The 105,703-nt window shown below is 33.6% G+C and overlaps 13 protein-coding genes and 1 pseudogene across 36 annotated transcripts; 6 read left to right on the plus strand and 8 right to left on the minus strand.

The window, feature by feature from the left end:
• Positions 1-4,935: 4,935 nt before the first annotated feature.
• Positions 4,936-6,332, minus strand: LOC111286516 (transcription factor MYB114-like). The gene is made up of 3 exons (XM_022876524.2): positions 5,970-6,332; positions 5,746-5,875; positions 4,936-5,669 (listed from the first exon to the last, which is right to left on the minus strand). Exons 1-3 carry the CDS (start codon positions 6,109-6,111, stop codon positions 5,342-5,344), a joined length of 600 nt encoding a protein of 199 aa, XP_022732259.1. The 5' UTR covers positions 6,112-6,332; the 3' UTR covers positions 4,936-5,341.
• A 12,274-nt stretch (positions 6,333-18,606) lies between these two features.
• On the plus strand, positions 18,607-22,767 carry CKX7 (cytokinin oxidase 7). 2 transcript variants are annotated; one of them, XM_022875268.2, is made up of 4 exons: positions 18,607-19,417; positions 19,585-19,860; positions 20,678-20,940; positions 22,283-22,767. In XM_022875268.2, the coding sequence occupies exons 1-4, from the start codon at positions 18,722-18,724 to the stop codon at positions 22,587-22,589; spliced, it is 1,542 nt and encodes a 513-aa protein (XP_022731003.2). In that variant the 5' UTR covers positions 18,607-18,721; the 3' UTR covers positions 22,590-22,767. The 2 variants fall into 2 exon arrangements, with proteins under 2 accessions (XP_022731003.2, XP_022731004.2); XM_022875269.2 differs by lacking the exon at positions 19,585-19,860.
• A 9,777-nt stretch (positions 22,768-32,544) lies between these two features.
• Positions 32,545-39,171, plus strand: LOC111286693 (F-box/LRR-repeat protein 15-like). 3 transcript variants are annotated; one of them, XM_022876817.2, is made up of 18 exons: positions 32,545-32,678; positions 33,016-33,476; positions 33,560-33,782; positions 33,876-34,008; positions 34,283-34,382; positions 34,472-34,669; positions 34,754-35,024; positions 35,113-35,211; positions 35,314-35,402; positions 35,551-35,650; positions 35,745-35,915; positions 36,233-36,385; positions 36,505-36,665; positions 36,748-36,946; positions 37,304-37,767; positions 37,858-37,921; positions 38,536-38,622; positions 38,854-39,171. In XM_022876817.2, exons 2-18 carry the CDS (start codon positions 33,040-33,042, stop codon positions 38,932-38,934), a joined length of 3,030 nt encoding a protein of 1,009 aa, XP_022732552.2. In that variant the 5' UTR covers positions 32,545-32,678; positions 33,016-33,039; the 3' UTR covers positions 38,935-39,171. The 3 variants fall into 3 exon arrangements, with proteins under 3 accessions (XP_022732552.2, XP_089619171.1, XP_089619172.1); XM_089763045.1 differs by lacking the exon at positions 35,113-35,211; XM_089763046.1 differs by lacking the exon at positions 35,113-35,211 and having other exon boundaries at positions 34,754-34,883.
• Positions 39,172-40,040: 869 nt separating this feature from the next.
• LOC111286694 (uncharacterized) lies at positions 40,041-42,883 on the plus strand. Its single transcript, XM_022876820.2, has 2 exons — positions 40,041-40,276; positions 42,056-42,883. The coding sequence occupies exons 1-2, from the start codon at positions 40,204-40,206 to the stop codon at positions 42,655-42,657; spliced, it is 675 nt and encodes a 224-aa protein (XP_022732555.2). The 5' UTR covers positions 40,041-40,203; the 3' UTR covers positions 42,658-42,883.
• Positions 42,884-44,234: 1,351 nt separating this feature from the next.
• LOC111286396 (uncharacterized) lies at positions 44,235-48,187 on the plus strand. Of its 2 annotated transcripts, none has more exons than XM_022876329.2 (6): positions 44,235-45,595; positions 46,035-46,468; positions 46,592-46,753; positions 46,920-46,995; positions 47,274-47,429; positions 47,720-48,187. In XM_022876329.2, exons 1-6 carry the CDS (start codon positions 44,477-44,479, stop codon positions 47,861-47,863), a joined length of 2,091 nt encoding a protein of 696 aa, XP_022732064.2. In that variant the 5' UTR covers positions 44,235-44,476; the 3' UTR covers positions 47,864-48,187. The 2 variants fall into 2 exon arrangements, with proteins under 2 accessions (XP_022732064.2, XP_022732063.2); XM_022876328.2 differs by having other exon boundaries at positions 44,307-45,595; positions 46,032-46,468.
• Positions 48,188-48,687: 500 nt separating this feature from the next.
• LOC111286399 (uncharacterized) lies at positions 48,688-49,908 on the minus strand. The gene has a single exon (XM_022876331.2). It carries the CDS (start codon positions 49,507-49,509, stop codon positions 48,937-48,939), a length of 573 nt encoding a protein of 190 aa, XP_022732066.2. The 5' UTR covers positions 49,510-49,908; the 3' UTR covers positions 48,688-48,936.
• On the minus strand, positions 49,885-50,453 carry LOC111286400 (uncharacterized; annotated as a pseudogene).
• A 622-nt stretch (positions 50,454-51,075) lies between these two features.
• Positions 51,076-58,058, plus strand: LOC111286395 (copper-transporting ATPase PAA2, chloroplastic-like). Its single transcript, XM_089763051.1, is given in 18 exon segments — positions 51,076-51,846; positions 51,933-52,010; positions 52,216-52,313; positions 52,426-52,479; positions 52,691-52,777; positions 52,962-53,126; positions 53,325-53,435; positions 53,733-53,801; positions 53,984-54,093; positions 54,666-54,771; positions 55,263-55,329; positions 55,833-55,912; positions 56,001-56,446; positions 56,749-56,923; positions 57,247-57,378; positions 57,565-57,713; positions 57,811-57,898; positions 57,900-58,058. Coding segments are annotated over 18 exon segments (2,736 nt in total). The 5' UTR covers positions 51,076-51,167; the 3' UTR covers positions 57,942-58,058.
• Positions 58,059-58,825: 767 nt separating this feature from the next.
• LOC111286394 (myosin-15-like) lies at positions 58,826-79,569 on the plus strand. Of its 8 annotated transcripts, none has more exons than XM_089763049.1 (39): positions 58,826-59,086; positions 59,277-59,405; positions 59,513-59,662; positions 60,678-60,823; positions 60,915-61,071; positions 61,479-61,537; positions 62,156-62,312; positions 62,878-63,027; positions 63,106-63,242; positions 68,089-68,235; positions 68,345-68,446; positions 68,553-68,610; positions 68,717-68,818; positions 69,516-69,553; positions 69,649-69,775; positions 69,861-70,034; positions 70,611-70,742; positions 71,461-71,570; positions 71,958-72,018; positions 72,149-72,326; positions 73,066-73,271; positions 73,551-73,670; positions 74,216-74,314; positions 74,639-74,860; positions 75,065-75,204; positions 75,472-75,583; positions 75,781-75,831; positions 75,978-76,067; positions 76,228-76,398; positions 76,582-76,734; positions 77,063-77,239; positions 77,637-77,771; positions 78,022-78,092; positions 78,172-78,271; positions 78,348-78,404; positions 78,492-78,548; positions 78,637-78,717; positions 78,798-78,880; positions 79,065-79,569. In XM_089763049.1, the coding sequence occupies exons 2-39, from the start codon at positions 59,286-59,288 to the stop codon at positions 79,186-79,188; spliced, it is 4,554 nt and encodes a 1,517-aa protein (XP_089619175.1). In that variant the 5' UTR covers positions 58,826-59,086; positions 59,277-59,285; the 3' UTR covers positions 79,189-79,569. The 8 variants fall into 8 exon arrangements, 7 of the variants coding, with proteins under 7 accessions (XP_089619175.1, XP_089619176.1, XP_022732055.1 ...); XM_089763050.1 differs by having other exon boundaries at positions 58,828-58,996; XR_016343189.1 differs by having other exon boundaries at positions 59,066-59,102; positions 78,355-78,404.
• Positions 79,570-79,813: 244 nt separating this feature from the next.
• LOC111286397 (uncharacterized) lies at positions 79,814-81,388 on the minus strand. The gene is made up of 2 exons (XM_022876330.2): positions 80,726-81,388; positions 79,814-80,495 (listed from the first exon to the last, which is right to left on the minus strand). Exons 1-2 carry the CDS (start codon positions 81,010-81,012, stop codon positions 80,015-80,017), a joined length of 768 nt encoding a protein of 255 aa, XP_022732065.2. The 5' UTR covers positions 81,013-81,388; the 3' UTR covers positions 79,814-80,014.
• Positions 81,389-84,052: 2,664 nt separating this feature from the next.
• LOC111286386 (endoglucanase 16-like) lies at positions 84,053-87,156 on the minus strand. The gene is made up of 8 exons (XM_022876308.2): positions 86,794-87,156; positions 86,459-86,671; positions 86,168-86,368; positions 85,928-86,005; positions 85,241-85,390; positions 85,024-85,132; positions 84,764-84,927; positions 84,053-84,612 (listed from the first exon to the last, which is right to left on the minus strand). Exons 1-8 carry the CDS (start codon positions 87,022-87,024, stop codon positions 84,283-84,285), a joined length of 1,476 nt encoding a protein of 491 aa, XP_022732043.1. The 5' UTR covers positions 87,025-87,156; the 3' UTR covers positions 84,053-84,282.
• Positions 87,157-88,258: 1,102 nt separating this feature from the next.
• LOC111285480 (fatty-acid-binding protein 2) lies at positions 88,259-92,447 on the minus strand. Of its 4 annotated transcripts, none has more exons than XM_022874960.2 (11): positions 92,310-92,447; positions 91,246-91,869; positions 90,917-91,139; positions 90,416-90,491; positions 89,797-89,899; positions 89,497-89,565; positions 89,328-89,364; positions 89,143-89,217; positions 89,007-89,058; positions 88,732-88,776; positions 88,259-88,611 (listed from the first exon to the last, which is right to left on the minus strand). In XM_022874960.2, exons 2-11 carry the CDS (start codon positions 91,767-91,769, stop codon positions 88,514-88,516), a joined length of 1,302 nt encoding a protein of 433 aa, XP_022730695.2. In that variant the 5' UTR covers positions 91,770-91,869; positions 92,310-92,447; the 3' UTR covers positions 88,259-88,513. The 4 variants fall into 4 exon arrangements, with proteins under 4 accessions (XP_022730695.2, XP_022730694.2, XP_089619178.1 ...); XM_022874959.2 differs by having other exon boundaries at positions 88,382-88,611; positions 88,732-88,796; XM_089763052.1 differs by having other exon boundaries at positions 88,382-88,611; positions 88,732-88,859.
• Positions 92,448-94,147: 1,700 nt separating this feature from the next.
• LOC111284819 (guanine nucleotide-binding protein alpha-2 subunit) lies at positions 94,148-99,660 on the minus strand. Of its 8 annotated transcripts, none has more exons than XM_022873794.2 (15): positions 99,036-99,388; positions 98,754-98,804; positions 98,021-98,086; positions 97,829-97,901; positions 97,159-97,196; positions 96,973-97,062; positions 96,736-96,813; positions 96,468-96,575; positions 96,171-96,272; positions 95,809-95,864; positions 95,366-95,500; positions 95,140-95,233; positions 94,977-95,036; positions 94,815-94,894; positions 94,148-94,738 (listed from the first exon to the last, which is right to left on the minus strand). In XM_022873794.2, exons 3-15 carry the CDS (start codon positions 98,081-98,083, stop codon positions 94,561-94,563), a joined length of 1,155 nt encoding a protein of 384 aa, XP_022729529.2. In that variant the 5' UTR covers positions 98,084-98,086; positions 98,754-98,804; positions 99,036-99,388; the 3' UTR covers positions 94,148-94,560. The 8 variants fall into 8 exon arrangements, with proteins under 8 accessions (XP_022729529.2, XP_022729527.2, XP_089619183.1 ...); XM_022873792.2 differs by having other exon boundaries at positions 98,021-98,157; XM_089763057.1 differs by having other exon boundaries at positions 98,021-98,211; positions 99,036-99,175.
• Positions 99,661-100,620: 960 nt separating this feature from the next.
• On the minus strand, positions 100,621-103,557 carry LOC111285461 (uncharacterized). 3 transcript variants are annotated; one of them, XR_016343190.1, is made up of 6 exons: positions 102,775-103,557; positions 101,773-101,871; positions 101,383-101,450; positions 101,157-101,260; positions 100,945-101,012; positions 100,621-100,717 (listed from the first exon to the last, which is right to left on the minus strand). XR_016343190.1 is itself a non-coding variant. In XM_089763058.1 (5 exons), the coding sequence occupies exons 1-5, from the start codon at positions 103,405-103,407 to the stop codon at positions 100,999-101,001; spliced, it is 918 nt and encodes a 305-aa protein (XP_089619184.1). In that variant the 5' UTR covers positions 103,408-103,557; the 3' UTR covers positions 100,941-100,998. The 3 variants fall into 3 exon arrangements, 2 of the variants coding, with proteins under 2 accessions (XP_089619184.1, XP_022730671.2); XM_089763058.1 differs by lacking the exon at positions 100,621-100,717 and having other exon boundaries at positions 100,941-101,012; XM_022874936.2 differs by lacking the exon at positions 100,621-100,717 and having other exon boundaries at positions 100,941-101,260.
• Between the last annotated feature and the right edge of the window lie 2,146 nt (positions 103,558-105,703).

Raw genomic sequence — 105,703 nt, forward strand, 5'->3', positions numbered from 1 at the left:
AATTTAAAATTTAATTTTAAAAATAAATTAAATTTAAAAAAGTGAATCAAATCCAAGTCCATCAAATACAAGTTAAACTATCATCCTTACTTACACCGTCATTCTCTCTCTCAACTTGCCAATTCCCAAACCTCCTTCGTTTGCCAAAGATATATGATATGAAGCTTATATATGAAGCTTTTTCCTTCAAGGGGACAAACAATTTCATATTCTTAAATTAATCGCTACAACAGATTGTGATAGAGCCATGCAAGCATCCTCAATTTCTCATGTCGGTGGGATTTGGGAATCCTATATATATGATTGATTTTGTTAGATGCATGTTAAGGTTTTGCTTGTCTTCTAGTATGGAGGATAGGGCTAACGGTAGACATTTTAGGATAAATCTTACAATTGAGTGATTATTGGACGCAATCACTGGATTAAGAAAGTTAAAGAGCAATCCATTGAAGAACAATCCAAGTGCATGCATGCGTTGGCTTACTTGTAATTGGAAAACATGAGATAGCATGAGATTCAAGAATAAGTTGGATCTAATGACATAATTTGTTGAAAAGACTGCCAAGAATTTTGGTGTAGAAAATTCTTTTAATTTATTCATACATTTGTTCCCTTGGATTCTTTGGTTTTTTCATGTAAGAATTGGTGGAGCCATTTTAGATTATTCACTTTTGATGTACAAATGAAATTGTTTGATGAAATGTTTACATTTATAAGTAATATACCAAAAAAAAACATAACAAATTTGTCAAAAATGAGTATATAAGTGTTTTTTTTTTTTTTTCTTGTCAAAAGTGAATCTAATAATTGTTTCTTTCTTCCAATTCCTGCTGGGTTCGTCTGCTTAAACCCATGAGTGCCCCCAATGGCCCAAACTCTATAACAAGGGGTAAAAAGTGAAAATCCTAGTCGACCCAAAAAACGATTGCACCATCTCCCTTTTTTCATACCTGTTTTTTTCATCCCTGATTGCCATTATTCTTTGTTGTTGTTGTTATCTAAGTTCAGATATAGGCTCCTTTACCTTTTTCTTAACATAAGGTAGCTACAGTTCAGATTCACTGCAATAACTTTGTTTTGTTTTGGATACTTTTTAGATTCTCAAAGCATTATCTTTCCAGAATGAGAACTTTAAAAGTTTGAAGGGGACTGATGACTGTGGTGAGGGCCATCTGCTTGTGTGGGTGCAATGCTAGCACTAGGCAATTTTGCTTACTTTCCTGTTTTGTTTTTCCAATTCCTTCTCAAAAAAAAAAAAAAAAAAAGGAGTCAACATAATTCACTTTTAAATGCAATTAAGACAGATGGGGACAAAACCCCCGTTGGTCTGCCTTAATCCACAAGTACATAAAAACACTTAGGATCTGTTCATGGGTGGACTGCATTTGGGAGTTTAGAATAAAACAGTTTCCACTTGAGCTTTGGATATTATTGGATGTCATATTCAAAAAGGGCAGACACTAGCCTTATGAATTCCTTAAATTTTGAGAGTTCAGATCACTTACTTTGAGTTTTAATTGATTCAAGCTATAGGGTAGAAAAAATGGGAAAATGCCTTGGGGAAGTACTTAGGCGGCAAGGAGTCAAAGGCACTTTGCATAATTACATGAAGAAGATGGTGAAGTTTTCCTAGGAAGCCTGGTCCAAAGTCCAAACCCATGGCTTTGATGATCCAGATTGTGCCACGTCTAGCACCATTCATTTATCAAATGGTGCAAAACTATGGTTATAAAGCATTCTGCATGAACTTTGCATTTTGTTTTTGAAGATTTGGGTCGAGATTAGAATAAATTTAGAGATTAAACTAAAATCAAATGTTTGTCACAGATTTTTCAATATAGTTTGGTTCTTGTAAATGGTACAGGTGATAATTGGCAGTGTTGATGTTATTGTCATTTTGTTCTTATCTGTTTTATAACCCCATGACATTTGGTTTCTGTAATGTTGAACACATACCTGATTTATTGAAAAATGTATGATTAATTGTTATAATTAAATGAAAGTGACATTTTTTATGTGAAGTAATTATTTCAAGCTATTCTTTCTCAGGACTTAAAACAGGAAAAATCTGTCTGAGTTGGTTGAAAACAAGACCAAGACTAATAGAACAGACCCTGAGCTGATGAAAATGATATCAACGGATAAGAAGAATGGTCATCTGTAAAGCCACATGTGGAAAAACCTCTGGTGGATCCTCTACAGCTGGGAGTCTCAACCTTGGAAGGAGAGAAATGGGCCATTTGCAGAAGGCTGGTAACACCAGCTTTTCATCTTCAGAAGTTAAAGGTACTTCTGCTGTTGCACATGCACCAGATCTTCAACTCTACATCAGATAGATGATTTTCTTACAACCTTCATTCATATACTGACAGTATCAAACTTAATGGACAACACCATTCTACATAATTTTCTTTCTTGTCAAATAATTTCTTTTGGTATTTGAGATTATAAGAAATTAAACTCTGATAGCTGAAATTAGGAATCTAATCTAACACTCTAGTGGTCTTTCTTGTCAAATAATAAGATAATTACTTTACCCTGTTTGCTAACCACACTTCCTACTTGGATGCTCAATGGCTATGGAAAACATTAATTCTTTTAATGGCTTTATGTGTTGTTTCCAATTACCCCTCTAGTCCTCTCTTCCTCCAAAGTCCAAACTCAAACAGTGCCAATCTGTTTTTTCAGTAAATAATGGAATCATACAAATCTAATTTCATCACACATGACAGAAAGAACTATATATAACCAAGCCCATCTAACAGAACTATGGAAATACATGTAGTAATGAATCGTTGCTGGTAAAAAGGGAAATGATACCGACATTTGCAATAAATTGTTGTAACTTGGTTGATAGATGGACAAAGTTGGTGAGTCCAAAAGGATCTTGTGTATTGCTCAAACGGCTTTTAGAGTCAGCTATGAAGTAGAAAAGAATATACTTGAACTTCAGAAAGAGGAAGCCTGTTTTAGTGCTTGAAGCTTTTCTTATTCCATCAACATTCCTGGATTTAAGTTCAATTCCTCTGTTTTCCCTGGCATGTTGTTTAGTGCATTTGATTAGAATCAATCTTACAGTTACCAATCCATGTATATATGCCCAAATAGAGACTAATGACTTAAAAGGATTCATATATTCATATATCCACTGTTATTGATTAAATTTGTGCTCCTGAATTTGCTAAAATTCTAAATCTGTTTGGGTCCTATATCAAGAAAGAACAAAAAGAGGTGGTATAGACCATCAGGACCAAAAGAACATTATGGAATATGATCCATAAGAAAGAGAAAGGCATACAAAATGGAGAACTTCTTAACAATGATTTACTAGGATTACTATTGCAGTGCTAAGAAAAATCTGGCTATGTGACCACTTAAGATGTCAAAGAGGAATGCAAATTGTTCTGCTTTGCAGGACAGGATACCACAGCCAACTTGCACGCATGGGCATTGACCATCTTATCCGTGCATCCAAATTGGAAAGAAAAGGCAAGAGGAGCAGATACTGCGAAGTCTGTGGAAAGAGAATTCCCAGCATTGAAAACATAAACCACCTTAATATTGTAAGCATTGGCAAAAAGATAGGTTTCTAAGTTATAATTCTGCAATACATAATTATGAGTTATGACCAAACATTTCGCTCAAAAAACTTAGCCTAAGTTGCAGGTTTTGGCTCGCCTTCTTACACTCATGCTCCTTGTACTGTCATCACTCATCATTCTTCAGTCTCAACATCGTGCTCCCATTATTTTGCACCAGGGACGGATCTACATAGGAGCCAGTTGGGGCAGCTGCACAAGTTCCTAAATTTCTTATAGGATTATTGTTAAGAAAATATCAAACGTTTTGGAAATTCAAAGCTTTGACCCCACTGAAATTGAACATTAACATTATAGTGTTAAGCCATTTTATTATAATATATATTAAGTTTGTAAAAAGGGGTAAATTACTTTTAGAGTTCATGTAAATAACATATAAAATGTGAATTAATAAAAATAAAAAATTATTTTTAACTAACATAGATTCATGCAGTCCTCAATCTTCATTCTTGTATAAAAGAAAAGAGGCATTTCTTATTCTCCAAATTATAATAAATAAGAAATTAAATATGTTAGTTTATTAAAAGTAAATGATAAAATTAGACGTGTTAGTTTCAAAAAATAAAACTAGACATGTTGGCCCGGTCTGTGATCACACCAAAGCTAAATTCCTTCTATTCTATGGCAAGGAAATGTTTATTATATATAAATATGTCTATATATATATACATATATATGTATATAGTTTAATAAGTATGAAATAGGTATTATATATACATATATATAGTTTAGTAAGTATATTTTGAGGGTATGAAATATGCTTGGTCAACGTTGCAACTTGCAACTCCTGGCAAAGGGAGAGTGTTTACTCGAGTAATTTAGTAAGAGCGAGCATAGTTTTCTGTATCATAAACACACAAGTTTCTGAAACATTGAACATTTTGTTGAGATACTTTGTCTTTAATGCATATAAAAAGAATGGGTTTTTTGTCACTTTCTGTTCACACTTTGGGTTAACCCGTGACCGAGCCCTTTAGATAGTCATTCAACAGCAAAGAAAGGACAGCAGAATCTGAAATTTCATTACTAGCGTCTTGTGAATTGTTTCTATCAATTAACTTATCCTTGTAGTTTAGTTTTTGGTCTATTTTGGATCGTAGTGGCTACAATCCATGGACTTGTGGCGCCATTCTATACCTTGAGAGCATGTAGATGGCATACTAGGGCCAAAGGCAGAAGGAAAAAGATGGCAAAAGTGTTGCAATTATCATTTCTAATGGAGTAATCAAAGTGCCTATAATGATCTCGAATAATTATTAAATTCATTTTAGGGTGAGCCCCCACTCAGTCTTATTCCTTTTCTCCTTAATTTATGTCTGAAATAATAGAACACAACTTACACTTTTCCAACTTTAATGATCACTGTTTGATCTATACAACGCCTTTTAATGGCAGACTCTCACTTCTAGACAGTTCCAAGGTCGAAGTCTGCCATGAACAAGACTTTGACAGTTTTCTTTCTCACTTGGAATTTGGAAATACGTATTTAAGTATTTATCTTTTGGTTGTTGGGAGTAGCTACCCTTGGAATAGAACAATCTGAATTATACTAATTGAATAAGGAAGAAAAGAAGGAAAGATCATGACATTCCCACTTGTTAATCCAAGGAAAAACCTTAGTCAGCATTAGGACAGAGAACGAAAACTGGAGGATTTTCCTTGGATTACCAAAGGCTCTTTGGGTAAAGCAGCTGAAGAACATAACTACAACCAACTTGATGGAGAAAGACAAAATTTAGATATCACACAAAGTTAAACCAGCTCTCATCCATTTCAAAAAATTGACTCATCCACTCCAAGTTAAGAGGCTCCTGGTTATAAAAGTCAAAAAAGGTATCACCATTGACGCAAGATGTGAAGTCATCATCTCTCTTGGAAAAACCTTCTTCACTCCCCGTCGGTGCAGAGTCCATCTGGTTTACCTTAGAATTTTCAAGCACCGATTCTTGCAATCTTGAACTTCTGTTTTGCTTCTCATTTTGCTTTATTTTCTTGCTCAAATGAGAATTCCAATAGTTCTTGATTTCATTATCAGTTCGACCTGGTAGTCTTCCAGCAATCAAAGACCACCTATATGGCAATTAATGTGATTCAGTCATTGATCAATTTTGTTCCACAAGTAACCAGACAAGTATGACCAACTTACCTGTTTCCAAGCAGTTTATGAAGCCTTAGTATCAAGTCCTCTTCTTGGTCTGATATGTTGCCTCTCTTTATATTGGGCCTAAGATAATTCATCCATCTCAATCTGCAACTCTTTCCACATCTGTTCAGACCTGAAACAAAATGGAAACCATAAATCCATTTTAAGATAAAAGATCGTTTGATATGTGGCTGTAATAATGAGGTGAACATATATTCTCGGTGAACCTGCTTTTTCTGCAACTGATTTCCATCTCTTTGGACCATGAATTTCAATTACTTGAGCAAGCTTTTGGTCTTCTTCAGCTGTCCAAGCTCCTCTATTGGCTTCTTTCCTGGTGCATTTTGTGCTTATGGGAGCCCTTGGCATCTTGTTTCACTTCCTATGTTTGCAAGCAAATCTGAATTCTATGGGCCAAATCAACACCACTAATTACCAGAGAAATAGAAAGAAAGGGGTGCTAGGGAGTTGCAAGGATAAGTTGGCAACAGATATTTATGGTTCAGAAGGTGCTATATTGTATGAGCTCTAGCTACCTTTCCTAGGAAAGAATATGAACCCCAACTAACCATTTATAAATATGAGCTAGGATTTGGATCCTGAAAGTTTTACAAAGGTATCTGGCTGATGATTTTTAAATAAAGATAATCTATGATATTTGATGTTCATGCACAAGATTAGTACTGCTCATATCCAATGGCTGTTATTCTCTAATCAAATAAAATACCGTATTTTAATTTATACAATATTATGCTACTAAACAAGAAATAAACAGAAACTGCCACAAGAAATTCTTTTTGCATGTTATGTTTCATAATTTTAGTAGAGAACTGGAATTTGAGATATGATGGGAACATAGAATAAGCAGATTGAGGACAACAAGAGAGTCAAATTAGAGATCAAAGCAACAGTCAAAACCATAATTATCTTACATGGCCTCTCTGTCATGGAGAGAATATTAAAGTACATTCAAAAAAGTGAGAAAACATAAATAATTGTGGTGATTGGCCTATAAAATTCTTCTTCATCCTGACAGGGAAATATTGCATGATGCCTTTGCTCTTATAAGCACGTGATCCCTTTTCATCTGTGTCCAAAATTCTGTTTCTCCTCATTATGCTATTTTATTCTGTGCTCTCGTCTAGAGAACATATCTTTGCTTTCAACAGGCCAGGATACACAGCCGACCCCCCTGGCCCTTCTACTTTTGGCTTGGCAGAATATTACAGGAACCCCCACTTAAAACCTGCCAGGACTATAACCTTTAGGCCTTGATCTGGTCCCATTTTCAGAATCCTGAGGATGGTGCTCAATTCCAAATCGAAATGGAATTTAAGAAATATGGACATGCATTAATTGCAGTATAAATTTTCCTGTTCAGTTTCCCAAGATTTATTGAATTTTTGTCATATTTAGTCTACTGGACAGTGTCCCTCGATATTTATTCAGTTCTACGAATTAAAGCATGGTATATACTGATAGAAGAGAGAGTACGAAAAGATTTAGATTGGGTTAATCCCTAAAAAAAGTTAGGTTAGGTGGGGAATTAAACTGGGCAGTAATCTTAAGAGATAAATATAAATATACTGGTTTTAGCAGTTTAATTCAGGAATCGCATCTTAGTGGATGCATATGTCTTGGAAGAGTCTGGCCTGTATCAAAACAGGGTATGCACATACAAAGCTAACAAGGACAATATATTGGACAAAAGCCAGTAAAACCCACTAGCCACGAAGCTAACAAGGCCAATACATAGGACAAACGCACTAGCTAGCCTAAACATATTCAAATCGAGCATTCAACTATATATCAATCCATCTCAGAGGTAAAAATCTGCTGCTAACCCTATACACAGATCAACCATCCCATGAGGAGATGAACCAACTATTAACCCAATCCCCAACTTGAGATCATTTTTCATTCATTTTTTAGCTTTGCACTACAAAAATAAATAAAAATCTGGCTCTTTCGTAAGTAATCAGTTCACTGTGCGTCTTTACCCTGGAATTAATGACTAAATTTGACTCCTAAATTGTCTCGGCTTTTCTTAATAAAAGTATTATTGCTGCCATATTCAACAGTTCAATGTCTAACAGAGAACGGGTTGTTCTTCCTCTTCCATAAACAATCAACCAACAGAGTTTCCATTAGATGAAAAGGTTATGTAGTAAGCTTTTCATATGCCCAATTTTTTTCTTGAACACATTGAATTTATAACTCGTTTAATCTTTTGCTTAATTAGTTGAACACTTTGAATTTAATCTTTTGCTGCTGATCACCATGTGAGGCAATGATAGTAATTAACATTTCTATGATCATTTGAAGTCGTGTACTTTTAATTATTAGAATATAATATGTAACTTTTAATTTGAAAATTAAAAAAAAAAAAAGAAAAAAGCAAAGAGATGAATCTCCCACATCCATGCCATCATTACTTGGTATGTAATGAATGGGGTTCATGCGATTAATAAATTAGTCAATAATTAGGGTAACAGCCGGCTTCTTCCCAAAAAAAATGTGGGTTTAGTTAGATTCATCATGAAAACTATCTAACTTGTAGTTTGGGAACTAATTCTTAATCATTTGTAGAATACTGGATCCTATAAATTACACCCAGTTTTATTCAGCATAATAGTTTAAAGAAGCTTTTCTACTTAAGGCAATTATGCCAACTTGGGTTGCTAAATTCTGTTAACTAGCTAGGCAGACATGTGGGATATCTAACTCCATTATAACCAAAACCACCATTCAAAGACAAAGATCTAATCGATAATCACTACATCCTTTTTTATGTAAGCTTCAAAATCAGGGTTTAAGTTTGTTTGTTTGTTTGGTAGAACTTCCCTATGAAACAAAAATAAAGTACTACTAATTACAACACTATTCTTTCTGAATGTGTTAGGTTCATGAAAAATCCGTCTGTTCTTCGAAAATTGCAACCATATATATTCAAATTTCAACCCCAAAAATTAGTACTCTTCATAACAAGGAAACAACCTCCAAAATCACCCATCACCTCACACTTTGTCTTTGATGAAACAAACAATATTTTCTCTTCCCAATTTTAATTTTCTTGCTTTTTGTCCTTAATTCATCGATACTCATATAATATGTATGTGTTTCGCTGGGTATTAGGAGAAAGAATAGGCCAAAAATTCTCCTCCAAGTTGATGCTATCAATGCCAAAATCTACCTTGCAAAGGCATATCTTTTTTTGTCATTTATGAATTCTTAGCAATAGGCCGTTCAGGTATGTTCTCGAGAAGGGAATTCGTAACCTAACCCCATTCGTTTCACGTCGCTGTCCACTGACGCTGGATATTCTTTTGCATAGCTGAAGAGAGAAGCAGATACAATTCACAAAATTGAGTGGAAATGTCGTCATTTACCACCTGTCTTACCCTGAAGTTTTAATCACACCCAAGAAATAAATAAATAAAAACACAGCTGACTAGTCGAATTCTATGCACCAAACTGGAAAAGAATATAGTACCAGTGCATTTTTGCTGCTTTCAATGTCTTTAAGGAGCAAGAAAATCTATTTTGTTGATAAAAATTTCCATCATGAGCAAATATATTTTGGTTGACGAATATTTAGAATTAACAACAAATTGCCAGATAGATCATGGATTTAATTCTAATGATGGTGGGTTGTTACTTGCTAGAGATATGAGATTCATATTCACTGATGTTGGATTGTTGGGTTACCAACTTTAATTTTATACCTTGGGATAGGGAATTTGTATTGTTACAACAATAAGCTTTAAAACCAGATTTCTATGTACAAATTTTTCATCTAAACAACAGAAGAAATGGAGCGAAGAATGATGCTAAATTCAGTCGCTTCGTAAAATATTCAATGCTGTCAGATTCTCTCCCACTACTCACTCTGCTTTAAAATATTCAATGCTGTCAGATTGACAACTCTAAGACACAAAAATTCACCGGACAAAGTATTGATTTTATTTTTCACAGATAAATTCACCAGACAGAGCCAGCTCAATCTCAAAACTACAGCAAATGCCCTTTGAAAATTCATGCTTATCAAATTCAAGAATTATCATTGAACAGGACAAAAAAGCATACAAGTTGAAGGTTATACTATATACTAAAATCAGAGATCAGACGGTTAGGATTCATGGAAAACTTGAGTTTGACTATACGTTTAAGATCTCATTGGTGGAAATGCTTGAAATTTTGCAGGTTCAACATGTTGGCAATGTTGGAGATTACTCTTCTATGACTTGATAGCAAGGAGAAGATGATGGGTTGTATCAAATCAAAAAAGTCATTCCATTTCTGGGAATATGCTTTTTTCATGAAGTGCAGCGAATAAAGCAGGCCATAAACTGAAGATGAGCCATCATAGCTATTGTTCCAAAGACTGAATAATGCTAGTGGAAAGTTCAAATTATAAATCATTGTGATGAAATACTGTTTTGATTGGCCATATATGTCAATGGGACCTAGGCGAGATAGTGGAATTTTCTTCCTTTTTTTTTTTGAAAAAAATTATGTACAAGGCATAGGACAAAATCTTACGTATTTCCAGACTTAAATCAAAGATTACCCATTTGAACAATGCTAGCAAAATTGCACAACTGTTGCTCAGCCATCTCAAATGAAGAATTTCAATTCATAATGATATGTGGAGTTGGACTGCTCTATTTGAGACTAATTTTAAAGGGAAACAACACTTTAAGATACTGTCATCAAAAGGTAAATTTGTTGTATTAGTATAACAATTAGCATTAAAGTTTTTAATAACTGCTATCTTTAGCATATGGAACCTGATTAGATGGGTTGCTGTTATCGAAGCATGTTCTTTTTTCTGTTGATTGTTCAATGCCAATCCATTTAAGAAGGATCTACTTTTTCTCCTATGTTTTGAATTCTAAGGAAATGGAATAGAATGTTTGCTTAAAGATGAACCAGATCGAAAATAAAGTGAAGTTGATAATCAAAATATTTATTTCTTGTCTAGATAAAATTGAATTCATTCTCAGCAATTCATCAAATATGGGGAATATTTTGTCAGAATAATCTGCCTAACAGACAACTCTAAAACATAAACTTGGATATAAGCTGAATATTGACCAAAAAAGAAGAGAATCAAATTTCTATTATGTGGCATAGATTTCAACCTATCCTACATTGTCTAGTTCCTCCAAGACAACAGCATCAAGGTTTCTGCAATCTTATTTGTTATTTGCAATATTAAGTTTCTGGTGATTGGCAAATAGAATTTCAGGTAAGATATATTACTTCCATTCAAACAATGCAGGCAATATGGAATCAAATAAAGTGTTGTTGTGACACTATTGGAAGACAGAATCACATCAGATAGACCCTCATCTTATCAGTTTGAATCATATCATCATAACAATGAAATCAACTTGAAGGAAAAGGCAAATCTGCTACTCTTTAGTCTGGAATCCATGCAATCAGGGAAGAATACATCCCAATTAATAGCTCAAACACATGTGAAATCAATTGTGCATAGACCTAATTAAGTAAACATGGAAAATAATGACGTTGCATACTGTTTGATAATTGGATTCTACTCCATCCAGTCAATGCAGGCATCATAAAAGCAAAAGTCCATCACTGTTCTTCAGCATTATCTGAAGGCAAAAGCATAATCTACAACACAATGAAGCTCAATTTGTAATTCTTTATGGACACTTGTTGAGAGGAAGCGTTTGCCCTTGCGTCTTGGTTATGACTGACTCTGCAGCGAAGGCCTATGGTGATGTGTGTACTTCACTTGACTAACAAGAAATCATGGGGCAAAGAGATGCAATCAGTAATAATGAAACTGGCCTATGCCAAATTGTCAATGTTCATATTTTGGGACATTAGTTAGGTTTTTGATCAACCACCAAGATAACGTATTGTAAGTTGCAACTAAGTTAGATTTTCAAATAAAAGTCTAAACCACACCAATGACTTGAGGCAATCAGACATGAAGCTATCAGATTTGGTTTCCAATAAAAATCACAAAGTCTTATAGCAGTACCCCAATTTCAATATTACAAATTTCATGGTTATTGAGCACTCGCTACAGCAAGGATGCACATTCTTTCCAAGCAACCTTTTGTTTCGGTCAAAACCGGCATGAATTTTGGAATGAAATTCCAAGGTTCAATTAACATCCATGGAAAACAAATCTGCATAAATGACTCAAGATCATTAAGCCTTACCTACTATACATGATGCAGAAGAATTTGAAATTATTAAACAGTAGCTTATCTTAGCATCAAATCATGTCAAGACAGGATTGTTAAATCTCCCCTGTTTACTTTTATTTTTTTTCCTTCTCAGCAGTTGCCTTTGAACGCTTGCTAAAGCTGATAGGCTTATAAGATCTAACCCATAATTGTTGGATATTTGATAATAGATATAGGGATAATACAAGTGAAATTGGTTTTTCCAACCCCAAGTAGTTAGCAAAAGATATCTTGTTTATGTTATTACAAGAAAACACTTTTGTTCAGGAAAGCAAATTGTGTCTTTGCCTTGCCGACTTTTTTCTGTTTGTTCTCATCAAGAAAAAAGAAAAACAAAACTGATGTCATGACAAGATTCTGAGCTCCAATATTCAACTGAAAGATTCGTTGCGGCTATTCAACCTTAACTATGATGTCGATTATCTAACTTCGAAAAGATGATGATATCTTAACAAACAACCCTACAAGATTGATATCCCACGAAATCTATCAGCAAATATGCTCAAAAATCAACAGATTTAAAATTATTTAGGCGTGTCGACCCAACTCCAATTTGCATCACACAATCATAAACTTATTTGAGAATTGAGATAGTAATACTTGAGTTCCTCTCTCTTCTTTTAGATGACCATGAAATCATCTCGTTTTCAAACTGATTCATGTGGCCTAATCTTTGAATCAGAATATCAGATTACGCACGTTAGAATATCTTTGAAAGTTGAAACAAATGAATGTTCCAAAAACATGTACCTAAATAATCTAAAATAACCTTTTTTTTTTTTTTTTCAATTCTAATTAATTATAATAAGATGCCGAATGCCTTCAACAAAATCATACGGGACTAATAGAACTTGAGTACGCCTTTTCTTCTGGGATAAGTATAAAATCATCTCGTTTTCGGATCGATTTGCATGGCATCATGCTTAATCTTCCATTGCATCAGGATATCAGATTACACACGAGAGAAGATCTTCAAAACTAATTACAACAAAAATCAACAACCAATTTTGTCAATGCTTAATGAAGTAATAACTATGTTCATTGAACAACAATTACATATGTATATAGTAGGCTACGTTCAGACCCTCAAATCCAAAATTGATTTGACCAATATTTCGATTAAATTAAGTGCAGAAGGATAGAACAAAATCCCCATTAACCCAATTGTTATTAAAAAAAAAAAAAACATAGTTTCTTGTAATAATCTGATGATATGAACAGGCAAGTTGCAGATAAGTCAGGCACTTAATGTAATTTATTACCCTTGTTTGAGCAAGTCCACATCAAAATAAAGGAATTTTGGTCCTACACAAAGCATGATAACAAGCAAATAAAAAAGTGCCGCCCTTGAACAAGTCTCAATCAGTAGACGTAGTTAATAATATATATGTGGAAGATAGGGCAAGGCAAGGCAAAATAGGCTGTTGGAATGCAAGTGACACTGTCAAATTGAAATCATACAAAATCCATTGCAAAGATTAACCCAAGAAAAATCAATCAGGCAAAGGGAGTTGGTGGGCTCCGAAAGCAAATCAAGAGTTAACATTACCTTTGAATTTAATAATTGGTTTGTTCTGTGACTGTTTCCTGTTTCGGATGTAGATGGTCACTACTCACATTGAATGAAAAGTTGTGAAAGTGTAAAGCTAGCAAGTTTGCTTTTCCCAAATATAAAACGCAAAGAGAGTTTCAAAAGGTAAGTATTGTTGTAGTAAATGGCTACCATTGAGAGTGACTTAAATTGTTATTTACACAAGTAACTGAGTTGGTGTTTATGTTGGATTTAGGGTTTACAAAAGCATCATTAATGACGACAATCACTCAATACAACTTTGAGAACAACTAAATGCCTTTGGATTATTAATCAAAATATATGTACCACTCCATTAAATAGGGTGATAATTACTAGATTTAATATTTATTTTATTTTATTTAAACAATCTATTTTCCAAAAATAAAAAAGAAAGAAAGAAATAGTTTTGGGCCTAAATTAACCTTTAGGAATTTTCTTTTAAATTTGCGAAATGATAAATTATTTATAAATTTGAGTAAAAGCCTTCTTATTTTCTCACGCCAAATATAGTTTGGTAATAAAAAAATTGGCATACGAAAATTAACTATCTTAGATTTTGTGACTTAAACCTATATTTATAAAATAATATAACAATCGTAGAATCTATTGATAAAGTCTTAAACTTTTCATTTTAATAATCAAATTGAATTTCAAATAATTCCAAATATCAAAATATAAATAATGTAATTATAAGTGTTTTACTGAATTAATTAAGATATATAAATTTAATTTATGTATTACCAAAAAAAAAAATAAAAAGATTGAATTTATATAGCACAATGGTAATACTTGTTAACATATATATCCAAAAGAACAATGGAACAAAGGGGACCTTAACAAGCCTAATTTTCCTGTATAGTCAGTATGACAAAATGAATAATTTAACCTTTGGTATACTACTTAAGAAATATTTTTTGAGAGATGAGAAATTAATGCAAAGAAAAAGATCTTTTATACTTTATAACATTAGACCAAAGATTTTTTATGTACAAAACTTGATATCAAACTTATACATTAAACTCTTAACTCTAATGATAATCAACCAAATCTTAATAATTTCATAAATATATATATAGTACATTAGAAACTAATTGACATATGAAAGTAAATTATAGACATCTTAAAATTTGTAACCTCGACAAAGAGGACATTACGTGTATATTACAATGAAGACCAAAAAAAGGAAAAACAAATTGTGTGATTGATACGCAAAATTAAATGTATTTAAATTGTGTGGAAAGTAAGTTAGGACAACATGTAGGAAAGAAGAAAATTACGTATGTTGCACATTTTTAATGTTGTGAGATTGAAAAGTATAGTACAACATACTCTAGATATATAAAGTAGAGATAGGTTAGTTAAATTAATGTGAACCAACCAAATTAAAGAACCAAACTTAATAATTTTGGTCTAAAAAACAAAGGGTATTTCCCATTTTGTGCAATGGTCCCAATCACCACCACCCAAAAAAAAAAAAAAAAATGAACTGAATTATTATAGGCATGCCAAAATGACAGCATAGACTTTTTTGTACGGACCATTATGCCCCCCTTTCTTTATAAGGGAAAAATTAGTATAAGCCATTAAAGACAAAGCAAACAAGTAATGGAGGCAAAATTTGTCATCCTTCTCCCTAGTTGCCAAATACTTGATTACAAAATTATGCCATCTGAAATGACAAAGCAATGACTAAATCTTATTTGGGACTAAAATGCCTTTTATCTTCAACCTAAAGGAAATATAAATATAACTAGCTAGTATAGGAAAAACAACTTTATATCGAATTTAAAGTTTAATTTAATTAATTTATATAATTATTTTTAAAAGATAATATTAAATAAATTTAAAATTTAAATCTCAACATTTATAATTTGTTCATTTATATTTGATTAAGATCTTTTTTAAAAGAAAAAGAAAATCTAATACCAAAAGAACTCTTAAATTAAAAGAAAAGGAAAGCTTTAACTCTTCCCACCAATTAAGTTAATTAAATTAACATGTAAGGAAAAGATAATGGTTTAAGCTTTAAGCAAAAATTAAATTTCAATTAATTAGGGTTTTGGATTGTAGTTGGAAAAAGCTATCCAAATCTTGGAATTTTGGGATATTTGTTTTGTGCTTTTAAGGAGTGATGGCATGCCTCGGATTCTCATATCTCTCTGCCTTTTTACTTATCTTACAAAATAGTAGCATCCATACAAATATTACAAGTTGATGAAACTTGGTTGTTTCCATCATCATTAAAGAGAGAAACACTACGTGCGTGGTGAATGCTGTGCCTTGGGCTGTTTGGATTCTAAGATTTTGCCTACTCCCCATCCGTAGGAATATCTTCAATTGAGAGAGAACTAGCTAGTTAGCTAGAAAAATGAAATCCATGCTTGAATTGTCTAACGCCAAAATATTTATTATTAATAAGTTTGATTATAATAGATTATTAAATTTTAATTATTAATAATTATAATTAAAAATTCAATATTTGACAATCGAACTTATAGATCATACAACTTTGATACGGACATATATAAATACATATAAAAATTAGTTAATTTATTATAAAAATATTTTTATCTAATAAAAATAATATAGTAATTAGTAGTTACAATTTTTTTTTACAATACTTAACATTATCTTTATTAATTAGCATATAATAAAAAATATATATAATATGGCATAGCCAAGGAACTCTTCCGTTATGCTTACCGGTCACTTTTTAATATTGTAGTATAATTTAAGAACTAAGGTTGATATTTGTAGCCGGCTTAAAATAAAAAATTCAGGAGATAGATTTTGAAGCCGGCTTTCAATTAAAAATAAAGAAAAATATTTTGCAGGGCCATAATAAATTCATTTGACTACAACTCTCTACCACGCCACCCTACCCTTTATAAAAATAATAAAAATTGATTAACTAAGTTTTCCTAGTAACTGATCATCCATCAATTTTGAGAAAAGTTAATTTCCAAACTAAAGAGTGCTTCACGAGCCAACTCCCTAAACAAGGGCGTTGAATTTGCCAATTATTAAAAAAATTATTTGACTAAACTAAATCTAATCTAAAGTTCTTCAATGAGTTTCATATTTTTGATATTTTCACTTCAATGTTCAATCAACAATTTTTTTTATGAAAAATATCATAATTTAATAATTAAAAAAAGGAATGTACTTTTTTTTACAAAAAAAAATTATAATTTAAGCATAAAAATATAGAGATATTAAATTTTAAATTATAAATTTGTTAAATATTAAATTTTAAAAAATAATTATACGAATCAATTAAATTAAATTTTGATTCATAAAATATACTTGACACTCATTTTAATTAAATCATTTTTTAATTTTAATTTTTGTGGTTGTCAGAATTAAAAGTGTAAATGATACATTAGTACTCGCAAACTATTTGGTTTCGATTCGAATAAAACTTAAATTCGGTTCGATTATTATCTAGTCGAGCTCGAACTCGAGTAGCTCGACTCATCGATCGAGTCGAGTTCGAGTATTCTTATATTCAGCTCGAATAGTTCGCGAGTCTAATCGAGCTTTTATATTTAATTTTTTTTTATTATTTTAATTAATAAAATATCTCGAACTCGAGCACAAATAATCGAATTCTCATCGAGTATAAGAATCGAATTTATTTTTACATATTTTTAAATTTAATTGAGTGAGTTTGAGTAGTTCGAATTCGATCATGAATCAAGCTCGAGTTAAGAAAATAAAATTCGATCGAGTTCAAACCAAATATTAAGCCATGAATAAGAAATTAAACTCAAACTCCTTATTATATCAATTCCACTCGATTAGATTATACCCTTAATCACAACTATATAAAATTCATTGACTATTAACGCTGACAGATGCTTCTGTTGACTTATTAAATCTTCAACCATAAATTAATAAAAATATATACTAATTATTTCTCAAGCATAAAAATAAATAATATATAAATTATTTTGTCCAGGTGAAATGTGTGAGATCATTTTTTAATAAAAATGAATATTTAGTATGCTTCAAAAGCCTCCGCCATCTAACAGATAATTATTTTGTGCGTCAATTTTGCTACTGCATTAATCGATTAATAGGTTGACTTCCTCTCTCTGCAAAATTTATTAATTATTAATTAATTTGTAGCATTATTCTTGCATTTAAAGAATTTATGTCACACTTTAATTTTTATATCTCAAAAGCGTGAATCTGTAAGCAACACTTAGATTAAGTAACCAAGAGGATCGATGATGACTACTTTTATGGCATTTTTTTTTATATTTGAAGTTATAATTTTGATTATTAAAATTCAATGTCGTAACATTGTTATTAATTAAGATAGCTTTAAATTTTGTTTCGTGGAAGAATGAAAAAGAATGAAAATTGAAAATTCATTAATTTAATAATTAAATTTTATATATTTTTTTTTATTTTGAAACTTAATCATTTGATTAACAAATGTTTCATTTTTACCATTTTTCATAATTTCTAACGAGCGGTAATTGGCTTATATAGAGATAATGCCTTAATCTATTGTTGGGAAATATCACTATCTTTTTATTAAGATTTCTTTTAAAACAATTATGAAAAGTTTTCTTTTAAAGCAATCAATATGTAGTTAATTTGAAGAATATATTTAGAATAAATAAATTTAAAATATGTACTTAGAATCAATTATTTTTAAAAAAATTTGAATCAATTGTAATAAACTATAATCTCTAATATTTTTCTCATTAATATTTTACATTTAACATAAAAAAAACAGTAAAATTTAGGCCAAAATTACAATTAAAAAATATTAAAAGGAATGAAACAAGCAAAGGCAAATTAAACTTGTTTCCAAAATCCAAACTTTTTTTCAGTATTAGTATTTATTTTTTTCCATTAAGTTAAAGGAAAGTGGCAGACAGAGTATGCCAATAGCGATCACAACGTCAACCAAGGCATTGAAACTTTTGCTGACATCACCGTTTTTTTATTCCTATATTAGTTAAATTAAATTAAAAAAAAAAAATTTGGTTCAAAAACCATACCAATTTCAGCAGTATTTAAAGCCCTTCCCTACCCATAACCTCCAAACACAGCTTAGATATATAGTTCTCTGAATCAACAAAAACTACCCTTTTATTTTTTCTCTTTTGTATTTTGCATACAAAAACAGAGAAGGCGAATTTCCCATTAGCAAACAAAGATGATAGCTTGTTTGGGACGAATCGTACACGACAACGACGCCGAGTCGAAACTCGACGACGATGTTTCCAGTATATCTAAATCTCTTGACCTCCAAGGCAGCATCGAAAGCGGTTGTGTTACGGGCTTGGCTAGTAAAGATTTCGGTGGTCTTTATTCGGTTAAGCCCTTGGCTTTAATAAAACCGTCTGGAGCCGAGGATATAGCTCGTGTCGTTAAGGCCGCGTCGAGGACTTCACATCTGACGGTTGCGGCGAGGGGTAACGGCCACTCGATCAACGGTCAGGCGATGGCCGGTGGAGGGCTAGTGATAGACATGCGTTCCACGGAGGAAAACCATTTCAAATTCTTCAAAATTAATGGCTCTCCTTATATCGATGTCTCCGGTGGGGCATTATGGGAAGACGTCTTGACACGGTGCGTTTCGCTGTTCGGTTTGGCTCCTCGGTCGTGGACCGATTACTTGAGCTTAACGGTGGGTGGGACTTTATCTAACGCTGGCGTTAGTGGACAGACCTTCCGTCATGGTCCCCAAACGTCGAACGTGACCGAATTGGATGTTGTAACTGGAAAAGGAGAAATAACGGTTTGCTCCGAAAGCCGAAACTCTGAACTCTTTTTTGGAGTTCTCGGTGGGCTTGGTCAGTTCGGTATTATTACCCGAGCAAGGATTAAGCTACAGCCAGCTCCGGACATGGTTGGTATTATTTTTACTGTTTTTATTTTTTAACAAAAGAAATTATTTTTCGTTGTTCATATTCAAAATTTTAACATTTTTAAGCGCATGAGTGACACGTTTACATTACGTAATTTCTGTTGTTTTAAGTTGGTTGTGTGTGGTTTTTTTTTTATTTCTGTGATTAGGTAAGATGGATAAGGGTAGTGTATTCTGAGTTCGAGGAATTCACTCGGGATGCTGAGTTTCTGGTTACTCAGAAAGAAAGTGAGTCGTTTGATTACGTAGAAGGGTTCGTCTTCTCCAACAGTGATGACCCGATTAATGGCTGGCCATCTGTGCCATTGGACCCAGACCATGAGTTCAACCCGGCTCACATCCCTCAAACTGCCGGCTCCGTCCTGTACTGCCTCGAACTGGCTTTCCATTACCGCAACAGTGACTATCCTTCAACAGTAGATACGGTAACTTTTTTAAAAAAATTTTGGCTTAATAATCTCCTGCATCATGTATTAAAATTAAAAAAAAAAAGAACCATGATTGGTGACCGTCGATGAATGATTGAAAAAGAAGTTGGAGTCTCTCGCCGGAATTGGAAACTGTGGGACATATATTTTGTGTTATACACTGATGAGTGAGTTTTGAACTAGGTTGTGCTAGGTGGGTCCCTTATAAAGCTGTTGACCACGAACAAAAAAAATATGGGGTCGTATCATCAACCATATCCCCGCCGGATAGAAAAAAAAGTCAAAGAAAAATCAGAGCTGCTTACACGTGTACAACCCTCTGCGGCGGAGGACCGGCTGATTCTCGACCTGCATCATAACAACAGGAACCATTAGGGAATTTTTGTTATAAAAATAATGTTTGAAATATTTATTTAATATTATATAATTTTGATTGTTGAAACCGACCATACGGTATAATGTATCTTCCATTGGATTTTCTGCCAAAAAAAAGTTGTTGAGATGCCCATCCTATTGGGGCTTAATTACGAGAATGGGACTCGGCTGTTCCTTCTCTCGTGTTTTCCTGGTTCGGTCACTTTCGTGAAATCAGGGATATGTCAAGGTTAAAATAGTAACGTTGCAGCAGTAGATGTCGTCGCTCACTGATCATTGAGATTGTGTCTGACGTTTTGGTCCCCCATGTTCCATATTTGGCCAAAAACTCCGTCACCTTCCGGAATCTGCTATTCACGAATGGCATTTTTATCTTTGCACGAATGAAATTACCTGATTGCCCTTTACCCCTCTTTATTTGACTCGATTCCCTGTGCAGACCGTAAGCAGACTTCTTAGACGGCTAGCATTCGTGGGCCGGGTAAAATTCCAGGCGGACGTCAGCTACGTGGAGTTCCTATTGCGTGTGAAGCGAGCGGAGGAACAAGCGAAAGCCAATTGCATTTGGGACAGCCCTCACCCTTGGCTGAACCTCTTCGTGTCCAAATCAGATATCGTTGATTTTGATCGGACGGTGTTTAAAAGAATGGTGAAAAATGGAGTCGGTGGGCCCATGCTGATCTACCCTCTTCTGCGAAGCAAGTGAGTATTTCCCCCATATTTATTTTCTGTACCCCTATTTTATATGTCAAACTGCATGTCTGTCACGTGTGAGATGACGAGGTTTTCACCATGAGCTTAGCATCACGACACGTGTGGAATGGGTCCAAGTGGAATGGGTCCAAGGGACCCACTTCCAATTTTCTTGTCATCAACCCTTCAAACCTCAATCGCCCGGCCTTTTCACTCTGTTTTGCTGACTCTTTCACTAAAACAAATTAAATCGGGTGGTTAAGATTTTTATTTTTATTTTCTGAAGGAGGATCAAATAATTTCTATTATATTTACCAAAGAGTCAACCACATGGGACCCACACAAGATTAAATGGCCCAGAACATCAATCACCAACCAATCCAAGGTCCCTTGTCTCTTATATATAAACCATAACGGCTGTAGTACCTTCTTACTCTGAGCTCAACCGTAATTGATCATTATCCGTACTGGAGGATATGCGCTACAGTTTACGTCATGTTGGGTGTTTGTTGCAGCGGAGGTATGTTTACGTGTAAGCAAACGTTTAAAAAAGAATAAAAGTACTTTGTGGGACAAAGATGCGGGGTGGGCTCCACCCCTTATAAAAAATTTTACTGTCAATAATTGGGGTATTTTGGTCATTAAACTTTTCTCTTTTAATCGAAAATGAGATTTCCAAGTGAGGTAACTTTCCAGGGTCAGTCTTTTCCATTTGGGAAACGACAAACAAGTTTATTCGCCAACCACGCTATTATGACGCCATAATTTGTTCGGGTTCCAGCAACGATTTTTTCTCTTTGACGGAATTACCCCTGCGGTGGGCTTCTCATTGGTCCATACCTTTTTTTCAGAATTACCAGTAGTATTTACTTTCATGCCAGTCAAAAAGACAGAGGTGTTCCCATCAGTTTGCGGCGTAAATTTCAGCCAAGCAACCAAATATGTTCTGCCGCTTCAAAGTTGCCCAGGAAAGGGAAATAATTCTACAAATGATACAAAGGAAAACTGGGATTCTTTTGACCCAACTTCCTCAATTATGCATTAGGATAAGATTGCGACTTATGACATGCATTCTTATCTTTGTTTTTCTGAGGTATAAATATATATAGGGAGTTTTTCAGCTCAAACTTACATTTCAAACTAGGCATGCGAAGCACGCCCTTTTTAGTTGATGTGATAACTTTTGGATATGAATTTGTTTTCTTCTATAGAATAATGAATAGAAAGAGCAGATAGAGAATCATTTATTGGTTCTGCTTTCATATTTTCCAGATAAAATGGATAGGTATATTAATGTTTATGTATTTGTTCTTCTAATATATGTATGGTCGCTTTCAAATGTGTTTTTCAGATGGGATAATCGAACGTCCGTGGCGCTACCGGAAGGGGAAATCTTCTACATCGTGGCGTTGCTCCGGTTCGTTCCCAAGGGCCCATCGGTTGAAAAATTGGTTGCACAAAACCATGAGATTGTTAATTGGTGCATCAAAGAGGGTTTGGATTTCAAGCTCTATCTCCCTCACTACCAGTCAAAAGAGGATTGGAAAAGACATTTTGGGAATCAATGGACTAGATTTGTGGAGAGGAAGGCCTGTTTTGATCCTATGGCCATCCTTGCACCTGGACAAAAAATTTTTAAAAGGACCCATCAATCATAATTAGTTGGCAATTGTAATTTTAATTTGTTAATTTCCCTTATCCAAATTTATCATCTTTAATGTTTCCCCATTAATTGGTGGGTCAGGTCCATTTTGCAATTGTTTCACAATCAATGTTGGATTATCAGTGTACAGGAAATAATTCTTGATCAAATAACTTGAACCTTTTTATTTTTATTTTTTTCTCCTTCCTTATTACTAATCTTCAAAACAAGAAAAGCCAACAAAAAAAGACTTGGAACATTTCAACTGGCATATGATTTGACTAACAAGCTCCTACGATTAAAAAGCAAAGCCTTTATTACTGTAGAAACTAAGCTGTCATTTGCTTCTAGACTCTATTTTGGTTCATGTCTCTGTCGTGCCAATAAGCCACTCAATATGGACCGTTCAATTCTTGTCATTTCTGGGATAATATTCTCAAGTGGGTTTGATGTTTCAGTGGGAGATAATTTGACTTCATCTTGCAAAAAAAAAAATGGTCAAATCGTTTTCAAAAACATTAGGAGATTTAAAGTATAAAACTCAAAAAGGTGTGTAACCTATGAGGATTAGGCTCGGAATTAGTTAGGTATCAGATTATCTTTTCACACAAAAGATCAAAACTCTCTCCAATATTTAGTGGCTTTTTCCCATTTATTTTCCTTAACCATTAGGTTTTCCTTCCTGTTTAAACTCGGGGATCGTTTGAATTGTTCGTCCAAATCAAATCTACTTGGTTTCTTTCTCCTTTTTTTCACCTTCTTTTCATTTCCTTTCGTTCCTTTTCACATTTTCCCCTTATCAAAAGCAGAGAAAAGTTAAAATTGGAAGGGGTCCCAGCGCAGCTTTAGAGTTCAATTATAAGATCATGATTTCTTGTAAGATGTACCAACCAATGACTGGAGGTTTCCTCGTTTAATCCCATGCAGAGCATCCTATACGTTCTTTGGGAATCGTGTCATGCACGGACGTATTATAACACTCTCCCTCCTTTTGGATTACAAATACTGTTAAAGAAATGCAGATTTTAACCCTGTTTTTGCATGCATGTTTAAAGCTCTAATTGACGAATAAAGCTACTACTTCTCTATTAACAATTCAGTTCAAAGGTGATAAAAGTTCTAGTAATACCAATCTTTTTCCTATTAACATTAATATTAAAAAATTAAGCTATAAATCCGGGTTTTAATCGAATTAATTCATATAATTATCTTAATTAAATAATGATATCAACATGATTGGAATTTAAAACTTAACATATTTTTTTTATTTTCAAAGGTAAAAAAAAAAAAAAAAACTTAAAAGATTAATTTAGCCCAGTTAAATTACCTAGTTACAATTATTTTTAATGCAATGAAAGATGTTAGTTAGACTCTTTGGATGGGGGACATTGCGGTGGGAGGTGAACTGAACCCATATATCCACATAAAGGGTAAATGCGCCACTGACCTAACATTTTAGGTCGTTCCCCACAACGCAAGGCAACCGAAAAGATTAAAGGGTTGACAAACTTGATTGACGGCGAGAAATTAGAAGCAAGCAAATTAAATATCCAGCTTGAAATGGTTAATGAAAGAGAAGAAAATATCGACAAGCAGGTACAATTTCTACATATGCTATCTTTGACTTCAGGAAATCAAGGAAGATTACATAAGTACTTGTAGAAAAACTAATCTTGATTTTGGAAAACAAAAATATTCGAAAACATGACATGCATTGTGTCTTGTCAAAATAGTTTTCGAGATGATGTTTTCGAATATATAGCATCAATATACGGGACACGTGCATGGGATGCTTCATAGCATGTAAATTGTTTGCTTTATGAAAAGAATAATATCCCCCACAATAGATTTCCCTCGAAAAGAAAAGATATGTATTTATAATATACTAAGAAAAAAAATAAAAATGCACTGATAGCTTGAAAGAAAGAGTCCACTTTGCATGCATTCGAGATTAAGTTTTTATGCAAAAGTTCATCTGGAGTATTCCTCTTGGATTGATGTTTCAATAAAAATTTTTGTCTTTCTTTGTCATAATTTGAATCTAAAGCCAAAAGGAACGGATAATCGACTTTATTTCAATACTAATCTTTTAATTAACAAATTATTATTGTTGGAAAATCCAAGACAAACCAAAGTTGGAGCCTTTCTGCATAACTACAAAAGGTGTTTTCATAGTTAGTAAACTTTACAGTTGTAGCCATGATTCTTTTTTAATGTCTAATTATGTAGTCATCCAAGTAATTTCTTACAAAAACGTGATGATGATAAAGTCTTTGAGCATGGTCCACTTGGTCCACTTCCTCTGTTTCTCCTATAGTTCTCTACAACTGTCTTGAGCAAGGACCATGCCAAAATAAATTTTGACAAAAAAAAAAAGGTGGTAAGAGAAAGTTATCAATGTCGTCGACCTTGGTGTGGCCAAGAAGACGGCAGGAATAAGGCGATCCAGCTTAGAGAAAGCTACCCATTATTCATATTAATAGGCTAGTTATTCGAAACAGGAAGGTGAAAGGAGCTGATTGTCGTACTAACTTATCCTTGATTTCATAGGAAAGATTGAATTGTGGAATCCCACTAGATAAAAAGACAAATCTCTCTGATTTTGTTGATAATAATAATTGAGAGAGTGACATAGTAAATTTTTTTTTCTTTTATAGTTTTGGCCAAGTGAAATGTCTTTTGAAATGTATTAAACTACTGTTCTTAATTTGTCTATTGAAGCCCCAAAACACAGTTTAAGGAAATGTCTAAACTGTTTAATTTTGTAGGTTTCAATTTGTACAAAACTTGCTATCATTTGAAAACATGCGATGGCTTCGAGATAAGGACAGTGTATATTTCATAATCCTAAGAGGATTTTCACTTGCATCAACAAGAAATGTTAAAATAAATGTTAAAATATTTAGAAAATGTAAAAACCCAAGATTACAAAAGCATGAACAGTAAAACAAATGAAATGATATCCAATTGATAATTAAGTCACTTAAGTCAGATGGGGACTGACGATGGCTGAATCCCATTGGATTGAACAAGAATTTGCAACTTTTGCATATATATGCTGGCAACAGTGAAATGCTAAAATTTTCTTGTAGGTGATCTCATGAATTTTACTCAAAATTTATAATTCTAGGTATTCAAAGTTTATTTTGATTATGTGATTAACTAGCTAATTAATTATATGTTAACAAAGGGTAAGTTTTGTCTCGTTGTGGGACGTACGATAAAGTTATATATGGGTAAAATTTCATTCGGAAACATCCTATCCCCTTGCATGATCAGAAAGAAGTAAAGGATACAAGTCAGTTGGAGGTTTCCAAAATTAATCTATAAAATATTAGTAGTAGATATTAATAAAGTATTTTAATGAAGACTTAAAATGGCATTCCATCTATCAATCATGATCCATGAGTAGCTGATGTCTTCATCCCTTTGATCTAATGCTTAAAGAGCACTCGAGAGGACATTGACGTTTTGATATCGATCCCTCTTTTCTTATGGGCTATGTCCATCCTGGGTAAATAAAATTAACGAGTAGCTGATTTCTATATCCAAAAACAAAACAAGCTTTTTGAGTTTAGATTATTATATGAGAAGAGCTGAGGACATTTAGAGGCCTGACCTCCAGCAACCGGCTGCATATGGGTTAAGCCCAATTATGCCCACATATAAGGGCTATGGGGTTCTTGAAGAAAGTGAAAATGGATTGGCAAATTCAGTCCAAAGCCCGGTAGAATTGCTTCTTCCTCCTACTATGTGTCGGCTATTCAAATTCTAAACTTCCTATAAATATTAATGAGTGCTGTTCATTATAATTAAGGTCAGGCCCATGTTATATCTGCTTAAAATCTCAGGTCCATCATCAACATCAGACATTTATTAAATTCACCCACCTCCTTCCTTTAAGGAATATGAGTTGGGAAACAAAATATCCTGAGCCATGATGTCAATTATGCAAATTTTGACTAGAGAATTTTTTTTTTCTTTGCCAAAAAATTTGAGAGACAAATTTTTTAATGTGTTTTTTCCTAGACAGAAAGAAACCTGAGAATGTGACATATATAAAATATGAAAAATATTCTTGCATATTATATTCCATAAGACTATTCAAAGTACTTCAATACATTACTTATAAATTTATAAAAACATTTATGTATTTCATGAATTTAAAGAGTTCAAATTGAAATAAAGCTACAAAAGTGAAAAAAAAATTATATATCTATATGGAAATACAAAGGCATAAATAGACCAAAAAAAAAGTAAATAAATAGAAAAAGGGTTGAATTAGTCCACTGAATCAAATAACTTGGTAGGATACTTGGTCTAATGTGTATTTTTGACATATTTGGAATGGGAGATAGGAAGTGGTCGGCCACTTAGGAAGACCAAGGATCAAACACTGTCACGGATTTGATAAACCGCCCGGATCTTTTCCATATCTTTTTTTGACCGTTGATTGGGATTATCGGGACCCACATGTTTCCGCATCAGGAGGCCAGCAAAATTCAATTGTTTCCTAATCGCCATATTTAATAATCATGATTAATTATCAAAGTTGTTTTAACACGCTTAATTAGAAACATTTAAAACTGTAAAAAAAAAAAAGAAAAAGAAAAAGAAAAAAGGTGCTGTAATTCTTTTTATAGTACTTTTTATACCATAAATAAAGAATGCCAAAGTTGGCGTGGGAACAAAGTTTACTAAACAATAAGTAAGAAAAGTTTAATGATTTAAAGCAATGGTTAAATAGCATATTTAGCTTTTTGATCACCTAAAATTTTGTTTATAAGGTTTTGGATATATATTTTTTTTACAACGGACGTTGCAGTAAAGATAACGATTGTAATTGAATTTTAAATATATTAAATATTATTTTTTAAAAATAATTATATGAATTAATTAAGTATATAATTAAATTTGATTAAAAATATAGATAAGATAAAATTAATGAAATAAAATATAATTAATATTATTTTTTAAAATATTTACAAAAATTAGGTCTAAGAAAAATTTAGAGACACCTTTATCATATTATATTCAAAAATTAAAAAAAAAAAAATTCTTTATCCTGCACCAGGCGAATTCAATAATATTTTTGTCCTTAAAATTGTTTGCAGAATGACTTAAATATAAACAAAATCCGAAGGCATAGATCGTATTGTAAAAAACTAAAAAATATATATAAATCATTTTTTTAAGCCAAGTGTTTCCAAAATGGCCAACGTAATTTTGAAACTATGATCTTTGTGAGCTGGCTAAAGTGAGCTAAAGTGATGAGACGGGCTTTGGGGAGTACTAAGATTCTTTTGTACTCGTGCCGAGCGTGGGGCTCTGATGTTATGTCTTCTGTTTATTTCAAAATTTTTTGAGGGAACGAATGCCATGTATTGCGAGTCTTATAATAAGTAAGTAGGTTTTCTTAAGCTTGTGTTATTCAAATTTCTTTAATTTTTAATTTATATTATTTGGTTTGATTTTTTTTTTCAATATCTTTACAAAAATTTTGTATTGAAAGATCGCTTATTTTTTATTAAATTTATAAATTTTATGACTATATATTATACACACTGGTTATGTAGTGAAACAGTAAAAAAAATAAATGAACACAAAAAAGTAAAAAATGAGTTACATTATAAAATAAATGAAAATATAGTTTATTAATAGTTATATGTGAAAAAAATTTTATAATTTTATTTTAATTAAATTTTCAATTGAGTTTGTGTTATTATCAAGTGACACTAAACTCATCAAGAGTTTTATTATTAGTATAGATGTCAAAGTAATTATTATATACCAAACACATATTTACATGATTCCATATCTCATACACGCATACGTTCATACACATTTTTCATTAGCTTGGATCTACGTTTTTTTTTTTTTTTTAAATAGTATATGAAAAATATATTCTATAGTTTTAATAATAATAAAATCTCTTAGCTTTAAAAAAAATATATTTTTATAAAAATACCGAATAGAAGGTTATAAACTTATTGAAATTATATTTTAAAAATAATTATATGAATCAATTTAATTATATTAGAGACTCGTCTTTTTTTTATCAATAGTAAAAAAATGAAATATAATTTAAATTTCATTTCGCTACTAGTAATTATTAAAAAAAAAGTAATTGGAATCATAAATTATTATTAAAGACCATACTTTATGAAATCATAATCCTTTCAAATTTATTATAAACACATAAAATTGTCTAACACAAGCATAATAATTTAGTTCGTTATCAGCAAAAAATAAAACATAAACATTTCAATTATGTATATATACATTTGCGTTGATACATGAACTAAATCCTCCAAAAACATTCTTAAGCTTAATTATGCTATTCTTCCACTGTGTCTAATTGACCAATATACAGGATTAGAAAGGAGGATCATTCACCAACTCTAATTTTATAATTTTCAACAAATAAAAAAGTTAACATAAAAATATGTCGACTTTTAATTATTACTAATTTTATATAAATAAATTTATTAAATATCAATAATAACGTAATTTATTGATAAAATACTATAGTTTAAAATTTTTGTTGAATTTAGGTGGACTGCTCATGTGGTAAGGGTCAAAATAAAAAATATATATATTTTTTATTAATTTAAAACTAAAAAAGTTACAGATTTGTTAACTTTCAATCAGCTACTTGCCTCTAGCATAGGTCAGTTGAGTGGTCCCAGATTCTAGGACCACTATTGGAGAAAACTTGCAAGCGGATGACTGATGGAATGCACTTGACTAATCCAGGTTCGTCCGATTATCACAATCCAATCTTGAAACGTTGGGAATTTGCCACGTGTACGATTGAAATCTTTAACTTTTCAACAAGTTTACATTTACTCTGCTACAAAAATGACCAGAGCATCGCTTGTACGGAAGGTACAATAATGCTACTGTAATACACAATGGTGTAAATCGTGTCAGTGAATGGCGCACTCTACCGTGCAATAAATGCGTGAACTGTTCACCGTGTAGGGCAAAAAAAATTTTTTTCCAGCGAAGGGCCAAAAAGTTAAGTTACGATAATAATTAAAAAAAATAAAAACTGAAGTTTATTTCAGTTCTTTGGTACATTTCCTTAAAAAAATGATATTTAATTAATTTGATATTTTAAAATTTAAAATTTTTTATTTTAAAATTAAAATATTAAAAAAATCAATAGAGTAAACAACTTTTACTGTCTCTAAATTTTGAAATAAATATATTTTTTTGGTCTATAAATTTTATAAAGCAATATATTAACCCTATATTTTAATGATAGTAATGAAATAATTTTTCTATCAATTAGTTTGTTAAATGAGCATTATAAAAAAATTACAAAATAGGATAATGGCTTAATGATATTATAAGATTAAGGTTGGAAATAAAATAATGATTATGAAAAAAATTAAAATTGATAAAATTTATTTTTTAGGAACATTAATTTTTTGTTTCTTTATTGTTATTTTTGGAATTTTAATTTTTAAATCAATTAATATTTTTTATTTTTTCAATAAAAATTTTGTTAAGTTACAATTAAATTTACTTATAAATTGAGTTGTCAATCAGATTTACAAATAAGACTCAATTTAAATTAAATTTTATACATGATTTTTAAAGTTTATACTTAACTCAATCAAATTATTATTTTATTAATAAAATTTTTATATTTAGTTTTCATTTTAAAATATATTTAAAAATATAAAAATATTTTTAATATTTTAATTTTAATAATAAAATGAGTTTATTCATATTTATAATCGATGGATCTTAATTGAGATTTTAAAGATATGTTTTGTGTATATTACATAAGATGATGGATATGATAGTATGATAATTATTTTATATTATATTTAGTTTGTATTTAATTAAAATGGATATAATTATAAGAAGAACTATCATTCACTTGGGATAAGATAATTCAATCATCTCAAAATGAAAAAAATTATTTTTAATTCATAATATTAAATTTATATGTTCTATTATACATTTAAAATTTTATCAATAATTTAAATTGTATAAAATTAAAAAAATGATAATTTTTACTAATAAATAAATTATCCTATCTTAATCATTGCACATATCAAATATAAAATATAAATAAAGTGGTTTTATTTAATCTAATTTTATTAACAATATCATATTATCTTATTCTATCATAATGTTGTATATCAAATATGACCTGAAAATATTATCTAAATTTGATTCAGTTTATGAAAGTCCTTAGTTGTATTTCAATAATTAAAATTATAATTTTCTATTAATAAGTGATTGTGTGAAATTTATAATATTTTATTGAAATTTTTATACTAATATTTTATAATTAAAAAGCTTGACTTTGGAAGAAATATTATAAAATAAAGGACAAGTATACTATGATATGTATAATTGAATGTTTTAACCAACCAACAAATAAATTTGAAAATAAATGGGTAATTTTTATTTACAGGATATAGTTTTTTTTTTTATCTTAAAACCGAATCCAAAAAATATTTAATAATAAAATTAAAAATAAAAGGTTTTTATTTTTATATAATTATCAAAATTATCAGTATTTTCTTCTAGTAAATTTTTATTATAACTGTAACATGTAAAAAAGTTGTATCCTTATATATTTTTTTGCAAATTTTATTTAAAATTGTTTAATGATTGCATTAACGGTTTTTTAATGAAATAACTATTTTATTATTATTATTAAAATATAAGGATTAATATGTTATTTTTTAAAATTTAAAAATCAAAATGATATTCATTTCAAAATTTAAAGACCATGAAAATAATTTACTTCATTTAATATAATATTAAAATTTTGATCTCACTAATTAAAATTTAAAATATAAAAATAAAGATTTTACTAAAGATTGCTTTTAAGAATTAAAGTTAATTACATTAATAATGTATTATATTAAATACAATAATTGGTAATTACTTCAATAAATTTTAATAATATTAAAATAATAATTTACTTAATACAATAACATTAAAAAGTGTACAAAGTGTTCATCAACAAAATTCAAAAAAATAATAATAACAATAAAAAGGAAACAAGATATTTTTAAAATTTGAAAAATAAAATGAAATATACATATATTTTTGCAAGTGATGAGGATTGAGGACGATGCTTAAACATAAAACGACACCACATTAGGGCATTAGATATGAGTAAGTCACATTTAAAGTCCCGCATTGATATTTGGGCAAGAACAAAGTAGGTTTGCTATTCCTAGTTCGTAGATTTGAAAGTTCGGAAGTCAAACAGCAATAATCTCTGTCTATTGGTTATTTATCGATCCAAATAGTAAGAAATTCAATTTATTTTAAGTAATATATTGATTTCAAATTTTATAAATAAAAAAAATAAATTTGAGTGAATTTATTTTTTTATAAGATTTAATATTATTTGATTTCACATTAATCAAAATTTAAAATAATTATCAAATATTAAAAGATCTCAAATAAAAATTATTTTTGCCTACTTTTATTTTTTTATGTATTTTTAAAATTATTATTTATGATCAAATTTAAGTTTAATTTAATAAAATATCCTAAAATTTTTAAAAAATAATATTATTAATTATCTCATTTATTTATTATCTGAAAAATTAAAATCTTCATTTATCATATATTTCAGTAAAATCTTCATTGATGAATGGTTTCATTAAATTTTGTAATTGGAATATGGATAGAACACAAATCAATACCAATAATACTAATACCAAGCAAAAATTGAACCCAAAAGTCGTTTTGCACGTGTGATTTCACATTTCAAATCCACCCATAACTTCAGAAAAAGTGATTTCTAGTCAATGCCCCACTCTTCACAAAAAACACGAGTTTAGTTTTTTTTTTGGGTCAATAATATTATTTACCATAAATCAATGAAACGGTGTCGTACCATCTCTCGTAACGGCAAGGCAACCCGAAAATTTTCCCTTTCGTTTCGTTTTTTGTATAATAAGACCAGAAAAGAGGGGAAAAAAATTGAAGAGAAAGAAAAGGAAAAGTAAAGAAAAAAATTTTCCCATAAAAGCACGAATTCTCGGATTATTTCACCCATTAGCATTAACGCCGGTCTCTTTTTTTCAAGCTTCCTAGAAAAAAAAAAGAAAAGAAAAGAGTAAGTATCCTTAACAACTATCAGCTCTTGAGATCCGATCAGATCCGGTCTTGTCTCTCCTTCTCTCTCTCTCTCTCTCTCTCTCTCTCTGTGTGTGTAAAATTTACAGTTTTTCTCTATTTGTTTGTGTTTTTGTATGTATCGATCGATTCTTCTCTGAAATTTAAAAAATATTTAAGTTTCAAAATCGAATTTTCTTTTCTTGAAAAAATTATAGGGTTCCCGAAAGGCCGGAGCTTTTTTGTTCTTCTTCATTAAATTTAGGGTTTTTTCGTTTTTTGGTAAATGGAATGTGCTGGATCGTGAGCTAGGGTTTTCTTTTTTGTTTTTTGGGTAGGGGTGGGGTTTTTGACCCGGGTGCATGAGGATTTGGTGCTGCCTGTGCTTTATCGACGACGAAGAAGACGATAATCAACGGGAAGGAACCATGAAGGAAGTTTTTTTGGCAAATGTCGACGACTTTGAGGGAAATATTGTAAATGACGACGACGATGATCATGAGGAAGAAGAAGAAGAAGAAGCCCCCACAACTGTCACTGTCGCCCCAGCTCGATTTTCCTCAACTCTAGCCAGAACCCTAAACAGTCAAAGGCCAGGAGATCAGACGCTGCTGTTGTTTGAAGAAATGGTCACCGCCATGAGAGGCGGTGGGAATTGGGATGATGCTATGTGGCACCCTTCGATGGGCTGCTCACGTCCTTCCGAGGGTGAGACTAGCGCCTCCGCCTCAACTGCTGTTCAAGATTGTGACCACCACGATTGGCACCATAAGCGGGCCAAAGTCTACTCCGGTTTTCGGTGAGTCAACTGGACAACTATAAACAAATTTAATCAAGAAATTTAACTTTTCTCATACTTATTCTGGAAAATTTTCACTGCAGTGAGGGCACGTCTTGCTCCTTTTCAGGGAGAGATTTTAATATTAACCAAGGATCATCAAATTCATCTAATAATGGGGTATTTTATCACAATTTCATGTTGAATAATGGGAGTGACGGACGTCCTTTTGACGGTAATGGTGGGAAAGATGATGAAGATGAGGCTGGTTTGAGAGCTGAAGATTTTGAAGTTCGAATGGATCTGACCGATGACTTATTGCATATGGTATGTAGTTTGAACTATTACGCTTTTATTTTAGTATATATAATTTTGTATATTGTTCCATTTTATTGAACCTTTTGTTTTTCCTATTTTCAGGTGTTCTCTTTCTTGGACCATGGTAATCTTTGTCATGCTGCTATGGTTTGTAGGCAGTGGCGAGCAGCTAGTGCTCATGAGGATTTTTGGAGGTGTCTGAATTTTGAAAACCGGAATGTATCTCTTGAACAATGTAAGTCTTATATTTGCATTATATCTTTGCTTAGTTCTTCATTTGGTTTAAACTGTGTGAGTGTGCAATTATATATAAGTTGTCCTTTGATCTTTTATGTATTGAGAACTGCTATGTTTGGTGCTGGCTCCTATGCAAGAGACTATTTATGTCATATGCTACAGATCATCATAAATACGTCATTTTCAATTGATTTGTTTGTTCATTATATTATTTTGTGAGACAAATGAAATTGGATTTCAAACTGCTATAAGATTGCATTTTGATTTTGCAGTTGAGGACATGTGTCAACGATATCCAAATGCCACTGAAGTGAATCTCAGTGGCACTCCTAATATCCACCTGCTCGTTATGAAAGCTGTCTCTTCATTACGGTAATATTTTGTCATCATATTTTATGTTCTTCTAATCAAATGAATTTATTGTGCCTGCTGTTAATTCATATGAATTTTCTGATTGGTAGAAATCTTGAGGCTTTAACATTGGGAAAGGGTCAACTAGGGGATGCTTTTTTCCATGCATTGGCAGAGTGTAGTATGTTAAGGAGTTTGGATGTCAATGATGCTATCCTTGGCAATGCTGTTCAAGAGATATCTATTAACCATGATCGATTGTGTGATCTGAAAGTAACAAAATGCCGTGTGATGCGTATATCAATCAGGTGAAACAAAAGCTTGATTTGAATGTTAACTATACGTTGACGTCAATCTGGTCATTCTTTATGCTGAAGTCTGATCTTTTGCAGGTGCCCACAACTAAAAAGTTTGTCTTTGAAACGTAGTAATATGGCACAGGCGGCTCTTAATTGCCCTGTTTTACACCTGCTTGACATTAGTGCATGCCACAAACTTACAGATGCAGCAATTCGTTCGGCAGTAACTTCTTGCCCCCAATTAGAGTCTTTGGACATGTCAAATTGTTCTTGTGTTAGTGATGAAACATTGCGTGAAATAGCTCTCACTTGTGCCAGTCTCCATGTTCTAAATTCTTCATATTGTCCTAACATATCACTTGAGGTCAGTTCATGCAAATTGTAAATTTAGTTCTAAAAAGTGCTGCTTTTTGGGGTAAGGTGTAATTTGATGCCTTTGCTTTTCTATGAAGTCTGTAAGGCTGCCAATGTTAACGGTTCTTAAGCTTGATAACTGTGAGGGCATCACCTCGGCCTCAATGGCTGCAATATCTCACAGTTCTTTGTTGGAGGTTTGAATCTTTTTTCTCGTATATATTGTTGTTACCTGGATGTCATTGCGGTCTCTATTAAAAACTTCTAGCTGCCCATTCTGATTCTGTTATCTATTGCAGGAGTTGGAGCTTGATAGTTGCCACATGTTAACATCGGTGTCATTGGATCTTCCTCATTTGCAGAAAATTCGACTGGTTCATTGTCGAAAGTATACTGTTATTCCATTTCATTCCCCTTCCCTTTTTTTGCCTAACCCAAAAAGATTGCCTCATTGTTTTTCAATTGGATTTTCACATTTCTTTTTCACGCCTCTCATCTTTTTTTATCTATAATAATCTATAATTTTTTCCATGCAGATTTGCTGACCTGAATGTACAATGTTTCAAGCTATCATCTATAACGGTGTCCAATTGTGCTGCTCTCCATCGCATTAACATCAGTTCAAATTCACTTCAAGTATTTTTTTTGATGCTCTATTTGGTTGCTGTTGTTACTATATTGGTTGTTAATAAGAGTTTGAATTCATAGTGTTTATTTCATGAAAATGCAGAAATTAGTGTTGCAGAAGCAGGAAAATTTGACAACATTGGCACTGCAATGTCAATGTTTGCAAGAAGTAGACCTTACAGATTGTGCATCTTTGACAAACTCTATTTGCACTGTCTTTAGCGATGGTGGTGGTTGCCCTATGCTAAAATCATTGGTTCTGGATAACTGCGAGGTTTGTGAATATGTTGTGTGTGTATTGAACCATTTCTCACTTATCATGTATGTGTATGGATAAAGTCCTTTCTAGGGGGCATTCAAAGATTGGGTGATAAAATAGGCATAAGATGATAGAGATGTATAATATTAGCTTCATCGCAGCTCTTTGGTCACTTCAATTGGCACCATAGACTTGTCTGTCTGATTACTGGTCTGCATCTATTATTACTTACCAATACTCTTTGATTGTTTTTGGTACTATTAAATAAATATAGCTCCTCAGTTCCTGCATTGCTGTGCTTTCTGACAATTTATTGTTTTTATTTTGACCAGAGCTTGACAGCAGTGCAGTTCTCCAGTACATCTTTAGTCAGTCTTTCTCTGGTTGGTTGTCGTGCTATTACTACTCTAGATCTTGCATGTCCTTGTCTTGAGAAAATTTGCTTAGATGGTTGTGATCATCTGGAAAGAGCGTCATTTTATCCTGTAAGTTTAGAGTCAAGACTTCTCTGAGATTAATTTGCTTTTATATTATTGACTAATTGATGCATGCAATTTCTTGCTCTTATAAAAATGTAAGACCTGAAGAATTTTCCTCCTTTTAGGCTGCTCTTCGGTCGCTTAATCTTGGAATATGCCCCAAATTGAACACACTCAGAATTGATGCTCCATATATGGTGTCACTTGAGTTGAAAGGATGTGGTGTCTTATCTGAAGCATCCATAAATTGTCCACTATTGATGTCTCTGGATGCTTCCTTCTGCTGGTTTGTTGCAATTGCTCTACCTTCTTTTTATGATACTTTACTCTGGCCTATGGCTGACGCTTTTATTCAATTTTATGTGCAGCCAACTTAAGGATGATTGCTTATCTGCTACCACTGCTTCCTGCTCGCTGATCGTGTCATTAATATTGATGTCATGCCCATCTATTGGTTCTGATGGTCTTTACTCTTTGCGCTGGCTTCCGAATTTAACAACACTCGATTTGTCATATACCTTTTTGACAAATTTGCAGCCAGTTTTTATGTCTTGTTTGCAGCTGAAGGTAACTTTGAAATCCTTGATAAATAAGCATGATTAGCCATACGTGGCATATTGGTGTTATTTCATGTTCAGTTGATTCTACTACATGTACTTGATGAATGCATAATGTTGCATTTGTTTTTACTCTTAATGATTCATTATTTTGATATAAAATGCTAATGCCATTTTAGCCCCTTGTGTGGAGAATTTTCTCTCATAACATCCATTGTGTTGCTTCTTCTTATATCATTAAAGCAAGTTTAAGAAAATTTCACATTCTGGTAAATTGTCTGGTTTAAGCTTTCAGTGTTTCCAATACTGCATGTTTTCATTATTTCCTGCAATGTTCTTTTGCTCAATTTTCCTTTGCTTCTTTTAGGTGCTAAAATTACAAGCATGCAAATATCTGGCTGACTCATCATTGGAGCCTCTTTACAAGGAAGGTGCTTTACGAGAACTCAGGGATTTGGACTTGTCATATGGTACCCTGTGCCAATCTGGCATAGAGGAGCTTCTTGCATATTGCACGCATCTTACCCATTTGAGCTTGAATGGATGTATAAATATGCATGACCTGAATTGGGGTGCTAATGGTGGTCAATTTGAGTCGCTTAGTGTGCATAATGATTCTAGCATGTTTTGTTTTGAGAACATCAATGAGCCAGTTGAGCAAGCGAATCGTTTACTGCAGAACCTCAACTGCGTAGGTTGTCCAAGTATTAGGAAAGTGCTCATCCCTCCAGCAGCAAGATGTTTCCATTTGTCATCCCTAAATCTTTCTTTGTCAGCCAATTTAAAGGAAGTTGATCTTGCTTGTTTCAACTTGTCCTTTCTTAATCTAAGGTATGGATAAAGTCCTTTTTATGGTTATGGTTTTTTTTTTTTTTTTCATCTATTACCTTCTAAATTTTTCTGCCTATATCTTATATTCAGCAATTGTTGCTCTTTAGAAGTTTTGAAGCTTGGGTGTCCTAAACTGACTAGTCTCTTTCTTCAGGTATGGTTATGGTTTCTTTTTTGTTTTATCAGTTGCTCCTTGGAAGTTTTGAAGTTTGGCTGTCCTAGATGTTTAATTTTTAGGTCCTTTTTTTGTACCTGTGTTCTGGTGCCTTTCTAGTGGGAGTGTATTCTTGAATATGCTTGGTTTTTACTACCTAGGCTTTTGTGACTGATTTTTTTGTTAAAAGGCTGACATGCATAGGTAGTTCCATTGATATATGTAGTGGGTCGTGAAGAAGTTATATTCTGTGTATTTTGGTATGTGTTCTAGGAAGCAGCTAATGAGTCGTAAAAGGTCTTTCATTCTCTGAGGTTTGATAGTAGTTAAAGATAGGTTCTATACTGACTTATCTTTGCAAACATTGTGTGTGTTACCTGATGTAGTAAACCTACCTTTCTTACTTTGATGTAAAAGTTATCTTTAGGGTTTTGGCCTTCTGGTCTCAAATCGTCTTTCAATTTCCTGTTTCCTTCATGCAAAGTCATTTTGATAATTTTGCTACACAAACATATACGTAGTGTGTCTCAATCCGATCCTTATGGTTAGTGTATGGCTGTGAGATTCTGACTTGATGCTGTTTTCTTTTTTCTTTTGCCTATTGGTCTTGTAAGTCTTGCAACATTATGGAAGAAGCAGTTGAAACCGCTATATCACAATGTAGCATGCTGGAGACTTTGGATGTCCGCTTTTGTCCGAAGGTGAGAGCATTATTTTGTTTTGCCTCCTTTTTTGCTGCCATTTATTTGCTCTACTTGTTAAGTGCTTAGCTTATATTGTGTTACAATAATAGGTTGAAGTTTCCTTCTTTGCAATTTCATATAATGTTTAAATTTTGTTCAATGACCCTTCTGCTTGAATCTTCTATATTTTTCTGGAGAAAGAGAAAAACTAATCCAGTTCAAAAATGTTTATTATCCGGTGGCTGATAGATTTGCTCAATAAGCATGGGGAGGTTACGTGCAGTTTGTCCAAGTTTGAAGCGTATTTTTAGTAGCTTGTCACCTGCATGATTGTGAATGTGATGGAAGAATTTGATTTCCCTTTGGAAGTGGATGTCAGTTCAAATTATTGGCAGCAACAACAGCTTGGTATTTTGTGATGATCTGCTCTCTTTGTATGTAAAATGGTCATCGTCGCCTCCTGTTTGTTTTGGATATATGAATATATGAATATATATAGGTACTTGATCTATCTGGTCCTTGTGTAACGGCGTAATAAATTACTATCAATGTTTTTTATATTCACTATATTGGTTGTTCTATCATATTTTTGCAGACAGACGGAATTACAACGGGGACGATGCCCCGGGGGGGGGGGGGGGTGCTTCCCCTGTTGAAACCCTATAATCAGATTCTGGTAGTAGCATTCTGTAGCAAGTTCTAAGAAAATTTTTTTAAACTTATGGTCCCAAAGAAATTCAATTATCATCTCATATTAAAACTGTTGCCTGGGACCTTTGAATCTTATACGGCGCACCTTGTCACCCTCGAGAATCACTTGGGTTTAGCAGTGAAGTTGGAAAGGAGAGGGTAGGCGCTAATTGTGGCCATTTTCTGCACGTAGGCAGATTTGTTCGGATTGAAACTGGAAGTCTTATCATCCTTCAGTTTGTCTCTATTATTGTTAGAAAATCACAAATTTAACCTTGCAATTTTATTATAAAAACAAATTGGTCGCCACATCATTTTAAACCTTTGTTTAATTGGTTTACGTCTTCTTATTAATGTTTTAAAATATTAAGATAGTAATTAGGCTTAAACGTGTTTTGGGGTCTACAATAATAAAATAATTTAGGAACCAAAATAATTGGCTTTAAAACATTGCTTTCCTCACATGCATTTGTCTTCTAGATTTAATAGCTATGATTTTTCTTATTTTAAGTAAAATAATAATATTTTTAAATGCTAATATTGATAAACTACTTGACAATGATAGGCTTTTATATATGAGCTTTTAGTTAAATGGGACCTTATATTGCATTGGGTAGGGGGAAAAAAAGAGAGAATTCTTGTAACAATTTTTTATCAAGAAAAAAAAATCGTATTTTGTATTTCTTTGGTTGCCCAATAGATTCGGGTTGGACATTAGAAATGGGATGGTGGTGTGTCGGCAAATAAAAGACCAACAGAGTAGCCCATTGAGTTGTTAAGCAACCGATCGGAAGTGGACATTTTACTGACTATTCCCTCTGTTTCATCTTTTCTCTTCCACCTCTCTTTCTTCCTTATGTCTTGAGTTACTCTTCACGGCAACAGAAAAAAAAAAAAAAAAAAAAAACAATGGCAATTGCAATGGCTTTATGGCTTCTTTTCTCTCCTTTTCTTTTCCTCTCTGTTTCTGCCGATACTCAAAGTAAGTCTCCCTCCCTTTTCCTTTCTCTTATCCAGCTTTAGCTATTGTTCCAAAAAGGAAAAAAAAATGAAGAGTTTTTTTGAAACTTATTTTGCATGGTGAAATGAAATGACTTTGTGCAATGTATATGTGTTTTTTTTTTTTTTTGTTTGGAATTGAGAATTTGGTTCTAGAAAGTGATTGATCTGCTTCATAACTATAAAAGTATGTCTTTGTCTATTTTTATTTTTGGGTTTCTTTCACATTTTCCAAATGCAGCTGTTATTTGTAAGTTGGCAGGCTACAGTATTGATCTGAATCTCAGGCACTGCAGTTCTAAACTTTTATGATTGCCCATTTTGATTTGACTTAGTTTTTGTTTAAAGCAGTTGGTTTTTCTTGAGTTTTCTTTTTTTGCTGGATCTCCTGTTTAATGCTGTGTCTTCTGTTGGTCGACTTATTTGCTATTGTTTCTGGTTTTAGTCCTTCATATAGTTGGTTGACTTCTTAAGGACTGTGGCGGCTAGAAAGTGATCCTAAGCTTGTAGGTATTTTGTGCAAGGAGAGTGAATGTGATATATACAAGAATTATCTACATTCAATAATTATCCTAAGTATTACTAATGTATATTATTTAGAAAGTTGAGATGTGTTGCTGTTATCTGATATGGAAGCTTGAGATTGAATTGGAGTTGATCCATCCGATAAGTGTTTTAAGTCCAAAGGCTTCTTATATTTTGTGAATTCTATTGTTTCACATCAGCGAGATGCTGGTTGTTATGAGCATATGTTTGTGTTTAAGGAGTCTGATGTAGAATTGTCAACTGGATGATTAAATTTTCGAATACTATTCCACATAGGATTTGGCATCTGTGAACATCTAAATCTGAATTTATAGTAATAAAGAACTCGTCATATTGATTTCATTTGACAATACAAAGTTCTAGCCATGATATAAACCCGGATGTAAATCTTTGATCATGAGATGCGTCAGGCTTATGTATGATAAGGAATAAACATCTCTTGTAGAAGAGAGAAGAGTAAATTGCCCAAGTGAGCACAATAGGTGCTGAAACTAAGCAATGCACCAAGAATAGAAAAGCTATGTAGTTTCCAATCTTTCTCCCCTATCAACATCTATGAGGCATGATAAAACGTCTTCAACTTTACAGTGTCAATGTGAAGTTAAACATCCTGAGGACCTTCATATTACATTTGATCCCTCCCTTCAGAATACGCTAAAAGAGGGCATAACTTTAGACCTAATTGTATTTGCTATTCTGGTTACATGTCTCTGGTCACCATCATAATGCCAAATTTTAGCTGAACAAACCACCGAGGAGTATAAACTTTAAGACATCCTCAGTATAAAATCCAACGAGTACCACATCCTTTTAGTATCAATTTTTCCTTGCATCAACCCATGAAGAATAGAACTTTTTTTTTTTTTAATTTTGTAGGTTATTTGGTATTGGTTCCTTCATGCTGGTATTACTCACTTCATGTAATAGGATTTCTTTTTTGCTTCAAGAACTTGCATCTGTCACTTTTATTGTCATTTTTTTACTTACGGAACAAAAACTGATTATTGTCAGTAACCATATATCCATGGTGTATAAACCAAGTATACAAAATGGATTATTTAAAAGAATGTAGGCATGCATTTCTTCAATCTGTTAAAGTGCTCTAGTATGGTCTCCTTTTAATATTCAAATTTTTGTGTCTGTTTTTATGCTTTAAGTTTATGATCTGATTGTATCATTATTCTTGAGCCCTAACAATTGAACTGTTCAATTGTAGCCAAAGTAACTGATAACCCTGCTGATGAGTTGGTGGCTGTGCTTAATGCCAATAGGACAGCGCACAAGTCATCATCTCTCACTGACAACCCAGGCCTGGCCTGCATTGCTTTGCAATATATAAAAGCATACCAAGGTGATTGTAATGCTGTAGGAGGGCCTGATGCCAAGAAGCCTACTGATTCTGAATTTGCTGAAACTTTTGCTCCCAATTGTGGTGTTGATGCCTCAACCCTCTCTCCAATCACTGGCCGTTTACTTGGATGCCAATCCAAATATGTTGAGCCTCCTGAAGCATTCTCAATGTTGATGAAAAACGAGAAGAGTTTGGAAATTCTTTACAATAAGAACCACACTGAAGTTGGGGCTGCTGTGACTGGCACAGATGGCGGGGCTCCCTATTTCTGGTGTGTGCTGTTCAGCAGTGGTAAGCAAAACAGTAGCTTTGTTCTACAAGGAGGTGTGGCTAAAATTACAAGACCTGGATGCTTTAGTGGTGCCAATGATGAATGCAGCGGTGCTGATGATTCACCTCAACCTGGTCATATGTGGCTTTACGCTGTTACAGCTTTCAGTGCTGCGGCATATGCCTTCGGGTTATGATCATAGTATCTGAACCGATTTCCACCTGATTGCTCATTCTGAGGCCTGTTTCAGTCCATTGTCTTAAATAGCTCGGCCTCTCTAGTGTTTTTTGGTTTTATCATAATTTTATTGATTAGCTTTTTCATATTGAGCGCATCCACACGTTCCACCATTGATTTCCCCAGTTTCATGTGTAAAATTTCAAATTGATTGAACCAACTTGGAATGACAATTATCTTTTTCACTTGGAATGGTGTATATTGTTTATCATGACTTGAAAAGATGTGAAAGGGGCTTTTCAGCAGCTAAATTTCCTTTTCATCACTCCCCTACCGATGATTTCTTTGGATTGATATACTTTTAATATCTGCCGTTTAATCCTATGATAACTCTAAGGCTCAAACAGGATTTTGTTAGATCTTACAAGTTACATTTCTATTTCAATTAAATCAATCTGAAAACTTCAATGAGCGATTGTCTCTTTCTTATCCTTTTTGGATCTTCAATCCTAATCTAGATGCAGGATCAACACATCAAATGGCAAATAATACTGTTTCCAATGATTGTGTAATTTATTCAGCATCCACTTGAAAAAAAAAAAATATATATATATATATATATTTAATTAACTCTGAAACTAGAAAGGACAAAACATGTCCAGTTCTGTTTTAGTGGTCATTCCTTCTCAAATTAAAAAGTCAACATATCCACGGCTCTTCTTTTTAATATGAAAAAAAAAAAAAGTATTTTGTTAACTGATTAGGTTCGTTTTAATTGACAAAGAGGTTTTAAGTATTGTCTATGAGTATTTATTAGTGTCATTTTGAATACATGATCTGTAATCATTTGTTTTAAATTATCAAATACAATATATCTTATTTTGATATAAAAGATTAAACATTTTATTTACTTTGACTTAAAAAAAAAAAAAACATTGTAAGAATAACATGTTTATTTTTTTTTTTTGAAGAGAATACCCTTAATTAAAAATTTTCAAAATAATAATTAAAGAATTTATATTTAAAATTCAAACCTCAAAATCTATAATATTTTTAAAATTTCAAATTGTAATTTTTTTTTATAAAATGTTTGATTAATCTTTACATTTCTCTAATTTCATGTAGTAATAAAGATAAAGAAACAAATGCATGGAAATTGAGAGAGCTTTGATTTATATATAATAATTGGGTTGGTGAAACCAAAAAGTCTAGTTTTACATTTGGCTTTTAATGAGTACCCCCCAAGTGCCATGTGACTCATAAAGTTATAATGCCTATCTTAAACCTACTAGACAAAGGGCAAAGGCAATTCTTTTTCAACATTTTATCTTTATTATTTTCCCTTTAATTTTAATATTTGTTGGGGCCATTTCCCATCCATCATCTTCTCAATCTCATTTCCATATAAACTTCGTCTCACCTTCCCTCAACTTTCCCCATCAAATATGTGAAATTGAATTGCAGCATTTAACTTTTCGCAAAATTTGACTGATATCAAACCTACGACCAATCTCCACCGTCCGATCAAAAATCAAATTCCTTGGCATCCATCAGAAACCCCCAACAAAACAGCTTTTTGTCTCAATTATTATTATTATTATTATTGTAATATAATAGTAGTAGTAATTAATAGTGTCTTAAGAACAAACTTAAAATACCTCTGGCTTCGTGTCTAAGGTTTCTTGCAGAGATTAAAGCACGAAACCCCAAAATTTCAGTTAAAATTTTCGCGGGCGCTATATAAGGCGCTTGGTTTTTGATACTGGGTTTCTTCTTCTTTTGCTTTTTTTTACATTTTTTTTTAATATTGAATATCGAAGAAGAAGGAGAAACCAGGGATGGATGATGTATGGGTTTTCGAGAAATTTGATTCTCGGGAAAATGAAGGGATTTTGGGAGGAAGTGAAGAAAACAACAAGGAAAAAAGCGAAGGAGAAACTGCCGGTTTTAATAGGCAGCAGCCAACATTCAATTACGATCTTAATCTGCAGCCAGAGGAAGTTGATTTTGGATTTCCCGAGAAACAAACAGAGAGTGTTGTTCTTGGTGTTGATTCGAAGAGAATGGAAAGATACCCAGATGTTGAAATCGTTGGTTCTTCAAGTAAAAAGAGGAGATTTTCTGTTGAAGAAAAAGGAAAAGCAAAATTAGATGGGTTTGACGATCAAGAAGAAAAACTGAATCTTGATCTTAAGTTGAGAATGATGCCGACGGAGATAGATAGCTGGTTTTCAATTTTGGATCCACAAGTTGAAGCAGAGAAGCAAAATTATGCTGAAATTGAATTTTTGGGAAGTGCTAATACTGTTAATCCTATTATTGATCGTGTTGTAGAGGAGGTTAGTTATAAAGGGTATGATGAAATGGATGATTTTTATGTCTCAAGAAAAAGGGAAGAATCAAGAAGGCACCATGAGATTGCTAGAAAATTTGCTCAAAGGCTTGCACATGAAGTTGATTCTGAAGGGGACCTTTTCAAATCTTCTACTAAGACAGACAAGGATGGAGCTTTGAAGAATGTTGTTGTTGATGAGGAGGATAAAGCAGATGACTTACAAAGTCCTTTTGGTATGGCAACGGAGATGATCAAAACCCGAAATTCGAGTGCAACTGACAGAAAGAAGTACTCTAGTGATGGATTGAGATCAGAGTTCAAATGGGTACCTAAGAATAATAAAGTATCCTCTTTTATGGCTCTTGAGGTTCCGTCGTTGCTGGACCTTAGCTTCCGTACTCTTGCAAAGAATGCCGAGGCAATGGTATCACTCCAGCATGTTCCTGATATGCTAAGGCATAAGCTTAGCCAGTTGGTGTGTGATTATAGGAAAATGGATGCTCATTTTTTGGAACTTCTTGCTAGCGGATCACCAACAGAGATACGAGTGAATGACTGTTCACGAGTAACTGAAGACGAATTCACCGAGATATTTGGCTGTTGTGATACTAAGAACTTGATTGTAAGTGACGTTTCACACATTTTGTTCTATGTCCCTTTTGAATTGGCAAATTTTTCCCTTTCTCTTCATGTCTGCAATGCAACATTAGCATATCATCAATTGACTTGAGGGATTATTTGGTTTTAGCTGTGAAGTTTGTTATTGACTTTGTTGTCATGCCTGTAGCTGTAAGTCGTATAAGTGGAGAGCTATTTTTCTTCCGAAAATTTTGCCTTGGTTGTAATTTGTGAAAGGTTTAAAATAACGGGGAAACAATTGTAATCGAAAGAGTACAACTTCGTTTTTGTTTTGGCATTCACCATATAGATCTAAGAAACAAACTAGGACATTTTAGAGTAATTCCAAACTGAGTTTTTTGCACATGTTTATTGGTATATGCTTGTTTAGACTTGGTACCTGGCTATCAGTCATTTATGATGTTTTTGATTTCTGGAAGCAGGTGCTGCAGCTTGACTTGTGCGGGTCATGCATGCCTGATTATGTGTTAGAAGACACCTTAGCTCGTTCAACAAAAAGCCTTCCCGCTTTAGTTACCTTGTCTCTAAATGGTGCATATCGTTTGTCTGACAAAGGTCTAAATGCACTTGCAATGTCTGCATCCGCTCTGCAATCAATAAATCTGAGCCAGTGCTCCCTTCTCACATCTGCTGGCATCAACAATCTAGCTAGCTGTTTTGAATCCACCTTAAGAGAGCTTTATTTAGATGAATGTCACAATATAGAAGCCATGGTTGTATTGCCTACACTGAAGAAGCTTAAATGTCTGGAAGTGCTGTCATTGGCTGGAATTCAGACTGTTTGTGATGATTTTGTCATTGGAATGGTTGAAGCATGTGGAAAAAATATGAAAGAACTTGTTTTCGCTAATTGTGTGTGAGTTCTCTGAGATCATTCTAATTATTTTAAAAGTCACACGGGAACTCTAACACTTTTTTTATATATATGTTTCTATAATCTAGGATCAGTTTTTGTAACAATGGTGTTTTTGAGATGCAGGGAATTGACTGATATATCTCTCAAATTTGTGGGGAAAAATTGTTCCAGATTATGCTCCCTTGACCTTTCTTACTTGCGTAACTTGACAGATTTATCAATGAAATATCTTGCCAATGGCTGTCCATCAATTAACAGGCTTAAACTGTGCCGCAATGGTTTCAGGTTTCCTTCTATTGCTATATCTACTGTTCATTTCGTAGCCTCTGTAGCTAATGATATATTCATTATGATACTGTGTTTTATTTAGTTTTCACATGTTTAGTTATTCTGTACTTGTCAATTATACAGTACCTGTGATTGACACGACTTATTTCTATTTGTATGACAGTGATGAAGCTATTGCAGCTTTCTTGGAAGCCTCTGGAAGTTCTCTAACTGAACTTTCCCTGAATAACATTGTTTCGGTGAGAAATCAAAGTTATCAACATACCTTTCTTCATCGATCATTTGGCTTTTTTTTTTTTTTTACCTGCATCAAAGATAACTATTATGTGGCAATGATTGTTGAATTTATATTTCCGAAATCTGCTGTCTGGCTCACTTTGTTTTGCTTGATGCCATATGCTTTCATTCCGTCAAATTGATGTTGCCTGTGTTGGACCCCTTCAGCTTCTCACATTCCATATGTGCAAGTATGTGGTACTTGGTAAACTAACTCACGGCATTGAACAACTTGTAACAGGTTGGGTTGAACACTGCATTATCACTTGCCAAATGTTCAAGAAAATTGTTGAGTTTGGACCTATCATGGTGCCGCAGTTTAACAGATGAGGCACTAGGGCTGATTGTTGATAGTTGCTTGTCACTGAGGCTGTTAAAACTCTTTGGATGTACACAGGTACACTTCCCAAGCTCTCTCTCTGTCTCTACAAAAACCATCCTTTCGCCGCAGTATTGCTGTTTCAGATAATGATTTATACGAAACCCATAAAGTTGTCCCTGTCACTTTATGCATATGCAATTTCAGAATAGAATGCTTATTTATTCTCATGTTGCACTGACCTAAAAACAAAGAGTAAACGCAAATCTGAATAGATGGAAATGTATCTTATAGTTTGATGCCAGATGTTTGCATTTCTGCAGTTCAAAATGTGTTTCTGATCAGGGACTTTTTTGTGTTTCATGCAGATTACAGATGTGTTTCTAAACGGGCACTCAAACACCCAGGTGCAGATCATTGGACTGAAAATGACAACAATATCAAAACATCTCAATGTGCTTGAACCCCAAGAAGCTCCATTGCGCTATTCTTTTGTCAATAGTTTATGCTGATTAGTGCACACTTGAATAACAAGGTTAATCAGTTTGCCAGGCTCATCTTCATTCATTTGACTTATATAACAGCAACACTCACAACTAAAAGTATCATCTTTTCCTTGTCCATTCAAAGCCTTCAGTTTTGGAAACATACCTATGAAATAATTACCAGACACCAGAGCAAACTAATCTCTTTAGAGATATACCTCACTCTTTTTTGGTGTCCTAGCACATCCACAATCATCCAAAACCTGTATATGGTCGATGGAATATTTTGGATAGTTTTTATGATCAAATTAAAGAAATAGAATTCTTCTCCATTATTGAGAGTATTTTCAGTTGATTGTCTATGCTTGTCTTCTATTTTCATCTTCATCAGATCAGAGTTGAATTTGTTATCTCATATGATTGAGGTTTGAAAATTCTTTATATTCACAATTTTAGGGTGAGATGATAGGCCTATTTGCTCCATGAAATTATCTATGGTCTGCATCTTACACATATGTGACTGACTAGGTGACATTGTTGAACAACATTCACACCTTGAGACTAGATTGTGGTAAGTGGCAGGTGTACTTTTCCAATTTAGAAAAGAAATATGCCTAAACAATTCAGTTGAAATTGAATGTTGAGTTTTCTACTGTGGTATTACAGAATTGAAAATGGACCAACCATACATTCTTAGTTTGCAAAAGGCTTATTGTATCGATTCAGCGCGGCATAATTATGGTTTCTGCCAATTTTTTCATGTGGTCATGCAAACATTCAATATAATCAACTATAGAGCTCTTGTCTTTGTGGTGCAATGCTCTGTTTTTCTCTTAACAAACCCAATAAGAAGAGTTTAAATCTAACAAGGATTATGGCAATCGTACAGAACAGGAAAAACACCAGTTTAACAGTTAACTGTATATTCTTGCTTTTTACAAGGACATAGTGTGAAATCTGAAACTAGGAAACGGAGGATCTTCATCTCGAGGACGTCCATTGCTTGTGTTCTTTAACAAAGACAGAAACATAAGTTTCATTGCTTGTGTTCTTTAATAAAGCACTTTCTGTTGGTAGAAGTTCAACTTCAACCAAGCTTCTCAGCTCAGTCCAGAAGCCTTACACTTCAAAACAAATGCCAGAACCAGAAGAATCAGTAAGATTCCTGCAGAAGAACCACCAACTCTATGAATCCAGTTAGGATCAAATCTAGTAAAGCTTTTGTCACAATAAAGCGACAAAGCAATGGCCAAGATTAATATCAATAGCAGTAGAGGCAACCAAGAAGCAAAGTTGATGGGCTGCTCATCAGGTTCTAGCTCACTCACCGTTCCCCTGTTGATATAAAGAGGTGAAAGAACACCTAAGACGATCAAGCCTATTGCCACCAGTCTCTCATAAGAAGAAGACCTGCTTGGCCTAATCCAATGACGATCAAACCTCGTATAGCTTTGGTTCAAGTACAGTGAGAAAGCAAAAGCCAAGATCAGTAGCACAAGCAGCAGACGCAACCATGAAGTCAAGTCCATGGGTTGCTCTTCAAGCTCTGGTTCAATAACCGGCTTCTGGTTGACATAAAGAGGTGAAACCACGGCTAGAATGGTCAAGACAATCGCCACCCATTTCTCAAATGAAGAAGACCTGCTTGACCTGGATGTAGCTATGGACTCCATTCATAAAAACAAATTTCAGAAGGAACAACCCTTTTTCTTATTGAGCATTTGTCACTTCATCTTATCTCCTATTTGCATTTGTTTTCACAAGATGTGAACTGTCCCTCTGGATCACCCATTTGGAATATAGTTTCGGGTCAAGAAACATTCCAATCCAACGGCTAAGGAACAGGGTTGAAGTAAAGAGCAATCTCTTTAAACCCATATCCCTTGGGAATCCTTCCAGAAGTTCTAAAGATACATGAAAATTTGGCCATAGGCAGCTATATTAAATTGTTTGGAATCAGATTCTAGGAGCAGAGTTCCTCTTTTATCACATTTGATTCCAGTTATTCCTAAAGTTGATTAAACAATACAAATAGATGCCATTTGAGATGAACCATAAATAGATAGCAAACAGTGAAAACTTTTGCTAGAGATCTCAAATTTCAATTATCCCTAAAAAACAAGTATTTTATCAGTTCAATTGGATACTTTCGTAGCAAAAGAATTTCCAGTGATCAAAGTAAAGAGTAAAAAGGTTAAAAGAACCTCCATTTAACTCTTGGAGTTATTCAAGCTCTTGGACCGGTTGCCATTGAGTCGTCTCACCCACTTTTGCTGCGATGAGGTTAAAGCGGTGAACAAAGAAGGAGATGAAGCTCTTCTCGGAGGTTGTCCAGAAACCGGAAGCTCCGCCGGAAGTGCGGCGGTGGTGCTAATTGGAAGTACCTGAAGGGACTAACAATGGCTGGAGGAGAGTTAGGGAACCAAGTCAAAACCAGCCTTATAACCAACAACGTGTTGTAAATGTTTAAGAAATTTAGGATTCCATTGGCAACAACGATCCCTGCCACTGAATCACTAGGTAAAACCGCCGCAAAATTGTGATTTAACAGCGGAGAACAATTGTTAACCTTCGTGTAGTTGTTTCTGCGAGTAATTACCTGTGATAAAAATCGGAATTAGTCACAAAAAACTTCGAATGGGAGTGAAATCAATGAGGATAATAATAGTAAAATCAGTTATGTCATTGCATAAGCTTTGGAATTCAGAGGATAAGGAGAGGATATTTATGAAAACTGGATTTTGTTTAAGGAAATTCAATAAATTATCGGCGGTTAAAACGATTGAATCGTGAAGGTCACGGATTAGATTTTGAGGAACAACAGGAACGAGATTGGGCTTTGACGACCTAAAAAATGTGCCAATCGCGTTTGAATAAATGTTGAAGATAGTGATAAAGATTTGGCAACTGAATTTAGGCATTTAGGTTTCCGGCTCTCTTTGTCAGGCTCGGTAAAGGCTTTTTTTGTAAAGCTTCGCTGAAAAAAGGATGAAGAGAGTATTTTTCCGGTCAGGATTTTAAAAGAGAGATTTTTATTTCTTCCACGTGGCACGATATTATTTGCTCCTTCCATGTGGTTCTTTCGCTTGGACTTAAACGCAGCGTTTTAGAATTACAAGTAAATTGAAGATTTATGTTGGATCCGGACTTGCAAGACTGGCGCTCATGCCGGTTTTGAGTTTGACCGGAAAGGTCGGTGAAGTTAATTTAATAATAGCTACTGCGGATATAGCGTAACCTTACGTGGCGAAGGATGATTGGATAATGCTTTAAATATTCATCTACCTCCTCTACATTCATTAACGATCATCGTCTTAAAATCTCTTAGCAAATGTTTTGTTCGTCTTTTCCTTGCTTTTGTGAAAATACAATGGCAATGGCGGCGGATCTGTTAAGATTCTCTCTGTCGACTCAGCCAAAGCTCTCTTTCAGTAATGGCGCGAAACTTAAAGTTGACCGATTTAACTTGCTCCAACGACGCTGTCGTGGTGGTTTCTATCACCGGCCTTGGTCAACTCCTGGTTTCGTCTTATTCAATTCGCTGGAAACCAGATCACAGTCGCAAGAGTCGTCTCTCCAACCGCCGAAACAGAAGCCTAAAGACTCGTCGGTTCTCCTCGATGTTAGTGGGATGATGTGCGGCGGATGCGTATCCCGAGTCAAATCAGTTATCTCCGCCGACGAGCGAGTCGAGTCAGTCGTGGTCAACTTATTGACTGAAACAGCGGCGATCAAGTTGAAGCCAGAGGTAATGGAGAGCGATACCATGGAGAGTGTTACGGAGAGTATAGCTCAGCGAGTGAGCGAGTGTGGATTCATGGCGAAGAGGAGGGTGTCGGGGCTTGGAATCAGGGAGAACGTGAGGAAATGGAAGGAAATGTTGAAGAAGAAAGATGAATTGATGGTGAAGAGTAGGAATCGAGTGGCTTTTGCTTGGACTTTGGTGGCGCTTTGTTGTGGGGCTCATGCTTCACATATTTTGCACTCGCTAGGGATTCATATCGGCCACGGTAATTTACTTCAATTAAAGATAGTTTCTTTTTTAAATTAAAAAACTGTGATAATGACTCTTTTGATTTAATAATGTTTGACGTAGGATCATTTTTGGAGGTCCTACATAATTCTTATGTTAAAGGTGGATTGGCTTTAGCGGCTTTATTGGGGCCTGGAAGAGGTTTGTTGTTTTTCTCTCCTTATTTGCACATATATTAACTTTCGGGAGGTATTCGAGAAATTTCTTTGCATTAAAGACAATAATTTCAAATATATTCAAGGAAGATAATCGTTGGCAGTTGCTAGCAGAACTCTTTTTAAAGTGTCTTAATACTGTAGTGATTTAAGGTTGACTTCAGTCAAAGTGCTTAACAAATGTTTTACAGACTTGCTACTTGATGGATTAATGGCATTCAGGAAAGGATCACCCAATATGAATTCTCTTGTGGGATTTGGATCAATTGCAGCATTTATCATTAGTGCAGTGAGATTTTTCTTTCTTGTAGTTTGAAAGCTGAGATTCACTTTTCTTAATTAGAATCATGGAATCAATTAGCTAATTTCTATTGTTTCTTAAATTTGCATTTTTCTTGTAGGTCTCACTTCTTAACCCTGGCCTTGAATGGGATGCTTCATTCTTTGATGAACCGGTGATTTGCCTTACTTTTACTCCCTTTCAATATTTATTTTGCATATCATGGTTGTACTATAGCTGCCAAATGCATCATGATAAGATCCCCTTTGTAAGATCTACCAATTCGCTATTTTTATTTATGCTGAAGCAACATAGACAGAAGTCTGATAATCTTGGTTTGGTTGATAACAGGTTCTCATTAAGCACTCTTGTTTTTTAGTATGCAGGTCATGCTTCTTGGTTTTGTGTTCCTAGGACGTTCTCTAGAAGAAAAGGCGAGGATTAGAGCATCTAGCGACATGAGTGAACTTTTTGTAAGTCTTACACTTGATGCATCTGGTGCTATAACACTTGTTTTCATGTTTGATGGCCAATGACTCCTGGTTTATGTGCTTTATGGATTCTTACTGAGATTATACTTGCACAACTTGTATTCACCCTTAATTTTTAAACTTCTTGCCATTTGTTTGATTTCACATGTGAGTTCATTATTTGCAGTCATTGATATCTACTCAGTCAAGACTTGTGATTACTTCATCAGGCAGTGATTCCTCTGCTGATTCTGCACTTTGCTCTGATGGTGTTTGCATTGAGGTCCCATCAGATGATATTCGAGTTGGAGACTTGGTGTTAGTTTTGCCTGGAGAAACTATTCCTGTAGATGTAAGTCATAAATATGTTTTAAAATCTGGATTCAGTGCATCATGCTTTGATTTATAAGACAACCCCCATGTCTTTTCTTATGAAGCCAACGACATCTTGCTAATGATATGAAACTAAGATGAACCTTTTATAATGACTGTATGAGTAAATTTACCACATGCAAATGGACTTCTGCTGAAATTAAATTTCCCTACAGAGGGGAAAGTTCTTGCAGGAAGAAGTGTGGTTGATGAATCCATGCTGACCGGAGAATCACTTCCTGTATTCAAGGAAAAAGGTCTTATGGTCTCTTCTGGAACAATAAATTGGGTAAGATTTAGAGGAATACAATATTGAAATGCTGACTTATGCAAATGGCTTTTGCTTTAGGGGTGGCAAATGGTTGACCATTGCTTATTTCAGAGATATAGGTATAACCTTTTAAATTAAAATGCGCATTAGCTGGACTGTTTGGAATAATAAGACCTGAGTGAGGAGTGCTAGACAAAGATTGAAAGTTGGGATTGCATTTGGCTTCATTCTAAACTATTGTTTTTGAGAATTTTACATTAAACCCACTTACACATGCATTCATCTTTTATATTTATGGATGTTGTTCTATTTCAGGATGGTCCTTTAAGGATTGAAGCAACTTCCACAGGTTCCGACTCAACTATTTCTAAGATTGTACGCATGGTTAGTGCCCTAGTGAGTCTTTTTTATTGTATTAATCAAACAGTCATGTTCTTACTTCTGATGCTTGTTACGAGTCACTATGTATGCTGCACATGGTATAATTGTCCCATTTTTATCAACTTACTAATAATAACAAACCATTACTTCCTTTTAGCCTGAGTAAGACGTGCAACATTTTTCAGGTTGAAGATGCTCAAGGACAAGAAGCACCTGTACAAAGGCTTGCAGATGCTATAGCTGGGCCATTTGTTTACAGCATAATGACTCTGTCAGCAGCAACCTTTGCTTTTTGGTATGGGGTTTGTTTCTTTAGATGTGTAAACTTTGGATAGGGTGATGAAAATTGAGATGCTTTAAATAGATTAAAAAACAGGATACTAATTTATTTATTTAAGATATGCATGCAACTCATAGATGCTTTCACAAAACTGAAGTGGGTAATTGTTGTTCAGTTTGCAAAGTTCAAATGGTTGAAATGTTATGTATGAGGAAATTATGACAACTTTAGCTGCACTTTATTTCTAGTTGTTCTCCCCCCATCATTTCCCCCAAGATCCCAACATAGTTCCTACTTTTTTATGTGCTTGTGACGACTGGGCCATTAATTTGAGTAAAGGCTTAACAATGTTTTTTTTTTTCCCCTGAACTTTCTTCCATTCTAGAAATATAATCCCTGCATTTGCTTTATGCATTTCTTAATGTCCCTTTCTCCTTGCTAGTGTTTAACTCAAACCAAACCATGGTGGTCCTTGTGGACTTTTGTTTTAGTTGCTTATAGATATGCTATTAACTTTCCCCTACTATACTGTTGATTCTGTTCTAGCTTAATTCTTGCTTCTTTCTTCTTGTTTCTTTTATATCCAGGTATTATGCCGGGTCAAACATATTTCCAGATGTTTTGCTCAATGGAATTGCTGGCCCTGATGGAGATCCTTTGCTTTTGAGTTTGAAACTTGCTGTGGATGTCTTAGTGAGTAATCTTATGTTTACCTTTGTTTCTTCACCAGCTTATTGCCTAAGTAGTAATTGCCGTTGTTTTCTTTTTTATCCATTTGGTTGCCTAGAAAGTTATCCATAAGAGTAATCTCAAAATGGTAAAATAAACTTTTTATCTTCTTCAAAGGAAGGAAACAAGTTAAAAAGTTTCTCCATTCTGCCTTTTCCTTTAAAAAGTTGCAAATCACACTTGTGGGAGATTTTCTTGTAAAAATGGTGGCAGCCAAAATGCAGAAAAGATCCAATATAATTGAATATTCAAATAAAAAAACAAAAACAAAAATTTTACTAGAATTTTTAGTTATGTTTTAGTTGACCGGGTAACTTGCAGATGAATGCTTATAGATGTCTTAATTTTCTTAGAGAATTGTCACTTAAAGTGATGTATTTTACTTGCATTTTCTCTAAGTAATCAAGAAAAAAAAATTGCACTATTAGTTTGTAATACTAGTTTTCTTTTTCCAGGTAGTTTCCTGTCCATGTGCACTGGGTCTTGCCACACCAACAGCTATCCTTGTTGGCACCTCTCTTGGTAATTATCTAGCATGTCAATAAATCTTGATTTCAATGCATTTTCTGTTTAGTACTGATTTAGTGAATGTTTAAAATACTTATATTCACCAGTTAGTATGGGCAATCAGAAAAATTCATATGTTAATTCACCTTAAACATAGGTGAATATATGGAGAGCTATTGTCCACCTTAACTAACTATAGGTAAGTAAATATATGGAGAGCTTGGGTTGGCTTATACTTTAATAATACATTGAGGACATAGGAATTCAAGTTCAACTATGATTTCAGAAATGCTCAAATCTACTCTTCTGGAAATATTCTTTATTTCAGAACATTTGCCCATTAAATCATTGACACCACGGTGATGTTGTTCACTGGTTTGAGGTGTATGCATGTTAGATACTTTTGAATTTAAAGATAGGATGCTGGACATTTAACTTTATTACTGATTCTTTATGTTTTCGAAATAACAATTAACTTTCTGTTGTACAAATATATTTGCTACAATGAAAATCTTCAGGTGCAAGACAAGGACTGCTTATAAGAGGAGGGGATGTTCTGGAACGGTTGGCCAGTGTAGACCATGTGGCTTTTGACAAAGTACTTCTACACAAAAATATATGCTCTCTCTACTCTCTCTGTTCCTTTAGAATTTCACTCTAACCTTACCCTCTTTTCCATTTTGCAGACAGGGACTCTCACTGAAGGAAAACCCACAGTCTACTCTGTGGCTTCTTTTGCTTATGATGAATCAGAAATTCTCCAAATTGCTGCAGCAGTGGAGAGAACAGCGACACACCCAATTGCTAAGGCTATTGTAAAGAAGGCAGAATCATTGAATTTGGCATTCCTAGAAACAAGAGGCCAACTAGTTGAACCAGGTTTTGGAACCTTAGCTGAAGTAAATGGACGTTTGGTTGCTGTTGGTAGTTTAGAATGGGTTAATGAACGTTTCCAGATGAAAGCAAGCCCATCTGATTTAATGAATTTAGAACATGCCATGATGCGTCAGTTTGCATCAGCATCAAACCATTCAAAAACCGCTGTCTATGTTGGACATGAAGGAGAAGGCATTATTGGTGCCATAGGAATAACTGACGGTTTGCGCCATGATGCTGAATCCACTGTGAGCAGGTAATATTTTAATATTTCGTTGTCATGTTGAAGAGTTCTGTTCATTGCCTGGTTTGTCATGCATACTAGGCATAAGTCTTAATTAGTAGCCAATTCCCAACTGATTGTTCTCCATCCATGATTGGAACCTGAAGCTGTAGTCTTTATATGTTTCCAACTAGAATAGCCACTTAAAACTTTCATTTTCTTCCCCAATTATTCTATAAAGAATGTGCTGAAAATGCATAAAAATGTTTCACGAGCGATTCTTACTTTCTGACTTTATGTCATTTGTGGTTGTTTTGTTGCCTTGTTTATATAAGGCTTCAGCAGAAGGGTATCAAAACAGTCCTTATTTCAGGAGACAGGGAAGAGGCAGTTGCAACTATTGCAAAGACAGTTGGAATAGAAGGTGAATTTGTTAATGCATCCTTGACTCCTCAACAAAAATCAAGGGTTATATCTACTCTTCAGACTGCAGGACATCGCATTGCAATGGTAACTATCTCTCCCAGAACAAGCAGTCCTCTAGAATTTAGATTGAGTAATAATATAAAGTATACTTTAATCTCACTGGGTTCTTCGGTCAATAATTGGACTTCTTCATATTTTAGTAAAAGGAGGCAGCGTTGCCTGCTCCATTGACTTAGATGAAGAAGTGCAGAGATTTGCACCAAATTCCTGTGGATTCACCTGAATTAACCATATCGGTTTTTTTTTTTCTCTAATGAGTAGTGTTCAGACAATCAGACTGATAAGTGAGCTCAGGGGATTAGAAAATATATTCAGCTAATATGTTTACTTTTTTCCTCTCTCAAAAGGTAGGGGATGGCATTAACGATGCACCATCTTTGGCCCTTGCTGACGTTGGGATTGCTCTACAGACTGAAGCACAAGAAACTGCAGCCTCTGATGCAGCATCTATTATACTTCTCGGAAACAAACTCTCCCAAGTATGCACTTGTTTGATATATTAATTCTAGTGTTCATGCAACATGTTACATGAACTTGTTGATACTCTTAAACTTTTTAGCTAGTCAATTTTGCTTTTGTAAGACATGTTTATAAAATGTTATGTTTTGTCCACTCCAAAGAACCCAGTAAGATTCTTTCATCGTAACTGAAGACTCCCCTGGCAGGTAGTAGATGCTGTGGATCTTGCACAGGAAACAATGGCAAAAGTGTATCAAAATTTATCATGGGCAGTAGCATATAATGTTGTTGCCATCCCAATCGCTGCCGGTGTTTTACTTCCTCAATTCGATTTTGCTATGACACCTTCACTTTCTGTTAAGTAAAATGGAAAAGAGAAGTAACACTTAGAGGTTTTATATGGTGTCCCCACAATATATTCTCATCTAACCTTTCTGGGTATTGGTTCTGATAGGTGGGTTAATGGCCTTGAGCTCAATATTTGTTGTAACCAATTCCTTACTTTTGCGGCTGCATGGGTCTAACAAGAGCAGGAAGACTTGCTATTGCGAAAATTTCACAAATGCGTGCTGGTTCAAGTTAAATAACCAAAGCCATGAAGCTTGAAAGGTTATTACTAGCAAAGACAACTACTGATGTAACCACTGATATATATTTTTTTAAATATATATTTCTTCGGTGAAGGAATCATTACTCAAAATCATTCTCATCCTTTTTCAATGTAAAATCTATGGCTTTTATTTTTATCCAATTATCGAAGGCTAGAAGTGGCCGGACTTGATTATTACATTGCAACCATAAAAAATGTGTTACTAAATTTTATCAGAAGAAAATGAATTTTAGAGGACACAAACTAAAATAACGGCACTATAACCGAGTTTCCATGCAGCTGGTGAATGGCTGGAAGTAGGTGGGGGCAAACTTCAAAATTGATAAAAACAAAAATTGCTGCATCTAAGGCCAAAGTCCCACCGCCAAAAACCAGTAGATTCTTCTTGTCATGGACCAATCGACCAATTCGTTTTCACTAAATTCACCAAACCACCTGCCCTTTGCTTCATTAATTAATAAATTAATACTTAAAAATTAATTTATATAAAATATTTTCACTTTTAAATAAAAAATTAACAATGATTTACCGGAAGATGGATAATAAAGATTTACTATTAATATTAGATTTTGAAATTTGAATTTTGGAATCAAGAAAATAAATGCCTTCAATGTAAAGTTTTCTGCCCAATTTTCTTTTTATTACCAAATTCCTTTTGATAAATGCATCTTCTGTCACTTAAAAAAATAGAAAAGAAAAAAAAAAGAGAATTAGAAAAGAAGCGTTGAAAAAGGAAAGTACTCCTCAACTCTTTGATTTAGTATTTAAAAAAATATAAAATTTGATTTTGAATCAAAATCATTCGATTATGTGGTTTATGCCCATCTTATATATATAAAAAAAAGTGATAACAGTCCATGATTTTCGAAGTTTAAAAATTTTCGATTTTCCCAGCAACCAAACAGCAGGTCATCAAATCAAGCAAACTGTCCCGCTCCGGCGGTAACAATTTCTATAAAATTTTTATATTCCATAATGGAATATACAAGCAAAGCAAAGGCGCTGTAGAGAATGACGTGTCGAATACGGTATATTAAAAAAAAAGAAAAAGAAAATACCATTCAATATTGTTTAGAGTCTACACCAGAAGTTAGAGCGGGAAGCCAAAAAAATTCACAGCTAATACACCTGCCCGTATTCTCTCTGTCTCTGTCCGTTTAGGGTTTCTTTGAAATTTCCGAAATCACACTCGTCGCACTCACACTTCACTCTACCGTAACTAACAAACAAACACAAATAAATTCTCTAGGGTTTCCTTTTAATTTTCTTTTTAATTTTTCGTTTTCTTGAATTCTCATATTTTCTCAGGAACCAAACATGAATTTGCGCAAGGGCGCTAAGGTGTGGGTTGAGGACAAGAACTTGGCCTGGGTTGCTGCTGAAATCACTAATTTTAAAGGCAAACAAGTCCAAGTCCAAACTGCCTCTGGTAAAACGGTATAAGTTTCATTCATATCCGCTTATTTTTCATTTATTTTTTTAGTATTTTGGACAATATTTGTTTGTTTACTTTTTGAATTTTTTGTTTAATTTTCGTTGTTCAGGTGTTGGCATTGCCAGAGAAATTGTTTCCTAGAGACGCGGATGAAGAGGAAGAACATGGAGGAGTTGATGATATGACGAAGTTGACTTATTTGAATGAGCCTGGTGTGCTTTATAATCTTGAGAGGAGATATGCTTTGAATGATATTTATGTAAGTTTAATTCCGTCAAGTGATGTTTAAAATTTTGCTTAAATGTGGAGTTAATTTTTTTTTAGCGCTTATTTTGTTTGTAGATGTTCAAATTGGTAATGATTAGGACTTATTCTCAATATGTTAAATTTGTTAGTTAAATTTAGTATGTGGAACTCGTGCTGACGTCTGAATTGCCACATTGAACATGTTTACTTTGGGTAGGTTTTGGTGAAATTATGGTGTTGGAGATCAACTATGCAGCCTGTGTTCCACTTTTAGTTAAAAATATGTTTTCTATAAATGCTTGAATTTTGGTTCCTTGTGCTAGGGTACGGAAAAACTAAGTATCCCCTCGCATTAATAAAGAAACCGTTGAGATTCTTCAAAGGCATGCAACAATTCTTTCCTTTCCGTTTATTTGTTAATTATGGCTATGATGATGTGAACTGTGGTAAATGAGATTGACTTTCTAGTAGTTACCATACCAAATTTAGATTTTTGCTTTCCTCTTATGACTACCTGTTATAATTTAGATGGTATTAACTGAATAACAACACCTTTGGCCATTTCTTTACTGAGTAGAATTTTTCCATTTTTTTTAATTACTTAAGGTTTCTTTCACCTTATGTTGTTTCAATCAGTGCACCATATGAATAAGTTAATGTGGGTTTTTTAATAGTTATCTAGGCATGGTTTTTTTTTCTTCTTGAAAGTGCTTTATTCATTTGATAAGACATAGTTGACTAAATTTGTATCCTTTGAATTTGATTATCTAGTTACATTTTGATTTTATTAGCAGCTGAGCTTTGTTTTTTTTTCCCTGTTTAATGTTGTTATTAATGATCTTTAGCTAATTGAGGCTAACATATTTTAGTTTAAAAAGGCATTTTTGATTCTTATTGGTTATGGATGTGTTCGCGCATGCACCTCTGTAATATTTGTATAATGGTTTTTCTGATTTTCTTGGTATCCTTAGTTGGTACTTTTTCAGTTTTCAAAACCAAGACTTTTCAATGTTGTTTCACTTTTATAGACATATACGGGAGGCATTTTGATAGCAGTTAATCCTTTCACAAAGCTTCCTCATCTTTACAATGTGCATATGATGGAGCAGTACAAGGGAGCTCCATTTGGTGAGCTAAGCCCCCATGTTTTTGCTGTGGCTGATGTATCCTATAGGTATGTCATCTTGGCCCTGATGCTTGATCCATAATGCTACTGATGGCATGATTTAATTGGTATCAATTGAATCCCTTGTTTTATAACCTAGAGCAATGATGAATGAGGGTCGAAGCCAGTCTATACTAGTTAGTGGAGAAAGTGGTGCTGGAAAAACTGAGACAACAAAACTAATTATGCAATATCTTACTTTTGTTGGAGGACATGCAGCTGGTGATGACAGAAGTGTTGAGCAGCAAGTTCTTGAAGTAAGATTGCATGAATTGATTTACTTTATTATTACTTAAACTGTTACATTTATAAACTTTTTTTTTTGTTTCTTTATTATTAAGTTTTTGTTATTACTTGTAAATATGGTCCGTCTGTTTTTTTTTTCTTTTTTGGGGGGTGGGTGAGTGGGTGGACTGTTGTGTCTGGTAGCCCACTGTCTTATGTTTGGCAATTACTAGCAGTTTTTGGTCGAGGTTGATGCAGATTACTTAGAATGGATCAAACTTTTATTTTGCTTATTTTGTAGTTTTATTGAAGCTTAATAAAGGATCCTATGAACTCATGATGGGGTTTAGCCTAGTTCATGTTTTCTTACATACTCTTGAAATGTGCTTCCTTTATTTTCTACCAACTTGCTCTTGATTTCACTTTCTTCGTGATTCAGTCAAATCCACTCTTGGAGGCTTTTGGAAATGCAAGGACTGTTAGAAATGACAATTCAAGGTGAGTTTTAGAACACTTTTCACAAAATACATGTGGCTAGTGTATATAACTGCTTGTGGAGTTTATAATAAACTCCATCAGCGGTGTGTTGGATTATAGTTCATTTCAAATAGGTGTAATTGTTACGAAGTTCAAAGGATTTAGCTTCCATTAAATTGTTGCTGATATAATCCTGGTAATCCATGTTGTTACCCTAGTCTTTGATTCAGCCTTTGATCCTACTGTCCTTATCCGGTCATTCTTCATGAGTATGATTTTTTAGAGTAACCCATACTGTTCATTCAATTTGTGGTGTGGTCTCAGATCATATGTTCTGGATCATGATTATAACTGTGATTGTGCAAGATAGATGAAACCAAGTGGTTTGTTTGTTGTGTGTATCAATATATTATAACCTGTATACTTTTGAATGTATGCCAGATGGGGGAATATAAGATTTCTTTATTTGAATTATGTCAAATAAAACAATAACAATGCAACTCAATATGTTAAGCTTGTGCTATTTCCATATTACATGACAGTTTGCTGTTGTATGCTGATAAGATGGAAGTGAGAGAGGATATAATTTATTTATCTTCTACTTCTCTTGTTTAATCCTTTATGCTTTGTTTGTGGCAGTCGTTTTGGCAAGTTTGTTGAGATCCAGTTTGATGCAAATGGTAGAATATCTGGTGCTGCAATTAGAACTTACCTTCTTGAACGGTCCCGTGTTGTTCAGATAACAGATCCTGAGAGGAATTATCACTGCTTCTATCAGTTGTGTGCATCTGGGAAAGTAATCTTTCTCCTTATCTCTTTCTTTGGCTATACATGTCTCTTTTTCTCTTTCTTTCTCTTCATTCTCTAGTTCAATGTGTGTATGCATGTGTACTATTTGTGTACATACTGTGTATATGCTTGTGAATATTTTGTTTAATGTTGTAGAGAGCTGCACCTTCAATTCATTTGAATATTATGTTTAATGCTGTATGGAGCTGTGCATTCTAATGTTACTAATAATAGGAATTTCTTTTGCTTTTATCAGTTGTGCGCATCTGGGAAAATAATCTGTCTCTTTTTCTTACCTTTTTGTTTGACTGTACCTCTCATCTTTTTTTCTCACCCTTCATGTTGGTGAATATGTCCTTCAGATGTGCGTTTTTGCTTTATATATGCCTATAAGAAAACTGTTTAGTGGTGTGATATCTGTTTGTAGTACTGTTACTTTTAAATATGGTTTTGGGCGAGCTGCATTGCATTATTAGAAGGCTGTTTCATACATGTTGGGGTATAAAATGAAGTCGTAGATAATTTAATCCCTTAACTGGGATATTTTCATCCCTATCTCTTTGTTTGTTCAGGATGCAGAAAAGTACAAATTAGGTCATCCAAGCCACTGTCACTACTTAAATCAAAGCAAGACTTATGAACTTGAAGGAGTGAGCAGTGCAGAGGAATATATGAAGACAAGAAGGGCTATGGATATTGTTGGTATTAATCACGAGGATCAGGTTTGAGAATATTACAAATAAGTTTTACCTTTAATTTATTTTTTCCTGGATTAACTTATGCTTATCATTCATTATCAGGAAGCTATATTTCGCACCTTGGCTGCTATTTTGCATTTGGGAAACATTGAATTTTCTCCTGGAAGAGAGCATGATTCTTCAGTTATTAAAGATCAGAAATCTACCTTTCATATGCAGATGGCTGCTGATCTTTTTAGGTGGGTGACCCTAGAAGATAGCTTTCATTCTTGTCTTGTTTTAGTCGTATATTCTTGAATAAAGTATCAATTATAGAACTTTCCTTTTTATTTTTACTTAAGGTATGGAAACAGTAATATGAGTAACTTAATAATTAACAGTTGTAGAAGTTTTAAAAGTTTCCAATAGCATGATATATTTTGATAAAAGCAAGTGATTCCAATCAATTGATGAGCCTGTCAGGATCCTTGGATTATTAGATAGATATCTTTCATAATTTAAAGGCAAAATTACATTATGGAACTTGAGGTTTGGATTGGGAATCACATTGTTTACTTGGCAATCAGTACTTTATGTCGATATGTTCTATGACTAATGTGCTATTTGATAAATCATTGATAATTATCCTTTTGAGTTATGTTACTTAACAGGAGGCCACTTAATAAAATATTTTCAATGAAGAAATGTTAAATTGTATATAATTAAAATCTATGCAATATTTAATTTTCAGTAGTATACCAAACGGTTTACATAGTGTAATTAGTTAAAATTTCAGTAATAAAGTTTCTACTTTCATCACCTAATATTTTTAGAACGGAGGTTTTTAGTTTATTAAATTGCACCTGACTTGCACTTTTGTAATGAAATAATAAAGTGCTGGCTAATCCAAGCCAGGCACTTGTTGATTTATTCAATTTCCATTGTTCAATTTGTATATTTTTGTTCTTGTGGAAACTGAATGTATAGTGAAAAACTGCTTATTTTTAATTATACAAGAATCTTAGGTTTATATACAACTAACTAGGGGTTAAACTAGGAAACTAAATCTTCCTTAATTCTAGGGATACAAATACTTAATTCTAGAGATACAAATATAAACATACAGATTACAAGATTACAACCAGCTGTAAATAAGTGTTTTCCCACACTCCCCCTCAAGCTCGTGAATAGGTGTTTTCCATTCCCAGCTTGGAAATAATTTCTTGAAATGTTGCATTGCTGTGACCTTTAGTCAACACATCTGCAAGTTGACCCTTGGTTGATACATAAGGTGTACAAATCAACCCACTGTCTAGTTTTTCCTTTATGAAATGCCGGTCTACTTCAATGTGTTTTGTTCTGTCATGTTGCACAAGATTGTGTGCAATGCTTATTGCAGACTTGTTATCACAGTAGAGTCTCATTGGTCCATCCTACTTGATCTTCAAGTCTTCTAGGATAATCTTTAACCATAGTAGTTCACAAATTCCTTGAGCCATTGCTTTGAACTCTGTTTCAGCACTTGATCTTGCCACCACATTCTGTTTTTTACTCCTCTAAGTCACAAGATTACTTCCTAAGAAAGTGCAGTAGCCTGAGGTGGATCTTCTATTAGTTACTGAACCTGCATAATCAGCATCTGTATATGCTTCTAGAACTAACCCCGAATTTCTTTTGAATAAGATACCTCTCCCAGGATTGGCCTTCAAATAGTGCAATATACGGTAGACAGCCTGTAGGTGCACTTCTTTAGGACTATGCATAAATTGACTTACCACACTCACAGCATATGCTATATCAGGTCTAGTATGTGAGAGATAAATGAGTCTTCCAACTAATCTTTGGTACATCTCTCTATTTATAGCAGCATCTTCATTAGCTTCTCCAATTTTATGATTAGGATCTATAGGGATATTTGCAGGTTTACATGCAAGCTTTCCAGTTTCCTTCAGAAGATCCATCACATATTTCTGTTGTGAGATAAAAATACCATGCCACGAGTGAGCTACTTCAATTCCTAGGAAGTACTTCAATCTCCCTAGCTCTTTTATCTCAAATTCTCTAGCCAAACACTGTTTTAGAGATTCTCTCTTTTTCATCATCTCCAGTTACAATTATATCATCAACATACACTAATAGAATTGTGACTCTCCCTGAATCAGAGTGCTTGATAAACAATGTGTGATCTTCTTGACTCTGTTTATATCCCATTGCTAACATCACTTTGGCAAATCTCCCAAACCAAGCGCTGGGAGACTGTTTAAGGCCATATAAAACTTTTTTCAGCCTGCATACTTTGTTTGCTTCTAAATGATCTCCAAATCCCGGTGGAACCTTCATATATATTTCTTTTTCCAAATCACCATGTAGAAAAGCATTCTTTACATCAAATTGTTGAAGCTACCAATTGTAATTTGCAGCCAATGATAACAAAATCCTACCTGTATTCATCTTGGCAACTGGAGCAAAGGTTTCCTGATAATCCACTCCATAGGTTTGAGTGTAGCCCTTAGCGACTAACCTGGCTTTATACCTTTCAACAGTACCATCTGCCTTGTATTTTACAGTGAAAACCCATTTACATCCCACTAGATTTTTTCCTTTAGGCAACTCTACCAGTTCCCATGTCTGATTTTTCTCTAAGGCCTCCATTTCTATTTTCATGGCTTGCCTCCATTTCTCACTGGATAATGCCTCGGATAATGTAGTTGGAACAGAAATAGTGTTTAGGCTCACAAGAAAATTTTTGTGGGATGGTGAGAATTTTTCAAATGACACAAAATTAGATATTGGGTATAGTGGATGCTTGGTACATTCTCTGGTTCCTTTCCTAATGGCAATAGGCAAGTCATAATCACTAGTTATAGTTTTAGGAGATTCATGCTCATTTTGAGAAACAGAGTCAAAAACTGTAGTTACCTCATTTCCAGAGTTAGGATCAGGTTCTTGGACTGGCATTGGTTCAGGATCTGGAACTTTCCTTCTTGAGTACAACTGTAATTCCTTCATAGAATCAAGAACAATATTATCCTTTGTCACATCTTCCGTATTTGGAATGGGTTCAGACTCAAATTCAATGTTTGACTTGGGTTCAGCAGAAACAGGTTTCGACTCAGAAGAATTAATGGGTGTAAATGTTGAAGAAAGGGGGCAAATCAAGCAAAAAGAAGGCTTTATCCTTATCTTCCATGAATGAAGTCTTCCCGTGAAGATAAGGTTGAGTAAAAAATGGTTTATTTTCTTCAAAAGTGACATCTGTAGACACATAATTTTTTGGTAAGAGGATGATAGCACTTATATGCTTTTTGAGTTGAAGAATACCCCACAAAAATGCACTTAATCGCTCTTGGATCCAACTTTCCTCTGTTATGACTGTGAACATGAACAAATGATGTACAACCAAATATCCTAGGTGTGAGATTGTTTGTGGTCTTCAGGTTGGGATAAAATTGTGAGAGTAGTTCCATAGGAGTTTTAAATCCCAAAACTCTTGAAAGTAACCTATTTATAATGTGTGTGGCAGTGAGAACAGCTTCCTCCCAATAAGATTTAGGTACATTTGCTTGAAAAAGAAAGGCTCAGGTTGTGGCTAGTAAATGACTGTTTTTCCTCTCTGCCACTCTATTTTGCTGTGGAGTATTAACACAAGATGACTCATAGATAATCCCCTTTTTTTGGAAATAGGTGGATAGACTTTGGTTGAAATAGTCTCTTGCATTATCAGACCTAAATCTCTTGATTCTCACTCCAAATTGATTTTGGATCATGTTTTGGAAGCTTAAAAACACACTATTCACATCTGATTTGGATTTAAGTAAAAAAACCCAAGAGACCCTAGTACAATCATCTATGAATGAAACAAACCATCTCGCACTAGAAATATTAGGAATTGTAGAGGGACCCCAAATGTCACTATGAATCAAGTAAAAGGGAGTAGAACTTTTTTTGTTACTGATTGAAAAAGACACATCTATGTTTTGCAAATTCGCAAATATCACAATGAAAATCTTCAACATTTAATCCTTTAAACAAAGAAGGAAACATGTTTCTCAAGGTTCCAAAAGAAGGATGTCCAAGACGAAAATGATAAAGCCAGATTTTGTCTCTATTGAAAGATTTTTCAGAAAGAAATGACAAAGGTAAACTATTTTTGATACTACTTGTGTTATTTGATGTCTCAAGATAGTATAGTCCATCTTTCTCCTTAGCAAGTCCAATCATCTTCCCCGAACTCTGGTCCTGAAATTCACAATAAGAAGGATAAAAAGTTACTTTGCAATTCATATCTCTGGTAAGTTTTTGTATAGATATCAAATTAATAGACAATCCAGGAACATGAAGAACATTTTTTAGAACAAACGAGGGATTAACTTGAACATCTCCTAATCTTGCCACTGTGGTAAGTGAACTATTAGCAACAACAATTTTCTTATTACTAGGACACAGGCTATATGTACTAAACTTTTGTGAGGAATGTGTCATGTGGTCTGTGGCTCCTGAGTTAATGACCCAAGAACTCGTAATAGGCTTAGCCAAGACATTTAATCCAAGAGAACCGGAAGCTTTACCTGAACTAGAAACTTTACCTAAAGAACATACCATAGTAGGCTTTTCAAGGATTTTCAATAAGTTTCTTAGCTTTTCAATCTCTTCCCTGTTGAACTCTCCTTGTTTCTGAGACATCTGTAGTACTACAGTGATTTTCCCAGTTAACATTTCCTCAAATTGGGTGGTAGTGATATCTTTGTTTGAAAGGGTTTGGCAATTAAGGCCTAAACAAGATTCGGCAATGAAGGCCTAAAAAAGTCAGCAATGAAGGCTGAAAATTTTGCTTCCCAAGAAGAACCTAAAGCTCTGATACCATGTGGAAACTGAATGTATATTGAAAAACTGTTTATTTTTAATTATACAAGAATCTTAGGTTTATATACAACTAACTAGGGGTTAAACTAGGAAACTAAATCTTCCTTAATTCTAGGGATACAAATACTTAATTCTAGAGATACAAATATAAACATACAGATTACAAGATTACAACCAGCTGTAAATAAGTGTTTTCCCATAGTTCTCTTGATAGGTTATGTTGCAAAATTGCTTATTTAACAGGTGTGATGTGGACCTCTTGTTGGCAACATTGTCTACTCGTACCATTCAAACCCGTGAAGGAAGTATTGTTAAAGCTCTAGATTGTAATGCTGCTGTGGCTAGTCGAGATGCATTGGCAAAGACAGTTTATGCTCGGTTGTTTGATTGGTATGCTTACGTTAATGCATGTTTGTAGGTGCTTCTTTAAACCTGTGCACATATTTTGTATGATAATCAAATTTTTTTCTGTACTGAATTTTTCTTATTATTTTTTAAGGCTTGTTGATAAGATTAATATGTCTGTGGGGCAAGATCTGAATTCCCATATACAAATTGGAGTTTTGGACATCTATGGATTTGAATGCTTTAAGCATAATAGGTAAAATTCAACTCTAGGCTCTACAGTTCATTACATTTGTCAATAATTACATTGAGCTGTCTCTATGTTTCTTTTCTTTGATTGATTGTCATTTTCTGTGCCACAGTTTTGAGCAATTTTGCATTAATTTTGCAAATGAAAAGCTTCAGCAGCATTTCAATGAGGTTAGGAATCAATCTTCGATGCAGTAAAGTCTACATTTATTCCGATTATGCTATGCTGTCCAGTTTACTCTGGTTTTTCACATATTCTTTTCTTCATTTGTTTCAGCATGTATTCAAGATGGAGCAGGATGAATATAGGAGAGAAGAAATTAATTGGAGCTACATTGAATTTATTGACAACCAAGATGTTTTGGATTTGATTGAGAAGGTTTTATGCTTGGTCTTCAAAAAAAATATGTACCTTGTTTAATTTCTTATTTGTTATTTCTGTTGGCGATAGAGGTTTACTTTAACTACTTTTAACCATCCTAAATTTTTCTAATTTAAGAATATGATCATGGTAGCCAATTAATATGGGATCTAAGCTCTGTGCTTTCCTTTAGTTTAAACATCGTCATATACATAAAATGTGCAATCATGCATGCTAGAGACTGCAAGTGCATGAGAAAAGTCTTATCTAATATTCTGCCATTTCATCATGGCTTATTTGGAATACCTTGGAATATCCCCTAATAGAGTTGGATGACTTAGAGTTTTGTGTCATTTATCAGTTGGATGACTTGGACTTTTGTGTCATTTGTCGGTGCTGTTATTATATGTAGCATTTCTTTTAGGGGTAAGGATAATCTAACTTACATGATGCGGACATGAATTTTGCATCTTTATGATATTTAGTGATTACCGATTAGCAATGTGCATATAGGTGCTTTTTTTTTGTTTTTAATTTTTATTTATCACAGGGTAAATTTTTGTTTGTGCAAATATGTAACACCAATTTTTACATTTTTTTAATATTTATAATTTGACTTCTTTCCCCTTTTTTTTTTTCTTTCTTTCTTTCCATTTAAATATTCTTCTAGATTTTGTTTCCATTATACCTTATACTATTGTACTTGCATTTGCAGAAACCTATTGGGATAATTTCTCTCTTGGATGAAGCTTGGTACAATTTGAGTCTTTCATTATAAATTGGTGCGTGTGCTCTTCACGATTGAATTTGTGCTGTTAATCCTTATCTTGATTTTCTTATTTGTACAGCATGTTCCCGAAATCAACACATGAAACATTTGCAACCAAATTGTTTCAGAATTTCCGGGGTCACCCAAGGTTGGAAAAGGCTAAATTTTCAGAAACAGATTTTACTGTTTCACATTATGCTGGCAAGGCATGTAGTAGAACACTCTTAGAAATTATAATTATGTTCTGATCTCGCAGATATTGTGATGATGTACTTCTTCCTTTCTCTTTAGGTTACTTATCAAACAGATTCCTTTTTAGACAAAAATCGGGATTATGTTGTGGTAGAACATTGCAATCTCTTGGCTTCTTCTAAATGCCCATTTGTAGTGGGTCTTTTCCCTTCACCTCCAGAGGAATCTTCAAGATCATCATATAAATTCTCTTCTGTTGCCACAAGATTTAAGGTATGGAACTCTTTTTGAGTTTTTGATGGCTTTCCAAAGGAGTTAGAATCTAGAGATGTTTTCACTAGTCATAGCATATGAGGATATTTGGATATTTTTATTAATTCTTGTTGACATTCACATGCTTGTCACTCCAGAAGTTAACTAAGAGTCCAAGCTATGGTTCAAAAACTGTTAAAAATTTTTTAGTTCTTCAGACATTTGTTTTAGGGAGCTCTTGTGAAGGTTCAGGCATGCATAAATGCATTAATGTCATTGATGATATTTATGAAGGCAATAAACTTATGAGTGGAGCTTTTGGTTACTTGCGTTCTATCTTTTCTTTTTTGTGGTGCCAATTTTTTTTTTCTTTTTTGGATCTTATTTTTAGGTAGTATGGATTTGAAGGTTTCTGATGCTTTATTTTCCTTATTAATGTTGTTTGTCAAATGACTTGATTACTAAAGGATTTCCCTGTTAACTTGCTTATTTATTTGTGGTTTACCATGAGGTCTTTCTGTTTATTTTAAGCACATCAGACATAGTGTCTATAATTCTCAAAAGCCAGTGCTGTTAATTTTTTCACTTTCTTTATAGCAACAACTTCAAGCGCTCATGGAAACCCTCAACGCAACAGAGCCTCATTATATACGCTGTGTGAAGCCAAACTTACTGAACCGACCTCACAAATTTGAGAACCTTAGTATCCTTCATCAACTACGCTGTGGGGTAAGTAGTCTCTTTTTATCTATGCTTCCTTTGTTGAATTCTAGTGCTAGCAATCTAAATGGAAATGTCACTCTAAACCTTTGTGCGCTTGATGCTGATTAGTTTTATGTTGAAGCATTTAACCTTGGTCTTCCATTCTTATATAATTGTCTGCTCTTCAAGCTATTTGACTGCAAAATTTATTTTTACATGGAAAACAAATCCATGTATTATGGCTCCATTTCATTCCGGGAGTAATTTTATTTCTGGCCGAATTATGAGTCTGCATTAATTTCTACGTGACAATGAGATCTAATTTTCTAGAATGTTGAGGAAAAAGTCCAAGTTGCAGATTTTTTCTTTGATAAATGACAGAAAAATATTTTAAAAGCTTATCTTTTACATTTTCAATCAAACTTGAAATTGTCTCTTTCAGATAAAGTAATAGAATAGATGAATCTATTTCATGAAATTTCTGATAACATTAATAAGGCTAAATACTCTGGCCAAAAAAATAAGGCTAAATACTTAGGGTACTACTCTATTGAAGGAAGAGGTCCCTGGCTCAAGTGATGCACATGATTGTTCATGATTGGTTTTGCATTTCTTATTTCAACATGACTGCCTATGCATTTTTTTTTCTCTGTGGTACATGCATACCCTTCCATTCCAGGTCTTGGTTGTTGCTAAATACTATAGACTTGATTTGATAGAGAGAATTTTATTATATTTGGAACAGGGTGTTCTGGAGGCTGTTCGAATAAGTTTAGCTGGCTATCCAACACGACGGACTTATTCAGAATTTGTGGATCGCTTTGGCTTGTTAGCTCCAGAATTTGTGGATACAAGGTTGTAAATGCTTTCAAGCACATCAGCATAATCATGCAGATCATCATATGCACATGTAGAACTACATATTGTCTTCTTATGAATTTTCTTGTTAGGATGATTAAAATATTTTTGTTATTTCTCCATATTCCACGTAGTAATCCTTGTTGTTTCTATTAAAATCTCTGTGCAGTACCTTGTGCATCTAATTTTCTAAGGAATTTACTTACAATATATTATTCTTTGTTTGTGAATGGTAAAAGGCATCCTTGCTTCTCTGTGGTTGTGTTTTTCCAGAATTTTTTTTTTTTTTTTGAAGAAAGTCCATTTATTTACCACTTTGCTGTTCTGAGACTTTTTTTTTTTTTTTTTCTGTTTATTGTTTAACTTGTAAAGTTATGTTCGCAGTTATGATGAAAAGCAATTGACAGAGGAAATTCTGCGAAAGTTAAACCTTGAAAATTTTCAGGTATGCATGATTAACATTGTATAAGTAAATTGTTTCTAATTTTCCTTTACTGCTGTTTGCATTTCTTTTACATTTTTATCTTTAAACTGCCTAATATTTCTATTTCTCCGTTTTCAAATATTTTGTGCAGTTGGGTAAGAGAAAAGTTTTTCTTAGGGCTGGTCAGATTGGTGTTTTAGATTCACGACGGGCTGAGGTTTTGGATACTGCTGCGAAGTGTGTTCAGCGCCGTTTCCGGACGTTTATTGCACACAGGAATTTTATCTCAGTCAGGGTTGCTGCAATTGCACTGCAAGCATATTGCAGAGGTTCTCTCTATGTCTGGGCACCTACTTTTCTTACCTAAAATAATATGATGTTCACTTATTTGTTTCACTTCTTGTAATATTCTTTTCCTATAATGTTTTTCTCTATGTATTCTTCAAAGCATTAAGCAAATAATTGGAAGTTTAACACCATAAATTTTCTCTATCGATTGGTTTAGGCCATAAAAGCTTAATGGTGGATTCAGATGTAGAATTGTATATGGAATTCTCAGATGTTAGGGCTTGCAATCTTGAAAGTGATATGAGATGTCTATCACATTTTCTCGCTTGAGATTATGTTCTGCTATAATTTTCATTTTCACACAAATTAATTCCTGATGTAGGATACCAGGGTAGATAGAATATGAATTGAGAAGCAAGAAAAGAGGAAATAGAGAATATAAGGGAAATAGAGGAATAAGATATTCAAGTCTTCAACATACTAATTTTGATGCTCAAAATAAAGTATTTATAGTGACAATTCATAAAACCCTAGTTCTAGTAAATGGAAATTCCAAATATAACCCTCATTAAGCTAAATAAAACCAAGTAGCATAACTAGCCCTACCAAAACTAAAAAATACATAATCTTAAATCAAATTTAAAATTACAGAATACTTAACATGATCTAGTCACTTCCTACAACAAAATGTCATTGGTTCATTAACCATCCATTACACAGGATCAGCTGTCTCAGACATTTACTCTTTGCTTTTGTACTAAGTGATCATGATATCTGCAGGATGCCTTTCTCGAAAGAAGTTTGCTGCAAGGAGAGAGGCAGCAGCTGCTGTTTGTTTACAGAAGTATGTCCGCAGGTGGCAGTTGAGGTGTGCTTATCTGAAACTAATTTCAGCAGCTGTTGTTATACAGTCCAACATCCGTGGCTTTTCAATTCGTCAAAAGTTTTTGCATGGAAAGAAGCATAGAGCTGCTACTGTAATCCAGGTGAGCATAAGTTGATCGTATTCATATATGAATTTCTGTGCTTAGGCGGTTTTCAGTTTGTATGTGAACTCATCAAGGTTTTATGAAGTTGCACGCTGGGCATGTCTAAGAAACAATAAGTAGTGTGTTTCCCCTCTCCTTAAAAATTCATAATGTGCTTATTATTCAGTTGCTTATTTTGAAGTTGTTTTGACCTTTATTGCTTGTCTTTGAGTTGTGGGAAATCCTCTGCAGGGTGCAATTTGACCTGTAACGTCTTCTGTTTCTTGTATTGAGCAGGCTCGTTGGAGATTGTGCAGATTCCGCTCTGCTTTCCGTCATCATAAAAAATCTATCATAGCAATACAATGTCATTGGAGGCAAAAACTTGCAAAAAGAGAGCTGCGGAGGCTTAAACAAGTATGTGGAAGTTCTTTCTCGTGATTCCTTTCACTGTAAACTTCTTGAATGTGTTTTGTGCAATCTACTGAATGCAAACCCTTAAAGGACCGTGAAAAAGTATTTGAAGAGAAGAGAATTCTTGTTGTTTGATGAAAATTGTGATTTGAATACCATAAAACTGGATAGATATTTTAGTCTCATTAAATGTAAAGTCCTATGTGTTTAATTAGTAAGTTAAATGGTTAGGCAAAAATCTTTATATGTGAGTTATAAATTAGTTTAGGAAAGTCCTATATTTTCCAGGTGTATTAAATGTTTCATATACATATAGATATTACTCATGTATGGATTTAAAGAATTGTAGAAAAACAATCAGTAATGATTTCTAGTTTCTTGTGTTTGACTTGAAAAGTGAATATTCATTTAAGGATCTGACTCGTCTATACAAGGAGGTGGAATCTTCCTACTCTATGCTGTATTCATTACAATCCCATTTGGTCAGACTTTCCACACATTAAGAAGTTTCTTGCAACGAGTCACTGATTTTGCATGTACTTTTGCAGGAGGCTAATGAAGCAGGTGCCTTACGGTTAGCTAAGAACAAGCTTGAGAAGCAGTTAGAAGATCTCACATGGCGGCTTCATCTAGAAAGAAGAATGCGGGTATCATTTATGTTTTTAAAATTTTTGTTTTAGAAAAGTTATGTAGTTGTATAAATTTGGAAAGTTTGTGCTGTACTTTGCTCTTTTCTCTGTGGTTATATAGTTGGCTAATGCCAATTAAATACTTTCTATAAAAGCTGAATCACTTCATTGCCAGCTGAAAGTCAAGCTTTATTGTGTATAAATACGGCAAGCTAAGTGTATAATTTATGCTATAATATATCTGACTTTTAGATTGTTTTCTAGTGCCTCCATTCTTTTCTTTCTTTAATAAAAGTAATCCATTCTGTGTTCCCTTTTTTGTGGTGGCAATCTGGGCTGCAGGTTTCCACTGAAGATGCCAAGTCAGTTGAAATTTCCAAACTTCAGAAAGCATTGGAGTCTTTGAATCTTGAGTTAGATGCAAGTAAACTGGCAACAATTAGTGAGTGCAACAAGAACGCAGTGCTGCAAAATCAATTGGAATTATCAATAAAAGAGAAATCTGCTTTGGAAAAGGAATTTACTGTGATGGCTGAAATGAGAAAGGAAAATGCTTTACTGAAGGTTTGTGTTTTTGCGTTGATTAACAATGTTTTTATGATTAGTCATAAGACAACTATTTAGTTTCCAGTTTGGAACTTTGTTGTTTCCTTTGTTCTGATTTGACTTTTTCCATATAAATTGAATTTAGGATATACTTTTGTCCTCTGATATTTGTCAACTGCTTTATTATTAGTGAGTTTTCTTTCACTTCCATTTACTATACAGAGTTCTTTGGATACCTTGGAAAAGAAGAACTCTTCCCTGGAGCTTGAGCTCAAGAAGGCTCTAAAAGATGCCAATGATACCAATGAAAAGTTGCGGGAATTAGAACAAAAGAATTCTGAGCTCCAGAATAACATGCTAAGGTATTTTTCACACTTGAAACTATTATGTTACATTTATACTTAAATACATGCATGCATATTCTATGCTTGCTTGATTACTGCTTGTTTTACTTATTTGTACCTTCTGGTAATATTGGATTTTTGTTCTGCTATAATTTAGTTTCCAGTTGACTGCTTCTTAAATTGATATATTTTATTTTCTTGCGATCTGAATTGAATATTTAATTTGGTTTGCATATTGTGTTAGTTTTTCTTCCTGATTCACTTTCTTTGTTGGTTTTTAATAAGTCTGGAGGGGAAGCTCTCACATCTAGAAGATGAAAATCATGTTCTACGACAAAAAGCATTGACCCAATCCCCAAAAAGCAACCGTGCTAACTTTTTAAAGTCATTTTCAGATGTAAGTGCATGAGTGTTTTTTCCCCTTTGATAGCATATCTTTGCTTCAGTTGTAATTTTTGTACATCTTGGATAACGCTGTCGTCTGACACGCATTATTTTTTTCACTTTCTAAAAAAAATTTACTGTTTTAAATTTGCATTTCTTTGGACTTACTGAGAGTGGTTTCTGTAAATTATTGTTTTCTTAATGAACCAGAAATATGGTGGTACACTTAATCTCCATCCAACTGACCGGAAGCAAGTATATGTAAGATGTGATGTCACTAGTTTCTCTCTCTTCCTCCTACTTCTGCCCCCCCTTTTTCTCATTTCTCCATGTAAAAGATATTGCTGCTAATTTTAGCTTCACTGTTACCAAATTTTAAGCTTTTGCAATCACATTCTTTTCTGCAGGAATCTCCCACACCTTCAAAACTTATTGTACCTTTCTCACATGGCATGTCAGAATCACGACGGCCAAAACTAACAGCTGAGAGACAGCAGGTTTCTTGTTTATAGTTATTAAGCTTTTTGTTTTGATCTTCAGCGAGATCTTTTAGTAGATAGCAAGCATCATTTTGAACTAGATAAACAGTTACTAAATTGATAGTGACTTCAATATTTGCATTTGCATTACTTAAAATATAAGAACCTTTGTCCACAGGAAAATTATGAATTCCTTTCAAGATGTATCAAAGAAAATTTGGGGTTTCACAATGGTAAACCTCTTGCTTCTTGTATCATATACAAATGTCTTCATCATTGGCATTCCTTTGAGTCTGAGCGGACAGCTATCTTTGACTACATAATAGAAGGAATCAATGATGTTCTAAAGGTACTTGTAGTCATATTCACAAACTTTCTTGAAATTGAAAGGCCATTATTTGTTATAGATACTGATAATAAAATTGAGTAATATTTCGTTCCTTTTCTCATTACAATCCCGTAATATTTTTTAGTAACTTTTTACCCTTTTGTGATTGTTTTCCTTATTTCAGTCTTTTACATTTTTTTGCAGGTTGGGAATGAAAATGTTACTTTACCTTATTGGCTGTCCAACACCTCAGCACTTTTGTGTCTGCTGCAGAAAAATTTACGATCAAATGGCTTTTTGTCTGCTACCACTCAACGATCTGGAGGAAATACTGGTTTACCTGGAAGAGTTGCGTATGTGAGTTCCATTGCATTATTTGGAAAATTAGACTTTTTTGGGTTGTAATTTTGTTATATTTAGTGCATAGTTCATATCTCCATTTCTTTAAAATTTTAATGCAATTCAAGCTAAAAATATTTCTTGAAAATTTTGTTTATTATGACTGGCTAGTTGTCACCTTTATCTCTAATGGTGAATAAAGCTGGCCTTCTCTTGATGTACTTATTCTAATAATACTCATAATTGCTGCATGGAGGCCAGTGGTCATGTTTCATTATTTTCAATTTTATTACTTCATTGACCAATTTTGTCTAAAGTAGCTGATTTTTGTTTATTATGCCTCCAGGGTCTAAAATCCCCTTTCAAATACCTCGGGTTTGAGGATGGTATGTCACATATAGACGCAAGATATCCAGCAATATTATTCAAACAACAATTGACAGCCTGCGTTGAGAAGATTTTTGGCTTGATTCGCGACAATATTAAGAAAGAATTATCTCCGCTTTTAGGATTGTGCATTCAGGTGTGTATTGAATGATAGATCTTATTCAGATTTGGAAGCTAAAGCCAATAGTGAAATTCATGAAGTACCAGGCCCCAAGATCAGTTTTGATTATCATTTAGCTGTGTTTATGTTATGTCTGAAACATTTTTTTTTTTGTTACGCAATTCAAATCCTAAGCTCTTCAGGATTAAGGTATTTGACACTGTAAAAAGCCACTCAAGTGGAAAAGCATTCATTGTCAGATTATGGTTTGATCATGTGGTTTTTCATATTTGTTATGTATATGCTGTCCTTTTATTTATTTATTTTCTTAAGTAAGGTGTATTTGTTCAGTTTCTTTAGAGAGAGCATCAGACTTTTAGTTGCTTGGAAACTTAAAATTCTAATTGGTGGTTATTGTTTGTTGATTTTGAAGGTGCCAAAAAATGCACGAGTTCTTGCTGGAAAATCAAGATCTCCTGGAGGGCTCCCCCAACAGTCACCTAGTAGTCAATGGGATAGCATCATCAAATTCTTGGATTCCCTTATGAATAGTTTGCGTGAAAATCATGTAGGTGTAATAGTTTGAAGCAAGTTTCCCTTCTAGAAACAATACTAGTTTGTTCAATCGATCGTTAAACCTTAAATTGTTAAGGTCAGCAAATGTGTGCAGCACTTGGTGGGAAAATTAAATTAATATCTCTTATCAGCTAATTAAAAAAAGGGTATATCTTATGAAATTATGTAGAGCAGTTATGATTAAAACTATACCGGCTTTTGTTTCTTTAATTACTTTCTCTGACCAATTCCTATGCACGTAGGTACCATCTTTCTTCATTCGTAAGCTGATCACTCAGGTTTTCTCCTTCATCAATATGTCCCTTTTCAACAGGTATGCGCACATAGTATTAGAAATTATCTTAGTGTCAATGGTTTGAATGATCAGTTTATTAAGCTGAAATTTTCTCCAGTCTTTTACTTCGACGAGAATGTTGCTCATTTTCAAATGGGGAATATGTTAAATCTGGTCTAGCAGAACTAGAGAAATGGATAGTCAATGCAAAGGAGGAGGTAAATAACTTTCTTCAGCAAGTTATTGTACTCATTGAATGCAATAGTGTTTAGTCTGAAATATTGGAAGATGTAGTTTGCAGGAACCTCTTGGCATGAGCTAAATTATATTAGACAAGCTGTTGGTTTTCTGGTATGTGCCCCAGCTTCTACATTTTTTGGCCAGTTAAGCTATAAAACTATCATGGCTGTTACACTTTTTCATTCTACATTTTTTTAGGTAATACATCAGAAGAGGAAAAAGTCTCTAGATGAGATCAGTCATGATTTGTGTCCAGTAAGCTAATGTTTATTTGAATCTCTTATCTCGCTTCACCCTTTTTGGAGGTTAATCATGGTTTCCTTGTATCATGGAACTTGCGCAGGCGCTGACTGTTAGGCAAATCTATCGAATAAGTACCATGTACTGGGATGACAAATATGGCACTCAGAGTGTGTCAAATGAGGCAAGTAACTGACTCTAAGTGCCCGTGGAAAATTTGTGTACAATAATGCCGCTTGGGTTTCTGACATTATCTGTCAGCAGGTTGTTGCTGAAATGAGGGAGATGTTGAACAAGGACAACCAGTATCTCGCCTCGAACTCATTCTTGCTGGATGATGATCTGAGGTAATGTGCGTTCCGTCAAATTTGTGTACAATCGAACTTACCAGAGTAAAGATGTGAGCTTGTCTTTTGAAAGTGTTTCTTTTCCCTGCTAAAATCCTTGGTGGTGTTATACGTGGATCCATGTTTTTTCGTGTGTATATCACTTTGATTTGTTATTGAATTTAAATAATTTTCTAAATTGCAGCATTCCATTCTCAACTGAAGATATAGATATCGCAATACCAGCAGTAGATCCTTCCGACGTTCAACTCCCTGCATTCTTATCGGAATACTCATGTGCACAGTTTCTAAGCCAGGATCAGAAGTAAGTATACCGTATGATTTGAAGGCTGCTATTAGTATAGCTCGTGGGAAGGTTAATGCATATGGTTTAAGGTGGTGTCCGAGTACTTTATAATGACACAAGTTCGTTGGTGCTCAAAGATACGATTTGAGCAGCAAAGATTCTACTTGTGAAATTCAGTCTATCAACTGCTCTCATGGTGGCTTCCACATTGGGTAGTCGTAGGACTACGTAGCCCTACATTGTTTAGTGTTAGGTATTAATTTGCTTTGATTGAGAAGGATGCTTCTTGATTTTTCTTGTGAAGCTTGTCCTCTCCTCATAGAAATGCTTCCGCGTTGTATTCTTATGCTGTATAAAAATTTTTTTATAATGTACATAGAATGGGCATTCACCCTTCACCTTCTTTACTGTTTTTTCATTCAGTGATAAAACTCCCATTTATTTTTTTTTTTCTTTTATTCTAAAGTCATCTGGCTTGATTGATTAAAGAAATTGTCATATTCCGCCATACAACATTCGTGATTAAAAAATACTAGAATCGAATTTCAGACGCTTTCTCCACTTACATTGATCAGTTCGATTCTATTTTGCATCAAAATTAAGACATGAATATCGGAGATGTTATGAACATACACCTGCATCAGCTATTGTTAAAATGAAATTAGCATTTAGTAGCATGATCATACACATGCAATCGGGTAAAAATTAAGTACAAAACGGCAAAAACTTGAGGCATCATTTTCCTTTGAACAAGAACAAGGGAGGAGACATAAAACATGCATCATATGCTATCGCCTAATCCCCCCTTGAGTAATATATCAAACCCTGTAAAGACTAACAAATTATTATCAGGTTCGTTTATTAGAGATAGTTTCATCATGAATTAAAGAGCAATCTGGACGAGTGTATCCCATAACAGTGGTATATTCCCGTACATCAGCCAACGAGAGGGACCGCCAATTAGAGAAATTACGGCTTCTTGAGGGCGGCGACGAAGGGGTACTATTATTGTTATTGAGAGATATTCTGGTTTGTGGGTGCAACGGAGGAAGCCTAGGGCTTGAAGTCGAAGTAGAGTCCTCACTTGTGCTAGAGATACTTTCGGAGCTACTTATGGCAACAGCAAGAGCCAATGTACTTTTGCTTGAGCTGATGGGTCTTTTATTCCTGTTCTTGTCCCATACATGGTTGACTGCCAACAGGTTTCTCCTCCTCCGGGTATATGCGTTTTCAGGTTTTGCTATGTCTTTAATAGATGAAGCTGAGGAAGCATCCGCTAAACTTGTGAAAGACTTTGATTTGCCATTGTAGAAACTCGAGATGCCTCTCCTGTTAAAAACCCAAAATTTTGACATATTAATTGATGAAAAGTAACTTTTTTAAAATCTTGAACAAAAGGATTCTAAATTATTCCTACCCAATTTATTTCTATTTTTCTTAACACAGATCCAAACCATTCTGAACTAAACATAAATATTCTTAATACCCATAAATTAAAATTTGAAAAAAAAAAAACCGGAATTTTTTAGGAGAAAAATCAGACGAGAAAGAAAGCTAACCTCATAGGCAAAACCTGTTCGAGGGAATCCATCATGTCTACACCACCTTTATAGGTGCTTTGAACCTCATTTTCGTCGCAACCTCCAGCGTCCGAGGATCTTCCAGACACGTCATCACTATTCCTCCCGATCGAAGACGATGTTGTAGTAGACGATGAACTCCTCCAATCGTCTTCTTCCTCCGCATCTTTCCTTTCCTTCACTGCTGTTGATTCAAATCTGGAAGAATCACACGTCATCACGCGCCCAAACCCAGACGCTTCTATCCTTTCCAATGCAATCGACATAATCGCTTCTTCTGCCTTTCGTCACCCAAAACAGTAAAAACAAAGATACAGAAAGAAGAAAGAATTTCTTCCTTTAAAACACAAATAACCAAAGAGAACAACAGAGAGAGAGAAAGAGAGAGAGAGCAGAAGGAAGGGAAAATTGTAGGTTTTATGCGTTTTGAAGATTTGTTGGTTTGCTGTTGAATTTTTTTTTTTTTTTTAAAGATAGATAAATATGATTGCCTATCGAAATGTATTGAATAAAGCAACTGGGGACTCTTATCCTCATCCACTCATTGTCAGAACCATTTTATCATTATTTTTACTGTTTCCTTTTTATAAAAATTAAAGAAAAGAAATGAGCTGTTATCAGGTGTTTCTCCCCCCGCACAATGGACTTTTCCTAAGAATCTCATTTATTTATTATTTAGAAATTTCTATAAGAAATAAAAATAATTATATTTACTAAAATTGTTAATAAACTTTTATAAAGTAAATTTACTAATTTAAGCATTGTATCTATAACTTCATTATCCCATCTTTACTCACTTTTAGTGAACCAACATCAATGAAATCCAAACTTCTCATTAGAAGTTTTAATTTTAATATTTTAATTTCAAAAATAAAATTAAAAAATTTTCATATTTTAATATATCTTAAATGATATATATAATGCCATTAATTATATTTATAAAATTTAATTGAAAATAAATGAAATAATTTACCTTAATTTCTTTGCGTAATTGGTTATAAATAAGTAATACTAGTATTATGTTTTAATAAGTCATCTAAGAACAGCTGTAAATTGGAGATAAAGTGAAAGTTGGCACGGTAATTAATGCAAAAGAGGCCCCACCAAAACCAAAAAAAAATAGTAGCTTGATTGATGGTGATATGACGTTCCATGTGGACCATGTAGGAAGCGAGGTTCTGGATGAAGACACGTTCAAGTGTCAATCTGGTCGGAGATGGATAACTATGACGAGACAATGACGACGGTCTTTTGATCTGGTAAGCCTTATCCACATTTATGGGACCCACACCCTTTCTCTTTTTTTTTTTTTTTTTTAAAGAAAGGTTTTGGATAAGAATATAAAAGGTTTTGTCTCCCTTCTCTCCTTTTTATTTATTTTTTATTTAAAAAAATAGAAATAAATAAATGTTGTCTTAATATGAAAAATAAATAATTTTTATTGAAAATTAAAAATTTTATTGTAAATATAAGCAAAACCAATATCATAACTTTTACTTTGCATGAAATTTTTTATTATAAAATTTTTTAAAAGTAAACATTAATGAAAAAATGGTTGAGCCGAAGCTCGGTGAAGCTGAAGTAAAGGCTTGGCTGTAGAATGGGCTTGAGGCTTGTATGGGGCGATGCGTTTTGTGGTCCCCGCGTATCAACTAGGATTCCGAAGTGGGCCGAAAAGGGGCCAATATGTTTTTATATTTTTATTAAAAATATATATAGAAAGAGGAAGACGATACGACCACGTGTGGAAGCAGTCCAACTCCATTGCAATTCACGTCTTCCTCTACTCCGTCACATGGTATGGTGATGAGTCCCAGTCAAGTGGGTTAGGTTTTTTTTTTTTTTTTTTTGAGACATCAAGTAGGTTAGGTTAGGATTCAGGGTTCGTTTTCTTGTTGTATATCTTACTCGCATGAAAATGTCACGCGCTTCAATAGTTATATATGATTTATGATTGTGATGTATTGATATATTTAAATAAAATTTTCCCTTCTTAGGTGACAAAAATAGAATATGCATATTATCGGTAACCTTTTGATAAAAGGACTCCCAAACCTACATTTATAGCTTATCTTTTTCAGTCTTTAAGATAGAAAAAGTTCGAATAACACACCAAAAACCTTATCCACTATGGGTTCTCTCCCTTCCAAAATTGAAAAAAAAAAAAAAAAAGATATTTGTATGTAAAAACCACCATTTCTCTTTTTTTTTTTTAATTTAATTTACCTTTCATTTTGAAAAATGTTCAAATTAAGAGATTAAAATTGTAGGGGTTGGATAATTTTTATTGGCTTTTCTTTTTTTTTTTTTTGTGTAATTAAGAGATTGGATATGCTTATAGATAACAATAAAGGAGGAATACTATTTGACGTGTGAACATGACATTGAAGAATAATTAATGCAAGTTGCATATAGTAATAGTGAATTTGTTTCAATTAAGCCAGCATTTTTGCTTTTAATTTTACTACAGCTTTGTAACTTATGTCAACTAATTAATTATGTTGAATATGTGCAGCTGTCAGCCATTAGGTTGTACTGTCAGGGGAAAGAATAAATTAAGAGATAGTGTTTCTATTCTTAGTTGAAAAATGTTGGCAAGATAAGGCTCAAGGATAATTAATTTAATTATTCTTTTATAATTATTTTTAATGTGAAAAAGAAATTCAAATCTGATTAATTGAAAATTAATTAACTGAATTAAATATTTGGGTGCCTGTCATGTCATTGGATAATTAGATAAGAAGAGAAGAAATGTCAAAAAAAGAATTTCAAAGTTGATAAATGTATGTGGGTGTTTGATGGAAATTAATAAGTGTTTTTGTGCTTATCCAAAATGCCCAGCTTGATGTTGATCAACTTAAATAAAATTTAATTCATATTCATTGCCATAGGATAATAGTCTTTATAATGGGTAAAGGAAACCTATTTCAAGAATCTAGAAACATGTAGAATGTGCTATTATCACGTGGATATGGATATATGCACGTTTATTTTGGAAGATGTGATTAATGTGAGTGGATTCGGTTAAGCATTCTTCTCTTTCTTTCTTTTTTTTTTTTTTTTTAATTTTGTTATCTATTTTTAACTTGAAATCCCTAATTGCTTAGTTCACTTTGAAAAAAATTATACATTTAAATGTCACGAACTCATAATTTTTAAGAATTTAACAAAAAATTTAATATGTTATTTAAGTAAATACTCAATTGACTTTGAGTTTAAGCTTTATTCTTGTTATTATCTTTGATGTTTTTGATTTAATAATAATCTATTGTAATTAAAAATTAAAAGAACAAAAAGAAATGTGCAGATGCTCCACATTAGATGTTCATTTCATGTACTAAACTGTTTTTTTTTTTTTTTGTGTGTGTGTGTGTGTTTAATACATGTTGGCAAATTCAGGAAATTAAATTCGATGAAATAATCAATACACAGTAAATGGCAAAACTTGTAAAAATTTTCCTACACTAGTATAGTTTTAGACAAGTGTTTCCACTATCATCTTGCTTAAAATCTGCCACTGAGCTGGGTAAAGAAAACTATGGCTTAACAGGGAAAGCAAGCTTTGCCAAGGCAGCAACAGCTAAAGAGTTGACATAAGTGCATGGCTCAGTGTAGACGGATGTCCAACGTAGATCACTGAAATGATCTTGTTTGTCTGGTCCACCAAGAATAGCGCCAGTTAACTCATTAGGGTTTGGTGTGTTTTTATTGTACCAACGAACGAAGCTCATAGGGCAGCTCACATCCGACTTAGCGTCCAAGAATGGGACTGAGGCACCCCTGTGGTGCGCTTGTTTTGGTGGATTGTTCCCAAACCCAACCATGTATGATCTTCCTAGTGGGTTTTGCCCTAGTATGTAGTCCATCTGCAAATTTTCCATTTAACCAAAGAATAATGTTAATGCATAACTTTTTCTGATAAACCATCACATGCTTTTACAGCTATCAAATTAGTGTACCTTCATTTCTATTTTCTTAAGAAATTAACTAATGGGCAGTTTCTGAAAATTTATTTACCTGCTGCTTAGCAAAAGCAAAGAGGTGGATGGAGTCAAACTGTTTGTCTCCGCATTGAACCTTTTGGTTGAATTTTTTAAGCAAATTACCATAGATGGTGAACAGGAAAGAAGCTCCGGTAACATACTGAAGGTTGGCTCCATCTCTCAAGTGAATCAGACCACCTGATTGGATCAATCAGAACTTAAAATATAAGCATCATTTTCATCACCATCGCAACTCAGAAACGAAGCAGAGACATATAGAGAGCCAGAACAGACCTTTAGTCATGGGAATTTTAAAGTAAGGACTTTCAGGAAGCACTGAGCAAATATAACTGTCAGCTTGGCCCTTGTAGGATTTCAAAGTCTGGTCACCTTGAAAGAAAGACTGCATTTTGAAGAGAATATTGGTGACATCAGTCAATCAATGATGAAATGTACTGCCATCGTCGCCTCGATCCCTAAAGGAAGAGTTGAAATGTATAGTTTAACAGACCTGAGAAAGGAGGACTTGGATTCCTGCATATTTGAGATCCCAATTAAACTCATCGACAACCGCAGTAACTGCTTCTTCCGTGATGTACACCATATACGCGGGCTTATGGGTGGCAGTGTATAGCCATGCTGCCGCCCACAACAGCTCATCCTGTATATTTTCCACATCAATGAAATTTACTTGGTTAACAGTTACATTATGGAGGCAAACAGTATGTGATCAAGTTCACTGCATTAATGGAGTCCAGATTCATTTTTCTATCATCAAAGTGATTCATCCTTCATTCATTTCTATTGCAAATTATCATCAGTATTTGAGATAAATATATATATATATATAAATTAATTAAAAAGTTCATAAAATCTTTATGTTAAATCTCATGTCTTGTCTGGGTGCCGGTTTGTTTCTAGTTTATTCTTTGCAACGATCAGATGGTTCATTTTTGGATTAGGATGGAATAAATAAGATCAGACATGACTAGAGCCAGTGGCTTCTGAGTTCTGACCGAAAACATAACAGGCCAGGCCAGCCCAAGCCTAAGAGTGGTTTTGGGTCATCGGCGGCCCAGTGACTATTGTACTGGGGCAATCAAAGATTGATAATTGATGGGCCATAACCTGTCTTTAATTGAAGACAAATCTATAGGCCCAGCCTTGAAGTTTGGGAGGGAATGAAGAGAGAGATTACATTATAGCCAGAGTAAGAGCAATAGAAGGGGCATTCTCCGTCGTAAGTTCCCTTGTGTGCTTTGGCAAATTGGAAAAGCTGCGAAGAAAAATAAGTATAACCAAAACAAAATAACTTTTAATGTCCAAAACTTACAATTAAACAGCAAAAGTAGAATCATTTGGAGAAAATGAAAAAGAAAAAGCATGTTAATATAATTGCACTGAAACATACAACATACATACATACATACATACATACCAGTTTGGCTTTGTTAAGGAGACGACGTGAATAGGGACGATCAATGCGTCTAAAAACAATAGAAGCAGCAGCCATTGCGGCTGAAGTTTCAGCTGCAATCTCTGTTCCAGGAGTGCTCGCATTAATTTGCAGGACAGTTCTTGGAGTCTTCATATTCTCTGGTCTTACCCAACATTCATGATCTTTGTCTGGGTCACCAACCTTTTAAAAACCCAACATAGAAACAAAGCATCAAATGCTAAGTAAATAGGAAGAGACTATATAGAGAAATTGGGATCTTAATTGCTTTACCTGCACATACAATCTATTACGTCTAGAAGCAGCTTTCAGAAAATAATCAGTGCCCCAACGAATAGCCTCACAAACATTTCCTAACTCGCCAGCAGATTGTAGCTCGAAATTGTAAGCAATAGCAGACCATGCCAGGGTGGTGATTGTGAAGGCCATGGGCAATCCATACTTCACATTATCTCCTGCATCGTAATACCCTCCGACAAGGTCCACCTGAATTATGCAAATCAAATAACAATTAAACTTGGAGTTGTCCTTTTGTTATGTTTATATTTTGATGAAGAATTGAAGATAGAAAGAAATATGAATGAAGGATGAATGAAGGGGCCGAGTACATTTGCTTCTTTTCCATCATCAAGAGCAGAATCTCCTCTCCAGGCTAGTCTATTATTAGGAGGGAGTTTCCCAGACCTTTGTGCTTCCAAGAAAATGAGGGACTTGGTGAGAGCTTCCTTGTAGTTCAAATTATGACCATTAACAGCGACTATATACCTTTGAAAAAGAGCCAACCATGCCACAACAGTGGCTACAGATGCTCTTGCAAAAGTTCCCATGAAAACAACCATTCAATACCAATTCTAAGGGGAATAAAAATGATTTTCAGAGGCCTTGATAGCTCTGAAGAAGAAAATTTTTGTTTTTAGTTTTGGGTGTTGAAGATGGCGGGACAGGGATTAGTTATAGTGAGACAAAATGTGTTTGTATGTTAAAATTATGAGTGGAAGAGAGAGGTGGGGGTGATTTGAGAGAAGGCTTACCCGTATTTAGGCACACTAAACATGATTTTTACTATAGAATCATTGGTTTTAGGAGGGGGTTCCCCCTAGCTCGACCTCTCATTTTACCTGCAAAATGAACTTATAAGAATATATTCTTGGTACTTTCAAAAGAAAAAAAAAAAAATTCTTGGTCAGTTATTTCTGCCGCTAGTTTCTCTTATATGTTTATAATTGGATTCCTACTGCGTTAGATAAAAACCGATTCTATCTATCTTTAATGCTTATGATTTCAAAAGCTCGTTAGAATTAGTGTTAGCTGTAAAAATTGAATGAAATTCGCCACGCTTAGCCAGGTAAAGTTCAAGTATTAAGAAGTAAAATCAATGATAATAGAATATGATATTTAACCTAAATGATTCACTCATTTTTTTAAGAGGTGAATTTTTACAAAACAAAATTCTATCTTCAGTGCTTACAAATTCTTCTTTCTCCAATTTCTCTTGGATTTTGGCTTTCCTTTTTCAAAAAAAAAAAAAAAGAAAAAAAAAGAAGAATAATGCAAGATAAAATAATGTGGTCATGGTTTTACAACCCGAGGTTGCATTTTATTTATTTATTTTGAAGAAGCACAGATAGAATTAACTTCACAACCGGAAGGTTAAAAATTCTGCCCTCCCATGACTTTTGAATTTGACAGGTTGAAGAAAGGAAGGTCACTCAAATATAAGAGGTGATAAGAATTAAGTATAGCTTGGCAACGAAATCGAACCAATTACGAGGAAATTCCAAATCCGGTCCTATGATTTCATGTAGTTCACTTGCTTTCTTTAATGAAGTCCTCAAGGATTTGGATTTAAGGCCACTTTTCAATGTCCTGCGATTTTACCAGTTTTTCGGTAAGCTGAGTAGCTGACAACTTTCAGTTACTTATCTGTGTAGCATTTGTTTTCAGCTCAATCTGTTTTATCTCTTTTTCAATATTTCCCCCTTCAACAAGCAAACATATATATATATATATATATATAAATATATGTGTGCGCGCGCGCGCACGGGGGGAGGGTTTTGCTCTGGTTAGCAATGGTTATCTCAAGAAAAATAACAATGTGACTTTGTGTAATTGATGATTATCCTCAAGTCTACAAAGAATATCGTAATAATTGAAACTATCCTACGTTGTATGATGCGCAAGCAAAACATTGCAAGGTTTGCAGTGAATTTTCTGATTGTCCTATTGTGTTCATCAGCCATCCCGTCCAAAGTACTGTGTAAACATCCATGAATATGGTCATTTGCTCATCTAAAAATTGAGACAGTGGTGATGGAAAAACGAGCCACCTCAGCATCTCCTTATAATGCTTGCCACATTTCGGCCAATGTCTTCTTTTGTTTGCTCTGACACCGGGAGATCTCCAATGTACATGTCAAAGAAAGCCCCTGGCATACAGCCAATATTAGTATCTCCTACTTTTGCTCTTAAAATTGTGGTATACAATATAAAGCTAATCGACACACGTTAAAGTGCCAAGAAATGCAAAGACAAAGGGATTTACTTACTGCACAAATCCTTGCTATGGACCACTCCAATCTGGTTACCTCCAACTGCACAAATATTTCTTTCACTATAAGACGAATGTATGCTTTAAACAATATTTTACAAATACAAAATAGTGAAGAGATTTGTACTTGACAAAGAAAAAATGAAAAAGAAAATATTAGTCAGATCATTAGTTTAATTCATTTTCCATGGAACACACAGCTCAAGATAATTGTCTCATTAAAGCCGTTGTTACTGTTGGAGAAAGGATAAATACAACCCGAAAGAAACTTACTTTTGGTAATTAGTTGTCCATCAGCAGTCTGCTGAAAGTCAATTATTGTTCCCTGCAATATCCAATAGAGTAAAGTTGAGTTGCTCTTACTTCAGATCAAACAGAAAAAGATAGATGAAAAATGAAGGGAAAATACCGCAGGCAATGGAATATCTTGAGTGAAGTAGGAGCCAAATGTACTCAGGCAATGATAATCAGTGTCGGGATTTGTCTAGTACAAGTCAAGAAATTTGTTAGAAATTCGGCAGATCTAGAAGAGAAAATAGAAGTAGAAAGGAAGAGAATGAGAGGAGTTTAAATCTACCAACTTTGATTGCTTACCTTTACTAAACGAGCACGAAGAGATTTTTCAAATGCACTGGAACACAACAATTAAAGCCACCAAGTGAAAAATATCAAGATGTAGCCCATTCAATTTTTCAAAGCCACTCTCATCAAACTGAAATATAATGAAGTTTAAGGGTGCAACAAATGGGGAAAAATAACTTACTCTCTTACTGTATTGATTTTCATCCCATTGCAGTTAACCACTAGCCTAACAGTCATACCAATATCCTCCCTGCACACTTGTATAAAAAATATTCATAAGAAAATAGACAAAGAAAACACCTCAAAGTCTGCAAAGACAAAAAGGGAACAAGAACACAAGACTAAGCCCAAAATTTTTCCACACTCATGACTTTGAACAAACAGCTTATGAATGTTCCAAGTCCTTAAAAAGCCCTGATAGGCATTTGGCAGGAAGTAAAATTTCTAAATAAACTGTCTTCAGCATGAAATTCTCAAGTACCTAAGAAGATCCTGATAAAAATCATTGTGTTTGTTCAGTTCACCCACTGGAATAGAAGCATACTTTGCACCCAGTTTCTGGCAAACAGAGTATGGATGAATATCTATAAAGAGAAAAGGAAAATCAAGCGTGAGCAGTTGAAGCATTAAGAAAACCACATCACTAATAACACAAGGTAGGAGTAGGGATGGCATCGGGTCGGGTTCGGGGCGGGTTTTGCTCGCCCCGAACCCGACCCGACTTAATGCTTAAAAAACCCGAACCCGACCCGACACTATATAAACCGTACCTGACCCGATCCAATCCGAAATTAATAAAATATTATTTTTTAAATATAAATATTTAAAAATATCATTATATAAATATATATATATAATTAAAAAATTAAAAAATTAATTTAAAAAATTATTTTTATATATATCGGGTCGGGTAGGGTCGGGTTTGCCTAAAACCCGACCCCGACTTTGTCTTCATGCTACCCGACCCGACCCCGACCCGACCCCCCGATTTAAAAAAAAAAACCGACCCTAAAAAATCGGGTCGGACCGGAACCCGTCGGGTACGGATTTTTTTGCCTTCCCTAGGTAGGAGGAATCCAGCAAAATCCTCAAGTACTTACAAAAACCAAATGCATACACCTTCAGAGACTTAATTTTGATTATCTTCATGGTTCTTGATCCAGTACCAACAAGCACCTGAAAGAATAGAGGCATTGTTTAAGTTATTGCAAAAAGAACCCAGAACGCCCGACATGTCAAAAATGGCCAGACTATGTTAAAGTGATGCATGTTCCCATTGTGACTATTCAAGCTTGGTCTAATAATGTTTTGTGATGCAAATCCCATTGCTAACCTATAGAAAGCTTTAAAATCAGTTGGTTTAAAATTTCAACAAAGGTGTCTATAATGTGTCTAAACAACTGTGGGAAGTACATTGATAACAGCATTAAAAAGAAATTAATTGCCAGAGATCATGTGAAACTACATTGTAAATATACTAAAATATAAATAAGCTGCTAAACTGATGCAAGCAAACAGATAAAGGCATATCACAGATGATTGATACAGAGTGGGTTAGTGATGGTCACATTAGCAACAGAAACCAGTTCACAATGTTTTACCTCAGAAGCTAAACTAGAATTATGCTTTCTATCTAATATGTTGTCCAATATCGTTGGAAACTCAATGCCAGTTCTAGGTTCAACAGCATTTCGTGTCCAGTTCAAATCTAGGAAAGATAGACTGCCACATCCTTGACACCCAACTTCACAAGGCCTTCGATCCATGTGTTCTTGCATTTGAACTTCTGTGTTATCCAGTGGAACAGCTAGTACCTTCGAAGATCTGATCACATTAAATCAAATGGCTTAATAAATGAGAAACCATGTGACTAAACAAACACAAAGCAGAAAGATAAAAGACAATGTAATTTGTGAGATAAAAACGTTACAAGTTGTCAAATGGTGGTATCAGAGCAGCAGCTAATGACAGCAGAGGAAAGGATTGGAGTGCTTCTGCGTCTCCAAATAAGTGTCTCATTGCATAACTTGAAATTTTACCAAAAACAAGTGGGGTGAAAGATTTGCCGCTCGATTCAGAAGCAAAGTGAAATCCAGCAAGATTATTATTACAAGAAGCAATGTGTTTAACCTGAGACAGTGGTGATGGCCTTCCAGATTTCAAACCACGTTGATTTCCAGCTGATATATCCCTATTCAAATTGGAAGTTGACATACTAGAGAACCAAAACAGTACAACACCCGCAAACTTCGACATGCAACTAAAAGCTTCACGAAATGCGAGACTACCAGGTACATACAAGTGTTTAGAATGGTACAAAGAACTGTCAACCAATGAACTAAAATGCGAAAACAAATGAGCTCCCAAACCATTAGATACAAAGGGCTCCATTGGAAAAATATATGGAGACCCTCCTCCATCTAAATCCATGAAAAACAACCAATTATTCCTCATATTTTGGAGTTCAGCTAAATGCCCAATTCAGAAACTTTAACCTTTTCTGAACTGGGAAAATAGGGTGCTTAAATTTAGCACCCAATTTGAAAAAATGCACCTACAAAGATAAAAAAAAATGATAATCCAATTAAATTCAATTATGATCCCTTTAAGAACAGCAAAGAAAATATTGAGTAAATAAAAGTACTCTTTGATGAGAAGAATTATAATGATATTGAAAATTTCAAAACCTTAGTTCAAATAATTGGAAATCAACGAAAGCAACAATATATTCGGGAATATGAAAATTATTAAATTAATCTATGCAATTAATCAACAGAAGCAAATCTTAACTCTACATTCACATCAAATGCAACCACAATAAAAAGGGAAAAAATGTTCAAAATAGATTACTTACAGGAAAATATGAGAAAGAAGGCGAAAGGATAAAAATGTTCAAAATGGTTAAATTTAACGAATTTTTCTTTTCTTTTGAACAAAATGTTACTAAAGAAAAAATATGGAAAATGCGAAGAAAATGAAACGTGAAAGACGTACCTGAAATTTCGATAAAAATAAAAACTTGCATGTGGAGATCAAGAGATTCAAATTACCAAATAGAAGTTAGGGTTTTTTTTCCTTTTTTTTTTTTTTGGGTATTAAAAGAGATTTTCTTGAGGAGAGAGAGAAAGGAATATGCTCCGGGACTCTGAAATGGGAAGGAAGAAACACAAGTCACAGTGATTCAAAGCTTTTTGGAAGGACAAAAGTGGAAAACAGAAAGGTTTTATTATTTCTTTATTTTGAACTTTTCTCTGACGCTGTCTGTGTGGCCCCACTAAATCGTCACCAAAAATTCGGCTCCTTATTAGCAACGTTTCTAAAATTTTGTAGGTTTTTAACTTTTAATTTGATTTCCACGTAAAACTCATTTATAATCCTGCACCTAACTTTTTTTCACTAAAATTAATTATTGTTATGGCTAAAAATTTTCTATTTTCATGGTAATAAAATTTTTAGTTCAAATTGTGAGTTTTTTTTCCAAAAACCTAAGTATTATAAATTTAATATATAATATTTTTCCAACTACCAAATTATAGAAGCAATTTGTAATATTGAAAAAAAAAAAAGAGAGACGATTTACTGAATTGTCACTAATGGCTGTCAGAAAATAGATGGTTAAGTTAGCTGGCAGGGGAAAAGGACTTTCGGTCCCATTATTTTCGGTGGACGGTTGTGTCCTTCCATGGCATATTTGTTTTTCCAGGCGGCCGACTTTTCTCCGATTCTGTTGTTGATTATTGTTTTTTGTTGGCTTGTAATACAAGTAAATTTATTACCACAAAATGGACTTTTTCTTTGATTTCTTTTGTAACAAAAATGTTGTTGCAATTTTTGTAATTGTAATTGTAATTGTAATTTTGACCACACAAGTTAGAAAATTCATTCAATGTAATGACTCGACATTACTTGTCAAAACTGGATTTTTGTTTACATGATCCTGCTGTTCAGATCCATGAAAATTGTGGGTTTCCAAAAAAAATGTTAGTATATAATAATTTTTTTTTTCAAATGAGTTAAATAGACAAAAATTGAAGATTAAAAATAAATTAGAGGTAAAAATAAAATAAAAATCAGGAAATAGTTTACTACTTTTTATACATCTCACGTGCTGTGATGTAGAAACATGCGCATCCGACAATTCGGTGCCTTTTAGGTTTTAATTGATAACCAATCAATACCACATGCCAATACCCATTTGGAAAGAAATTAGAAGTATATATTATTTGATTGAATGTGACTGCCTTTCATGACCATATTCACCAACTTAGCATTTGGATGTTTTTGCCCCATTGGCTACGCTTTGGTGTTTAATTGAGACATGTGTCACCGTCCACTAATATCGACCGACAAATCCGATGTAATTTGCATTTTTTTTTTCTATATCTATGCTACACAGTGATGGGAATAAAAGGAGATTTACAACATGGAATTCGAGGAAAAATTATAATTGGAATTGGAATTTTTACTTCCAAAAGGCAAAATTGGATTCAACTTTTGCATTCCACTCAACGTATTATTAATTGGTCAAATCCGACACCCAAATTTTGAAACGAAATTGGACCGTTGAAGGAAAAGCAATTTCCAAGAACGATACGGAGGGGTCCACTCCTAAAATTGACATATGGGCCAAGGGAGAGGTGATGGCGGTTTGTCTTGTTTGTTACTTGTTCAACTTTACTCACGAAATTCCGTGTGATTAGTCCAAAAAATACACAACAAAAGGCAGCACCAGCACTGCATAAACTTGTAAGAATAATACAGGCACAAGGTGAGCGGGCTTTTGTTGGATGGTTACAGCCAATTTCCCACAAAAGTGGGTGGGACAAGAATAATTGTAATAAACATTATAGTATGTATGTATTATAAACAATGAGTTGGTATGACTAGGATGGAAAGAATATCATGTTCATTGTTCCTTCATATGTCTGATCCCATCCCCAAGCTGAAAGACAAACAACAGACAAGAAAAACAAATTCTCGGGGGAATGTTTCCGTCGGAACAAGTAAGCGTCTCTAGAATAATGGGGATTTTTTAAATAAAGAAAAAAAAATCACATTTTAAACATTCTGATTACTGAACAACAAAATGGAAAAACCAAAACTTTAGCCTGTGATGGTAATATGATATGATATGATATGATATACCAGCAGTCAACAGATGGGTGTTTCCTCCAGCCTTAAAACATCCAAAATCTGATCACATTCTTCATATTATGAACAGTATTTGCAACTTGGGTTGCTGCGGTCACAATAACCCAGCCTCGAAGAGATTTCTCCGTCTCAAAGTTTCATCCACGAGCTTGAAAGTTTTCTTCACAAGCTTCTGGTCAAGGGCAGTGGTTCTGTAGATCTTAAAGACCCTATCCACTCGATCAGGGGCTGTGCTTTGAAAATATAACTCCTCGAATTTCTTCTTTACAAACCTGAACAGAAAGAGAATAATAAGTGGTCGTAGAATGAAATTCCTTCTTCTCAAGGACGGGAAGATAAATTGCTTACTCATATGCATGCTCAATCTCTTGTTTTCCCGTTGACACTGGTTGGTAATCTTTGAACCACTCGCATACATTTAGTGGAACCTAGAGAATGTAGAACGTCAAAGACCAGACCAATGCTAAATTATCAACATAAGATAAATGTATACTGTTCTACTGGCCTTACTTTTAGAACCTTCTTTTCAAAAATGTCAAATTTGTTTAGAAACAGCATGAAGGATGTTTTCTGCACAATAGAAACAAGTTTTTACATTAAGAGATATTCCAGCTATAAGCTATCCTCAACCTTGTAAACATACAAAGAGCATAATATATAGCATAAAGAAAACCTCAAAGCATGGTTGCTTTAAGACCCAATCAAATAGTTCTTTTGTCTCCATCATCCGGTTCTTCTGTTCATCCTCAAAGAGAGTTTGATCATACCTAAAACGGCAAATAATTACCAGGTTAATTTCTGCATTTTGACACCATGCTCTAATAGAGAAACAATGTCATATTGTTAGGCATACAGGCAAAAAGGGAATTTACAGATGGCAAAAGCAAAAAGGATCTTACTCGCTAATAGCAGCACAAAATATCACAGCTGTAACTCCTTCAAAAAGATGGATCCATTTCCTTCTCTCATTTCTCTGGCCTCCCACATCAAAGAGTCTGTATACTTCACCACTTTTCTTATTCTCCCCCACAGGGCTGCAGAGGTTGTAGACATGAGCTACTAATACCCAACAAAGTAAATGCAGACAGGAAATTATCCTGCATCTATGATCTAACCATTGATTCAAGTAACCTTACCAAAAATATAAATTGCAAAGATCATGTTGAACATAGAGACATAATTAAGTACCTATTTGAATTTATCTATAAAAGTATATAAATCTGAAATGACTAAATCAGACATCTAGAAGACAAAAACACAGTTCATTTATTAGGGCTAACCTAGTTGTTACATTAATGCACTTTCACAGGCAAAGGAGAGATTACAAAGAAATATAATTCACCTGAACTGGATTTCTACAACACCAGTTGTACGAACTCTTGCATATAGAACATCATCCTGCAATATGAAAATAGATTAGGAACTAGATGGACAGAATTAGAAATTCTGAAATGTATATTTTATACACCTTTCAGAAATAACTTCAGAAGAGAAGCTACCATGCAATGCCACCGACAGCTTCCATGTTAAATAAGCTAATATAGATCAGGCACATAAAATTTTCATTTTCAATGTTTGCTGTATCATGCAGACTCATCTTACTGAGAAGTATTAATTCATATATATGATAATTATTCTGATGAGCTCAATAAATGCATGGCACTACAACTTTTGTATGAAGGAAATATCGCAAAATCTAGATACCTTTGTTGGAATATAATTTGCATCAGACAATCTTTCCAAATTTTCCATGAAATAAATAGTACAATCCGGAACTTGAAGTTCATTACCACGAGCATAGGTTTCCTACAAGTACATGGAGTGAATAAGTACCAAAATGCACCATAAAAAATAAACCTTCTCATTTCAATAGATTTAGTAAATTCCACGCCCCCACAAAAAAATTTTTAAAAAAAACACTAAAAATACACAAGTTAGCAATGAAGCCATTCATGCCATGCATAATCAGCTTATATAGTCTATAGATATAGCATTAGTTACCTGAATTGCAGAATCCTTCCAGAGAGTTTCTATCTCCTGTGCAAGTTCTCTATTTAGAGGTGGATAATCCAACCTGCTTCCAATTACAGACAGTTTCTCTCCAATAACCTGATAGAGAATAGAAAGTTAAAGTATTATTTTGACAACGGATAAAAAATGATTTATTAAAAAAAAAAAAAGAGAGAAAAAGAAAAGAAAAGAAACCAATCAAAATTGCATTTAATAAACTTTGCAAATACAGTGCAGTGGAAAAATGATGACTTCAAACCTTATTTTCACTGGATAAAACATATTTGGAAGAATCTGCATCATTTTGAGCGAACTCCTTTGATCCATCGTACAGTATCTGTTGAACCATGCAAAGCACAATTTAAAAACATAGATAAAAGCAATCCAATAACAGAAATAAAATTTCTCATCATAGATAACTGACATCAGGCAACATTATATTTTTATATTATACAAAAGGGAAATAACCAACACACCCTCTTCAGGTATTGCGTACTTTTATAGTCTGGTAGATGTTGGCATGTATGACTGAGATATAGCTCTTTAGCTCTGCCTCGTCAAAGCCAGTTTGGAATAGAAGCTTTATCTGCACACAAGTCAAGTAAAATAAAAAGATAAACATATCAGCATTATCAAGAACTATGAAATACAATTCAATAAAGGGCCAACCAATCTGTCTTGCCTGCTTAAAAATTGTTGACTTCCCAGATTCACCAGCACCTTAAAAACAAAAGAATATTTGAATCATTTATGGAGCAAACCAAAATAAAGAAAGAGGATTAGAGAGTTAAAAGCATTAAAAGAACAAGAAAAACAAACAAAAACAAAAACAAAAGCATTGCAGCAAATCAGCAGGAAAAATTTAGGGTGCTCAACTGCTTATCTCAATTTTTAAGAATGCATAGATCAAACATTCTTTGATTCTAAGCTAGGAGTAGGAAAAACATATTAAGCATCTAATGCCCATCTGTGTAACCTACTGCAATTCTATGCAAGTGTTACCACTTGCCACCGTCTTGGTTGAAAACAAATGAAAATAGTGCAATGCAGCCATCAATACAAACAATTAAGTAGTACTTGATAAAACTGATATGCAAATATAAGTCCCTAAGGACCCTAACTTAGCATAAACATTTTCCACACACAAAAAAATAAAAGCATGTAGCATTTAATATAATCATTTCATTCCCATAAATTTTGGGTTATGCTGAATAGAAACCTTGAATGATTACGCATTGATGTCTTCAACCATTCAAATATAAGAAGAATTTTAACACAGTGAAAATATGAAAGCACATAACTCGTTATTTTACAGACAAATAGGCAAGGAACACAATCTAAGTTGTACACACCAAGCAGTAGAAGCTTCTGGATATGCTTTTCAGCCTTCGTTTCTTGTTCAATTCTCCTTTCAATTTCCGCAGCCTGAAAATGTACAAACTAGAAATTAAACTGAAACCTTTATATTATGTAAATAAAACCATATCCACACAGTTTTATATTATGTAAAAGGGTGATAGACAATGTACGTAAACTGTGTTCACCTGTGCATTCTCCTCAGAATCTGCTTCAGTGTATCGACGGTTCTTGCTGCAGAGTAAGCCCATATTCTATAGAACAGTAGTCAGCATAGAAGATACATGAATCAAGCACCAAAAGGCATCTTATGGACCCTTGCCTCCTACAGTATTTGCTAATAATGTATTTAAGCCAATAATGATTACAGTGGTCTCCCCTAAAAGAGATCCTTAAGTTAAAAATCAAGAAATTACTTAAATTAACTTCAGCAACTTTTTAGCAAGGCAAAATCATAAATCATAAGAAAATTCTAATCGTGGAAACATGGATTAAATGTCCTGAAATCCGGTTATGAACAAACTCATATGATCAGCAGCCAAAACATTGCAAAAAGAAGAAACATAGATTATATTCCCCACTCAGATATAAGACTGCAACTCGGTGATCAAATTCCATGTCACTTCACGTGAATCTACAAACTTAATGAGAACATGTCATCAAAGCACATGTCGACGTGATAGAGAACAATTAATACACCATACATGAATGACCATTTCTATATTCATCATTTACCCACACAATCAATACACCCTCCTTTAGATGTATACGAAGTTTTGGACTTTACTACCTTCCTTCACCGCATAATTCTCATGCCTCCCCGACTTATACATGAAAAATTAGAATCAAATTAAACAAACTAAAGTGCTCAATTTTATCAAACAAACTAAAATTACAGTCTCACTGCACTTCATAACTCACCAATTTAGCAAGAACTAGCCGTTCACCATTTCAGTTTATCAGAAAAACTCACTTCAAAGAAACAGTAAAACACACACTTGTTAGATAAAAGAAAACCCAAAATGTTAAAACAATCAAAACACCAAATGAGCATAGCTAAAATCCTCCTGATCTAAACACCATAAAACCAACAAAAAGATCTCCGAATTCAAGCTGAAGAAACCAAAAGATCTAAAGAAAAAGAAAAAGTTTGAAACTTCAACAAAATGCAAACACAAAAAAAAAAGGAAGAAAGAAACTTACCCAATAACCAGAAAAAAGGTCTGGTGAGGTTAATGGAGAAAAAGGGTTGGCTTTAGATTTGGACAACTGGGGCAGGGAAGGGCAGGAAAACAGAGTGAGAGAGAGGGTTAAAAAATAAAGCTTTTGCTTTGTTTTTTTGCTAAGATGGATATGTTATTTTATTCGTAGTAAAAAAAAACGTTTGAAACTTTGGTTAAGCTTGAGCGTGAATATATATATAAAAAAAAAAATAAGAGATTTTGGAGAGGTGAGCAAGGAAGAAGAGAGATGGAGAAGCAAGCAAGGAAGAAAGAAAGAGCGCCGAAAGCTGCCAAGGCTTTGGCTTTCGCTGCCTTCTCTTTCTCTCTATCTTCAGTCAAAGTTAGAAAGATCTATACCTTCTTATAATAGAAAATCTTAAAACAAAAGAGAAAAAAAAAAAAACTTCTATTTATATTAGTAGAATATAGTATTTTGATATGATGAGAGACAGTATGGAATAGGGTTCTTGGAAAAATACAATACGCGCTTAGACTTTGACTCTGCTGCATCAGCTGTTTTGCTGCAATTGCCTTTCTTTTTCCTTTGCTTTTCCCTCTGATTCTCTGTGTTCAGAAAGTCTCGAATATCTTCCCACATTTTGACCAAAGAAATGAACTTTTTGTTTATTATTATTATAAAGAAATTATTTTTTTTCCTGAAAGCAAAAATAACAAATTATTTATGATATAAATTTAATAATTCGTATATTTATATTGTAAAATTTATATTTTTATATAATATTTTATATAAAAATTATAATTTATATTTTATAATAATATAAAATTATTTTTTAAAATTTATTAAATTTATATATAATAATTATTAAAATTTTAAATTATAATATTTTAAAATTATATTTTTATTATATTTTAAATTATCAATTTTACTGTTAAATAATTTAGAATGGGTGGGTGATAAACAATTTTTTATCTTTCAAAAGATTTGTTTGGGCCAATTTTTTAGTGTTTATTTTCCAAGTGAATTCATGGTTCCTTGAATCGTGATTCAATTCAGTTTAAGAAGATTCTTTGTATCAAGACATATAAATATTTTTAAAATTCAATGATAATAATCTTAAAAAATGTCCTTACAAATTTTTTTATCAAGAGAATTTAAGAAAATAAAAATAATTGAGATGAAACTTATATCTTAAATATCTTTTTTAAAATTATATTAAAAAGTTAAAAGGTTATGTCCTTGCTCTGTTAAAAGAGGAGGGAACTGAACTCTCCCTGGCTACATCCACATTCAAAAAAATTGGTCATAAAGAAAACAAAGTTAACTTCCTTAATTTGTAATATTTAAATATGTAAAAAAATTACATTATTTAGCACAAATATAATAATCTGTAGAAAATGTAATCTTCCAGGAAGCTATGTTATCTATGAAAATTATGTATTTATTATTATATACTTGAAAAAAGCAAAATGTAACATCTAAGAGACTGTTAATAATTAACACAAATACTAATAGAATTTTTTTTTTTCTTTGCTTGGTATTTGATAATGGGGGGATAAATCATAAATCATTTTTGAGAAAGCACAAGTCAGTGATTGTACCTTAGACTCTGCATATAAGAGACTGCATGAATCATTGGGTAAAGGCCAATGGCTCTTGAGAGGTTTAGAGAACTTTTGTTTCATTTACTTACAAGTTTCTCTCTGCTCAAAAAAGATTAAAACAACTCATATAAATATAATTAACTAACTAGTAAACTATGGCATATGGTAGTTAATATGTAAAAGGCCATGTGAGATTAAAGGCACAAGTTTTGGTTTTTGGTGTATATTCTAGTAAAAGCATTGAAAAGAAATGAGAGTTTATGATAGTTGTGTTTATCAAACTAGCTGGATTGGGAAGACAATAATAGGAAATGGTTACAACTTACTAGCTTCAATTTGAAAAATTCCAGCCTCAGCTTAATTATAACCAACCATAAGGTTTAAAGTCTTAAACCTGTCAAGATGTCAAAGATAATTAGGAAAAATCAAAACCAGGAATTCAGAGGCTTTCCTTGAATATTCCAACAACATTACATAGAAATTTACAATTATATAGGGATTAGGTAGCATAAAAATTATAATCAAGATCAGGACCCACATAGGAAGTTCTTGACAATATTGTTGAACTGTGCTGAGTTCTCAATCTGGGGTACATGAGATGTGTTCTGTATTACTTCCAGCCTCGTCTTCTTCCCAAGAAGCCTGAAATCCCCAATTAGCCAAAGGAAATTCATTGTTTAAGCTAACAGCCTTTTCCAATAAATACATTAATCATGAAAAAATTTTGCGGATGTGAAGCCAAGTAAAGGGTGTAGTGTGCATACTCCTTGATTTCATAAGCCATCTTCAAAGGGAAAATCTGGTCTTCATCTCCCCAAACTAACAGGACATCCTAACAGACAGGCAAATAAAATGATAAGCAGCAAAATATTAACAATCAATGAAAGTTAAACAACTATAATATTATTTGAATTTCCAATCTTGCTTTCAAGACTTTAAGAAATTAAAAGAAAGCAAATTTTAGGTGAAATGTACAAGAAGAATGATCAAGTGCTAAACAGTTTTTTATTAAAAACTTAAACCAAGTTTTGCTCATTAAACACTAGATTCTAAAATTAAGTTAGGTCCTGCTGTTGGTAATATTGATATGAAGAAGGAAATTTTGCAGATATAATTTGAGGATGGTTAGTGAAAATGGTGGTGGAAATGTGTACCTGTTGAAGTGGAGCAAGCTTGACCGTATCATCACCAACGACAAGGGTCAGTCCGCTAAGAAGTTCCATTTTCTCGTCTCTGTTTTCCGAGTACAGTTGCTGCAATTGCATGAAATTAACTACACTTGGAAGAAAATACTATAGTTGATCTAGTAGCATGACAGCTTTAATTTGCTTTCTTAACCAGACAGAGACATTACACTTAACAAAACAGATAAAAATAGAAAAAAAGAATTTACCTACTACTACTATTAGGTCCTTGGGAAATAAGATTTGAAGCTAGAAATGGAAGTGGAACCCAGCAAAGCCCAGGAAGAGCTAATGAAGAAACAAAATAAGAAGGAACACGCCTGGCAGTTGGATTTTGGAAAATTTTCCTGGAAAGTGCAAATAAAGAAAAGGGAGCTATTTATAATTTACCTTACCTTGATATTAAAGCCAAAATGGGACACATTCTTTATGTGCATATATTAATTAATTCAAGATCGCTCACAGGTAGGAACTGATCTCCATAATTTAGCTGAGCTCTCCCTATCCCCTTTTCCCTCATCTTCATCAAAGTTCTCTTTTTTTTCCCTTTTACTAGCATTACTTCTTACTCCAAAGATCAAGATTCAAATCTGGTAAAGCTTGTTCTGACCCCAAGTTATAACTTTTTTTTTGTCTCGTTCTCCAAAAAATATATTTATAATATACCACATTTTTTCTCATTGAACCAGAAAAATATTCATGAATCATTATCTTCAAGCCTGAAATAGTTGGTTATCTTCCAAGAAATTCTTGTTTTCAATTAATTTCTCTTGACCTAACCTCCAATTCTGTTTAACCTACTTAGAACAAGCACAAGAGGAAGAATATACTAGTTAGCAAAAGGGCATATCTAAATCTCTTACTAGCACAAGAAGTCATATCTCAGCCTTTTTTTTTTATTTTTTAAATTTGTTCATACTGTTTCATATTAAGTGAAGAAACATGATGATTAGTCATTCCAGAAACACTTACTTTGACAACGTCATTCCAGAAAAAATCAGGAATCATGTTCAACCGCTTGGAAACGGCCAAACGAGTTAAAGTCCTTAACTGAGTAGCCGTTTCCGGAAGCATAATCTCCTCAATAGTCACCACATTAGCTCTCTTCAGCAACGCCATGTTATCTGCTTTTCTCATATTAACTCCAGAGCTCGCAATCACCACTTTCTCCACCTTGTTTGGACACATTTTCGCCATGTTATACGCCACAAACCCTCCATAGCTAGTCCCTAGAACATGGTACTTCTTCACTTGAAGCTTTTCCATCAACTTCGCGATCGAAACAGCCTGGAAAACCTCAGACCTTTCCTTGGACTTTGTCGTGGAATTCCCGAAAAAAACCAGGTCGGGCACATAGACATGGAAGTATGGGGTAAAGAACTGGACCTGTCGGCGCCATTGCCAAATAGCGCTGGGACCGAACCCGTGAAGCAAAACCAACGCGGGTTTTTGTTTTTGGGCTGTTTGATCAGGCTTTGGAGCCCATAAGTGGATGGTGGTCTCGTTGTCTATGTCAATGGATTGTGCAGTGAGGCCAGAGGTGGCAAAGCATCGGCGGAGATAGATGCTGTATAAGGAGACAAAGCTGAGAAAAGAGGGTGCCATGGCTGTTGACTGGTAGAGAGAAGAGCTTTAGCCTTTCAAGCTAAGCCTTAAAAGGAAAAGAGAACAGGAAGGCGAGTTAGTACTGACTTTTTGGAAGGCCTATTTATCGGGAAAGGTGCTAACTATATTTTTCCTTTTTCAGGTTTTATGATGTGTTGTTTTCTTTCTTGGTTTGAATACTAAATTTATTTAGGTAGCGTTAGTATTATTTTTAAGATTATTGTGTTGATTTAATCATCATTGTCATAAGATTGTTAAAGTGATTTTCTCATCAGTAATCTTAAATTATTTGATTTGGTGTAATACTATCTATTACTATTAATCTTAAATTGTATTGTTTGATATTTTATGAAAAAAAAATCATAAAATATAAAATATTTAAAATAATTTTGTAAAAAGAAAAACAAAAATTAAATATTTATTAAATTAATAATTTATAAACTAATTAAATATTATTTTTTAAAAAACTATAAAATATAAATTAATTTTAACTAAAATAATTTTTTAAAAATTATTAAATAAATTCATTTTATTTTTTAATTAATAAATATTTATTCAATTGTAAAAGAAAAAGCCTTTTTTAAATAAGTTATTAGACAAATCTATTTTTGAAAATTTTTATTGATTTACTTTGTTGAAGAAATGTTATTAAATTTTTCATCAAAATAAATTAAGTAAAAATAATATTAAAAATTATTTTCTCAATGTTGATAAAAAAATTTTTATTTCTTAAGTTAAGAATCAAATTACTTTCTAATATATTAATCTTATTATCTTAGTGATTTAAAATTATTATCATATAAATTTATTAAATTGCTATCAAATAAAGGAATGTAATTATCAAATATAAATTATTATAATTTTTAGACTAATTATTTTATAGCAAACGTTCTCTTTTGAAAGAAAAAGTGCAAAACAAAAGGTATATTGTTTTTTAAAAAAATTACGACCAAAGTTATTGTTTTTTTTTTATATCAAAAAAATAAAATTTCAGTACAAATAAAAAAAATAAAAAAATTTGACTCAAAATTAAATTTTTAATATTTTTTTAAATATCTTTAATTACTAAACTAAAAGTTCGGAGACAACCAAAGTCATTGGCATTTTCTCGTAGTTTGTCAACTAATTTCGGTTCCACTTAGTGGAAAATCTTGGGAAGTCATTTCGTGTCGATTTAGTAAATTAAGTAAAGAGCATAAAAATAAATAGATGCCGCATGGGTTGGTTTGGTTGGTTTGCCTTTACGTCGGAGCGATGGTGACCCGCACACCAAATACCCTTGTCACGACTTTATTATAATCAGAATTCAGAAAAGAAAAGCTTTGGGCAGGGGCGAGAAAAAATAAAATAAAAATTAATTTAAAATTATAGTATTTGGTTTAATCTGAATCAATTTATTTTTTATTTTATTCAAATTAAATTTATATATTAAATTAATTTAAAAAATCAAATTAAATCAAAATTTATATATTTAAAATTTTTATATAATAAATATAATAATTTTATATAAAATTTTTATATAAAAATAAAAAATTAATAAATCAAATTCAACCCAATCAATAAAATTCTATTCGATAACTTTGAGATTAGGGAGGCTGCGATTTCCGTTATACCAAAGACATAATATATAAGTGGTGTTCATTGCCTAGCTAGGACCAGAACGTAACTTGTATTACCGCCATCTATATTGGATTTTAATTGTGGAAAATTTTTCCCATAACTCAAACAGGACAGGATCTATACTTTTCAAGACGAGGGTAGATAGGAGCGTGCAGGCAAAAGGTCATTTTGGATCTGGGTTATCAGATTAATTAACAGCAGCATTCATGTAATTTGCAGGTCGTGCATCCATCCAAAGTTATGGCACAGTTCATCATATAAATCCTTTTCTTATATATTAGTTTACAAATATAAATAGTCTTTGTTTCTTTATGTTTTGGTTACAAAGAGAGCAACTAAACCTACTAGTACTAAACAACCGTCATTGACCTTAAACCTGATTATCATCTTCTTGATTAAGTTGATCGACCATTTACGTTATCGAGAGATGTCAAATTAGAAAATTTTATCCACGTAAACAAGTGAGATATTTGAAGGGGAAGTTGTAGTTTTCATGTAGCAATAGTTTTTGGTGGGCAGGACAGGTTGTTATGCTAGACAAATAAGCTGCTGCTGCTGGAGAACACGACATATTTTCCTTTCCGTGTGTAGCAGAATCAACTATTCGAAATACATCAAACTTTGACATCAATTGCCATACCTTATTTTAGTGCACAGCATCGTTACTTATAGATTC

This window comes from Durio zibethinus, chromosome 6 (assembly GCF_047325235.1).
Source record: "Durio zibethinus cultivar Kanyao isolate XHJ-2024 chromosome 6, ASM4732523v1, whole genome shotgun sequence".
Lineage (NCBI taxonomy): Eukaryota > Viridiplantae > Streptophyta > Magnoliopsida > Malvales > Malvaceae > Durio > Durio zibethinus.

Coding starts and splice junctions, on each gene's coding strand:
- LOC111286516 (XM_022876524.2), bottom strand. CDS start 6,111: ATGCCAAGGGCTCCCATAAGCACAAAATGCACCAGGAAAGAAGCCAAT. Junction 5,876..5,969: donor ATCAGTTGCAGAAAAAGCAG/GTTCACCGAGAA, acceptor ATTTTGTTTCAG/GTCTGAACAGATGTGGAAAG. Junction 5,670..5,745: donor CATAAACTGCTTGGAAACAG/GTAAGTTGGTCA, acceptor ATTGCCATATAG/GTGGTCTTTGATTGCTGGAA.
- CKX7 (XM_022875268.2), top strand. CDS start 18,722: ATGATAGCTTGTTTGGGACGAATCGTACACGACAACGACGCCGAGTCG. Junction 19,418..19,584: donor TACAGCCAGCTCCGGACATG/GTTGGTATTATT, acceptor TTCTGTGATTAG/GTAAGATGGATAAGGGTAGT. Junction 19,861..20,677: donor ATCCTTCAACAGTAGATACG/GTAACTTTTTTA, acceptor TTCCCTGTGCAG/ACCGTAAGCAGACTTCTTAG.
- LOC111286693 (XM_022876817.2), top strand. CDS start 33,040: ATGAGGATTTGGTGCTGCCTGTGCTTTATCGACGACGAAGAAGACGAT. Junction 36,947..37,303: donor TGTCTTGTTTGCAGCTGAAG/GTAACTTTGAAA, acceptor TGCTTCTTTTAG/GTGCTAAAATTACAAGCATG. Junction 38,623..38,853: donor ATGTCCGCTTTTGTCCGAAG/GTGAGAGCATTA, acceptor GGTGGCTGATAG/ATTTGCTCAATAAGCATGGG.
- LOC111286694 (XM_022876820.2), top strand. CDS start 40,204: ATGGCAATTGCAATGGCTTTATGGCTTCTTTTCTCTCCTTTTCTTTTC. Junction 40,277..42,055: donor TGTTTCTGCCGATACTCAAA/GTAAGTCTCCCT, acceptor GTTCAATTGTAG/CCAAAGTAACTGATAACCCT.
- LOC111286396 (XM_022876328.2), top strand. CDS start 44,477: ATGGATGATGTATGGGTTTTCGAGAAATTTGATTCTCGGGAAAATGAA. Junction 45,596..46,031: donor GTGATACTAAGAACTTGATT/GTAAGTGACGTT, acceptor GATTTCTGGAAG/CAGGTGCTGCAGCTTGACTT. Junction 46,996..47,273: donor CCCTGAATAACATTGTTTCG/GTGAGAAATCAA, acceptor AACTTGTAACAG/GTTGGGTTGAACACTGCATT.
- LOC111286399 (XM_022876331.2), bottom strand. CDS start 49,509: ATGGAGTCCATAGCTACATCCAGGTCAAGCAGGTCTTCTTCATTTGAG.
- LOC111286394 (XM_022876320.2), top strand. CDS start 59,286: ATGAATTTGCGCAAGGGCGCTAAGGTGTGGGTTGAGGACAAGAACTTG. Junction 68,819..69,515: donor TTTTGGATTTGATTGAGAAG/GTTTTATGCTTG, acceptor TTGCATTTGCAG/AAACCTATTGGGATAATTTC. Junction 70,035..70,610: donor CTGTTGCCACAAGATTTAAG/GTATGGAACTCT, acceptor CTTTCTTTATAG/CAACAACTTCAAGCGCTCAT.
- LOC111286397 (XM_022876330.2), bottom strand. CDS start 81,012: ATGTCGATTGCATTGGAAAGGATAGAAGCGTCTGGGTTTGGGCGCGTG. Junction 80,496..80,725: donor GAACAGGTTTTGCCTATGAG/GTTAGCTTTCTT, acceptor GGTTTTTAACAG/GAGAGGCATCTCGAGTTTCT.
- LOC111286386 (XM_022876308.2), bottom strand. CDS start 87,024: ATGGTTGTTTTCATGGGAACTTTTGCAAGAGCATCTGTAGCCACTGTT. Junction 86,369..86,458: donor GTAATAGATTGTATGTGCAG/GTAAAGCAATTA, acceptor GGTTTTTAAAAG/GTTGGTGACCCAGACAAAGA. Junction 84,928..85,023: donor TAAAATTCCCATGACTAAAG/GTCTGTTCTGGC, acceptor TGATCCAATCAG/GTGGTCTGATTCACTTGAGA.
- LOC111285480 (XM_089763052.1), bottom strand. CDS start 91,769: ATGAGGAATAATTGGTTGTTTTTCATGGATTTAGATGGAGGAGGGTCT. Junction 91,140..91,245: donor ATACCACCATTTGACAACTT/GTAACGTTTTTA, acceptor TAATGTGATCAG/ATCTTCGAAGGTACTAGCTG. Junction 89,566..89,796: donor TTTTATCAGGATCTTCTTAG/GTACTTGAGAAT, acceptor ACAAGTGTGCAG/GGAGGATATTGGTATGACTG.
- LOC111284819 (XM_089763056.1), bottom strand. CDS start 98,083: ATGGGCTTACTCTGCAGCAAGAACCGTCGATACACTGAAGCAGATTCT. Junction 95,501..95,808: donor GTTGTAGAAATCCAGTTCAG/GTGAATTATATT, acceptor CAACCTCTGCAG/CCCTGTGGGGGAGAATAAGA. Junction 95,285..95,365: donor TTTTGTGCTGCTATTAGCGA/GTAAGATCCTTT, acceptor TTTCTCTATTAG/AGCATGGTGTCAAAATGCAG.
- LOC111285461 (XM_089763058.1), bottom strand. CDS start 103,407: ATGGCACCCTCTTTTCTCAGCTTTGTCTCCTTATACAGCATCTATCTC. Junction 101,872..102,774: donor TCTGGAATGACGTTGTCAAA/GTAAGTGTTTCT, acceptor ATGCAATTGCAG/CAACTGTACTCGGAAAACAG. Junction 101,261..101,382: donor ATGGCTTATGAAATCAAGGA/GTATGCACACTA, acceptor TGGGGATTTCAG/GCTTCTTGGGAAGAAGACGA.